The sequence below is a fragment of the Homo sapiens genome, chromosome 16 (genome assembly GCF_000001405.40).
Source record: "Homo sapiens chromosome 16, GRCh38.p14 Primary Assembly".
Classification (NCBI taxonomy): Eukaryota; Metazoa; Chordata; class Mammalia; order Primates; family Hominidae; genus Homo; species Homo sapiens.
In genome coordinates, this window is record NC_000016.10 from 10373133 (window position 1) to 10513299 (window position 140167).

General features: G+C 40.3%; 1 protein-coding gene, 1 long non-coding RNA gene and 1 pseudogene across 20 annotated transcripts, besides 6 other annotated features; 2 read left to right on the forward strand and 1 right to left on the reverse strand.

Moving 5' to 3' along the window:
* Positions 9283-9352: an enhancer, noted in NCBI's record as "active region_10379". NCBI's record gives its function as "activates an Ori minimal core promoter by ATAC-STARR-seq in GM12878 lymphoblastoid cells {active_cell/tissue: GM12878}" and the evidence as "EXISTENCE:reporter gene assay evidence [ECO:0000049][PMID:35858748]".
* Positions 9553-9622: a silencer, noted in NCBI's record as "silent region_7191". NCBI's record gives its function as "represses an Ori minimal core promoter by ATAC-STARR-seq in GM12878 lymphoblastoid cells {active_cell/tissue: GM12878}" and the evidence as "EXISTENCE:reporter gene assay evidence [ECO:0000049][PMID:35858748]".
* Positions 12668-12807: a silencer, noted in NCBI's record as "silent region_7192". NCBI's record gives its function as "represses an Ori minimal core promoter by ATAC-STARR-seq in GM12878 lymphoblastoid cells {active_cell/tissue: GM12878}" and the evidence as "EXISTENCE:reporter gene assay evidence [ECO:0000049][PMID:35858748]".
* Positions 12929-110506, forward strand: ATF7IP2 (activating transcription factor 7 interacting protein 2). Of its 16 annotated transcripts, NM_001393719.1 has the most exons (14): positions 12929-12990; positions 41442-41480; positions 46449-46491; positions 55736-55884; positions 57479-58323; positions 60393-60517; positions 64969-65103; positions 67232-67330; positions 84240-84397; positions 98978-99051; positions 100347-100402; positions 100791-100857; positions 107747-107832; positions 108704-110506. In NM_001393719.1, the coding sequence occupies exons 5-14, from the start codon at positions 57489-57491 to the stop codon at positions 109115-109117; spliced, it is 2049 nt and encodes a 682-aa protein (NP_001380648.1). In that variant the 5' UTR covers positions 12929-12990; positions 41442-41480; positions 46449-46491; positions 55736-55884; positions 57479-57488; the 3' UTR covers positions 109118-110506. The 16 variants fall into 16 exon arrangements, 12 of the variants coding, with proteins under 12 accessions (NP_001380648.1, NP_001339049.1, NP_001243089.1 ...); NM_001352120.2 differs by lacking the exon at positions 41442-41480; NR_147927.2 differs by lacking the exons at positions 41442-41480; positions 84240-84397.
* Positions 67613-81970, reverse strand: LOC107984877 (uncharacterized). 4 transcript variants are annotated; one of them, XR_007064982.1, is made up of 3 exons: positions 71186-81970; positions 70944-71068; positions 67613-68712 (listed from the first exon to the last, which is right to left on the reverse strand). It is a non-coding gene; the product is annotated as an uncharacterized LOC107984877 (long non-coding RNA). The 4 variants fall into 4 exon arrangements; XR_001752079.3 differs by having other exon boundaries at positions 67613-68730; XR_007064981.1 differs by having other exon boundaries at positions 70944-81970.
* Positions 123138-123241, forward strand: RNU6-633P (RNA, U6 small nuclear 633, pseudogene; annotated as a pseudogene).
* Positions 124562-124750: a transcriptional cis regulatory region, noted in NCBI's record as "candidate enhancer chr16.1145 targeted for multiplex CRISPR interference". NCBI's record gives its function as "positively regulates ATF7IP2 gene expression in K562 cells {active_cell/tissue: K562}" and the evidence as "EXISTENCE:mutant phenotype evidence [ECO:0000015][PMID:30612741]".
* Positions 130814-131621: an enhancer, noted in NCBI's record as "OCT4-NANOG-H3K27ac hESC enhancer chr16:10597803-10598610 (GRCh37/hg19 assembly coordinates)". NCBI's record gives its function as "activates a minimal SCP1, AML or CMV promoter by ChIP-STARR-seq in naive H9 embryonic stem cells {active_cell/tissue: H9 hESC(naive)}" and the evidence as "EXISTENCE:reporter gene assay evidence [ECO:0000049][PMID:30033119]".
* Positions 136687-136776: an enhancer, noted in NCBI's record as "active region_10380". NCBI's record gives its function as "activates an Ori minimal core promoter by ATAC-STARR-seq in GM12878 lymphoblastoid cells {active_cell/tissue: GM12878}" and the evidence as "EXISTENCE:reporter gene assay evidence [ECO:0000049][PMID:35858748]".

Genomic DNA, 140167 nt, shown 5'->3' on the forward strand with positions numbered 1-140167 from the left:
TTTTTTTTTCAAATGAATGGCCACTTGACCCAGCACCACTTAGTATTAAAAAAAAAAGTTTCCCTATAGGATTGCAATATCACTTATTTATGGATATAGCATGTTATCTACTATCTTCTTTAATATCTCTTAATAATGCTTTGTCATTTTCCGTATGGAAGTATTGCACATTTTTTCCTTAGAGTTACACTTATGTATGATATATTTTCATGCTATTGGAAATAGTACTACTTTAAAGTTTTCATTTATTAATTGTGATATATACAAACACAATTGATTTTTGTATATTGGCTTTGTATCTGGCAATCTTATTAAATTCATTTATTAATAATGTGTCAGTGGATTTTTGGGGGGATTTTAATATACACAATTTTGCCATTTGCAAAAAATCAGGCTTTGTTTCTTTGTTTTGAGACAGGGTCTTGCTCTGTTGCTCAGGCTGGAGTGCACTAGTGAAATGATGGCTCACTGCAGCCTTGACCTCCTGGGCTCAAGTGATCCTACCACTTCCGCCTTTCCAGTATCTGGGACTACAGGCACATATCAGCATGCCCAGCCTTTTTTTTTTTTTTTTGCTAGTTTTGTGGAGGTAGGGTCTCACTATACTGCCCAGGCTGGTCTCAAACTCCTGTTCCTCAAGTGATCCTCCTGCTTTAGCCTCCCAAAGTGCTAGGATTACAGGTGTGGTCTACCATGCCTACCATATGGTATATTACAGACAATATTCCATGTATATGGGAGAATTGTATGTTTTCCTGTTTTCAGGTAGAATGTTCTCCATTTATCTCTTAGGTCTGGTTAGTGTATACTATTGTTCAAGTTTTCTACCTTCTATTTGGTCTTATGCCTAGTGGTTCTATGCATTATTGAAAGTGGGGTATTGAAGTCTCCATGATAATTTTAGAATTGTCTAGTTTTTCCTTCATTTCTGTCAGGTTTTGCATCATACATTTTTGAACTCAGTTGTTAGGTGCATATATGTTTATAATTGCTATATTTTCTTTATGGGTTGACCCTTTTATCAGTATATAATGCCTATCTTTGACTCGTGCAAAATCTACTTTGTCTGATATTAAGATAGCCACTCTGTCTTTTTGTTACTATTTACATAGAATATCTATTTTTATCTTTTCACTTTCAACCTACTTATATCTTTGCATTTAAAGTAAATCTCTTATGGAAGATACATAGTAGGATTGTGTTTATTTTTTAAATCCATTCTGTCAATCCAACTCTGCTTTTAATTGGAGACTTTATTCTATTCACATTTAAAGTAATTGCTGATATGGAAGGACTTACTTGTCACTTTTCTATTTGGTTTTTCTGTCTTTTTTTGTTTTAATTGGAGATGAAGTCTCACTCTGGTGCCCAGACTGGAGTGCAGTGGTGCAATCTGGGTTCACTTCAACCTCCACCTCCCAGGTTCAAGTGATTCTCTAGTCTCGGCCTCCTGAGTAGCTGGGATTACAGGCATCCACCAACATGCCCAGCTAATTTTTGTATTTTTAGTAGAAACAGTGTTTCACTATGTTGGCCATGGTGGCCTCAAACTCCTGACTTCAACTGATCTGCCTGCCTTGGACTCCCAAACTGCTGGGATTACAGGTATGAGCCACCACGCCTGGCCTCTCCATGTCTTTTTTTGATGTTGTTCCTCAATTCTTCCATTACCTTTTTCTTTTGTGTTTAAGTGATTTTTTGTAGCATAGCATTTTTATTTATTTCTCATTTCCTTTTGTGTGAATTTCTTTTTTTTTTTTTTTTTTTTTTTTTTTTTGCGATGGAGTCTCGCTCGGTCACACAGGCTGGAGTGCAATGGCATGATCTTGGCTCACTGCAACCTCCGCCTCCTGGGTTCAAGCGATTCTCCTGCTTCAGCCTCCCAAGTAGCTGGGATTACAGGCACCCACCGCCATACCTAGCTAATTTTTGTATTTTTAGAGAGATGGGGTTTCACCATCTTGGCCAGGCTGGTCTCGAACTCCTGACCTCATGTGATCCACCTGCCTCGGCCTCCCAAAGTGCTGGGATTACAGGTGTGAGCCACCATGCCCAGCATGTTAATTTTTAAAAATTTATTTTCTTAGTGGTTACCTGAAGATTACAACTAGATTCTTAAGGTACCGTATTATTATCACCTAAATTCAATAACATACAGAATTCCTGCTCTTATACAGTTCCTTACCTCCCCATATGTTATTGCTGTCACAATTTTTTGTTTGTTTGTTTTTTGAGACATGGTCTTGCTCTTTTACCCAGGCTGGAGTGCAGTGGCATGATCTTGGCTCACTGCAATTTCTGCCTCCTAGGTTCAAGTGATTCTCCTGCCTTAGCCTCCCAAGTAGCTGAGATTACAGGAGCCTGCCACCACGCCCAGCTAATTTTTGTAGTTTTAGTAGAGACAGGGTTTTGCCATGTTGGCCAGGCTGGTCTCAAAGTCCTGACCTCCGGTGAGCTGCCTGTCTTGTCCTCCCAAAATGCTCGGATTATAGGCATGAGCCACCGCACTCAGCCTTATCACAAATTTTATCTTTATACATTGTGTGTCTATTAACATAGACTTATTTTTGTATGTTTAAAATCACACAGAAATAAAATAAGGGGCAATCAACCAAAAATAAAATAATGCTGGTGTTTGCATCTTTCTTGGTAGTTATTTTTACCAGTGTTTTCTATTTCTTCATGTAGCTTTGTGTTACTGTTCAGTGTCCTTTTATTTTCTTTCAGGATTTCTTGAAGGAGTCTTTTTTTTTTTTTTTTTTTTTTTTGAGATGGAGTCTTGCTCTGTTGCCCAGGCTGGAGTACGGTGGCATGATATTGGCTCACTGCAACCTCCACCTCCCGGGTTCAAGCGATTCTCCTACCTCAGCCTTCCGAGTAGCTAGGACTACAGGCGTCTGCTACCATGCCTGGATAATTTTTGTATTTTTAGTAGAGACAGGGTTTCACCATATTGGCCAGGCTGGTCTTGAACTCCTGACCTCGTGATCCACCCACCTCGGCCTCCCAAAGTGCTGGGATTATAGGTGTGAGCCACTGCACCCAGCCCAAAGGAGTCTTTTTAGCATTTTTTGTAGGGCAGGTTTGCTAGTTACGTATTTCTTCAGCTTTTGTTTATCTGGCAATGTCCTATTTTCTTCTTCATTTTTGAAGGCTAGTTTTGCCAGGTATCGAATTCCTGGTTGACAGTGTGGTTGTTTATTTTTTTTCCTTTGTTTTTGTTTTGTTTTTTCTTTCAGCACTTCAAATTTGTCATCCCACTGTCTTCTGACCTCCTTGGTTTCTGCTGAGAAATTGGCTGTTGATCTTTTGGAGGATCCCCTTTACCTGACAGAGTGCCTCTCTCTTGCTGCTTTCAAGATTCTCTCTGTATCTTTGGTATTTGACAGTTTGATGATATAACATGTTAGTGTGGAGCCCTTTGCATTTACCTTTCTTGGAGCTCTTTGTCTCTGCTTTAGCATTCAGTTCCTTTTTTCTCTAACAATCAGCCAGAGTTAAAATCATAGGGTAGGATCTTCTCAGGTCTTTTATGAATATTAATCATGCTGCGGGCAAGGCCATGGCTTTCAATATTCCCCAGGATTCATTGTTGGTGTTTACTGCCCTAATTATTCGGTGAATCCCAATCATGAGCTTTTCTTCCAAGGCATTTAGTGTATCTTTTTTTTTTTTTTTTTGCTTAAATGTAATATTTTGCCTCATGTGGCAGCAGGTTGTTCATTTGTCTTTCAGTGTTTATAAGGAATGTCTTCCAAATAGCCATGTTTCTGCCCTGAGAGTTGTTTGAGTTGTTTTTTGTTTTTCTTTTTTTAAGATGGAGTCTCGTTCTGTCTCCCAGGCTAGAGTGCAGTGGCATGTTCTTGGCTCACTGCAACCCCTGCTTCCTTGGTTCAAGCGATCCTCCTGCCCCAGCTTTCTGAGTAGCTGGGATTACAAGCGTGCGCCACCATGCCCGGCTCATTTTCATGTTTTTAGTAGAGACGGGGTTTCACCATGTTGGCCAACTGATCTCTAACTCCTGATCTCAAATGATCCGCCTACCTCAGCCTCCCAAAACGCTGGAATTATAGGTGTGGGCCACCGTGCCTGGCCTATTGCTGTAGTCTTGAGTCGGAAATTTGTTGGGCAGGATTGCAAGCTAGAAACTCAGACAGGATTTCTTTGTCTTGCTTTGTTGCCCAGGCTGGAGTACAGCGGTGCTACAATGGCTCACTACAGCTTCAACTTCCTGGGCTCAAGAGATCCTCCCACCTCAGCTTTCCAAGTAGCTGGGACTACAGGTGTAAGCCACCAAGTCCAGATAATTTTTTTATTTTTATTTTTGTAGAGATGGGGTCTCAGTTCAGCCCAGGCTGGTCTCAAACGCCTGGACTCAAGCCATCCTCCTATCTCCTCCTCCCAAAGTATTGAGATTATAGGCATGAGCCATTGTGCCTGGTCTGAGGCAGGATTTCTATGTTAGTTTTGTGGCATAATTCCTTCTCTGGGAAGCCCGTTTTTTCTCTTAACATCTTGGACTAATTGGATTAGGCTCACACACATTATTTAAGGTAATTTACTTAAAGTCAATTGATTATAGATGTCAATCACATCTACAGAATATTTTCACAATGATATCTAGACTTATGTTTCAAACAACTGGGTATCATAGTCTTGCTAAGTTACCACATAAAATTTAACCATCACAGTAATCATACTTTAAGAAATACATTCACGATAACAGTATTTCTATCCTATAATATAATATTGCATTCGTAATCAGCAATTATGTTGCTATCTATAATTTTGCCTTAAATAAATTTCAATTGTTCTATTTCGATGTATGCTTGTCAAAATATTATAAAGATATGTTGAAAAACTACTTCTGAAAGAATTTATTCTCTTTCATTTTATGAGCTTCTTTCATTGAGCATCTATTATATAGTCATATAATGGAAACAAGGAGATAAAATGATAATGAGAGGATGGTGATGATTATACTTGTAATAGTTGTTGTAAACTTTTACTAAGCACTTACTATGGGGCAGGTACTTTTTAAAGTGCTTTACCCATATTATTTTACATATTACCTGAAAGATGAGCCACTACCCTCAAAATGCTCATAAATAGTAAGAAGAGACAAATGAGGAAAGAGAAAAAACAATATAATAAGCATTATGCTGCAGGTAAAGGTGAAGTGATTTGAAGAATGAGTAGACGTAGTTGTCAATGGAAGGATTGGCCTACTATGATCTCTCGAAGTGGTTGTCCCACTTTTCTTTAAAAGACTTTGTGGGCTGGGCACAGTGGCTGATGCCTGTAATCCCAGCACTTTGAGAGGCCAAGGCAGGTGGATCACCAGGTCAGGAGTTCAAGACCAGCCTGGCCAAGATGGTGAAACCCCGTCTCTACTGAAAATACAAAAATTAGCCAGGTGTGGTGGTGGTGGGTGCCTGCAATCCCAGCTACTCAGGAGGCTGAGGCAGGGAATCGCTTGAACCTGGGAGGCAGAGATTGCGGTGACCCAAGATGGCACCACTGCATGCCAGCCTGGGGACACAGCGAGTCTCTATCTCAAAAAAAAAAAAAAAAAAAAAAAAAAAAAAAAAGGCTTTGTGGAACTTATAGTCTCTGTTGCAATTACTCAACCTTGTCACCAAAGGTGAAGAATGAGTAGACATTAGCCATTTGAGGAAGGGGGAAAAGGATTTTCCAAATAGTTGAAGCAGCAAATGCAAATTCCTGAAGTCTTGAAATAATACAGTGTCTTCTAGAGAGGCTGTAGATCAAGAGCCTAGAAATGAGAATTGTAAGGTAGACAAGGGTTACTATTCCATAGTCACCATAAAAGTGTTTTTGCCTACTGTGATGGCTGTATTTCCAGACTTTTTTTTTTTTTTTTTTTTTTTGAGATGGAGTCTCGCTCTGCTGCACAGGCTGGAGTGCACTGGCGCGATCTCGGCTCACTGCAACCTCTGTCTTCTGGGTTCAAGCGATTCTCATGCCTCAGCCTCCCAAGTAGCTGGGATTACAGGCTCCCACCACCATACCCAGCTAATTTGTGTATTTTTAGTATAGACAGGGTTTCACCATCTTGGCCAGGCTGATCTCGAGCTCCTGACCTCAGGTGATCTGCCTGCCTTGGCCTTCCAAAGTGCTGGGATTACAGGCGTGAGCCACCGTGCCTGGCCTCATATGGCTTTTGAAAGAGAATCAATCTGGCCAGGCATGGTGGCTCATGCCTATAATCCATCACTTTGGGAGGCCAAGGCAGGTGGATCACGAGGTGAGAAGATGGAGATCATCCTGGCTAACACGGTGAAACCCCGTCTCTACTAAAAATACAAAAGATTAGCAAGGCATAGTGGCACTCGCCTGTAGTCCCAGCTACTCAGGAGGCTGAGGCAGGAGACTCGCTTGAACCTGGGAGGCGGAGGTCGAGGTGAACCGAGATCGCGCCATTGCATTCCAGCCTGGGCAACAAGAGCAAAACTCCTTCTCAAAAATAAAATAAAATAAAATAAAAAATCCAATAAAGACCAATACATAATAGTCTAACCTCAGAGTTTTTTTTTTATACTTGACAGTCTGAAAACTACATATAATTCTGACTTCTTATGTTATTTTGTGGCTGCTAAAGCCCTCCAATAGATAAAGAGGTGGCAATTGTCTATGAAAAGAGTCACCATCTGTAAAATATGTGAAGAGATTTATTCTGATCCAAATATGAGCGACCATGGCCCATGACACAGCCCTCAGGAGGTCCTGAGAACATGTGCCCAAAGTGGTAGGGGTGCAACTTGGTTTTATACATTTTAGGGAGGTATAAGACATCAATCAAACACGTTGAAGAAAAACATTGGTTTGGTCCGGAAAGGCAGGGGTGATGGGGGCTTCCAGGCTATAGGAAAATTTAAACATTCTGATTGATGATTGGTTGAGTTTGTCTAAAGACCTGGGATCAGGCTGGGTGCAGTGGCTCACGCCTGTAATTCCAGCACTTTTGGAGGCTGAGGCAGGTGGTTCATCTGTGGTCAGGAGTTCGAGACCAGCCTGGCCAACATGGTGAAACCCCGTCTCTACTAAAAATACAAAAAAATTAGCCGGGCATGGTGGTGCACACCTGTAATCTCAGCTACTCTGGAGGCTGAGGCAGGAGAATCACTTGAACCCAGGAGGTGGAGGTTGCAGTGAGCCGAGATCGTGCCACTGCACTCCACCCTGGGCTGTGCAACAAGAGTGAAACTCCACCAAAAAAAAAAAAAAAGACCTGGGATCAAGAAGTGTTCAGATGAAGATAAAAGACTGTGGAGACCAAGGTTCTTTTGAAGTCTTATAGTGGCTGCCCTTAGAGACAACAGATGACACATGTTTCCTATTCATACCTTTAAAGGGTGCTAGACTTTTACTTAATCTCTTCAGGATTGGGAGGGCCTGGAAGAAAAATATCTAGCTGTGTTAATAGAGATTCTTTACAGATGCACATTTTGCTCCACAAAGGACAGCTTTGCAGGATCATTTCAAAATACGTCAAAGAAACATATTTTGGGGTAAAATATTTTGACTTTCTTGTCAGGTTGGAAAGTAAGTCATGATACATGGGTTTTATACCCAACTGATGAGAATTTATGGTTTGTAGGGCGTGACTCCCCAGGTCCCTTAAATAGGAATTTGGCCAACATTTTTAAAAATCAGAGTTTAGTCCTCACAATGCATGTGTGTTTTCTTTTCTTTTCTTTTTCTTTTTCTCTTTTTTTGAGACAGAGGCTCGCTTTGTTGCCCAGGCTGGAGTGCAGTGGCACGGTCTCAGCTCACTTCATCCTCTGCCTCCCAGGTTCAAGTAATTCTCGGGCCTCAGCCTCCCAAGCATCTGGGATTACAGGTGCCTGCCACCTCAACCAGATAATTTTTTGTATTTTTAGTGGAGACAAGGTTTCACCATGTTGGCCAGGCTGGTCTCGAACTCCTGACCTCGTGATCCGCCTGCCTTGGCCTCCTAAAGCACTGGGATTACAGGCGTGAGCCACCGCACCTGGCCCCTTTTCTTTTACTTTCATCTTCTTTTTTTTTGGTCTTGCTCTGTCACCCAGGCTGGAGTGCAGCCTGGAACTCCTGGGCTGAAGTAATCCTCCCACTTCAGCCTCCTGAGTAGCTAGAAATATAGACACACACCACAACACCTGGCTAACCAAAAAACAAAACAAAACAAAAAAAACAAAAAAACTGTAGAGACAGGGTCTCTCTATGTTGCTAAGGCTGGTGTATGTTTGTTTTCAAGCTAGGAATGTTCATGATAGGTTAGAGAAAAGGTAGAATAAACTGGCATTTTGTAGTGCCAATATGGTATCACACTAATAGCCCCTTAGGAAATAAAATACTAACACACGTTTATTGAACACTTACTATTGGTTAAGTACTCTATTGAGCACTTTACATGAATTGGGTCAATGTAATTTAATTCATGTAATAATTCTAAATGGTTACATTTTTACTATGTGTTACATATTGTTAGTAATTTCATTCTATATGTCAGGAAACTCAGGCATGGAGAAGTCTATTAATTAGGGTTCAGTCATGGAAAAATGAAACCACTCCAGATATTTCAAACATAATGGTATTTAGTACAGAGAATTAGATGCTCATAAGTTTGTAAGGGCTGGAGGAGCTACTGTCACATTGGTTTTCTTTCTTTTTTTTTTTTTTTAGACAGAGTTTCACTCTTGTCACCTAGGCTGGAGTGCAATGGTGCGATCTCGGCTCACCGCAACCTCTGCTTCTGGGTTCAAGCAATTATCCTACCTCAGCCTCCTTAGTAGCTGGGATTACAGGTGCCCGCCACCACGCTTAGCTAATTTTTGTATTTTTAGTAGAGACAGGGTTTCATCATGTTGGTCAGGCTGGCCTTGAACTCCTGACCTCAGGTGATCCGCCTGCCTCGGCCTCCCAAAGTGCTGGAATTACAAGCGTGAGCCACCACGCCCAGCCTCACATTGGTTTTCATTTGTGCTGCTGCCTCTGTGGTCCAGAGAATAAGAAGGGTGCTGCTTCTGCTGCCCAAAGGGCAGAAAAGTTCAGAAAACCACTGTTGTCACAGCTGCCTTTAAATAACTGAGACAGGGACTGGTGCGAAAGAGAGCCAAAGCCTAAGGAAAAAACCCACAATAACATGTATCTCTGCCACTTTTCAAATTTCAGGAAGTGCATTACACTGGGTAAAACACAACTGAATCCAGAATACAGGAGGCAAGGGCTCCTGGGAAATGTAGTTCATAGGGTTTCCGCCTTGCCTTAGGGAGTGCTGAGAAGTGTGTGGAATGAATGCTTGCATTTGTTTTCTATTGTTGCCATAAAAAGTTACCACAAACATAATGGCTTAAAACACTACCCACTTATCTCACAGTTCTATATAGAAGTCAGAAGCACAGTGGACTCAGCTGGGAACTCTGCTTAGGGTCTCAATAGGCTGTCAGCCAGCTAAGGCTCTGCAGAAGAATCTGCTTCTGGGTTCATTCAGGTCGTTGGCAGTACTACTTTCATTCTCAAGGTTTACATGTGGTCCCCCTCATCTTCAAGCCAGGAACCATGGGCTGAGTTCTGCCTGTGCTTTGAAAATCTATGACTTTCCTTTCTGCTGCATCTGTGTGACTTGTCTTTTGCCTTTAGGGATTCACGTGATTACACTGTACTCACCAGGGAAATCCCGGTTAAGTTCTCCATCTTAAGGTCAGCTGATTACAACCTTAATCATATTTGCAAAGTCCCTTTTGCCATGTAAGGTGACTTATAACCATAAGACGCACACTAGGAGACAAAGATCATGGGAGTACAAATTCTGCCCGCCACAATCCTCAATGGAAGAAAACTATCAAACAAGAAAGCATTCCAACACAAAAATGTAAAGAATTTACTCAAGATAATTGATATTCTCAGCTTTATTAATTTTAATAATAATAGTTACTATACATCAAGTGTCTACTATAAGTCAGGAAATGTACAAGCAACTGTATCTGTTATTATGTTAAGCATTATTTTAAAAAGTCAAACAGCAAATTGAGAGACTTCATAGTACTTCATATAGCACATTATGTGAATGAATTTATTTATTTATTTATTGAGATGGAGTCTCGCTCTGTCACCAGGCTGGAGTGCAGTGGCGTGATCTTGACTCATTGCAACCTCCTTCTTTCAGGTTCAAGCAATTCTCCTACCTCAGTCTCCCAAGTAGCTGGGACTACAGGTGCGCACCATCATGCCCAGCTAATTTTTGTATTTTTAGTAGAGACAGGGTTTCACCATGTTGGCCAGGATGGTCTTGATCTCAAGTGATCTGCCCACCTTGGCCTCCCAAAGTGCTGGGATTACAGGCATGAGCCACCGCACCCAGCCAACAATAAACTTTATTAACATAATGTCCAGTAAATATCAATTATTATAATTTTTTTATAGAGATGGGGTCTCGCTATATTGCCCAGGCTGGTCTCAAACTCCTGGGCTCAAGCTATCTGTCGGTCTTGGCATCCTAAAATGCTAGGATTACAGGTGTCCACCTGGCCTATTATATTACTATTGTTAAAATGACATACAAGATATCCTAGTACCTTAAATAGACATAACATTTCTAAAGGCTAGTTACTCACTGTTAACTGAATTAAGTCCAAATTCCTTATCTGACTGCAACTTACTACCTCCCACTCCCTCCCACACTATCTCTCTTAGCAACCCTATAATTATTTTCAAAATCATGTTCTAGAACAACAAAAAATGTGCAAAGATTAGGATTGTTTTACATTTTTGCTAATTTCCTTAACGTCTGACTTAATACAGTAAGACTCTCTCTCTCTTTTTTTTTTTTTTTTGGTTTTTGAGACGGAGTCTCACTCTGTTGCCCATGCTGGGGTGCAGTAGTGCGATCTTGGCTTACCACAAACTCCACCTCTCGGGTTCAGTCGATTCTCCTGCTTCAGCCTCCCGAGTAGCTGGGATTACAGGCACGCGCCACCATGCCCGGCTAATTTTTGTATTTTTAGTAGAGATGGGGTTTCACTATGTTGGCCAGGCTGGTCTCGAACTATTGACCTCATGATCCGGCTGCCTCAGCCTCCCAAAGTGCTGGGATTACAGATGTGAGCCACTGCGCTTGGCCTCTCTCTCTCTCTTTTCTAAGACAGTCTCTTGCTCTATCACCCAGGGTGGAGTGCAGTGACACTATCACAGCTCACTGCAGTCCCTAACTCCTAAGCTTAAGCGATCCTCCCGTCCTCTCAGCCTCCCGTGTAGGTGGAAGGATGCAGCTAACTTTTTATTTTTACTTTTCTAGAAAAGTGGGTATCTCACTTTGTTGCCCAGGTTGGTAGTTAGATTCTCATGTCTGCTTCTGTATTCAATCTGTAGCAATATCACCCGTCGATTTTCCAGAGGCTTCTAGAAAATTCCATGTACTCTCCTGACTCAGAGAATGAAAAAAGCAAAATCATCTTTATATTATTATAAAAATAGTATAATTATAAAAATAGGATTGACATTAAAGATTACCCCTAGATCCCTGGAGCATATTTGGGGAACTGGCTGGTTGGAGTATGTTATTCCATTGATGACCCAACCTAGATTGTCCGGACTTGCCTCATTTTTCTCCTAACTGGAAGTGACAAGGCAGGCAGCTCTAGCCTCATGACAAGCGTGGTGGCTCACGCCTGTAATCCCAGCACTTTGGGAGGCCGAAGCAGGTGGATTACCTGAGGTCGGGAGTTCATGACCAGCCTGATCAACATTGAGAAACCCCGTCTCTACTAAAAATAAAAAAAAAACTTAGCCAGGCACTGTGGCGCATGCCTATAATCCCAGCTACTTGTTGGGGGCAGAGGTAGGAGAAGCGCTTGAACCCGGGAGGCGGAGGTTGTGGTGAGCCGAGATCGCGCCATTGCACTCCAGCCTAGGCAACAAGAGCAAAACTCTGTCAAATAAATAAATAAATTAATTAATGAAAAAGAGGGCATTATGGATCTAATCTACTGTTGTATTTCCTGTATTTTCTACACAGTGGGCATTCAGTGACCACCTGTTGAGTGAGTTCATGGCATCCAAGTGCACAGCCACCTAAGGCATCGGGCCTCATGAAATCACAAGCAGCCAAGGCTGGCAGGTTCCTGGGACAATTTAGCAAACTCAAGGCTATGGTGCGGGTGGGTGCAGTGGCTCATGCCTGTAATCCCAACATATGGGGAGGCAGAGGTGGCGGATCACCTGAGGTCCAGGAGTTCAAGACCAGCCTGGCCAACATAGTGAAACCCCATGTCTATTAAAAGTACAAAAATTAGCCGGGCATGGTGGTGCACACCTGTGGTCCCAGCTACTCGGGAGGCTAAGGCAGGAGAATCGCTTGAACCTGGGAGGTGGGAAATGGGGGTACAGTGAGCTGAGATCACGCCACTGAACTCCAGCCTGGGCGACAAGAGCGAAACTCCGTCTCAAAAAAAAAAAAAAAAAAAAAAGACTACGGTGCTAGGACCAATCTCCTGAGTCACAAAATTTAAGGAGTCGTCCAAAAAAGTAAATAAGATAAATATTTTCAAACAATATTAGAAAATTCAAATCGGAAACTACCGACCGGGTGAGGAGTTGTTTTTGTAAATAAGGTCTTATTCCTAATAAGTTTCGAAAGTCTAAATCTTCACACGAGTCACTCAAAAGAAAGGCCCAGCTCAGGAGCCTGCATCTGCGCTATGGCGGGTAAGCCCCGGTGGCTGACCGGAAGAAGCGCCCACGGAGGCGAACCCCAGGCGCCCCTCAGCCTACTTCCATTTCCCCTCGCGACCCTTCGCCCCGCCCACTCTAGCTGGCTGTGCCTGACTGGCTGGGCTGCCGCATATTCGCGCTGCCATTGGTCCATAATCAGCTGGGGGTGGGCGTAGGGAGACCTACTTCAGCAGGTCCTGGCCGGACCAGCATTGTTAACGGCTGCGGTTCGAAGTGGCTGTGGGTATTGCTGCGGCTGGTGCGTCGTCGCTCTAGGTACGTTGGGGCCGGGCGAGTGTCCTGCGAGAGCGGCGATTGGCGGGGTGGCGGCTCTAGGAGCGTCGGTCGCCTCTCTGAGGGCCGGCCCCGGAGGCCTCGGAGCGCCGGGCCTACCGGACGTTTGCGGCGAAGCTGCCCTGACTGAAAAGCGTCCGCGGGGCCGTCTGACAGGTCCGGGAAGAGGCCCCTGAGGGGCGGACGGGCGCGTCTCCACCGTTTTCGCAGAGGGATACTGGTGAAGCGGGAGTGGTGTGCGGCCTCAGGTCCGGGCGGCACTGGGGTTAGGGACTGCGGAGGGAAGTGGTGCGTGTTTTTTGTCCTGAGGGGTAAGTAAAAGCTCGCTCTTGTCCGGAATGCTTTCAGAAATTAACGGATAAATCTCCACCTCCACCAATTTTAGTGTCCCATTGCCAAATTTTCTTGAGTTGTTTTAATCATCTAATGAAGTCAGGTGCCAGAAGGCAACTGGATCTCGCCTGGCGGCCTTGAAGTTTGTTAAAAAGTAGGGACCAGAGCATCAGGAAAAATACAAAATTCTGAGTAAAATGCTGAAATCCCGTACCTCTGAGCTTGCCGGTGTAAGGATGGTAGGATTTAAGGAAGACGATTTCCTTAAGGTAGAAGTTCGTTTTTATGAATATGTTTTTAAGAAAATTCCATCTTATCGCCCTTCTCTAACCAGTTTTCTCCAAGTTTGGCAAGCAAGTTTGAGAAAGAGAGGACGCAATAATTTTTTTTGCCTTATTTTTGTTAAAACCTTACCGCACTTAAGGAAACGGACTTTCTACCTTTCCGTGTTTCTGTGTTGAAAATGAAGTTTCTAACCACGTGTTCCTTCCTTTACGACACAATGGCTTTTTCTGTTCTGAAGACTTGCATATGGTTAATATGTATGGAAGAAGAGGACAGTTGTACTGAATAGTCCACATTAGAAAAATTATGTCATATTCACTTAAATTGTTATTCTAGATTGCGACTTAATACTGTTTTTATTATGATTTTGTCATATTTATTGTAGCCAGTAAATGACCTGCGACATAACTATTTGCAAAACAAATGGGGAAGACCAAGATAAAGATAAGTTATATCACAGGAAAGCAATTGAAAATGCAAAAATGAAGCATCTGAATGAAGGACTAATAACACTGAATTCAGCTTTTGTGAAGTATGCCTTTCTTCTTAGCTCGTTTATTCTGCAATACGTTTGTAGAAGTGTTGACTCCGATCTTAATCAAATTTACTTCACTCTCAGTCTTATCTGCAGATATGTACAGACCACATCCTAAGATTGACTTCTGCCTCAACAGAAATACATGAGCCAGTGCCTTATTGGAAATGATTTGCGTGTTTTAAGAACTGGTGTATATAGGTACATCTTGAATGTTCTGCTTTCCTTGCCTTATGCCTGTACTTCACCTCAGCCTTCAATTCCATTGTGTTTCCTTGCTACTTGGTATCTTGAAATCTGGTACGAAACTATTGCATGATCCCTGCACCTTTGCTTCTGCATATATCATAGCTCTCTTATAGTGAGTGTGCACAATCTATTTCATTTGATGTAATCAAAGTTTAATATATTGGATAGTTAAAAATAAAATACAACTTTAAATGCGCAAGAGTATTAGTTCTCATTGTTGAGCGAGATGATACAAAATACCAAAAAATCTTATTCTCTCATTCTATGTCAGTCTATTTTACTCCCCCCCCCTCCCCCCGCCACCCGGACACACACACACTGCGGTGACTTATCTATCTCGTTTATTTTATTTTATTTTACTTATTTATTTTTCTTTGTGAGGCAGAGATTCGCTCTTTGGCTCAGGCTGGAGTGAAGTGGCGCGATCTCGGCTCACTGCAACCTCCTCCCTCCGGGTTCAAGTGATTCTCCTGCCTCAGCCTTGCAAGTAGCTGGGATTATAGGCGCCCGACTAGTTTTTGTATTTTTAGTAGAGATGGGGTTTCACCGTGTTGGCCAGGCTGGTCTCGAATTCCTGACCTCAGGTGATCAGCCCGCCTCTGCCTCCCAAAGTGCTAGGATGACAGGCGCTAGTCTTAGCGCCCGGCCTATCTCATATTTTTATATCATTTAGATAATTATTCTGCTTTACAGTAGACTAGGATAGTTTTTCATCTTCATTTTTACCAACGATGGGACAGATTGGAGTCAGCCAGTGTCTAGAGAGAAATAACCATGACTTTTTGGAGGAAAGGGAGATAATATATTGGATTTTTTTGAACTTCTGATTAAGCCATGAAATGTTTAGAGAGGTGTTACTGAAGTTAGCCATGAATTATTTAGAGGCATTATATGTGTCTACTAAATGTGGTCATAAGTTTCATTAGTATACCTCTGAGGCTCTAGTGTGTACAGTATGCTGATGTGAAATAGCTTATCAGATAGCCATGGCAAAAGTTGCCAAGGCCTTTTTAGTACTCTTTACTAAGGAGACAGTGACTTTGGGAGGCTTTTCAGTACTTGTTATTAAGGAGAGAATAACTCTGGGTGGCTTTCCAGAGGTTTGTTTTTTAAGTGAATATTCATTAAACAGCATTAAAACTACTGTAAGAAAGGCATGTCACTGAAGATATAAAAAATATTTGTAGGCCGGGCGCGGTGGCTCACACCTGTAATCCCAGCACTTTGGGAGGCTGAGGCAGGTGGATCACGAGGTCAGGAGATTGAGACCATCTTGGTTAACATGGTGAAACCCCGTCTCCACTAAAAAATACAAAAAAATTAGCCGGGCGTGGTGGCCGGCGCCTGTAGTCCCAGCTTCTCGGGAAGCTGAGGCAGGAGAATGGCGTGAAGCCGGGAGGCGGAGCTTGCAGTGAGCCGAGATCGCACCACTGCATTCCATCCTGGGCGACAGAGCAAGACTGTCTCAAAAAAAAAAAAAAATTATAGTGGGAAATTTAGATAAAGAAGTAGTAGTTCTCTCGGGGCTGTTTTTTTGAGGAGGTGATCTTTAAGCTTGATCTTGAAAGAGCATAGACTAGGAGGGAAGGTTGATAATATGACAGTTCTGGTCAATTTGGAAAGTGAAGGTTAGGTTTATAAGAAGGTTCAGTTGATATCTCCAGGAAAAGACAAACTACTGTGAAAGAAAGATAGTGTAGTCATGGTAGTCTATCTGGCTATATAGAGAATATTTATAACAACTTAAATATTGATTTAACTGAAAATACGATGAGCTGTAAGAGACGTGTGAACTACAGAACTGGATCTACGAATGACAGGAGGGCAGACCACAGTGCTTTTCACATCCTCCCCTCCTTCCCTTGGGCATAAGACCTGGCTATAGGAAATCTAGCTAATTACAAGAACGTCTTTATAATTTGGAGGGAAACTCTTGGAACTGTGAGTGCTCCCCGTCCAGTGTTACCATCCCCTACCATCCAATTAAAATGTTTCCAACCCACCTCCAAAAAAAATACATATGTGAGCTAAATCTTCATCTGCAATTACAGGAAATCGACATGGCTAAAATTTGTAACTCAAGAAACAGTATGAAAATATTTTAAAATACTGAGATTTTAAAAACAAGTTGTTAAAATTAAAGTGATTGCCATTAGATATTCGGGAGTGCTGGCAAGCAACTGCTTTATTTCATAATGAGCATTTTATACTATTACATTGATAAAACTTGAAAAAAGTAATGTCAGAATTCTATTAGCATTCAGGTGATGCGGATGCTGCTGGTCTATGAACCACACTTGGCATTACTTCATGGTCATTATGAGATTAACTGCCACCTGGCCTGAGTTTTGTTATTTTGTTAACCACTATATAACTCTTAAAGGGCCCTGTCGCTTCATAATAACTGTTTTGTGTTTGTGATAGACTTCTTCGAGTCTTAAGACCCTCCGTTCAAATATTGGCTGAAGTACCTGACTTTGAACAAGATTAGTTAAATGGGTTTTTTCTAAATTTTTACTTTTTAAAAAGAGTAACAGTAAAAATTCAGTTCAGTAGTTTTTTTTAATTTAATGAGAATTGTTCTTATTAAAGTGTTTATTATGTATTAAGATACTACCTTGGAGAACATCACTGGAGAACAGAGATGTTTTATAATGGAGAAACCCAATGAAGCAGGAAAAAACCCAACTAAATCAGCATGCACCCATAACTTCGAACTATAACAGGAAAAAAGATTAAGCTAACTTTTAACCACAAAGATACAGGAAATATGTTATTGCTTGGAAAGTAACATGCTTGTGAATAATCTACAGGTTAAAAAATTACAATGCATCTTAGAGAATATTGGATAAATATCAAATTATAAGGTAGAGTTTTTCAAAACTTGTGGGCTCAACTAAAGTAGGGCTTAGAGGAAAATTTACAGCTTTAAGTGAGAAATTAGAAAAAAAGGTAATAGGCTGGGCATGCTGACTCATGCCTGTAATCCCACCACTTTGTGAGGCCAAGGTAGAGGATAACTTGAGGTCAGGAGTTTGAGACCCACCTGGGTAACATTACACAGGACCCTGTCTCTACAAAACAATGTTTTGTAAAATTAGCCAGCCATGGAGGGACACACTTGTAGTCCTACCTCCTTGGGAGGCTGAGGCAGTAGGATTACTTGAGCCTAGGATTTTGAGGTTGCAGTGAGCTGTGTTCATGCCACTGCACTCCAGCTGGGTGACAAAGTGTGACTCTAAAAATGAAAAGGAAAAAGAGAGACTGAAAAAATATCTGAGTTTTTACCTGAAGCTGCAACAAGAACAGCAAAGCAAACGCAAAGAAAGCAGAAGGAGGGTAGGGCATTGTAGCTCACATTTGTAATCCCAATGGTTTAGGAGGCCAAGACTGGAGGATTACTTAAGCCTAGGAATTTGAAGCCAGCCTGGGCAGCATAATGAGACCCCATCGCTATGAAAAACAATTAGCTGGGTGCAGTAGCATGCGCCAGTAGTCCTAGCTACTCTGGAGAATGAGATGGGAGAATTGCTGAGCCCAAGAGTTCAAGGTTACAGTGAGCTATGATCGCGCCATTGCATTCCAGCCTGGGCCACAGAGAGAGACCCTGTCTCAAAAAAAAAAAAAAATGTGCTGGGCGTGGGGGCTCACACCTGTAATCCCAGTACTTTGGGAGGCTGAGGTGGGTGGATTGCTGGAGCCCAGAAGTTCAAGACCAGCCTGGGCAATAAAAATTTTAAAAAGACCAGGCGCTGTGGCTCCCAGCTACTCAGGAGGCTGAGATGGGAGAATCACTTGAACCCAGGAGGCAGAGGTTGCGGTGAGCGGAGATCTTGCATTGCACTCCAGCCTGGGCAACAAGAGTGAAACTCTGTGTCAAATAAAAAAAGAAAAGGAATATGGCAGGAAATTATGAAATGGAACACTGTATAATAGGAAGCTAGCAAACTTAAAGTACTTTGACAGCCTCTTTTTGTCTTTTTTGTATTTTTGTTGACTTTGACAATCTTGGTACATGTTTAATAAAAATGATCAAGAAAAAGAGAAAAGCACATCACTAATATCAAGAATGAGGCCGGGTGCAGTGGCTCATGCCTGTAATCCCAGCACTTTAGGAGGCCAGGTCAGGTGGATTACCTGAGGTCAGGAGTTCAAGTCCAGCCTAGCCAACATGGTGAAACACTATCTCTACTAAAATACAAAAATTAGCTGGGCATGGTGGTGCACGCCTGTAGTCCCAGCTGCTGGAGGGCTGAAGCAGGAGAATTGCTTAAACCCGGGAGGTGGAGGTTGCAGTGAGCTGAGATCGTGCCACTGCCTTTCAGCCTGGGTGACAGAGTGAGATTCTGTTTAAAAAAAAAAAAAGAAAAGGAGGGACAGCACTACAGGTATTACACATACAATTAGAGAATACTATAAGAACTTTGTGTTGACAAATTTTAAATTGTGTTGAAATGGAAAAATAGGTAAAATTGACACCAAAAGATATAAAAAGTATGAATGGTTGTATTATCTTTTTTTTTTTTTTTTTGACGGATTTTCACTCTTTTCCCCAGGCTGGAGTGAACGGGCAAGATCTCAGCTCACTGCAACCCCCACCCCCCAGGTTCAAGTGATTCTCTTGCCTCAGCCTCCCAAGTAGCACCCGCCACCATGCCCAGCTAATTTTTGTACTTAGTAGAAATGGGGTTTCGCCATGTTGGTCAGGCTGGTCTTGAACTACTGACCTCAGGTGATCCACATGCCTTGGCCTCCTAAAGTGCCGGGATTATAGTCATGAGCCACTGCGCCTGGCCTTTTTTTTTTTTTTTTAAACTGGAGATGACATCTCCAAGATGGTTTTGAACTCCTGGGCTGTTTGAGCCTTGGCCTCCCAGAGTGCTAGGATTACAGGTGTGAGCCACTGCTCCCAGCTGGTTCTACCTCAATTTTAATGGAAAACCTTTACCACTAAGTTAACCCCAGGCCCAAATGGCATTAGTGGTTAATTATTCTAATATTTAAGGAAAAATAACACCATTCACACAGAAATTGTTCAGAGACTAGAAAGACTTTGTAGTTTGTATGAGGTCAGCAAACCTTTGATATCAACACCCAATAAAATAGACCCATCTCTCATTAACATTGATATAAAAATTATAAACATAATGTTAGCCATTTATAGGCCAGGCACAGGCCCATAAATTGTCTAATGTCAGCACTTTGGGAGGCCAATGCAGGAGGATTTCTTGAGCCCAAGAGTTGAAGACCAGCCTGGGCAACATAGTGAGACTCTGTCTTTAAAAAAAAAAAAAAATTAGCTGGGTGTGATGGGCGCCCCTGATGTCCCTGCTACTTGAAGGGTCAGGTTAGAGTCTTGTTTGAGTCCCGGAGGTTGAGGCTGCAGTAAGCTGTGTTCATGCCCACTGTACTTTAGCCTGAGCAACAACGTGAATCCATGTCTCCAAAAGAAAAGAAAAATGAAGTTTTAAAAATGAAACCATTAGGCCAGGTGCGATGGCTCACACCTGTAATTCCAGCACTTTGGGAGGCTAAGGTGGACGGATCACTTGAGGTCAGAAGTTTGAGACCAGCCTGGCCAACATGGTGAAACCCCCTCTCTACTAAAAATACAAGCATTAGCTGGGCATGGTGGTGGGCACCTGTAATCCCAGCTACTTGGGAGGCTGAGGCAGGAGAATTGCTTGAACCTGGGAGGCGGAGGTTGCAGTGAGCTGAGATTGCCTCAATGCCAGTGCACTCCAGGCTGGGTGACAGAGTGAGACTCTGTCTCAAAAAAAAAAAAAAAAAAAAAAAAAAAGACACCATTGGAAAAATCCTATGGCAGTAAAGGAATAGAACAAAAGGCATGAGACATAAGCCAAAAAGTGAAAGGCAGACATAAATCAAGCTACAGGTGGACCCTGAATTGTGATTTGACATGATTTTTAGTTTATGATGCTACAGAAAGTGATAGGCATTCGGTAGAATATAAAGCCATGAGAAATTCAAGACTTCAGTATAAAATCAACTTTGGGTTAAATTATTTTGCTCAATTGTAGGCTAATATGAGTGTTCTGAACATGTTTAAGGTAGGCTTAGGTTTTGCTATGATGCTCGGTAGGTTAGTTGTACCTGTATTAACTGCATCTTTGACCTAGGATATTTTCAATTTCTGATAGGTTTTTTGGGATGTAATACTACTGCAAGTCACACAGCATCTGTATGTCAATAGTAATATGAAGGCCAGGTACAGTGGCTCATGTCTGGAATCCTAGCACCTTGGTAGGCCGAGGATCATTTGAGGCCAGGAGTTTGAGATGAGCTTGGGCACCATAGTAAGACCTTGTCTCTACAAAAAAATTTTAAAATTAGCTGAGTGTGATGGCACATACGTGTAGTCCCAGCTGCTTGGTAGGCTGATGTGGGAAGATCACTTGAGCCCAGGAGTTCAAGGCTGCAGTGAGCTCTGATCTCAGCACTGTGCATGATAGAGAGACCTATCTCTAAACAAACAAAAACAACCAAGTAATGTCAGGTGTGAAAGGATTAAACAATCCCATGAAATGGCAGAGATTTTCATACTGAAGGGAAAAACAGCCTTGGCCTATAGGCTGTTTACAGGAGACAGACTTTGGATTCAAAGATGCAAATAGGCTGAAAGTAAAAGGATAGATGAAGATACAACATGCAAATAGCAACCATAGTAAAGCTATCGTGCCTATACTGATTTCAGACAAAATATACTGAAACAGTATTGCTGGAGATACATAGGGACATTCTATAATGACAGAAGAGTTGGTGCCTCAGGCATACAAATCATAAACATATATGCACCTACTAAGAGAGCAGCAAAATGTATGAAGCAACTATTGACAGAATTGAAGGAAGAAATGCACAGTTCAGTAATAATTGGAGAATTCAATACAACACTGTCATAATGGATAGAAAACTGAGGAAATCAGTGAGACAAGAGACGACTTGAGCAACACTAAACCAACTAGACTTAAGAGATATCTTTGAACAGTCCACCCAACAACAGCAGAATAGACTTTTGGAGTGTATGTAGAACATCCATCAATATAGTCACACTAGGCCATGAAGCAAACCAACACACTTAAAAGGACTGAAATTATGGGAAAGAACATTATCTGACCAGTGAATAAAATCAGAAATCAGTACTAAAAAGAAACTTGAGAAATTTACAAATATGTTGAAATTAACACTCCTAAATAATGGGTCAAAGAAATCATGAGGTTAATTAGAAAATACTTTGAGGTGAATGAAAATGAAGACAAACATATCAAAGGTTTTGGAGGGTACAATTACAGCAATTCTTAGAAAATTTATAGTGATAAATGCTATATTAAAAAAGACCTCAAATCAGTAACCTAGACCTTTTAAGAAAAACTGGAACTAGAAGAACAAACTGAGCCTGAAGTCAGCAGAATGTAGGAAAAAATTAGTGTGGAAATTAATAGAATAGACAAAAATAGAAAAGGAAACCATAAATCATTTTCTTAAACGATCAAGAAAATTAAACATTCAGCTAAACTGAGCACAAAAAAGGGAGAGAAGACTCAAATTACTAAAATCAGGAATGAATGAGGGGACATTACTTCTGACCTTCCAGTAGTTAAAAAAAAAAATTATAAGGGAATACTATAGAATAATTCCAATTGTATGGTACTCCATTTAATAGATGAAACAGACAAATTCCTAAAAAGACACAAAACTGCCAGAACTGACTGAAGAAGAGGAAAATCTGAACAAACATAAACAAAGCAGTGGAATTAGGACAAAATGAAAAGCCCCAAATCAGATGGTTTTATTAGTAAATTCTACCAAACATTTAAAGGTACAGTTCTTCAATTCTTTCAAGAAATAGAAGAGGACAGAACATTTCTGAAATAATTCTGTAAGGCTAGTATTATTTGGATACCAAAAGCAGACCCCAATACTATAGGAAAAGAAAACTGCAGAACGATGTTTTTTTAATGTATAGAGATGTGAAAATCCTCAACCAAATACTAGTAATTTGAAATTAACATAAAAGGATTATACACCATGACCAAGTGAGATTTATTTCAGGAATGCAAAATAAATTTCTCATGCAAGAATCTTTAATGTTAAGTGCCATATCAAAGAGAACAAAGCTACATGATCTTTTTAAGAGATAGTGAAAAGCATTGATAAGATCCAGTGTCCCTTCATGATAAAAACATTAAACAATAGGGAAAGTTTGGAACTTCCTTAACTTGTTAAAAAGCATCTGTAAAAAAACCCACGGTTAACATCATAGTGGAGGATTGGAGGTTTTCCTGCTAATTCAGGAACAAGATGGACCCCTCCTGGCATTTCTATTCAACATTGTACTGGAGGATCTAGTCAGGAAAATGAAGCCCATTTTTTTTTTTCAAATAATAAAAGCATCGAAATTGGAAAGGGAGAAGTAAAATATACACGGATAACATGATTTAATATGTAGAAAATTCTAAGAGATTCACAAACCATTAAAGATAAAAGCCAGTTCAACAAAGTTGAAGGATGGAAGATCAGTGTACATAAATCTGTTTTATTTCCATATACTTGCAAAGAGGAATCCAAAACTGAGATTGAGGAAAGCATATATAATAGCATCAAAAAGTAGTACAAAACATATACTCTGAAAACTGCAGAATGTTGAGAGAAATTAAATAAGTAAATAGATAATCCCATGTTCATCTAGCCAGAGGACTCATATATTTTGGTTATTAACCCCTGATCAGATGTATGGTTTGCAAATATTTTCTCCCATTTCATACATTGGCTCTTCATTCTGTTGATTGTTCTCTTCCTGTACAGAAGTTTTTAAGTTTCATATATAATTTTAGTGGTCTATTTTTGCCTTCGTTCCCTATGCTGTCGGGGTCATATCTAAAAAAGGTCATCGTGCAGACCAACGTCATGGAGATTTTCCCTGTGTTTCCAGTAGTTTTACAGTTTTGGGTCTTACATATAAGTTTGTTTTCTTTTTTTCGAGATGGAATCTTGCTCTGTGGCCCAGGCTGGAGTGCAGTGGCATGATCTTTGCTCACTGCAGCGTCTGCCTCCTAGATTGAAACAATTGTTGTACCTCAGCCTGTTTTTGTTGTTTGTTTGTTTGTTTTAATTGAGACAGTGTCTCACTGTCTCACAGGATGGAGTGCTTGATCTTGGCTCACTGCAGCCTCCACCTCCTGGGCTCAGGTGATGCTCCTGCTTCAGCTTGTCCCAGTAGCTGGGACAAGAGGCACGTGACACCATGCCTGACTAATTAAAAAAAAAATTTTTTTTTTAAGATTTTTGTAGTGACAAGATTTCCTTGTATTGCCCAGGGTGGTCTCAAACTCCTGGGCTCAAGCAGTCCTCCTGCTTTGACCTCCCAAAGTGTTGGGATTACAGGCATGAGCTACCACGCCCAGCCTACATTTAACTTTGTAGTAATGCATTTAAAGTTGATTTTTGTATATGGTGTGAGATACTGCCTAGTTTCTTCTGCATGTAGATATTCTGTTTACCCAGCACCATTTATCAAAGCAACTATTCTTTCCAAATTGTATGTTTTGCCATTTGGTTGAAAATCAATTTAATATAAATCTGTGGATTTTATTTCTGAGTTCTCTATTCTGTTCCATTGGTTATGTGTCTGTTTTTATCCCAATACTGTACTGTTTTGTTTACTGTAGCTTTGTGGTATATTTTGAAATTGTCTAGTATGATCCCTCCAGCTTTATTCTTTTTGCTTAAGATTGATTTGGCTTTTTGGACTCTTCTGTGGTACCACATACATTATCCATTTTAGGATTGTATTTTTGATTTCTATGAAAAGCGTCATTGGAATTGTTATAGGGATTGCATTGTCTCTATAAAGTGTTCTGGGTAGTATAGTCATTTTAGCAGTATTAATTCTTCCAAAATATATAAGGAACTCAAATAACAAGAAAATAAGCCAATTAAAAAATGAATTCAAGAGTTTGAGGTTACAGTGAGCTGTGATCTTGCAGTGGCATTCCAGCCTGGGCCACAGAGAGACCGTGCCTCAAAAGAAAATGGGCTGGGCGTGGTGGCTCATGCCTACAATCCCAGGACTTTGGGAGGCCAAAGCGGGTGAATCGTTTGAGCTTAGGAGTTTGAGACCAGCCTGGGCAACATGGCAAAACCCTGTCTCTGCAGGAAATTAGGTGCACGCCAGTGGTTTCAGCTACTCAGGAGGCTGAGGTGAGAAGATTGCATGAGCCTGAGAGGTGGAAGTTGTAGTGAACTGAAATCGTGCCACTGCCCTGCAACCTGGGTGACAAGAGTGAGACCTCATTTCAAAAAAAAAAAAAAAAGGCAAAGGACCTGAAGAGATGTTTTTCAAAAGAAGACATACAAATGGCTAAAGTGCACATCACTAATATTCATGGAAATGTCAGTTAAAACCACTATGAAATATCACATCTCACACCTGTTAGGATGACTTATCAAAAATGAAAGATAAGACTGGGCATGGTGGCTCAAGCTTGTAATCCCAGCACTTTGGGAGGCTGAGGCGGGTGGATCATGAGGTCAGGAGTTTTGAGACCAGCCTGGCCAAGATGGCGAAACCCCATCTCTACTAAAAATACAAAAATTAGCTGGGTGCAGTGGTGGACACCTGTAATCCCAGCAACTCGGGAGGCTGAGGCAGGAGAATTGCTTGAACCCGGGAGGCAGAGGTTGTAGTGAGCCAAGATTGCGCCACTGCACTCTAGTCTGGGCAACAGAGCAAGACTCCATCTCAAAAAAAAAAAAATAATAATAAATAACAAATGTTGGCAAAGATGTAGAGAAAAGGGAACTCTTGCACACAGTTCATGGAAACATGAATTAGTATAGCCATTATTTTTTAGAAGTTCAAAAAAATTAAAAATATGCCTATGATCCAGGAATCTTATTGGATATATATCTAAAGGATATTAAATCATTATATTGAAGAGATACTTGCACTCACATGTTTATTGCAGCATTATTCACAGTAGATAACAGAATCAACCTGTTTATCAAGGAATGAACAAAGAAAATGTGGTATATGTATATGATGGAATACCATTTTGCCTGTCATTTGCAAGAACATGAATAAACCTGAACATTGTGTTAAGTGAAATAATCTAGACACAGACAAATACTATATGATGTCACTCATTTTTGGAATCTAAGACTCATTTAAGGAAGGAGTAGAAAGGTGATTTTACAGCTGGGGGGTGGGGTTGAATAGATACTGGTCAAAGGATATAGAATTTCATTTAGTGAAATATGTTCAAGAGATCTGGCCAGATGTGGTGGCTCACTCCTGTAATCCCACCACTTTGGGAGGCCGAGGCAGGCAGATCACCTGAGGTCAGGAGTTCAAGACCAGCCTGACCAACCTGGAGAAACCCCATCTCTACTAAAAATGCAAAATTAGCTGGGCGTGGTGGTGCATGCCTGTAATCCCAGCTATTCAGGAGGCTGAGGCAGGAGAATCGCTTGAACCCGTGAGGCGGAGTTTGCAGTGAGCCGAGATTGTGCCATTGCACTCCAGCCTGGGCAACAAGAAGGAAATTCAGACTAAAAGAAAAAAAAAGATCTATTGTTCTATTGTGCAAAATCTGACTAGTCAGTAACAATATGCTGTATACTTGGAAAATTGTACAACGGTATTGTTGAAATTCATAAATAATAACTATAATCTTAAATGAAAAAATAGTAATACTAAACTGATCTACAAATTCAACACAATCCTTATGAAAATTGCAGCTGGCTTGGGAGAAATTTATGATTTTTCTTTTCTGTGTAAATTTAATGAGAGTTTATTTTTAAGTATGGTAACAGATAGGGATTCAGTTTCATTCTTATACATATGTTAATCCAGTTTTCCCAGCACCATTTATTGAAAAGTATGTGTCCTTTCTGCAGCATATATTCTTGTCAACTTTGTCAAAGATCACTTGGCTGTAGATACGTGGCTTTATTTCCGGGTTCTCTGTTCAGTTGATCTGTATGTCTATTTCTATACATTACTATGCTGTTTTGATTACCATCAGCTTTGTGTTATAATATTGTTAGAAGTCAGGTAATGCAATATCTTCAGCTTTATTGTTTTAGCTTAGGATTGCTTTGGCTATTTGGGCTCTCTTTTGGTTCCATGTGATTTTCAAGACTTTTTTGTAATTCAGTGAAGAATGACATTGGTATTTTGATAGTGAATGCATTGAATTTGTAGATTGCTTTGGGCAGTATGGCCATTTTAACAATATTAATTCTCCTGATCAGTGAGCATGGGATATTTTTCCATTTGTGTCAGCTACAATTTCTTTTGTCAGTGTTTTATAGTTTTTCTTGTATAGGAGGTCTTTGACCTCCTTGGTTAAAAATATTCCTGAGTATTTTATTTTACGTTTTGTAGCTATGGTAAATGGGATTGCCTTCTGATTTGGCTCTCAGTTTGATTGTTATTGGTGTATAGAAATGCTACACATTTTAATTTGTTGATTATTTTATTTATTTATTTATTTTGAGAGAGAGTCTTACTCTGTCAGCCAGGCTGGAGTACAGCGGCACAATCTCGGCCCACTGCAACTTCCATCGCCCGGGCTCAAGCCATTCTCCTGCCTCAGCCTCCCAAGTAGCTGGGATTACAGGCGCCTGCCACCACGCCTGGCTAATTTTTGTATTTTTAGTAGAGATGGGGTTTCACCATGTTGGTCAGGCTGGTCTTGAACTCCTGACCTCAGGTAATTTACCTGCCTTGGCCTCCCAAAGTGTTGGGATTACAGGCATTAGCCACCGTGCCCAGCCGTGTGTTGATTTTTGCATCCTGAAACTTAGTTTGTTTATTAAATTAAGAGTTTTTTGGAAGAGTCTTCAGGATTTTCTATACATAAGATCATATATCATCAGCAAACAGATACACTGATATCCTATTTCCCTTTTCTTTCTCTCTCTTGCTTGATTGCTGTGGCCTCCAGGATATATAGTAGTATGTTGAATAGAAGTGGTGAAAGTGGGCATCTTTGTTTTGTTCAAGTTCTTAGAGGGGATTCTTTCAACCTTTCTTGATTTAGTATGATTTTGGCTGTGGGTTTGTTGTATATGGCCTTATGGCCTTTATTATTTTTAGCTATGTTCCTTCCTTTTTGTGCGTGTGTGTGTTTTTTTGAGACAGAGTCTTGCTCTGTTGCCAGGTTGGAGTGCAGTGGCACGATCTTGGCTCATTGCAACCTCCATCTCTTGGGTTCAAGTGATTCTTATGCCTCAGCCTCCTGAGTAGCTGAGATTACAGGTGCCCGCCACCATGCCCAACTAAATTTTGTATTTTCAGTAGAGACAGGGTTTCGCCATGTTGTGGCCAGGCTGGTCTCGAACTCTTAACCTCAGGTGATCCACCCGCCTCAGGTGATCCACCTGCCTCAGCCTCCCAAAGTGCTGGGAATATAGGTATGAGCCACCCTGGCCTTAATGCTAAATTTACCATAATGCTAAATTTTATGAAATGCTTTTTGTGCATATATTGAGATCATATGGTTTTTGTTCTTAGCTGTGATAAATCACATTTATTGATTTGCGTGTGTAGAACCATCCTTGCATCCTTGGTATAAAACCCGCTTGATTATGGTTTATTTTTATTTATTTATTTATTTTTGAGATGGAGTTTTGTTCTTGTTGCCCAAGCTGCAGTGCAGTGGTGTGATCTCGGCTCACTGCAACCTCCACCTCCCAGGTTCAAGCGATTCTCCTGCCCCAGCATCCCGAGTACCTGGGATTACAGGTGCGTACCACCATGCCTGGCTCATTTTTTTGTATTTTTAGTAAAGACAGGGTTTCACCATGTTGGCCAGGCTGGTCTCGAACTCCTGACCTTGTGATCCGCCCACCTCGGCCTCCCACAGTGCTGGGATTACAGGCGTGAGCCACTGTGCTTGGCCTGTTATCTTTTTTATGTGCTGTTAGATTCAGTTTGCTAGTATGTTGTTTAGGATTATTTCATTTATGTTTATCAGGGATATTGGTCTGTAGTTTCTTTTTTTGCTGTGTCCTTGCTTGGTTTTGATATCAAAGTGATACTATCTTCATAGAATGTGTTAGGAAGAATTCCCTCCTTTTTTTTCCCTCTTTTTTTTGAATAGTTTCAAGAGGATTGGTATTAGTTCAGCTTTGTATGGTAGAATTCAGCTGTGAATCCATCTGGTTATGGGCTTTTTTGTTGTTGGGAGTCTTTTTTTTTTTTTTAATTGATTCAGTCTCACTAATTATTCATCTATTCAGGATTTCTGTTTCTTCTTGGTTAAGGCTTAGGAGGTTGTATGTTTCCAGTAATTTATCCATTTCCCATAGGGTTTCCTGTTTGTCAGTATATAGTTGTTCATAATAGTCTCTGTTGTTGTTTTGTATTTCTGTGGTATCAGCTGTAAGGTGTCCTTCTTAATTTCTGATTTTGTTTATTTGGACCTTACCTCTTCTTGGTTGGTGTAGGTAGTAGTTTTCCAATTTTGTTTAAATTTTCAAAGAACCAACTTTTTGTTTTATTGATACTTCTTTTTGGTCTCTATTTCATTTAGTTCTGCTGTGACCTTTATTTCTTCTGCTAATTTTTGGCTTGATTATTTTTCTAGTCTCTTGAGGTACAATGTAAGATTTTTAATTTTTGAACTGTTTTTTTGATGGAGACGTTGAATGCCATAAACTTCTCTCTAAGCACTGCCTTTGCTATATCCCAGAAGTTTTAGTATGTCGTTTTTCTATTTTCATTTGTCTCAAATGTTCTTAATACCCATATTCATTTTTACAATGACTCAGTGATAGTTCAGAAGCATGTTGAATTTCCATATATTTTTATAGTTCTGAAGATTCTCTTTGCATTGATTTCTAGTTTTATTCTGCTGTGGTCTGAGAAGATACTTGATATGATTTTGATTTTTCCTTTGGTTTGTTTCGTTTTGAGACAAGGTCTTACTCTGTCACCCAGGCTGGAGTGCATTGGCATGATTTTTTACTTACTGCAGCCTTAACCTCCTGGGCTCAAGCGATTCTTCCACCTCAGCCTCCCAACTAGCTGGGACTACAAGCATGTGCCACCATGCTTGGCTAATTTTTATACTTTTTTGTAGAAACAGGGTTTCACCATGTTGCCAGACTGGTTTCAAACTCCTGAGCTCAAGTGATCCTCCCACCTCAGCCTCCCAAAGTGTTGGGATTACAGGCATGCGTGACTATGTCTGGCCTGATTTTGGTTTTTTAAAAATTTGTTCACAGCCAGGTACAGTGGCTCCCTCTGTAGTCCCAGCATTTTGGGAGGCTGAGGCAGCAGGTTTGCTTGAGGTGAGGAGTTCAAGACCAGCCTCAACGACACAGCGAGACCCTTTCTCAAAAAAAAAAAAAAATGTTGAGTCTTGTTTTGTGGTCTAATGGTCTGACTTGGAGAATGTTCCATGTGCTAATGAGAAAAATGTATACTCTGTTCTATGAATGAATGTTATGTTCATTTGGTTTAAAGTTCAATTTCAGTCCAATATTTGATTTTTCTGTTTCCATCTGTCTAGTGATGTTTCTGTGGAGATTAGTGATTTTCCATGTTAATGGATGTCAGATATAAATCCTGCTAACACTGCAGCTGGCTCTTAACTGTAAGTGCCACCTATTGGCCTGGAGGTCAGCCCACATAGCTTATTACAATATGTGACACATATGCACCAGGCTCAGGAGTGTGAGGTGAGTTCTCATGACTTCATGTTACCAGAATTGTCCATACCATGCTGGCTACTCAAGAGGTTGTGAACCTGCTCACCTACCTGGCACACTACTACTACGACTGGCATTTGAGAAAACCACCACACTAAGGCTTTTTAGAACCAAGGAAATAATAGAGTTTTCACCACTGAACTCATCCAGAAGCAAAGTCACAACCTCAAGAAAAAAAACTCCTGTCCTAGTGAAAATAAATTTAATAATAGCAAGAAGCAGATGTGTCTCTGGATGTGCAGAAATAAGCATAAAGTTACAGGAAGCATGAAAAAGTAAGGTATTATAACACCCCCTCAAAGGAACATAGGAATTCCTTAGCAACAGATTCTAACCAAAAATGATAATTGAAATGCTGAAGAGCTCAAAATGTTTTTAAAGAAACTTAATGAAATGCAAGGGAAATCTGAAAACCCATACAAAGAAGTCAGAAAATTAATTTAGGATATGAATGAGAAATTTACCAAGGAAATAGATATCTTTTCGTAAAACCAAACAGAACTTTATGGCAATGAAAAATTCATTGAAGAAATTTTGGAATGCATTTGAAAGCCTCAAGTATAGATCAGCCAAGGCAGAAGAAATAATCTTTTAAATTAACCTAGTGAGACAAAAATAATATATAAGACTGAAGAAGGCCTTTGAAACATACGAGACTACATAAAGCCGCAGAACTAATGAATTAACAGTATTTCCAAAGGGAAAGAAAAAGCAAATATTTAGGGAACCTTTTTCAGGAAATAATTAATGAAAACCTCCCTAGTCTAGCAAAAGATTCAGACATCTTAGATACAGGAAGCCTAATGATTCCTAGGAAAATATGTTGCAACATGGATTTAATGCTAGCTATATAGTCATCAAACTGTCTCAAGTCAAGGTGAAGGAAAGAATTTTAAAATCAGCAAGAGAAAAGTGTCTAATCACCTATAAAAGAAACTTCATTAGATGAATAGTGTACTTGTCAACAATAATCTTTTGTTTTTCCTTTTTGAGACAGAGTCTCACTCTGTCACCCAGGCTGGATTGAAGTGGTGCGATCTCTGCTCACTGCACCTTCCGCCTCCCAGGTTCAAGCGATTCTCCTGCCTCAGCCTCCCGAGTAGCTGGGATTACAGGTGTGTGCCCCCAGACTCTGCTGATTTTTAGTAGATACTGGGTTTCACCATGTTGGCCCGGCCGGTCTTGAACTCCTGACTTTATAAATGATCCACCCACCTTGGCCTCCCAAAGTGCTGGGATTATAGGCGTGAGCCACTCTGCCCAGCCTTTTTTTTATTTTTTGAGACAGAATCTCACTGTGTTGCCCAGGATAGTATGCAGTGGCACGATCATGGCTTACTGCAACCTCCACCTCCAGGTTTAAGCAGTTCTCATGCCACTGCCTCCAGCTGGGACTACAAGCATGTGCCACCATGCCCAGATAATTTTTTTGTATTTTTAGTAGTGACAGGATTTCCCCATGTTGGCCAGGCTCCTGGCCTCGAACTCCTGGACTCAAGTAAACCGCCCACTTTGGCCTCCCAAGGTGCTGGTATTACAGGCATGAACCAGTGGGCCCAACCAGAAGTAACCTTACAAGTCAGAATGGGATGGAATGGGATGGGATGGGATTGTCAAAGTGCTGAAAGAAAAAAAACCAGTGAACCAGGAATTTTATATCCAACTAGATTAAGCTTCATAAATGAAGGAGAAATAGTTTTTCTTATAGAAGCAAATGGTGAGGGAATTCATCACCAGTAAGTAGACCCTCCCTATAATAAATCCTCAGATCCTAAACATCTTAATGAAAGGTCAATATTTGGCTGGGTGCCGTGGCTCATGCCTGTAATCTCGGCACTTTGGGAGGCTGAGATGGATGGATTGCCTGAGGTCAGGAGTTCAAGACCAGCCTGGCCAACATGGTGAAACCCGGTCTCTACTAAAAAAAAAAAATACAAAAAATTAGCCGAGTCTGGTGGCAGGTGCCAGTTATCTAGCTACTCAGGAGACTGAGGCAGGAGAATTGCTTGAACCCAGGAGGCGGAGGTTGCAGTGAGCCGAGATCATACCACATTGTACTCCAGCCTGAGCAACAACAGCAAAACTCCATCTCAAAAAAAAAAAGTTAATATTCATTATCGTGAAGACACCTGGAAGGGGCAGAGCAAGGTGGCTGAATGGAAACTGTTAGTCCAAGCTGCATTGTTTTGTAAGCCCCCCACCATTTTGCAGACCTTGGTCAGAGTGAAACATTCCACAGGGGCTTGGGCCGTGAGAAACATCCTGCCTAACCACCTGACTACAGAAACATTCTTATCACATCCTGCTGGACAAAGGCCCAAGGAACATTCTTATCACATCCTGCCGGACAAAAAGGCCAAACCACCTGACCACAGGAATATCTTCATCAACGTCCTCCCAGGCAGCAAGCCATACCACCTAGATCCCTCCTGCCCAGACCTACAATTACCCCAGCCTGTAAGTGGCAGTGGGTCCTGGCACTAAGTTGGTCCCCCTGTGTAGGTTTGTACTGACAATAAACCTGTGTTGCTGTTGAGCTGCCAACTCTGTCCTTAACCCTTGACTTTCCTTCAAAACCTAACAGAAGCTTTCACTTGAAGTCAGGAGTTCATAACCAGCCTGACCAACATGGTAAAACCCCATCTCTACTAAAAACAAACTAGCTGGGTGTGGTGGCACGTGCCTGTAATCCCAGCTACTCAGGAGGCTGAAGCAGGAGAATTGCTTGAACCCAGGAGGTGGAGGTTGCAGTGAGCTGAGATCGTGCCACTGCACTCCAGCCTGGGCGACAGAGTGAGAATCTGTCTCAAAAAAAAAAAAGAAAAGCTTCAAATAATTTTTTTCATAGAATATTTTACTCTGTCACTCAGGCTGGAGTGCAGTGGTGCAATCACGGCTCACCACAGCCTCGACCTCCACAGGATCAAGCAATCCTGCCATCTCAGCCTCTCGAGTAGCTGGGACTACAGGTGTGCACCACCACCCTTAACTAATTTTTTATATTTTGTAGAGATGGGGTTTTGCCACGTTGCTTGGGCTGGTCTTGATCTCCTGGGCTCAAGCTGTCCACTTGCCTCAGCCTTCCAAAGTGCTGGGATTACAGGCGTGAACCACTGTGCCCAGCCAACCTAAAATAATTAACCTAATGATGCATCTTAAAGAACTAGAAAAGCAAGAGCAAAGCAAACACAAAAGTAGTAGAAGAAAAGAAGTAATAAAGATCATTGCAGAAGAAACAAAAGATCAATGAAATGAAAAGTTAGTTTTTTTAAATATAAAGCAAACATTTATGCAGACTATGAAAAAGAACACCTCAGAAATTCGAAGCATCCTTTGTGGCTACTATGAGCAACTTTGTAGGCCAATAAATTGGAAAATCTAGAGGAAATGGATCCATTCCTAGGCACATACAACCTACAAAGATTGAACCATTAAGAAATCAAAAACCTGAACAGACCAGTAAAAAGTAATGACATAAAAGCCGTAATAAAACATTGCCCAGCAAAGAAAAGCCTGTGCCCTAATTGCTTCACTGCTGAATTCTACTGAACATTTAAAGAAGTAATACCAATCCTACTGAAATCATTTTGAAAAATAGATGAGGAGGTAATACTTCCAAACTCATTCCATGAGGTTACCCAATACCAAAACCAAACAGACACATAAAAATAAATAAAATTACAGACCAATATGAGTATTGATGTAAAAATCAGCAAAATGGTAGAAAACTGAATTTAACAGTGCATGAAGAAGATTATTAATCATGACTAAGTAGGATTTCACCTGGCTTCAACATGTGCTAGCTATCAATGTGATACATTATATCAACAAAATGAAGGACAAAAATATGGTCATTTCATTTGATGCTGAAAATGCATTTGATAACATTCAACTTCCCTACATGATAAAAACCCTCAAGAAACTGGGTATAGAAGGAATGTATCTCAACGTAATAAAAGCCGTATATGACAGACCACAGTTAGTATCATCCTGAATGGGGAAAATCTACAAAAGAACTACAAACCTTTGGTTTAAGATCTGGAACACAACAAGGCTGCCCGTTTTCACCACAGTTACTGAACATAGTACTATAAGTCCTAGCTAGGCGAATCAGAGGAGAAATAAGGGGCATGCAAATTGGGAAGGAAGAAGTCAAATTGTCCTTATTTACAGATGATAAGATCTTATATTTGGAAAATCCTAAACAATACACCAAAACTAGTAATACTGATAAATTGAGTATAGTTGCAGTATACAAAATCACCGTACAAAATTCAGTACCATTTCTATATGCTAACAGTGAATGATATGTAAAGGAAATCAAAATAGTCTCATTTATAATATTGACAAATAAGATTATTTTTAAAATTTTTTATTTCTGTAGGTTATTCAGGAACAGGTGTTACTCGGTTACATAAGTTCTTTAGTGGTGATTTGTGAGATTTTGGTGCACCCATCACCCGAGCACTATACACTGAACCCAATTTGTGGTCTTTTATCCCTCATCACCCTTTCCCCTGAGTCCCCATAGTTCATTGTATCATTCTTAGGCCTTTACATTCTCATAGCTTAGCTCCTACTTGTGAGTGAGAACATGCAATGTTTGGTTTTCTACTCTTGAGTTACTTCTTTCTTTCTTTTTTTTTTTTTTAGACGGAGTCTCGCTCTCTCACCAGGCTGGAGTGCAGTGGCATGATCTTGGTTCACTGCAACCTCTGCCTCCTGGGTTCAAGCGATTCTCCAGCCTCAGCCTCCCAAGTAGTTGGGACTACAGGCATGTGCCACCATACCTAGCTAATTTTTGTATTTTTAGTAGAGGTGGGGTTTCACAATGTTGGCCAGGATGATCTTGATTTCCTGACCTCGCGATCCACCTGCCTTGGCCTCCCAAAGTGCTGGGATTGCAGATGTGAGCCACCATGCCCAGCTTATATCACAATTTCTTTATGCACTCGTTGATTAATGGGCATTTGGGCTGGTTCCATATTTCTGCAATTGTGAATTGTGCTGCTATAAATAAGCCTTTGCAAATGTCTTTTTTGTATAATGACTACTTTTCCTCTAGGTGGATACCCAATAGTGGGATTGCCGGGTCAAATGGTAGTTCTACTTTTAGTTCTTTAAGGAGTCGCCACACTGTTTTCCATGATGGTTGTGCTAGTTTACATTCCCACCAGCAGCATAGAAGTGTTCCATTTACACCACATCCACACCAACATCTATTATTTTTTGACTTTTTGATTATGGCCATTGCAGGAGTAAGGTGGTATTGCACTGTGGTTTTGATTTGCATTTCCCTGATCATTAGTGGTGATGAGCATTTTTTCATATGTTTGTTGGCCATTGGTATATCTTCTTTTGAGAATTGCCTGTTCATTTCGTTAGCCCACTTTTTGATGGGATTATTTGTTTTTTTTCTTGCTAATTTGTTTGAGTGCCTTGTAGACTCTAGATATTAGTCATTTGTTGGATGTATAGGTTATAAAGATTTTCTCCCACTCTGTGGGTTATCTGCTTACTCTGCTGACTCTTCCTTTTTCTGTGCAGAAGCTCTTTAGTTTAATTAAGTCCTGCCTATTCATCTTTGTTTTTGTTGCATTTGCTTTTGGGTTTTTGGTCATGAAATCCTTGCCTAAGTCAATGTCTATGTTGGAGATAAATGCTCGGTTCGCAAAGTGAAACCAGCACTCGGGCAAAAGTTTTCCCAGCAAGGCAATTTACTTCTGCAGAAGGGTGCTGCTCATGTCATTCACGATCACAAGAGCACACTGAACAAAGGAGAGAAAGGGTTATTCCTAATGTGGCCCCTACATCTGTGTCAATCTCCCATGGGCGGGGGGTAGGCGGGTCAGACTGCACATTCTAAGTTGACCTGATTGGCTATTTGTGGATATTTTCCCAAATAAGGAAGGGAAGGGGGATGTGAGTTACAGTGGTGGGACGTGTGGTTTCGAAGGGTGGAATGGGTGCAGAGTTAGCAACCAAGGGAACAGATGTGAGTTATTGATTAGAACTGATAGGAAGGTTGTTTACACTAATTAGGGGCAAGGAGGCATGGAGAACAAGAAAGTTGAGTTTGAGAACAAAGAATAAGGAAGTTAACAAGCTAAACCTTTGAAGAGGAATTTATTATATCTTATATGTAGAAGGGTTTTTCTGATGTTATCTTCTAGAATTTTTATAGTTTCAGGTCTTAGATTTAAATCCTTGATCCATTTTTTTTTTATTGAGACTTTTTTTTTAATGAGCCATTCTCTTGCCTCAGCCTCCTAAGTAGCTGAGACTACAGGCCCCTGCAACCACGCCCAGCTAATTTTTTGAATTTTAATAGAGACAGGGTTTCACGGCGTTAGCCAGGACGATCTCGATCTCCTGACCTCATGATCCGCCCGCCTGGGCCTCCCAAAGTGCTGGGATTACAGGCGTGAGCCACCATGCCCAGCCTCCTTGATCCATCTTGAGTTGATTTTTGTCTAAGGTGAGAGATGAGGATCCAGTTTCATTCTCCTACATGTGGCTTGCCAGTTATCCCAACACCATGTGTTGAATAGAGTGCCCTTTCCCCACTTTATGTTTTTGTTTGCTTTGTCAAAGCTCAGTTGACTGTAAGTATTTGATTTTCTCAGTTCTGTATCCTGTTCCATTGGTCTTTGTGCCTATTTTTATACCAGTAGCATGCTGTTTTGGTGACTATGGCCTTATAATGTAGTTTGAAGTCAGGTAATGTGATGCCTCCAGATATGTTCTTTTTGCTTAGTCTTGCTTTGGTTATACAGGCTCTTTTTTGGTTCCATATGAATTTAGGATTCTTTTTTCTAGTTTTGTGAAGAAGATGGTGGTATTTTGATGGGAATTGCATTGAATTTGTAGATTGCTCTTGGCAGTGTGGTCATTTTCACAGTATTGTCTCTACCCATCCGTGAGCACGGGATGTGTTTTCATTTGTTTGTATCATCTGTGATTTCTATCAGCAGTGTTTTGTAGTTTTCCTTGTAGAGGTCTTTTGACTCCTTGGTTAGGTATATTCCTAAGTTTTGTTTTGTTTTGTTTTGTTTTGTTTTGTTTTGTTTTGTTTTGTTTTTGTTTTTGTTTTGTTTTGTTTTCCCCCAGCTATTGTAAAAGTTGTTGAGTTCTGGACGTTTCTCAGCTTGGTTGCTGCTGGTGTATAGGAGAGCTACTGATTTGTGTATAGTAACTTTGTATCCAGAAACTTTGCTGAATTCTTTTGTTAGTTTGGGAGCTTTTTGGAGGACTCTTTAGGGTTTTCTAGGTATACAGTCACATCATCAGCACACAGTGACAGTTTGACTTCCTCTTTATCGATTTGGATGCCCTTTATTTCTTTCTCTTTTCTGATTGCTCTGGCTAGGAAGAGAAGTGGTAAGAGTGGGCATCCTTGTCTTGTTTCACTTCTCAGAGGAACTGAGGCCACTGCGCCTGGCCTATGTTGGCAATTCTTTAATTGCCATGTCAATCTCAGTATGTTATTGGTCTTTCAGGATATCTGCTTCTTCCTGATTTAAATGTTTTCAACTTTTCCCCATTTAGTATTATGTTGGCTGTGGATTTGTCATAGATGGCTTTTATTACATTGAGGTATGTCCTTTGTATGCCAATTTTGCTGAACGTTTTAATCATAAAGGGATGCTGGATTTTGTTGAATCCTTTTTCTGTGTTTATTTAGAGATAATTGTATAATTTTTGTTTTTAATTCTTGTTATGTGGTGTATCACATTTATTGAATTGCATATGTGAAACCACCCCTGTATTTCTGGTATGAAACCCACTTGATCATGGTGGGTTATCTTTTTGATATGTTGTTGGTTCAGTTAGCTAGTATTTTGTTAAGGACTTTTGCATCTAAGTTCATCAGGGATGTTGGTCTGTAGTTTCCTGTTTTGATTATGTCCTTTGCTGGTTTTTGTATTAGGGTGATACTGGCTTCATAGAATGATTTAGGGAGGATTCCCTCTTTCTCTATCTTTTGGAATAGAGTCAGGATTGGTACCAATTTTTCTTTGAATGCCTGGTACGATTCAGCTGTGAGTCTGTCTGGTACTGGGCCTTTTTGTTTTTTTTTTTTTGGTGTTTTGTTGTTGTTGTTGTTGTTGTTTTGTTTTGTTTTGTTTTTTTGAGACAGAGTCTGGCTGTGTCACCCAGGCTGAAGTGTAGTGGCACAGTCTTGGCTCAAGCAGTTCTCCTGTCTCAGCCTCCAGAGTAGCTGGGATTACAGGCGTGTGCCACCATTCCTGGCTGATTTTGTATTTTTAGTAGAGATGTGGTTTCACCATGTTGGCCAGGCTGGTTTGAACTCCTGACCTCTGGTGATCCACCCACCTTGGTCTCTCAAAGTGCTGGGATTACAGGTGTGAGCCACTGCGCCTGGCCTATGTTGGCAATTTTTTAATTGCCATGTCAATCTCACTGTATGTTATTGGTCTTTCAGGGTATCTACTTCTTCCTGATTTAAGCTAGGAGGGTTATATCTTTCTGGGAATTTATCCATCTCCTCTAGGTTTTCTAGTTTATATGCATAAAGGTGTTGAATTAGCCTTGAATGATCTTTTATATTTCTGTGGTGTCAGTTGTATTATCTCCCATTTTGTTTCTAGTTGAGCTTATTTGTTTTTTTTTTTTTCCTCAGCTTTTCTTGGTTAATCTTGCTAATGGTCTATTAATTTTATTAACCTTTTCAAAGACCCAGCTTTTTGTTTCATTTATCTTTTTTTGTTTTTTTTTTTTTTTTTTTTTTTTTTTTTACACTTTTAAGTTCTAGGGTACATGTGCACAAGGTACAGGTTTGTTACATAGGTATACATGTGACATGTTGGTTTGCTGCACCCATTAACTCATCTCATTTATCTTTTGTATTTTTTTTTTTGTTTCAATTTCATTTAGCTCTGCTCTGATCTTAGTTATATTCTTTCTTGTGCTGTGTTTGGGTTTGGTTTGTTCTTGTTTCTGTATTTCCTTGAGGTGTGACCTTAGATTGTCTGTTTGTGCTCTTTCAGACTTTTTGATTTAGGCATTTAGGGCTATGAACTTTCCTCCTAGCCCCGCCTTTGCTATATCCCAGAAGTTTTATAGGTTGTATCTCTATTGTCATTCAGTTTGAAGAACTTTTTAATTTCCATCTTGATTTCATTGTTGACCCAGTGATCATTCAGGAGCAGGTTATTTAATTTCTATGTGTTTGCATGGTTTTGAAGTTTCCTTTTGGAGTTGATTTCCAGTTTTTTTCCACTATGGTCTGAGAGAGTGCTTGATATAATTTCAATTTTATTAAATTTATTGAGGCTTGTTTTGTAGCCTATGATATGATCTACCTTGGAGAAAGTTCCATGTGTAATGAATAGAATGTATATTCTGCAGTTGTTGGGTAGAATGTTCTGTAAATATCTGTTGAGTCCATTTGTTTCAGGGTATAGTTTAAATCCATTATTTCTTTGTTGACTTTCTGTCTTAATGACCTGCCTAGTGCTGTCAGTGGAGTTGAAGTCCCCCACTATTATTGTGTTGCTGTCTATCTCATTTCTTAAGTTTTATCAGTTTGGGAACTCCAGTGTTAGGTACTTATATATTTAGGATTGTGATATTTTTCTGTTGGATAATGCTTTTTATCATTATATAATGTCCCTCTTTGTCTTTTTTAAGTGCTGTTGCTTTAAAGTTTGTTTTATCTGATATAAGAATAGCTACTCCTGCTTGCTTTTGATATTCATTTGCATAGAATGTCTTTTTCCACCCCTTTACCTTAAGCTTATGTGAGCCCTTATGTGTTAGGTGAGTCTCTTCAAGGCAGGAGATAGTTGGTTTGTGAATTCGTATCCATTCTGCAAATTCATGTCTTTTAAGTGGAGCATTTAGGCCATTTACATTTAATGTTAATGATATGGTTTGGCTGTGTCCGTACTCAAATCTCAACTTGCATTGTATCTCCCAGAATTTCTATGTGTTGTGGGAGGGACCCAGGGGGAGGTAATTGAAACATGGGGACCAGTCTTTCTCATGCTATTCTCGTGATAGTGAATAAGTCTCATGAGATTTGATGGGTTTATCAGGGGTTTCCGCTTTTGCTGCTTCCTCATTTTTCTCTTGCCACTGCCATGTCAGAAGTGCATTTTGCCTCCCGCCATGGTTCTGAGACATCCCCAGCCATGTGGAACTGTAAGTCCAATTAAACCTCTTTTTCTTCCCAATCTCAGGTATGTCTTTATCACCAGCATGAAAATGGACTAATACAGTTAGTGTTTAGTTGTGAGGTACTATTCTGTTCATCATGCTGTTTGTTGCCTTTATACCTTGGTTTTTTGTTTGTTTGTTTATTGTATTTTTGCTTTATAGGTCCTATGAGATTTATGCTTTAAAGAGGTTCTGTTTTGATGTGTTTCCGAGATTTGTTTCAAGATTTAGAGCTCCTTATAGCAGTTTTTACAGTGTTAGCTTGGTAGTGATGAATTCACTCATCATTTGTTTGTCTGAAAAAGACTGTATGTTTCCTTAATTTATGAAGCTTAGTTTCACTGGATACAAAACTCTTAGCTGATAATTGTTTTGTTAAGCAGGCTGAAGATAGGGCCCCAAATCCTTCAAGCTAGGAGGGTTTGCCGAGAAATCTGCTGTTTATGTGATAGGTTTTCCTTTATAGATTACCTGATGCTTTTGCCTTACAGCTCATAAGATAGGTTTTCCTTTATAGATTACCTGGTGCTTTTGCCTTGTAGCTGATAAGATTCTTTCCTTCATCTTAACTTTAGATAATCTGATGCCAGTGTGCCTAGGTGATGCTCTTTTTGCAGTGAATTTCCCAGGTGTTCTTTGAGCTTACTGTATTTGGATATCTAGGTTTTTAACAAGGCCCGGGAAGTTTTCCTTGACTATTCTCCCAAATACGTTTTCTAAACTTTTCGCTTTCTCTTCTTCCTCAGGAATGCTGATTATTCTTAGGTTTGGTTGTTTAACATAATCTCAGACTTCTTGGAGGCTTTGTTCATATTTTCTTATTCTTTTTTCTTTGTCTTTGTTGGATTAATTAAAAAGCCTTGTCAAGCTCTAAAGTTCTCTTCTGCTTGGTCAGTTTTGTTGCTGAGACTTTCTAGAGCATTTTGCATTTCTATAAATGTGTCCATTATTTCCTGAAGTTTTGATTGTTTTTTATTTATGCTATCTATTTCACTGAAGATTTCTCCCCTTATTTCTTGTATGATTTTTTTGATTTCCTTAAATTAGGCTTCACCTTTCTCTGGTGCCTCCTTGATTAGCTTAATAACTGACCGTCTGAATTCTTTTTCAGGTAAATCAGGGATTTCTTCTTGGTTTGGATCCACTGCTGGTGAGCTAGTGTGATTGTGTGTGTGTGTGTGTGTGTGTGTGTGTGTGTGTTTGGGCGGGGGGGTGGGGGATGTTAAGGAACCTTGTTTTGTCATATTACCAGAGTTGGTTTTCTGGTTCCTTCCCATTTGGGTAGGCTCTGTCAGAGGAAAGGTTTAGGGATCAAGACTGTTGTTCAGATTCTTTTGTCCCACGGGATGTTCCCTTGATGCAGTACTCTTCCCCTTTTCCTAGGAATGTGGCTTTCTGAGAGCTGAGCTGTAGTGATTGTTATCTCTCTTTAAAATTAAATACCTAGTAACTAACCGAAGATGTGAAAGATACCTACAATGAAGACTGTAAAACACTGATGAAAGAAATTGAAGAGGACACAAAAAAATTAAAAGATACTTCATGTTTGTGGATTAGAAAAATCGATATTGTTAAAATGTTCATACTGCTTAAAGCAGTCTGCAGATTCAGTGCAGTCCCTATCAAAGCATCGATGACATTCTTCACAGAAATAGAGAAAACAATCCTAAAATTAATATGGAACCACAGAAGACTGAGAATAGCCAACACTATTCTGAACAAAAGGAAGAAAACTGAAGGAATCACATTACCTTACTTGAAGTTATACTGCAGAGCTATAGTAACTAAAACAGCATGGTACTAGCATAAAAACAGACCAAACAGTAGAACAGAATAGATATCCCGGAAACAAATCCATATACCTACAGCGGGTGAACTCATGTTTGACAAAGATGTCAAGAACAAACATTTGCGAGAAGACAGTCTCTTCAATAAATGGTGCTGGGAAAACTGGCTATTCACATACAGAAGAATGAAATTAGATCTGTTATCTCTCACTATATATAAAAAGGCAAAATGGATTGCTTAAATCTAAGACCCCAAACTATGAAACTGCTAGAAGAAATCATTGGGGAAACTCTCTAGGACATTGTTCTGGGCAAAAGAATTTTCATAAGCCTTGGTAATCAAATGAAAAATGGACAAATTGGATCACTTCAAGTTAAGCTTCTGCACAGCAAAGGAAACAATCTACAAAGTAAAGAGACAAGGCACAGAATGGGAGAAAATATTTGTAAACTACATGTTTGACATGGCATTAATAACCAGAATATAAGAAGCTCATACGACTCTGTAGGAAAGAATCTAATAATCCAATTATACAATGGTAATACCTGAATAGACATTTCTCAAAAGGAGAGATACAAATGGAAAACAGGCATGTGAATAGCTACCTAATGTCATTGATCATCAACAAAATGCAAATCAAAGCTACAGTGAGATATCACACCTCATTTAAAATAGCTCTTATTCAAAAGACAGGTAATATGAAATGCAGGTGAGGATGTGTAGAAAGGGAATCCTTGTACATTGTTGGTGGGGATGTAAATTTGTACAACCAGTATGGAGACCAGTTTGGAGGTTCCTTAAAAAACTAAAAATAGAGCTACCATGCAATCCAGCGATCCAGGTGCTGAATATATACCCAAATGAAAGGAAATCAGTATATCAAAGGGATATCTGCAATTCCATGTTTGTTGCAGCACTGTTCACAATAGCCAAGATTTGGAAGCAACCTAAGTGCTCATCAGCAGATAAATGGATAAAGAAAATGTGGTACATATACACAATAGAATACTATTCAGCCATGCAAAAGAATGAGATCTGTCATTTGCAACAATGTGGATGGCTCTAGAGGTCATTATCTTCAGTGAAATAAGCCAGGCACAGAAAGGCACACTTATGTTCTCACTTATTTGTGGGAGCTAAAAATTAAAACATTTGAATTTGTGGTGAGAATAGAAGGATGGTTACCATAGGCTGGGAAAGGTATTTTGTGTTGGGGAAGAAGGTGGGGGTGGTTAATGGGTATAAAAAGTAGTTAGAATGGGCCAGGCACAGTGGCTTACACCTGTAATCCTAGCACTTTGGGAGGCCGAGGCAGGTGGATCACCTGAGGCCAGGAGTTCAAGACCAGCCTGGCCAACATGGCGAAACTGCCTCTCTACTAAAAAACACAAAAGTTAGCCTGGTGTGGTAGTGATGGGCACCTGTAATCCCTGCTACTCAGGAGGCAGAGGCAGCAGAATCACATGAACCCAGTAGGCGGAGGTTGCATTGAGCCAAGATCACACCACTGCACTCCAGCCTGGGCAACAGAGCAAGACTCTGTCTCAAAAAAAAGTAGTTAGAATGAATTAAGACCTAGTTAACCTAGTATTTAATTGCACAACTGGGTGACTATAGTCATCAATAATTTAGTTATACATTTAAAAATAACTAAGACTATAATTGGATTGTTTGTAACACAAAGGATAAATGCTTCAGGGGATAGATACCCCATTTACCAATGTGATTATTATGCATTGCATTTCTGTATCAAATTATCTTATGTACGCACAGAAGTTACAAATTAAAACTGGAAATGAAACCTCATGAAAGTATAAGAATCAGAGGTCATATAAAACAATCACATAAAGGAAGAGAAAGGAATCAAATGGCAACACAGTGTAATTCCATTATACCACAAAGACGAGGAAAACAAGGAAAGAATTTATACAACAACTAGGTAATAATCGATAATGTGACAGGATCAAAACCTCTCATATTAATATTAACATGGAACCTGAATGGATGAAATGCTCCACTGAAAAGAGAGGTTGATGGAATGGATTTTCAAAACCCATCAACCACGTATATGCTGCTTACCAGAAATGTGTCTTACATGGTAAGACACATTTAGACTCAAGTTGAAGGGGTAGAAAAAGATATTCTGTGCAATGGAAACCAAAATTGAGCAGGAGCAGCTAGACATATCTCACATACAATTAGCTTTAAATCAAAAGCAGTAAAGAAAGACAAACATGATCATTATTTAATGATAAAGGGATCAATTCAACAAGAGGATATAACAATCCTAAATATGCATGCACTGAACACTGGGCCACCCAGATTCATTAAATATTACTATAGTTAAAGAAAGAGATAGATAGCTGAACAATAATGGTAGGGAACAACACCACACTCATACTAGACAGAAATTGATAATCTGGTCCTAAAATTTATATGGAAATTCAAGGGACCCACAATAGCCAAAACAGTCTTCTCCAAGAATAACAAAGTTGGAGGACTTAACACATCCTGAATTCCAAACTTCTCACAAATGACAGTAATCAAGATAATGTGGTACAGACCTATACACAAATGGAATAGAATCGTGAACCCAGAAATACACCTTCTCATTTAAAGTCAATTTGTTTTTTATGAGGGTGTCATAAAAAAGGTAAGTAATGGTGTTTTAAAATTGTGCTGGAACAATTGGATGTCCACGTCGGTCGTGGAGACCCTAACCCAGTGGCACTAGAGGAATTAAAGACACACACACAGAAATATAGAGTGCGGAGTGGGAATCAGGGGGCTGACAGCCTTCAAAGCTGAAAGCCACAAACAGAGTTTTACCCACATATTCATTGACAGCAAGCCAGTGGTAAGCATTGTTTCTATAGAGTATAGATTAACTAAAATGGGAAACAAAGGGATGGGCTCTGGCTAGTTATCTGCAGCAGGTATATGTCCTTAAGGCACAGACACTCATGCTATTGTTTGTGGTTCAGGAACGCCTTAAGCGGTTTTCCACCCCAGGTGGGCCAGGTGTTCCTTGCCCTCATTCTGGTAAACCAACAACCTTCAGCGTGGGCATCATAGCTATCACAAGCATGTCACACTGCTGCAGAGATTTTGTTTATGGCCAGTTTTGGGGCCTGTTGATGGCCAGATTTGGGGGCCTGTTCCCAACATGTCCCCCTTTTTTGTTTTTGCAAGACGATAGAAGCAAAGGCGGCTTTATCACGGTGAGCTACTTCTTGCAGGAGTCAGGATCCACATCTGCAGACTATACAAAGACAACACAGATTAAAAGTGCAATCATCATTGAAATCACAGAGCCTCCAAGTGTTTTTATCCATTTTAATGGGTTAATAGCTGCTAATCTGTCTGCAGCTCCTTCAAGCACTCCAGTTCCTGGCATTAAGGTCAGGTGTGCCTGGGATGCTTTAAATATTTGTTCTTTTAATTTTGCAATGTCCAACGACAAGTTTGTAGAGTGCCCTTCTAGATGCTTTTTTATTCTGTCCCAAATTTTGATCTTATTAAGAGCCGTTAATAGTTTCCACAAATCCTTATGTTTAGCTCCTAGAGCGGGCCATATCATTTGAGGTTGAGGTGCCACTATACTGCCGTGTTTCCAGATAATAGGAACTCTTGCCATACTTCTTACCATTTCTACCATCTGACCGTTTTGTTCAGACCAACTGAACATAGTGTGGCCATGGCACGCAGACTGAGAGGTACAATTTGTGCTAAACATCCCCTTAGGGGACCAATCAATAATGATTCCATGGGAATCGTTGCGCAGCACCTCTGCCTGTTCTGCAGTGCAATCTTCCCAAACAAGTACGTTCATTTTTTCGGGCCAGGTCCAATTCTGTTTACAAACAGGTTTTTGATGGCAGTATGCCTCAATTATAGGAGCAGATTTATTATGGTAAATAGTGAGACCAGAAAGCATGTGTAACTGTGTCATAGAATGATTACATCCAGGCATTATTGCCAGCCAAGATTGATAGTGAGGGGGTAGGCAACTGGTGACCTTTCCCAAACAGATAGGTGAATGTTCAAATCCTAAAGAAATATTCCTAACAGTTCCTTCCTCATGTGGGTGAGACGGGCCTCTATTATCTGTAGGACCGAGCATCCAAGAGCTATCATTAGTGTATACCTCCACTGGGGGGTCCAGCCAAGTTACAGGCCATAGAAGTGGTGGAAAAGGTAAATATACCCAATAAGTATAATTGTTCTCTGTGTCAGCCCTTGCTAAAGGAATACTCATGGCAATGGTGATCACTGCTATCATAGCTATCATTAAATTACTCATTGTGATTGGTTGTTCCGCTTTCCTCAGGTTTTCTTCCGCCGTCTGTGACAGCTTCTTGATCTGTCCCCAGGTAGGTGGCTGCATTCGACAGGTGTTGCTCGTGACAGTTGGGGTCCTCCTCAGTGTCAGTCTCAACATGGCTGCAACTGGTGTGTGTTTGGAATCCTCCCAAAACCTCTTCCGGAGTATCTGGCTCATAGTAAGGCTTTAGGTATCTCAGTGGCACCCAAATTGGCTGTTGATTCAGTCCTGGCAAAACACAAGCATAACCTCTACCCCAAATTATTATTTTACCTGTTTCCCAATTTTTGTTATTGCATCTCTCCACCAAACCAGTTGTTCTGCTTCTGCCTTTGCAGCTGGTTTCTGTAGATGCTGTTCAGCTGCTGATAGCATCTGGCCTTTAGGCAGGCTCAAAAAATGTAAAGTCAGTAATGCTAGATTCAGTTGCATATTCATGATGTCCTGTAGTCTCTGTTTCCCTCCTTTTGCTTTTGCAACGGCTGTTTCGGGGAGAGATTCATTCATTCCACAATGGGTTGTCCTTGAGAATTACATGGGATGCCAGTAATGTGTTTAATATTCCATACAGAGAAAAATGTAGCTAGAGCTTGGTTAGTATATATAGCCTGGGGCATTGTCCATTTTAATAGATGCTGGAATGCCCATCACCGCAAAATACTGCAAAAGATGATGTTTAACACAGGCAGAAGACTGTCCTGATTGGCATGTAGCCCAGACAAAATGAGAAAAGGTATCTACACATACATGAACATAAGCTAGTCTCCCAAACGAGGGAACATGGGTGACATCCATTTGCCAAAGAGAATTAGGTTCTAATCTGCGAGGATTAACTCCTCCTATAAAAGATGAGGAATGCACCATTTGGCAAGTTGGGCATCGCTGGATAATAGCTTTAGCTTCTTTCCAGGTAATGCTATACCTGCGTTTGAGACCAGAGGCATTAACATGGGTTAAATTGTGAAAGTGTCTGTCTTAGATACTGCAGTAGCAACTAGGTGATCAGCCATTTGATTCCCTGCAGTCCAAGGTCCTGGAAGAGGTGTGTGAGTCCTAATGTAAATGATGTAAAAGGGTGCATTCTACTCCTAACTGCTGTTTGCAATTGGGAAAATAATCAGTTGTTCATCTGTGTGAAATCGTAACTGAGCATTTTCAATTAATTGTGTGGAATGAACCACCTATGAAGAATCAGAAATCACATTAATAGGCATATCGAAGGCAGTCAATACCTCAATTACAGCTACAAGCTCTGCTTTTTGAGCTGAAGTATAGGGCATCTGAAATACTTTACCTTTCAAGCCAGAATAAGAAGCTTTACCATTACTAGACCCACCTGTGAAGACATTTTCAGCACCTTCAGTTGGTTAAAATTTAGTTATTTTAGGGAGAATCCAATTAGTTAATTTCAAAAATTGAAACAGTTTTGTTTTAGGAAAATGGTTATTGAGAATATCCACAAAGTCAGCTAAATGAGTTTGCCAAGTAAGACTATTTATAAAAGCTTGCTGTATTTGTGCCTTTGTGAGAGGGACAATTTTTCCAGGATCATATCCATGTAATTTAACAATCTGAGTTCTCTGATTTCCTATCACAGTAGCAATTTGATCTAAATAAGGAGTTAGAGTCCGTGAATTAGTATGTGGAAGAAAAGCCACTGTACAAGATCTTGCTCTTGAACAATAACACCAGTAGGTGAATCTGAGTTGAAAAAAATTAGAAATCTAGAGTCTTCTCTGGATCTTTTCTACTTATTTGAGCCTTATGCACTTGCTTCTCAATTAGCTGGAACTCTGCCTCCACCTCCTTTGTTAATTGCTGAGGGCTATTGCGACTAGGATCTCCTCTAAGGATAGAAAATAGATCACTCGTGGCATAGGTAGGAATGCCTACAGCAGGTTGTATCCAATTTATGTCCCCTAGTAATTTTTGAAAGTCACTTAATGTTTTCAATTGATCCCTACGTATGGTTGCTTTCTGTGGCACAATGGTAGTATCATTTACTAAGGTCCCCAAGTAGGAGTAAGGAGTAGTAGTCTGAATTTTGTCAGGAGCTATGATTAAACCAGCACAAGAAATCAAAATTTGCAAGTGATCATAAGATTGGAGTAATAATTCTCTAGTGGGGCAGCACAAAGTATATCATCCATATGATGAATAATGTAACACTGTGGACATTTTTTACGAGTAGATTCAATTGCTTGCCCTACATACGTCTGGCAAATTGTTGGACTGTTTAGCATGCCTTGTGGCAACACTTTCCAGTGAAAATGCTTAGCAGGCTGCAGGTTGTTTACCGCAGGAATTGTAAATACAAGCCATTCACAGTCTTGCTCAGCTAAGGGGTTAGTAAAGAAACAGTCTTTTAAATCTATGACTATTAAAGGCCAATTTTTCAGAATCATAGCAGGAGAAGGCAGTCCTGGCTGCAATGCCCCCATAGGTTGTATAACTGAATTAATGGCCCTTAAGTCAGTTAACATTATCCATTTACCTGATTTTGTCTTAATTACGAAAACTGGAGAATTCCAAGGGGAAAATGTTGGAGCTATGTGTCCTTTTTCTAATTGTTCAGTAACTAAGTCCTCTAAAGCCTCCAGTTTCTCTTTGCTCAGCAGCCATTGTTCTATCCAAATTGGCTTATCTGTTAACCATTTTAAAGGTATAGGTTCTGGAGGCTTAACAATGGCCACCATCAAAAATGATATCCTAAACCTTGGCGGGACTTTGTCTTTCCACTTGAAGCAGTTCCTTCAAACTTTGCAAATTTTTTCCTAGCCCCATACCAGGGACATACCCCGTTTCATGCATCATATGTTGACTTTGAGGGCTGTATAATTGCTCTGGAATTAGAACTTGTTCTCCTCATTGTTGTAATAAATCTCTCCCCCATAAATTTATAGGTATAGAAGTTACAATTGGTTGAATAGTCCCAGGTTGTCCCATCAGGCCCTTCACAATGCAAGATATAACTATTTTGATATACTTCAGGGGCTTTACGAACTTCAGCTATGTTAAATTGAGCAGGTTGAATTGGCCATGAGGACAGCCAGTGCTGTAGAGAAATGAATGAAATGTCTGTTCCTGTATCTACCAAACTTTTAAATTTCTTTCCCTGAACAGTTATTTCACAGATAGGACATTTATCAGTAATTTGATTCCCCCAATAAGCTGCTTTGCCTTGTTTATTTGTGCTTCCAAATCCTCCTGTTCGTTTAGTTTCACTTTTCCCCATTTCCACATATGGCACAATCAGGAGCTGCGCTATACACGCTCCTGGCTCTGCTTTCCAGGGAACAGAAGTAGATACTGCAATTTGAATTTCCCCATTGTAATCTGAATTAATGACTCCTGTATGTACTTGCATTCCTTTTAAATTTAAACTAGAGGCCAGGTGCAGTGGCTCACGCCTGTAATCCCAGCACTTTGGGAGGCCGAGGCAGGCAGATCACGAGGTCAGGAGATCAAGACCATCCTGGCTAACATGGTGGAACTTCGTCTCTACTAAAAATACAAAAAATTAGCCAGGCGTGGTGGCGGGCACCTGTAGTCCCATCTACTCAGGAGGCTGAGGCAGGAGAATGGCGTGAGCCTGGGAGGCGGAGCTGGCAGTGAGCCGAGACCACACCACTGCACTCCAGCCTGGGTGACAGAGTGAGACTCCATCAAATAAATAAATAAATAAATAAATTTATTTAAACTAGACCTACCTAGAAGTAATGCTGGCATCATCTGGCTGGAGACAGCAACATTCTTGAACAGTCCTGTTACAAAAGGAGAACCTGGTCTATAATGATTTATAGCTTGTTTACATTCTTTAAGTATTTTAAAAGGAAAAGGCTCAAACGTAGCTATGATATTTCCCTGTTGATATGGGTGGTGTATTCTGACAGGGAACTGCCAAGCCTCTATATCACCCTCTCGTCTAGCTTGCTGAATTCCTGCCTGAAAAGAACTGAGAGCGGTCGCTCAAGGCACTGCCCAAACAGTTACTGGGGCATCTACTTTTCACCCACTGTCCTCTGGAAAAAGATCTGGAGGGTCAGGCCACTCTTTTTCTTCAAAATAATGAGGGGGTGCAGAAGGGTAGGGACAAACCTCTCCCTCCTTTGCCACTTTAGCTTTAGCTGGCCGACAAACCTGCTCTGTTACCTCTTATGTTACTTCATTACACCCTCCTTCCTCCTCCTCATCAGTGTGAAAAGGTTCCAAGGTGGAACGAGCCAGAGCCCATACTTGTCCCATTGTTACCCTGATGCTTCCGAGCTCCCCTTCTTACCACAGGGATTGCTTAAGAGTACTCGGGTGTCCTCCAGCGTAGTTCCATGTTCTCCAGTCATTGTTCCGGCACACGCATAGAAATATAGAGTGTGGAGCAGGAATCGGGGCTGATAGCCTTCATAGCTGAGAGCCACGAAGAGTTTTACCCACATATTTATTGATAGCAAGCCAGTGATAAGCATTGTTTCTATAGATTATAGTTTAAATCGGGAAACAAAAGGATGGGCTCTGGCTAGTTATCTGCAGCAGGAACATGTCTTTAAGGCACAGATCACTCATGCTATTGTTTGCAGTTCTGGAATGCCTTAAGGGGTTTTCTGCCCTGGGTGGGCGAGGTGTTCCCTTGCCCTAATTCTGGTAAACCAACAACCTTCAGCGTGGGCATCATAGCCATCACGAGCCTGTCACACTGCTGCAGAGATTTTGTTTATGGCCAGTTTTGGGGTCTGTTTATGGCTAGATTTGGGGTCCTGTTCCCAACAGACCCCTATCTCTCACCATAAGCAAAACTTAACTGAAAATGGATCAAAAACCTAAATATAAGCACTTATAAAACTTTAAAATTCTTAGGACCTTGGATTAGGCTGTGATATACTTGCTAAAAACACACGTAAATGTGTTTTTAAATCTTTAGAAATTATGCTTTATGAAAATTTTACACTGTTTTCAAAGCATACCATCAAGGAATGGGAAAGACAATCCATATAATGCGAGGGAAAGTTTGTAAATTGTATCTTATAAGGGACTTAATCTAAAATATATAAGGAACTCTTACAAGCCAGTAATAAAAACGCAAATAACACAGTTTTTAAATTCTCAAAGAATCTGCATAGACATTTATCCAAAGAAGATGCACAAGCCTCCAAGAAGTACATGAAAAGATTCTCAACATCATTAGCCGTCAGGTAAATACAAATCAAAATGGCAATAAGGCACTACATCAGTTGAAACAGGATGACTATACTAAGACAAACAGATAAGAAGTGTTGGTGAAAAGATGTTAAAATTGGAACTCTCATCCACTGCTGGTGTGAATGTAAGTTGTTCCGGCCATTTTGGGAAACAGTCTGGTAGTTCCTCAGAAGGTTAAATCTAGAGTTACCACATGACCAAATAATTCTACTGCTAGGTATATAGAACAAAGAAACATGAAAACATTATGTCCACATAAAAACTTGTACATGAATGTTTATATCAGATTTTTTTTTTTTTTTTTTTTTGAGACAGAGTTTCACTCCTGTTGACCAGGCTAGCGTGCAATGGCTCAATCTCGGCTCACGGCACCCTCTGCCTCCCGGGTTCAAGCGATTATCCCACCTCAGCCTCCTGAGTAGCTGGGTTTACAGGTGCCTACCACCATGCCTGGCTAGTTTTTTTTTTTTTTTTGTACTTTTAGTAGAAACGGGGTTTCACCACGTTGGCCAGGCTGGTCTTGAACTCCTGACCTCAAGTGATCCACCCGCCTCAGCCTCCTAAACTGCTGGCATTACACAGGCGTGAGCCACTGTGCCCAGCTGGAAATCTTTAAAGGTATTCAATTCCATGCAATTGTGAAGCAGATTCAGATCTTAAAAAAAAAAATTAATGACACCTTAATATTAAATAATATAGAAGCAATAATGTAAATAATGTAAATTAAGGCTTTAATATGGCATGTATAACTAAATGGATTAAATTCTGTTGAAAGACAAATTCATTAGGTGAAAATATTTATGTATTACAGGAAACATAAATTGATACAAAAATGTTAAAAGTAGGCCGGGTGTGGTGGCTCACATCTGTAATCCCAGCACTTTGGGAGGCCGAGGTGGGCACATCACCTGAGGTTGGGAGTTTGAGACCAGCCTGACCAACACTGAGGAACCCCATCTCTATTAAAAATACAAAATTAGCCAGGCCTGGTGCCACACGCCTATAATCCCAGCTGTTCGTGAGGCTGAGGCAGGAGAATCACTTGAACCTGGGAGGCAGAGGTTGCGATGAGCTGAGATCATGCCATTGCACCCCAGCCTGGGCAACAAGAGTGAAACTCCATCTCAAAAAAAAAAAAAGTTAAAGGTAAAGGATGGACAACATTATATTCAGTGGGATTTACATCATCATAAAACATTAAAAGTACAGATTAGATAATTTTATTATTTCAAAATGAAGTTAACAGTGAGGATACAGCCAAGCAATTATGCATCTGAGGGAAAAATGAAAATAGGTCCTTTCCTCTTTCTATGTGCTAAAATAAATTCTAGATGGATTAAGGACTTAAATTATAAATGACTTGAGAAAATATAATTAAAACTTGAGAAAATGTAATTTCATCTTTTGCAGCATGTGTTACAGGACAGTATTACCATCTCAAAGATCTGTGAGTTGTGGCTTATGTGACAGCAAATAATTCAAATTGGCTAAAGAGAGGAGTTCTGGTGTTGGTAGGGATCCCCAATTAGTTTGGGTGGCTTTTTATTCTCAGCAATGAATTCAACTTCACTGAACGGGTTCTATGATAGGCAAACTATATAGTTAGAAATATTTAACTTACTTGCACCTTTTATCAGCAGTTTTACTTGTCTCCCCTAAGCATTCTCATGCAGACATTTTCCAGGTGAAATACCTCTCCTCAGAGCCGGAAGTTTAACCAGTTATGAAGTGTGTAATGTTAATGACCATTTAGTTCATGTTTTTCATGAAGTTTAACAAATTTACTCTGAGCTGGCACTCTGCATTCTTACTATATATTGTAATAATTGCACAGCCATGGTATAGCACCGTGTCCTTAAATAACTTACATCAGTGAAAGGCTTCTTTACCACCAGTAGGCTTCACTATTTCACACAACATGGAGTAGAGAAGGATGTCACAAGGAAGAGAGATCAAACTTTAACCATAAAAGAAAAAAAATTATTTAACTTGACTATATTAAAATTAGGAAGAGCCTAATAAGATACCTGTAACTCATATAACAAAGGATTGACAAGGAATATGTTTTTGGTTTTTGGTTTTTTTTTGTTGTTGTTTTTTTTTAAGACAGTGTCCCACTCTGTTGTCCAGGCTGAAGTACAGTGGTGTGATCTCGGCTCACTGCAACCTCCATCTCCCGGGTTCAAGCGATTCTCTTACCTTGTCCTCCCAAGTAGCCGGGAATACAGACGTGTGCCACCACACCCAGCAAATTTTTGTAGTTTTTAGTACAGACAGGGTTTCACCCTTTTGGCCAGGGTGGTCTCGAACTCCTGGCCTCAGGTGATCCGTTCGCCTCAGCCTTCCAGAGTGCTGGGATTACAGGCTTGAGCCACTGCACCTGGCCGGAATATGGTTTATAATATGTTAAGTATGCTTTGAAAATGAAAGAGGAAAGACACCCCAAGAAGTCATGAGCAGGAAATAACCAGGAATTTTTACAGACAAGTAAACATAGCTAATAAACATAGGAAAAGATGATAGTAATTAGGGAAACCCAAATTAAGACAATGAGAGCTAATTCTTTATCCAAGTAGATTGGCTAAAATCAAATCTGGCAATACCAAGGGTTCAAGAGGATGTGGCTCAGTGGTAACTCTTACGTATTGACTGTATGGATGCAAACTGGTAAAACTGCTCCAGGAAATAATTTGGTTTTCTTGAAAAGTTGAACATGGATACCTTTTCAGTATCTAGAAATTCACTCAGGAAATGCTTACACATAAGCCCCTTGAGACAGAAATAATCAGAATAGCATTGTTGTGTCAGAACATCAACAAGAACTGGAAATGTAATCCCAGCACTTTGGGAGGCTAAGGCATGAGGATCACTTCAGCCCAGGAGTTTCAGACTAGCGTGGGCAACATAGTAAGACCCAATATCCACAGAATTTTTTTTACAAATTAGCCAGTTGTGGTGGTGCATGCCTGTAATCCCAGCCTCTTAGGAGGCTGAGGTGGGAGGATAGCTTGAGCCTGGGAGGCTGAAGCTGCCATGAGCCATGCTGCACTCCAGCCTGGGTAACAGAGCAGCAAGACCCTGTCTCAAAAAAAAAAAAAAAGGAACTGGAGGTGACCCAAAGATCTTTCACAAATGATCAGATAAACAAATTTTGGTATATCTACCCAAAGAATTATTACAGTGCAAAGAAGAACACGAATTATTGCTATACGTAAGCACATGGATGAATTTTGTACATATACATAACTGAAAAAACAAGTATTAGCTATAGTTTGCTCAACAACAAAATTAAACAGTATATTTGTTTACATATGACATTTATGATGAAACTGTAGAAAAAGTAATAGAATTATAAACTAAGTTTAGGATACATCATCAGGATGGAGAAGAGGTGCAAGGGGCATAGTTTGGAGAAACATAAGTAAATGCAGGTTACTGATAGTATTCTACTTATTTGTTGCAGGTGTTTCAAAGATGTTCACTTTATTATACTTTGTAATTAACACATATTACAAGTCTTTTGTATGCATCAAATGTAGAGGCATTTTTTTACTCCAGAGCTTAAATTTCAGCACGTTTTACTAATTTGGGCCTTTTCCAAAGGCCCTTAGAAGGGCCATAGTAACAATATGTTCACGTGGTTGGATGTTTTCATCAGATTTACAATAGTAAGATATTTTAAGTATAGTCATTTAAGACCCCTGTCTCTCTTCACCTTGATTTCTTCTTTGTGTCAGCTGGCAGTAGAGTGGTTTCAGGCATTTTGTGATTGGGGGATTTATTTGTGTTTAGTGGGATGTGTTTGTGATTCAGAGTCATTTCTGGATGTAGGTAATTATAGCCTGTCAGCCTGATTGTGTTGGGAATGTGGTCTCTGGTGCCTGGCACCTGTAATATGTGAGTATTAGAGAAGCCAAAGTGCAAATTATGGAACCAGAAGGTAATCAGGAAAAAATTCCCAATTATCTGATGTTTAAAATTTTAAGTGTAGGATTTCGTTCTCATCAATTTCCAGTCAAAACAGCACTTTTCTCCTGTCAAAAATAACATAGCACATTCAATTATAAATTCACCATATATTTATTTTCTTTTTTTGATAGGAATCCTGCTTTTTTTTTTTCTTTGAGACACGGTCTCACTCTGTCACCCTTGCTGGAGTGCAGTGGTGCAATCACAGATCACGGCAGTGTCTAATTCCTGGGCTCAAGTGAACCTTTTGCATCAGCCTCCTGAATAGCTGAGACCACAGGTATGTGCCACACCTGGTTGAATTCTCCCTTTAAAATAATATAAGAATGTTTTTATTTGTAGGACACAAAACTGTAGCAGTGTCTTCAGGCAAAGCTGCTAATTTTATGCATCATGATTATCACTTTTAGCAAATACATCATAAAACCATGCTAGAGGAAAGATTTGATTTGTTCATTTTCTTTGGAAAATAATACAAAAATTGTATTCATGAAGAGACAATCATATAATACACAGTCCTATAGGAAAAATAGAATTGTATAGGCATATTAGGGTCTTAATTAATGAAGAGTATTGTGCTGTTTTTTGGATTTATTTAGTATATATATCAGGTTTGTTTGTGTGTTTGTTTTAAGACAGAGTCTCGCTCTGTCATCCAGGCTGGAGTACAATGGCACGATCTCGGCTCACTGCAACCTCTGCCTCCTGAGTTCAAGTGATTCGCTTGCCTCGGCCTCCCAGAAGCTGGGATTACAGGCATGTGCCAGCATGCCTGGCTAGTTTTTGTATTTTTAATAGAGATGGCGTTTTGCCCTGTTGGCCAGGCTGGCCTGAACTCCTGACCTCAGGTGATCCACCTGCCTCGGCCTCCCAAAGTGCTAGGATTACAGGCGTGAGCCACCCTACCAGGTTAGTTGGCTTATTTATTTAAGCTGGAATGTTATGTATCTTAGTGCTGGTTTTATTTTATTTTATTTTATTTTATTTTATTTTATTTATTTTATTTTATTTATTTTATTTTATTATTTTATTTTATTTTAATTTAATTTAATTTTTATTTTATTTATTTTACTTCATTTATTTTATTTTTATTTTGTTTTATTTTATTTTATTTTTATTTTATTTTATTTTATTTTTAGACTGTCTCACTCTGTTGCCCAAGCTGGAGTACAGTGGCGCGATGTTGGCTCACTGCAACCTCCACCTCCCGGGTTCGAGTGATTCTTGTGCTTCAGCCTGCCGAGTAGCTTGGGATTACAGGTGCATGCCACCATGCCTGGCTAATTTTTGTACTTTTAGTAGAGACAGGGTTTCACCACGTTGACCAAGCTGGTCTCGAACCCCTTACTGCAAATAATCCTTCCAACTCGGCCTCCCAAACTGCTGGGATTACAGGCATGAGCCACGACACCTGGCCACATTTATTTTAGAAACTTGAACATTAGGAAAGCTTAAACAGATGCCATTATGTATAGAAAATGGAATGTTTTATAAAAACTTTTTTTTGTTTTTATGAATAAGTGCAATTTAATGTTTAGATTATTTAAACTATGACTTACCTGGATAAAAAAATAGTGAATGGTTATAGCACTGAGGTGATATAACAAGAAGTGGCTAGATAAAACTATCAGGTAGAGGCTTACTAGCAATACAGATTTTGAATTTATGTAGTTTAGATTTATAGAAACAATAGAAAAGATTTTTATGTTTTCAGTGTCATGAAAATGGATATGATTTTCAGTAAGGTGATTATCTAAATATGGAGAGACAGTGTCAATGTTATTTTAATATTGTAAATAAATAACTTTAATTCAGTAGTAAATAACTTTTATTCACTAGAGAAATGCATTTAAATATGATGTCTTAAATTCCAGGATATGAAAGATGGCAAGTCCAGATAGAAGTAAACGGAAGATATTAAAAGCCAAAAAGACAATGCCCCTAAGTTGCCGGAAGCAAGTAGAGATGCTGAATAAGTCAAGGAATGTTGAAGCGCTGAAAACAGCAATTGGGAGTAATGTTCCAAGCGGTAATCAGAGTTTCAGTCCTAGTGTCATAACTAGGACGACTGAAATAACCAAATGTAGCCCTTCTGAAAATGGTGCATCCTCATTGGACTCTAATAAAAATTCAATATCAGAGAAAAGTAAAGTATTCTCTCAGAATTGCATAAAACCAGTAGAAGAAATTGTTCATTCAGAAACAAAATTGGAACAAGTTGTTTGTTCGTACCAAAAGCCAAGTAGAACAACAGAATCCCCCAGCAGAGTCTTCACAGAAGAGGCAAAAGATTCACTGAACACTTCTGAAAACGATTCTGAGCATCAGACAAATGTAACAAGATCCCTTTTTGAGCATGAGGGGGCTTGTAGTCTAAAGTCCAGTTGCTGTCCACCCAGTGTATTGAGTGGTGTTGTTCAGATGCCAGAGTCTACAGTAACCAGTACCGTGGGTGACAAGAAAACTGACCAGATGGTTTTCCATTTAGAAACAAACTCCAATTCAGAATCACATGATAAAAGGCAAAGTGACAACATTTTATGTTCAGAAGACTCAGGTTTTGTGCCTGTTGAGAAAACACCTAATTTGGTGAATTCAGTCACTTCTAACAACTGTGCTGATGACATTTTGAAAACTGATGAGTGTAGTAGAACCAGTATTTCAAATTGTGAAAGTGCAGACTCAACATGGCAGTCATCACTTGACACTAATAACAACAGTAAGTATATACTTATGCACCTTTTAGAAAAATTAAAATAGTCACTTTTCTTTAGGGTATTTTAAAGTCTCAAATATACAAACCAGTATAGACAGAAAAAAGGTAAATGATGACAATTATTTCACAGTATCTTGTTTCTGAACCATTCTTAGTGAGGTGGGGGACAGGTATCCACCATATTAAAAGGGTAATTATTGCAAAGAAGGAATCAATCACTTTTCCTTAAGTACAAAATATCAAAAGGTGGTTTATAGCAATTATTTGGTTCATTTCATATACATCTCTTCTTATTTTGAAGTTTTATTAGATTAAGAAGGAGGCTAGTTGAAAGAGTGAGTTTTAAAAATTGTTGGTAACCCTATTTCTTTTTTTTTTTTTTTTTTTTTGAGACGGAGTCTCGCTCTGTCGCTCAGGCTGGAGTGCAGTGGCGCGATCTTGGCTCACTGCAACCCCCACCTCCTGGGTTCGAGTGATTTGCCTGCCTCAGCCTCCTGAGTAGGTGGGATTACAGATGGGCACCACTACGCCCGGCTAATTTTTTTTTTTTTTTTTTTTGTATTTTTAGTAGAAACAGGGTTTCACCATGTTGGTCATGCTGGTCTCGAACTCCTGACCTCGTGATCCACCCGCCTTGGCCTCCCAAAGTGCTGGGATTACAGGCGTGAGCCACTGTGCCCAGCCAACCCTATTTCTTTCTATAGAATTGACCTGTAAATCACATGCTAAGTATGATAGATAATATATTCACACATGTGTATATGTGTGTGTAGAGAAAGAGAAGCACCCCAAATAATAAATGAAGTCCTTGGGTTATAACATCATTAAAATAGCAAAAGTGAATTTCATTTGAAGTAGGGTATTTTGTTAATGAAATAGAAAAAAACTGATTTAATGCTATAAATTTTGTGTTCTTGTCTAGACTACAGAATGGTCATTTAACAAGATGAATTTAAAATTCCTTAAAAATAATAACAGTATCATCTATTTCAAATATGTATAATAGGCTGGGTGTGGTGGCTCATGCCTGTAATTAACAGCACTTTGGGAGGCCGAGGCAGGAGGATCGCTTGAGCCATCCAGGCTAGCCTGGGCAACAGATCCAAGACCCTGTCTCTTAAAGAAAAAAAAAGAAGCCGGGCGCTGTGCCTAACGAATACAATCCCAGCACTTTGGAAGGTTGAGGCAGGTGGATCACCTGAGGTCAGGAGTTCAAGACCAGCCTGGCCAACATGGCGAAACCCCGTCTCTACTAAAAATACAAAAAAAATTAGCCAGGCGTGGTGGTGGGCACCTATTATTATTATCGCAGCTACTTGGGAGACTGAGACAGGAGAATTGCTTGAACCTGGGGGGCGGAAGTTGCACTGAGCCAAGATCGTGCCACTTCACTCTTGCCTGGGCGACAAGAGTGAGACTCCTTCTCAAAATGAAAAAAGAGTACCTTTATATAAAATAACGTAGAACCACTTAAGTCACTATAAATAGAGAATTAAATGCCATAATTTGTTAAGTTTTTGTTCGTATATGTGTATTGAGTTATTAAGTAAGATTAAAGGGACAGAGTATCTGAGACCAGAACCCTACCTAAGATAACTCATTTTTTTTCAAGGTTAGTTTGTGGGTACGTATTTATGCAATTGAATGTTCTAAAAAATGCTGCAGTGTCACATTTTAGTTTTTCCATTTGCTCAGAGGGTCTCTAAATTAGAGAATTCCTATTTCCTTCTCTTTTTTCCTCCTTGAAACAGGGTCTCACTGTGTTGCCCAGGCTAGAGTGCAGTAGTCAAGGTGCTCACTGCCACCTCAACCTCCCAGCCTCAAGCAATCCTCTCACCTCAACCTCCTGAGTAGCTGAGACTACGGGCATGCCCCACCATACCCAGCTAATTTTAAATTTTTTGTGGAGATGAATTTTCACTATGTTGCCCAGGCTGGTCTTGAACTCCTGGCCTTAAGCCACCCTCCCTCCTTAGCCTCCCAGAGTGCTGGGATTACAGACATGAGCCACCACACTGAACCTGTTTTTTTCTTTAAAATATCTTTCTTTCTAATCTTTTGATCTCCTCAAGGCCATTATCAAAAGAAGAGGATGTTTTCAGAAAACGAGGAAAATGTTAAACGCATGAAAACTTCAGAGCAAATTAATGAAAATATTTGTGTAAGTTTGGAAAGGCAAACAGCATTCCTGGAACAGGTAAAATATTGGGGCTTAAATGGAACTTTTACTTTTGATTAGTAAAACATGGTAAAAGTTAATTATCTGGTCCCCACAGTGGCATAATACAGACGACTTTCACTTGCTGCAGAGCTGGTGTGTGAAAGCCAAATTATCAGACAGACTGGGGAGAGATAACTACTTACATTACCAAAACAGCTCTGGTTTCTTGAAAATGGTCTCATGCAGAATAACCTAGGGATCATGTGTAGGTAGAGTCCTGTTGCAAAAAGAGAATGGGCTTTCAGTCAGTATTACACTCATATTTGTCTGTAAGTCAGACACTGCATGACCTTCAGCTTTATTAAAGAATCCAGTCTCTTTTGTACTAGTCATGGGGTTCTTAGATCTGCAGCTCTATCCATTTGTAGATCTCACCACAACCCAGAAGACTCAAACAACCTGGAAGTCCATTGCAAAGTCCCTGTGCATTCAGGTTTACTTGCCCTATTTTCCAAACTTAAACGGATATGGTACATTATCTGACATTTTGCTGTATAGCATCATTAAATACACTTCTTGCTTTCATTGTGGCCTCATTTTATCTCATTGTACTACAGTCTCAGTATGCGTTTGATCAATTGTTAGCTGAAGTGTATGTAGCGTGTTTCAGTTCTAGTAGAATGGTTATACTGAGGACGGGTTTTGATGACCATGTTTTCCTATTTCACTACCACTAGAATGCCACCACTACAAATCATTACCTAGTAGACTAATGTCTTCCAGCTGTAATGGACCGAAATTTCCCCGTCTAAACTACCCTGCAAACTGTTTCAGAAACAGAAACACTACCATTTTTTAAAACAGACCATTACAATTACATAGTTACATATACTATGAATGTGTATTCTTCACCTAATAATAAGGGAAAATAAAGGGAAAGAGTTACGCAGAACCAGCTTAAAGGGCGAGTCAACAGTTTTTCTGTGTCTCCCTTTTGGTTTTCTTCGAAGAAGACCAAAGGAGACAGTAAAAAATATGTAAGTGTTCTGTTGTTGGCAGGGAAAGGGTAGAAGTATGGTAAGCATGGATCCTAGCCCTAAGGACCATGTTATTCAAGAAGAAGGTTGGGGATTCCAGCTGTGTCTTGTTTCCAGTAATTAGTAGCTGAAGTGAGAAGTAAGTTTTTGTTTGTTTGTTTGTTTGAGGCAGAGTCTCACTTTGTCACCCAGACTGGAGTGCAGTGGCACAGTCTCGGCTCAGTGCTACCTCCACCTCCTGAGTAGTTGGGACTACAGGTGTGCACTAGCACACCCAGCTAACTTTTTGTGTGTATTTTTAGTAGAGACAGATTTTACCATGTTGGCCAGGCTGGTCTTGAACAGCAGTTTCAGTGATCCGCCCGCCTCGGCCTCCCAAAGTGCTGGGATTACAGGTGTGAGCCACCGCGCCCAGCCAGAAGTAACTTCTGATGTGTACATAACCATCTCTAAATAGCTAGCTTTTCCTCACTTCTTATTGCTGTCCAAACAGTTGTCTCTCTCAACCATATCTAGATGTTTACCTTGTTTGAATCTCAATGAGATAGCCCTCCCCGTCATTCTGACATTGTTCTCCCCTACTGAAGGAGTCCTGCAGTGATCATTTCTTAGCCTTTTGAGGTTTCATAAGGAGCATGGCCGGGTTAATTCCAGTTAAATTACTGAAGAGGAAGGGTTTTTCCTTTACAGTCTTAAGTTATTCACTCTACCCATTATCTCAGAAAGTTGGCACAGATTGGAGATAAGTTTGTACTTTCTCCAAACTTTAGGCCAGTTTGGCTGCCATCTCCACTTTGAAGCCAGGACTTCAATCTGATTCCCTGTTGATGGGCACATTACCATTGGTAAAAACATTTATGAGGTATTTGATGGAGGTTATTGTGTCTTCCTTTTGTATAAGGAACATTACCATTAAATTAGAACAAGTGTATAGTCTAACCAAGAGGAGTTGCCCCATGGTGGGTACTTAGTCAAAAATGATCAAATTTAAGGACCTGTCCCAATGTGAACCACCAGGAGTACTTGTTTAAATTGTGGTTTCTTGAGCTAATAGTTGAAGACTGTTGTTGTAGGCTACTGCTTTCTCAAACGTACCTGATAAAAATCATTTGTAGTAACTGTTTAGTATACAACTTTCCAGGCTCCTTTCCAAAAGATTGTGTTTGGTGGATCCAGGATGTGGCCTAGGAATTCGATTTTTAACAACCATCCCATGTGATTGTTCCTCACCAAGGATGAGGAACACTGTTAGAGAAACACTGTACAAAACAGTGTTTCCACGTTCAAAAGATTTAGATTTGTTTCTCCAAGATTCATGTGGGTATGAGCTTCACATATTGAACCCAGCCAGTGAACTAACAAACATGTGATGATCCATAGAAACCACACGAGTAATAGGTAATGGTCATCGGTAAAAATAATAGTATTGGCCGGGCGTGGTGGCTCACGCTTATAATCCTAGCACTTTGGGAGGCCAAGTTGGGTGGATCACTTGAGGTCAGGAGTTCAAGACCAGCCTGGCCAACAATGGTGAAACCCTGTCTCGGCTAAAAATATAAAAATTAGCTGGACATGGTGGAGCATGCCTGTAGGCTCAGCTACTAGGAAGGCTGAGGCAGGAAAATCACTTAAACATGGTGGGTGAAGATTGCAGTGAGCCGGGATCACGCTGCTGCACTGCAGCCTGAGCAACAGAGCGAGACTCTGTCCCAAAAAATATAATAGTATGTGTTACTGAGCCTTTTTTTTTTAAATAATACATTTTGAGCACATTCATTTGCTCACATGTTTAAAAGTTATGAAAGTAAAAATGACAATCATGTCTAATGTAGAGAAACCATGGAAGAAATGTTAGTGAAGCATTAGAGAAGAGATCAAGTAGACAATGTTGAAGAGTGAGAACACTTGGAAACAGGAAGGAAGAGCCTTGGGAATGATCAAAATTAAAGAATATAATCATCCAGGTGATATCAATATAAGAGTTTAACGTAGGAACTATGTGTTCTATTTTGAGCATCATGAAGCAAGATACTGGAGGAAAAAATATATAAATATTATAAATACCTTAAATGTATCATAACAGGTCATATTAACAAAGACTACTTACACTGTGGTGAAAATTGCTTACCAGGAGGATACACACTGAGTGAAAAACTACAGTGAATGTTTCTGAATGTATGGCTCAGCAGAGCTGCTCATATCAGTGGGCATTGAAATTAATTATTCTCCCTGAAAATGGGCCAGTCTGTTTTCAAAAAAAAAAGATAAGTTCATTAATTTTTCATATTACAGCTACTACGATTTGTTAGAATGGCATGCATTATGGCAGATAACATTGGTAACTACATAATTGTCCTTGGCTATTTTTCCCATTTTTTTTTTTTTTTTGAGACGGAGTCTCGCTCAATCACCCAGGCCTGGAGTACAGTGGTGTGATCTCGGCTCACTGCAACCTCCACCTCCTGGATTCAAGCAGTTCTCCTGTCTCAGCCTCCAGAGTAGCTGAGACTATGTTGCCTGCCACCATGCCTGGCTAATTTTTGTATTTTTAGTAGAGTCGGGGTTTCACCATGTTGGTCAGGCTGGTCTTCAACTCCTGACCTCGTGATCTGCCCACCTCGGCCTCCCAGAGTGTTGGGATTACAGGCGTGAGCCACTGCACCCGGCTGGCTTCTTTCAGTTTTAGCACCGTGCTCTAACTAGCTGAGCTAACCAACTGATTGATATTATTTCAATTTTAACAATAAGAAAGCCACCCCCTAAAACAATTATGGAAGTAATGGTGATTATCTTACATATTTACTTCTTTCATATCAATTCAGTGTTTTTTATTTTATGGTGCTCTTTTGCGTATTACCTTATGTTCCTATAAAAATCCTTTGAGTATCACTTGTTCAACATTTATTATATTATCTACTCATTTGTCAACAAGGAAAATGAAGCTCAAAAATAATGTGACTGACTAAAGGGTCAAGTAGCTTATTAGTGGTAATGTCAAGTCTCACACTTGTGTAATTTGTTCTATATCTACTACAGACCAACCAACCATTTTCATCAGGTGCTGGTTTTCAGATAAGTAGAGTTCCTTTATATGGAATACTAACTAGGAGTTATGGATATTAAAAAATATAAATGGCATATAGTCTTTTAATTGTTTCTATAATGTATAGTATGGAATTCAAGTGGAACTATAGGAAACTAAAGTTAGCATTATGAGAATAAATTTAATTTCTAACATGTCCAGTATACTTAAATATTGGATGTGTTCTGAGTTTAATATTCAAGTTTTGAAAAACTTACTGGTATAGTTATATAAACATACAAATATAAATAAACTATATTTAATTGGTTACAGTAAATCTGGAAAAGAGCAAGGCTTTTTAAGTAGAAAGTAAAATTGCTTTTAAATTTGAAACGTAGGGTGTTTTGGTTTTTATTTTAAAATTCTAGGTCAGACATTTGATTCAGCAGGAGATCTATAGCATAAATTATGAACTATTTGATAAGAAACTGAAAGAATTGAACCAACGCATTGGGAAGACAGAGTGCAGAAATAAGCATGAAGGAATAGCTGATAAACTTTTGGTAAGTTTTGATTTCATTTGAGTCTTTTTTAGGGGAGTAGGGGGTGTTGTTGCTCTGTTGCTCAGGCTGCAGTACGGTGGCTCACTGCAGCCTCTGCCTTCTGAGCTCAAGCAATCCTACCACCTCAGTCTCCAGAGTAGCTGAGACTACAGGTGCACACCACCATACCCTGCTAATTTTTGGGTTTTTTTTTTTTTTTTAGAGATGAGGTTTCACCATGTTGCCCATGCTTCCCTCAAACTCCTGAGCTCAAGTGATTCTCTAGCCTCAGCCTCCCAAAGTGCTGGGACTACAGGCGTGCGTCACCACACCTGGCCCATGTGAGTCCTTTTAAAAAGAAGAATTTGGTGATATTTTTCATATTAGCAAAGGAAAACAATAAGGGAAGACATACCTGATTCCTGGCCATTAGCCTAATGTGAGAACATATCATAGGCAATGTAATTTACTATAGCTTAGCAATATCGGCTTTTGAGAAATACTCAGAACTGTTAGGCATTCTGTGTCAATTGACAGGCTTAATACTTAGGCAGCTTCGGCCAGGCGCGATGGCTCATGCCTGTAATCCCAGCACTTTGGGAGGCCAAGGTGGGCGGATCACAAGGTCAAGAGATCGAGACCGTCCTGGGCAACATAGTGAAACCCAATCTCTCCTAAAAATACAAAAATTAGTTGGGCATGGTGGCGTGTGCCTGTAGTCCCAGCTACTCAGGAGGCTGAGGCAGGAGAATTGCTTGAACCAAGGAGGCAGATATTGCAGTGAGCAGAGATTGCACCACTGCACTCCAGTCTGCCGACAGCGAGACTCCATCTCAAAAAAAAAAAAAAAAAATAGGCAGTTTCTTTTAAACCTAAATATATCCTTTATTAGAACTTGTACAACCTGTTTCAAGCCTTTTTGGACTTTTTGTTTTCCTCTTCTAGTATTACTTGCTGATTGATGTTTTTAACCACATTAATTTTATTGTAGACCAATTAGAAGTTTGAGTTTTTTGTTTTGTTTCGTTTGTTTGAGATGGAGTCTCGCTCTGTCGCCCAGGCTGGAGTGCAGTGGCGCGATCTCGGCTCACTGCAAGCTCTGCCTCAGGGTTCACACCATTCACCTGCCTCAGCCTACTGTAGTCCCAGTAGCTGGGACTACAGGCGCCCGCCACCGTGCCCGGCTAATTTTTTGTATTTTTAGTAGAGACGGGTTTCACTGTATTAGCGTTGATGGTCTCAATCTCCTGACCTCATGATCCGCCTGCCTCGGCTTCCCAAAGTGCTGGGATTATAGGCGTGAGCCACCGCCCCCAGCCTTTTTTTTTTTTTTTTTTTTAAACAGTCTCACTCTGTCGCCTAGGCTGGAGTGCAGTCGTGTGATCTCAGCTCACTGCAACCTCTGCCTCCCAGGTTCAAGCGAGTCTCCTGCCTCAGCCTCCCGAGTAGCTGGGATTACAGGCGCCTGCCACTACACCCAGCTAATTTTTTGTGTTCTTAGTAGAGATGGGGTTTCTCCATGTTGGTCAGGCTGGTCTCAAACTCCTGACCTCAAGTGATCTGCCCGCCTCGGCTTCCCAAAGTGCTGGAATTACAGGCGTGAGCCACTGCGCCCGGCCGAAGTTTGAGATTTTTATCTTCCTTACCTTTAATATTATACAAGCATAGGCTGGGCACGGTGGCTCACGCCTGTAATCCCAGCACTTTGGGAGGCAGAGGCAGGTGGATGCTGGGGTCAGGAGTTCAAACCAGCCTGACCAACATGGAGAAACCCCGTCACTACTAAAAATACAAAATTAGCCAGGTATGGTGGCGCATGCCTGTAATCCTAGCTACTTGGGAGGCTGAGGCAGGAGAATCGCTTGAACCCGGGAGGCAGAGGTTGCAGTGAGTCGAGATCGCACCATTGCACGCCAGCATGGGCAACAAGAGCGAAACTCCATCTCAAAAAAAAATTTTTTTTATTTATATATATGTATATGTTATACAAGCATAAAATGTGATTTCAAGCTTTTGCATATATTAGAATTTTTCATTTGGGTAGATGTCTAGGTCTTACAAAACTACTTTGGCAAATAATTTACCCTCTATCTCTATGTGATATATAGTACTCTGGCTTAGTATTTATTTTTTTCTCTTTTTCTTCTAGGCAAAAATAGCAAAACTTCAAAGACGTATTAAAACAGTATTATTATTTCAAAGGAATTGTTTGAAACCAAACATGTTATCCAGTAATGGAGCCTCTAAGGTTTGTATAAACACACAGGAATTGTAATCATCTATTTGACTCATATAAGTGGTTTGATTAGAAGAAATGAATATATTTCCAGGCTAGGACAGAAGGTGTAAAGGTAAGTAAGTTTTTACTTAGAGTGTTCCCATGCATCTGTCTCTGGAAAAGACACCCTTAGGTAGTACATGCCACTTGTATTTCTGTAGTAAAGGGAGTAGAAAGAGGATTGGTGATTGCCAAGATTGGCTTCCCCCACCCCCATTTTATCATGAAAAGTATCAAATATATACAGCAAAGTTGAAATTATGTGTTTTTAATTATAGTTTAAGTTCTGGGGTACATGAGCAAAATGTGCAGTTGCATTACATAGGTATACACGTGTCATGGTGGTTTGTCAGACCCATCAACCTGTCATCTACATTAGGTATTTCTCCTAATGCTATCCCTCCCCTAGCCTCCCCACCCCCTGACAGGCCCTGGTGTGTGGTGTTCCCCTCCGTGTGTCCATGTGTTCTCATTGTTCAACTCCCACTTATGAGTGAGAACATGTAGTGTTTGGTTTTCTGTTCTCGTGTTAGTTTGCTGAGAATGATGGTTTTCAGCTTCATCCATGTCGCTGCAAAGGACATGAATTCATCCTTTTTTTGGCTGCATAGTATTCCATGGTGTATAAGTGCCACATTGTCTTTATCCAGTCTATCATTGACGGGGATTTGGGTTGATTCCAAGTCTTTGCTATTGTAAATAGTGCTGCAATAAACGTACGTGTGCATGTGTCTTTATAGCAGAATGATGTATAATCCTTTGGGTATATACCCAGTAATGGGATTGCTGGGTCATGTGGTAGTTCTGGTTCTATAGATCCTTGAGGAATCGCCACACTGTCTTCCACAATGGTTGAACTAATTTACACTTTCACCAACAGTATAAAAAGCATTCCTATTTCTGCACATCCTCTCCAGCATCTGTTGTTTCCTGACTTTTTAATGATCGCCATTCTAACTGGCATGAGTTAGTATCTTACTGTGGTTTTGATTTGCATTTCTATAATGACCAGTGATGATCAGCTATTTTTCATGTTTGTTGGCTGCATAAATGTCTTCTTTGGAGAAGTGTCTGTTCATATCCTTCGCCCGCTTTTTGATGGGGTTGTTTTTTTCTTGTAAATTTAAGTTCTTTATAGATTCTGGACATTAGCCCTTTGTCAAATGGATAGATTGCAAAAATTTTCTCCCATTCTGTAGGTTGCCTGTTCACTCTGATGATAGTTTCCTTTGCTGCGCAGAATCTCTTTAGTTTAATTAGATCCCATTTGTCAATTTTGGCTTTTGTTGCTGTTGCTTTTGGTGTTTTAGTCATGAAGTCTTTGCCCATTCCTATGTCCTGTATGTTATTGCCTATGTTAGAAACAAGAGCTGGGAGTCACAAAGAAAACATGCACTCAGACAAAAGATTTCTCAACAAGGCAAATTTACTTCTGCAGAAAGGTGCTGCCTGCATCAGTCATGATCGCAAAAGCACACTGAACAAAGGAAAGCAGGGGATTTTATTCCTAATGCTGTTCCTGTTTCTGTGTCCTCCCCCCATTAATTGGGGTCGGATTGCACAATCTAAACTCATCCCAATTGACTAGATTTAGCATTTAGAATAGGATAAAGAACCAGGAAGTTTGTTTGTACCTAACAACTTAAAGTAAGGTGGTGTGGGTCAGCTACAACCATGGTAGATGAAGGCATGCCTGGGTGTGTAAAAGGCAGGAAAGGTTACTTATAAATTGGAACAAAGGACAAGGAGGGTGAAACCCTTATGAAGAGAAACTTGTTTGTTCCTAACAATTTTCCCCCTCTTGAATTTATACACTTTATTCTTCAAACTTATCTAACATGTCTTGACTTTGCTGTTCTTCTTGATTTTCTAGCAGTAAAAGCTTGTCAGAATAGTGTGGAAAAGAAATGAGGAAAGTTTTAGTAGGGGCTGTTTTTATAAGTTTTATTGTTTTATTGAACTAGTCCATGAATAGAAGGTATGATACAGCAGCCAGTGGGAATGAGTACCCTAACTATAATTGCAAGGGAAGTAAAAATAGAAGCCATGAGTCCTTTCCATTTACCAAACCACCTTTCTAACCATCCTGTAAAGGGGTCATTTACCCTAGAATTCCTGGTTAACTCATTAGATAAGGAGGTGAGACCTTGTAGAGGTTTAGTGATTGTTCCATGAGGGGCTGTATTGTTAGGGATGAAGGTAAAACATTGGGTTCCTATCACGATACAGACTCCATCTTTTTCTGCTAGTATCATATCTAGTGCCATTCTATTTTCACAGGCCATTTGGCCCTAATTGCTCAGCTGTTCCTTTAATGGCATCCTTAGTATAACTGACAAATTGTTGTTGGTTATAGTAGATATAATTTATCCAATCCACGTTTTTATTAACAGTTACCCACCAGAACAAGGATTCAAACCCTGCAGCTGTTTGGTTTCATGCTTTAAATTTATCTGGTACCCCTCATGGGACTCCAATGGCATCTATATAAACGTGAGAATCAAAAGATCGTGAGGGGCCTCTCTTGTTTTATGGTGGTGTTTTTCCTTTTCCTGGTTGATGGAATGCTAGAGTGAAAGGGATGGCCAATTGAATTAGAGCGCAAGTACTGCTCCAGTTATTTGGCAGAGTGTCCAATAAGGGTCCACCACAGTACCACAACACATCCACTCGAGGATGAGTAAGGGCAGACTGATTGGTAAGCTCTTAGAAAGGCTTAAGCTCACTGCATCCCTTTAGGTCTCCAAGAAATGCCAAATTTTCTCCCTGTCATGAGAGACACAAAGTAAAATTGGCATCGTTAGATGGAAGCTGGGTGGCCCTCAGGGACTGACCTGCAGGGTGCTGGACTTCAGGCAATAGCAGAGAGAGAGCTTGGCATGACTTATTACCCCAGGCTGTGGGGTGCTAGAAGAGAGCTACCATACAGTCCACACCCAGTCGATTTGAAGGCCATGCAAGTAGAAAGCGGACAACCTGGGCCTCTGGCCTACCGTGTGCACAAGCGTAACAACTGCTTTTGTTGAGAGTGCAAACAGAATATTCAATTCATTCCATGCAGGCATTTGCTTCTTGGTATCCAGTCTCAATTGCTAAAGTCTGTTTTAAATCTTTTACTTTTACAATAGCTACTTTAGTTTTGTCATTGGGAAGGGGGTGAGGAGTGGCACCCACTATTTGATTTGGTGGATTTAGGGAAGGTGAAGTGGTAGGAGGTGGAGAATGGTGGACAAAATGTATTTCAAGGAGGCTATAGGGTCCCTTCCAGCAACATTGGCTCCTAAACCATAGAGACAGCCTAAGGTGGGCTTAGGGTCAATGGAAGTAGAAGTGGTAGTGGAGAGAAGAACTGGGTTACATTGCTAGGACTGACAATTAGAGGGGGTGGTTCATTTAGCGATATAGAGATAAGGCTTTAGGGCGGCACAGGGACCTTCCGTGAAAGTCCAGCCTTGGTACTGAGTGGTCCAATAAACACGTTCCCAAGAGCTACAGGGTTTCAAATACCATGCTAGACGGTCACAATGGTGAGAGTTAGGGGTGGGTTCTGTGTGTTCTAGAGGGCCAGGGCAAAGGTACTTACCTGAAGAGGCTAGTTGCCTTTGGGTTTGTAGGTCCCCACAGGGCATAACAAGACAAGCATCAAATGTAATTGTTTGAGGAAACGATGATCAGGTTACATTGATAAAATAAAATGTTCCTGGGTAGCTAACGAAAGAAAGAGGGAGCAAATTAGACAGGTTAAGTTTTTTTGAATATTAGTTTGGAAGGTGTTGGCCCGGGAGTGACAACCTATGCCTCCAAAGGGGGTCATGCCTTTTTCACCTGAGTGTGATGGGTCTACCCTTTCTTAACGGTCCAGACTGCTGTCTCAGTGGTTAGGGGCACTAGATAAGGTCTCCCAGGTTGGTTCGAGTTTTTCTTCTTTCCAGCTTTTGATGAGGACGTAATCTCCAGATTGATACAGATGCACTGGGAACTCAAGAGGCAGTGTTTGTGCTAAGAGACCTTGGGTCCTAAGAGAAGACAAAGTAGAAGATAGACCAAGTATGTAATGTCTTTTTGAGGGGCAGTTCGAATAGAAGATAGACCAAGTACGTAATGTCTTTTTGAGGGGCAGTTTGAATTCTGAGCAGGGCAATGGGGAGACACTTGGTCCAAGGCAATGAAGTTTTCAAAATCGATTTAAATGATTCTTTAAAGTTTGGTTCATTTTTTTCTACCTTCCTTGATGAAGGTGGATGCCATGGAGTATGATATTCCCAATTTATTCCTAGAGTTTGAGTAAGCCCTTTAACAATATTTGCACTGAAACGAGTTCCATTATCTGAATCAATGTTTTTTATTATTTCAAACCTGGGTACAATATTTTCAATTAATGCCTTAACTACATTATTAGCAGTTGCATTTGAAAAGGGAATAGCTTCTACCCAGTGAGTGAGGTGATCTACTATTACTAATAGGAATTTTAGGTGACCTATTGAGGTATTTCTGTGTAATCAGTTTGGACACTATGGAATGGTCTTAGTCCTGGACGTCTTCCCGCAAGTGGTGATTTTTTTAGAGTTTGCTTATTAGTTTTCTTACGTATTAAGCAACTATCTGTAACTTGTTTGGCTAGGGTATAAATTCCTATACACCCATAAACTCTGAGAACTGCATCACACATAGCTTGGGGTCCCCAATGGGTTCCTTGATGCAGCTGAGACAAGACCTCCTTCATGAGAGGTTTGGATAACATTTCTCTTTGGTCTGATAATACCCATTTCCCTTCTGAGTTTTCTTTAGCCCCTGTTTTTATTAATTTTTCTTTTTTCAGTGGAAGAGAAAATGGGGACTGTGGTAGGGGGAGGAAGGCAAGGAGTTAAGTGAAAAACAGGCCTCTCAGAGGAAACAGCCACTTGTTTGGCTATTTGATCTGCAAGGTTATTTCCTTGACTTTCAAAAGAAAGGCTTTTCTTGTGTCCTGGGACATGGACAATAGCTATTTATTCTGGCAGCTGGAGATTATTTATTTATTTATTTATTTGAGACAGGGCTTTACTCTTGTTGCCCAGGCTGGAGTGCAATGGTGTGATCTTGGCTCACAGCAACCTCCGCCTCCCAGGTTCAAGCAATTCTCCTGCCTCAGCCTCCCAAGTAGCTGGAATTACAGGCATGTGCCGCCATGACTGTCTAATTTTTTTGTATTTTTAGTAGAGACAGGATTTCTTTATGTTGGTCAGGCTGGTCTCGAACTCCCGACCTCAGGTGATCTGCCCACCTCGGCCTCCCAAAGTACTGGGATTACAGGCGTGAGCCACCACGCCTGGCCCTGGAGATTATTAAATACATGGGTGATTAACTCTTTGTGAACTAGGTCTTGACCTTTGCTATTAATAAAGCCTTGTTCAATCGAAATTTTTCCAAAAGTGTGAGCTACCCTGAAAGCATACTTGGAATCAGTATAAATAGTTCCTTCTTGGTTCTGCAAGTGCTTTAGGCTTGATATAATGCAAACAATTCACATGTTTGGGCAGACCAATTATTGGGCAGTCTTCCTGACTTCTTCAAGGGCTACTTCAAGCCCTACTTCTTCAAGGGCTTCCCCATTGATTGACTACTGAGTACCCATTATATCTTTTTCCTTCAGTTACTCAGCAAGAGCCACCTATAAATAAGTGCTGCCCTGTTTTGAAAGGGGTCTCTCTTAAATTAGGCCTAACTTTTGTATGGTAATTAATTAAATCTAAACACTCATGTTCAGGTCTCTTTAGATTTGGATCTCCAGTCAAGAAACCTGCTGGGTTAAGTGAATCATCAGTGGATAGTGTTAAATAATCTCTAACAGGATAGCTTCATATTTTAAAATTCTTGAGTCAGTAAGCCACCTTCCTGCCTTTTGATTTAAGATGGTTCTAACTTGATGAGGTGTGATTACAACCAACTTTCCACCAAAGGTTAGTTTTTGACTTGTTCCCTCCAGTCTTTAGGGGGTGAAGGAGTACAGGTCCTTGCCACCAACATAGGGCATAACCTATTTCCTCTTGGGAGGTAGGGCTCTTACTATTAATATGTTCTATTGAAAGCTGACACATCCAATCCTCATATGACCCAAACTTTGGCCAAAAAACTGAGGGTTCGAGGATTGGTTCCTGGGTCCGAATGAGACAACAATATTTTATCATCTGTTGCTTTTTCTTGTGTTTAGTCCTTTCATTATCTTTCCATATTTTAACATAAGCCCTAGGGGACTATCAGGGGGAATGTTATTGCTGCTAGTGTTATCCTTTTTATGCCCTACCTTATTTGGGGTGTTTCCCATCTTGGGGGTTTTGGGGTGAGGCTCAATATCCCCTATTGGAAGTTTCTTGCCTTCCCAACTATTGGAAGTTTGTGTGAGGCTCAATGCCCCCCTGCTGGAGATTTCTTGCCTTTCCTTTCCTATAGCCTCAACCCGCCCCCTGCCCCCCAACCACTGGAGGTTTCTCGCACTCTTCTCCTTTTGCTTCGTCTTCTCTGGCTACTTCCCCAGAGGGAATTTAGGTCCCTCTTAACATTGATGGATCAGTAGAAAACCCTGACGGGACCCCCAAAGGGCCGCCATAAGCCATATGAGTTGACCACGGAACTGCAGATTGGACTCACTCACTCTGCACAGCAGTAGTGCTTGTTACCATTCACGCACTTTCAACCTCCAAGATACTCCAACCATCAAGGAAGCACTTCACCACCCCAGCGGCTTTTCTTACCTTGGTCTGTGCACATAGTTACCTGGTCGCCACAGTATTTGTAGTCCTTGTCTTCTCGCGTTGCTGAGATTCCAGGTTTATTTGTCACAACGGGTGGGTCTCAGTCTCCAGCCTTTGAGGCCACTGCACCAAGTCAGTGGGATGCATCCCCTCCCAGAAGATGACCGGAGACCCTTCTCCGGAGAAGAATGGGATCCCAGGCAGGGCCCCCAAATTGTTAGAAATGAGCTGGGAGTTGCAAAGAAAACGAACACTCAAAAGACTTCTCGGCAAGGTAAATTTACTTCTGCAGAAGGGTGCTGCCTGCGTCAGTCACAATCACAAGAGCACACCGAACAAAGGAAAGCAGGGGTTTTTATTCCTAATGCCGCTCCTGTTTCTGTGTCTTCCCTGCCTCCCCCACCTCCCCCGTTAATTGGGGTCAGACTGCACAATCTAAACAGATCCCAATTGACTAGATTTAGCATTTAGAATAGGACAAAGAACCAGGAAGTTTATTGTTTGTACCTAACAACTTAAAGTAAGGCAGTGTGGGTCAGCTACAAGCTTGGTGGATGCCTGGGCCTGTTAAAGGCAGGAAAGATAACTTAAAAATAGAACAAAGGACAAGGGGGGTGAAATCCTTTGAAGAGAAACTGTTCCTAACACCTAGGTTTTCTTCTAAGGCTTTTATGGTTTTAGGTCTTATGGTTAAGTCTTTAATCCATCTTGAACTAATTTTTGTATAACGTGTAAGGAAGGGGTCCAGTTGCAGTTTTCTGCATATGGCTAACCAGGTTTCCCAACACCATTTATTAAATAGGGAATCCTTTCCCCATTGCTTGTTTTGGTCAGGTTTGTCAAAGATCAGATGGTTGTAGATAGGTGGTGTTATATCTAAGGCCTCTGTTCTGTTCCATTGGTCTATATATCTCTTTTGGTACCAGTACCATGCTGTTTTGGTTACTGTAGCCTTGTAATATGGTTTGAAGTCAGGTAGTGTGATGCCTCCAGCTTTGTACTTTTTGCTTAGGACTGTCTTGGCTATATGGGCTCTTTTTTGGTTCCATATGAAATTTTAAGTATTTTTTTCCAATTCTGTGAAGAAAGTCAATGGTAGCTTGATGGGGATAGCATTGAATCTATAAATTACTTTGGGCAGTATGGCCATTTTCACAGTATTGATTCTTCCTATCCATTAGCATGGAATATTTTCCATTTATTTGTGGCCTCTCTTATTTCCTTGAGCAGTGGTTTGTAGTTCTCCTTGAAGAGGTCCTTCACATCCCTTGTAAGTTGGATTCCTAGGTATTCTCTTTGTAGCAATTGTGAATGGGAGTTCACTCATGATTTGGTTCTCTGTTATTGGTATATAGGAATGCTTGTGATTTTTGCACATTGATTTTGTATCCTGAGACTTTGCTGAAGTTGCTTATCAGCTTAAGGAGATTTGGGGCTGAGATGATGGGGTTTTCTAAATATTATTTAGAAAATCTCAATCTATTTTAGATGTAGATATTTCTAAATCTAAAAATTGCATGTTATCTGCAAACAGAGACAATTTGACTTCCTCTCTTCTTATTTGAATACCCCATATTTCTTTCTCTTGCCTGATTGCCCTGGCCAGAACTTCCAATACTATGTTGAATAGGAGTAGTGAGAGAGAGGGCATCCTTCTCTTGTGCCAGTTTTCAAAGGGAATGCTTCCAGTTTCTGCCCATTCAGTATGATATTGGCTGTGGGTTTGTCATAAATAACTCTTATTATTTTGAGATATGTTCCATCAGTACCTAGTTTATTGAGAGTTTTTAGCATGAAGGGGTGTTGAATTTTGTCAAAGGCCTTTTCTGCATCTATTGAGATAATCATGTGGTTTTTCTCATTGGTTCTGTTTATGTGATGGATTAAGTTTATTGATTTGTGTATGTTGAACCAGCCCTGCATCCTAGGTATGAAGCCAACTTGACCGTGGTGGATAAGCTTTTTGATGTGCTGCTGGTTTCAGTTTGCCAGTATTTTATTGAGGATTTTCGCATTGATGTTCATCAGGGATATTGGCCTGAAATTTTCTTTTGTTGTGTCTCTGTGAGGTTTTGGTATCAGGATGACGCTGGACTCATAAAATGAATTAGGGAGGATTCCCTCTTTTTCTATTCTTTGGAATGGTTTCAGAAGGAACAGTACCAGCTCCTCTTTGTACCTCTGGTAGGATTTGGCTGTGAATCCATCTGGTCCTGGACTTTTGGTTGGTAGACTATTAATTACTGCCTCAATTTCAGAACTCGTTATTGGTCTTTTCAGGAATTCGATTTCTTCCTGCTTTAGACTTGGGAGGGTGTATGTGTCCAGGAATTTATACATTTCTTCTAGATTTTCTAGTTTATTTGCATAGAGGTGTTCATATTATTCTCTGATGGTAGTCTGTATTTCTGTGGGATCAGTGGTGATATCCCCTTTATGATTTTTTATTGTGTCTATTTGATTCTTCTGTCTTTTCTTCTTTATTAGTCAGGCTAGCGGTCTATTTTGTTGGATCTTTTTTAAGAAAACCAGCTCCTGGATTCATTGATTTTTTTGTTTGTTTGTTTGTTTTTAAGGGTTTTTCATGTCTCTATCTCCTTCAGTTCTGCTCTGATCTTAGAGTTATTTCTTGTCTTCTGCTAGCTTTTGAATTTGTTTGCTCATGCTTCTCTACTTCTTTTAATTTTGATGTTAGGGTGTCGATTTTAGATCTTTCCCGCTTGTGGGCATTTAGTGCTATAAATTTCCCTCTAAACACTGTTTTAAATGTGTCCCAGGGATTCTGATACATTGTGTCTTTGGTCCCATTGGTTTCAAAGAACATCTTTATTTCTGCCTTAATTTTGTTATTTATCCATTAGTCATTCAGGAGCAGGTTGTTCAGTTTCCATGTAGTTGTGTGGTTTTGAGTGAGTTTCTTAATACTGAGTTCTAATTTTATTGCACTGTGGTCTGAGAGACTGTTAGGATTCCCATTCTTGTGCATTTGCTAAGGAGTGTTTTAATTCCAGTTATGTGGTCAATTTTAGAATAAGTATGATGAGGTGCTGAGAAGAATGTATATTCTATTGATTTGGGGTGGAGAGTTCTGTAGATGTCTATTAGGTCCACTTGGTCCAGAGTTGAGTTCTAGTCCTGAGTATCCTTGCTAATTTTCTGTCTCGTTGATCTGTCTGATATTGACAGTGCGTTGTTAAAGTCTCCCACTATTACTGTCTGAGAGTCTTAAGTCTCTTTGTAGGTCTTTAAGAACTTGCTTTATGAATCTGGGTGTTCCTGCATTGGGTGCATATATATTTATGATAGTTCTTCTTGTTTCATTGATCCCTTTACCATTAGGTAATGCCTTTCTTTGTCTCTTTTGATCATTGTTGGTTTAAAGTCTGTTTTATCAGAGACTAGGATTGCAACCCCTGCTTTTTTTTTTGTTTTCCATTTGCTTGGTAGATCTTCCTCCATCCCTTTATTTTGAGCCTGTGTGTGTCTTTGCATGTGAGATGGATCTCCTGAATACAGCACACCAATGGGTCTTGACTCTTTATCCAGTTTGCCAGTCTGTGTCTTTTAATTGGGGCATTTAGCCCATTTACATTTAAGGTTAATATTGTTATGTGTGAATTTGATCCTGTCATTATGATGCTAGCTGGTTATTTTGCCGGTTAGTTGATGCAGTTTCTTCACAGTGTCAATGGTCTTTACAATTTGGTATGTTTTTGCAGTGGCTGGTACTGGTTGTTCCTTTCCATGTTTAGTGCTTCTTTCAGGAGCTCTTGTAAGGCAGGCCTGGTGGTGACAAAATGTCTCAGCATTGGCTTGTCTGTAAAGGATTTTATTTCTCCTTCACTTATGAAGCTTAGTTTGGCTGGATATGAAATTTTGGGTTGAAAATTCTTTTCTTTAAAAATGTTGAATATTGGCCCCCACTCTCTTCTGGCTTGTAGGGTTTCTGCAGAGAGAGCTGCTGTTAGTCTGATGGGCTTCCCTTTGTGGGTAACCTTACCTTTCTCTCTGGCTGCCCTTAACATTTTTTCTTTCATTTCAACCTTGGTGAATCTGACGATTATGTGTCTTAGGGTTGCTCTTCTCCAGGAGTATCTTTGTGGTGGTCTCTGTATTTCCTGAATTTGAATGTTGGCCTGTCTTGCTAGGTTGGGGAAGTTCTCCTGGATAATATCCTGAAGAGTGTTTTCTAACTTGGTTCCCTTCTCCCTGTCACTTTCGGGTACAACAATCAAACATAGGTGTGGTCTTTTCACATAGTCCCATATTTCTTGGAGGCTGTGTTCGTTCCTTTTCAAAAATTCTTTTTTCTCTAATCTTGTCTTCTCACTTTATTTCATTAAGTTGATCTTCAATCTCTGATATCCTTTCTTCCGCTTGATCAGTTCAGCTGTTAATACTTGTGTATGCTTCATGAAGTTCTCATACCGTGTTTTTCAGCTCCATCAGGTCATTTATATTCTTCTCTAAACTGGTTATTCTACTTAGCTATTTATCTAACCTTTTTTCAAAGCTCTTAGCTTCCTTGCATTGAGTTAGAAGATGCTCCTTTAGGCTGGGTACACTGGCTCACACCTGTAATCCCAGCACTTTGAGAGGTCGAGATGGACACAAGGTCAAAAGTTCAAGACCACCCTAGCCAACATAGTGAAACCCCATCTCTACTAAAAATACAAAAAAGTAGCTGGGCGTGGTGGTGCACGCCTGTAGTCCCAGCTACTCAGGAGGCTATGCAGGAGAATCGCTTGAACCCGGGAGGCAGAGGTTGCAGTGAGTCGAGATCGCTCCACTGCACTCCAGCCTGGGCGACAAGAGCAAAACTCCGTCCCAAAAAAAAAAAGTGCTCCTTTAGCTCATTGGAGTTTGTTATTACCCACCTTCTGAAGCCTACTTCTGTCAACTTGTCACCCTCATTCTCCGTCCAGTTTTGGTCTGTTGCTGGCAAGTAGTTGTGATCCTTTGGAGGAGAAGAGGCGTTCTTGTTTTTGGAATTTTCAGCCTTTTTGGGCTGGTTTCTCCCCATCTTTGTGGATTTATCTACCTTTGGTCTTTGATGTTGGTGACCTTCGGATGGGGTCTCTGAGTGGACGTCCTTTTTGTTGATGTTGATGCTATTCCTTTCTGTTTGTTACTCTTCTGTCAGGCCCCTGTGGTGCAGGTCTGCTTGAGGTCCACTCCCGACCTTGTTTGCCTGGGTATCACCAGCAGAGGCTGCAGAACAGCAACGATTGCTGCCTGTTCCTTCCTCTGGAAGCTTCATCCCAGAGGGGCACTGACAGATGCCAGCCAGAGCTCTCTTGTATGAGGTGTCTGTTGGCCCCTACTGGGAGGTGTCTCCCAGTCAGGATACACGGGGGTCAGGGACCCACTTGAGGAGCCAGTCTGACATTTAGCAGAGCTCAAATGCTGTGCTGGGAGATCCACTGATCTGCTGCTCTCTTCAGAGTCCTGTCCGGCAGGGACATTTAAGTCTACTGAAGCCCTCAGGTGCTCTGTCCCAGGGAGATGGGGGGTTTATCTATAAGCCCCTGCTGCCTTTTTTTCAGAGATGCCCTGTCCAGAGAGGAGGAATCTAGAGAGGCAGTCTGGCCACAGTGGCCTTGCCGAGCTGCAGTGGGCTCGGCCCAGTTCAAACTTCCCAGTGGCTTTGTTTGCACTGTGAGGGGGAAACCGCCTACTCAAGCCTCAGCAATGGTCAATGCCCCTCCCCTCACCAAGCTTGACCATCCCAGGTCAACCTCAGACTGCTGTGCTGGCAGCGAGAATTTCAAGCCAGTGGATCTTAGCTAGCTGGGCTCCGTGTGGGTGGGACCTGCCGAGCCAGAACACTTGGCTCCCTGGCTTCAGCCCCCTTTGCAGGAAGAGTGAACGGTTCTCTCTCACTGGCATTCTAGGCACCACTAGGGTATGGAAAAGAAAAACTCCTGCACCTAACTCAGTGTCTGCCCTAACAGCCACCCAGCTTTGTGCTTGAAACCCAGGGCCGTGGTAGCATAGGCACCGGAGGGAATCTCCTGGTCTGTGGGTTGTGAAGACTGTGGGAAAAATGCAGTATCTGGGCTGGAGTGTACCGTTCCTCACGGCATAGTCCATCATGGCTTCCCTTGGGTAGGGAAGAGAATTCCTTGACCCGTTGTGCTTCCCTGGTGAGAGCCCCACCATGCTTTAGCTCGCTGTCTGTGGCTACACCCACTGTCCAACTAGTCCCAATGAGATGAACCAGGTACCTCAGTTAGAAATGCAGAAATCACCTGCCTTCTGCATCAATCTTACTGGGAGCTGCAGACCGGAGCTGTTCCTATTCAGCCATCTTGCCAGCAATCCGAAATAATTTTATAGTGAATACTTGTATACTCAGCACTTAGATTCTGAAAACTGAGCAAGGAGCTTTCTTTGTTTATTTATTTTTTTGAGATGGAGTTTCAGTCTTGTTGCCCAGGCTGGAGTGCAGTGGCACAATCTCAGCTCATCGCAACCTCCATCTCCTGGGTTCAAGCAATTCTCCTACCTCAGCCTCCCGAGTAGCTGGGATTACAGTCATGCGCCACCACACCTGGCTAATTTTGTATTTTTAGTAGAGACAGGGTTTCTCCATGTTGGTCAGGCTGGTCTTGAACTCCCGACCTCATGTGATCCGCCTGCCCTGACCCCAGGTGATCCACCCGCCTTGGCCTCCCAAAGTCCTGGGATTACAGGCATGAGCCACTACGCCTGGCCCACAGCTTTCTTCGTAAGAAGGCTTTTACTTGAAAATCCAATTCTTTCGTAGGTACAGAGCCATTCAGTTTTTTTTTTTTTTCCATCTTTTATCAGTTTTGCAAGTTATCTTTGTAAGGAATTTATCCATGTTATCTAAATTATTGAATTCACTGTCATAAAGTTATCAGTAAAATTCACTTGTCCTAGGCTGGGCGCGGTGGCTCACACCTGTAATCCCAGCACTTTGGGAGGCTGAGGCGGGCAGATCACAAGGTCAGAAGTTCGAGACCAGCCTTGCTAACACGGTGAAACCCCGTCTCAACTAAAAATACAAAAAATTAGCCGGGCATGGTGACAGGTGCCTGTAATCCCAGCTACTTGGAAGGCTGAGGCAGGAGAATCGCTTGAACCTGGGAGGCGGAGGTTGCAGTGAGCCAAGATTGTGCCACTGTACTCCAGCCCAGTGACAGTGTGAGACTCCATCTCAAAAAAAAAAAAAAAAAAAAAAAAAAAAAATTCACTTGTCCTTTTAATGTTTGGGGTTCTACAGTGTATCACTGTACTTTGTTTCTGATGTGGGTTAATCTGTATATTTATTATTTTTCCTTCTTGATCAACCAGATTTTGTTATTTCTATCATTTGTTTTCTTTATTTTGATTCCTGTTTTTCTTTATTGTCTTTCTTTTACTGACTTTAGTTATAATTTGTTCTTTTTCCAGGTTCTTAAGAGACCTTTTCTAACATTAAACATTTAAAGCTGAATTTCCTTCTAAGTATCACTTATTCTAAGCATCTTCTTAGTGGTTAGATTATGTACTTCTTAATGCAAATATTATAATCTTTGATACATCATATCTTTGTTTTCCATCAGTTCAAAATGATTTATAATGTTCCTTGTATTCTTTGACATATGAATTATTTGGAAGTGTGTGTTTAATTTCAAAATATTTGTGACTTCTAGGTATTTTATTTTTATAATACCTGATTTCATTTGGTCAGAGAACATACTATGTAAAACTTAAATTTTGAAAGTTAAACTTATTTTATAGTCCAGCATATTATTTTACTTGACGAATGTTCCATGTACAGAATGTTGGTTGTAATGTTCTGTAAATGTCATGTTTGAGTTAATTGTGCCAAGATGGTTGATAGTGTTTTTTCGACCTTCTACAGCTATGGTAGATGGAAAAAATGGTCCCTGCAAGATGTCCATGACCTAATTCCCAGAACTTGTGAATATGTTACCTTACATGGTGAAAAGAGTCTTTGTAGGTATTATTAAATTAAGTACCTTGAGATGATGGGTAGTTAATCCTGGATTATCTGTGTGGGCTCATTTTAATCAAAAGGGTTCTTACAAAAAAAGTGGCAAGAAGGTCAAAGGCAGAAAAAGGAAATGGGACAATGGAAGCAGAGGCTGGAATGAAGTACACTGAAGATGGAGGAGGGCCTCAAGTCCAGAAACGCAGGCAGCCTCCAGAAGGAAGGCCAGTACCTTGATTTTAGCTTAGTAAAACTGATTTCCAACTTTTGGCTTCTAAAGCTGTGATAAAATAAGTCATGCAGTTTGTGGTAATTTGTTAAGGTAACTTCAGGAAATTCACAAAGAATTTGGTACCAGGAAGTGTGGGGTGCTGCTGTAACCAATACCTAAAAATGTGAAAGTGGCTTTTGAGTAGGGTAATGCATAGAGACTAGAGGAGTTTTGAGGAGCATGCTTTATAAAAAGCCTAGATTACCTTGAACAGACTCTTAGTAGAAATTTGGAAGTTAAAGACTGCCCGTGGAGGTTAAAAGGAAATGAGCACAGTGGAGAAAACCTACCATGGACTTAATACCTAGATCTTCATAAACAAACTTTTGATAGAAATATAGACATTAAAAGCATTGTTGGTGAGGACTTGAAAGGAAATGAGGATACATGTTATTGGAAACAGGAGGAAAGGGGATTTGTGTTACGTAGTGGCAGGAAGTTTAGTTGCATTGTATCCTACATTATATGGAAAACAACTTGTAAACTATGAATTTGGATTTTGTTTGACTTATGAGATTTTATTTCTTTTTTTATTTTTTGGAGTCAAAGTCTGGCTCTGTTGCCCAGGCTGGAGTGCAGTGACACAATCTCGGCTCACTGCAACATCCGCCTCCTGGGTTCAATCAATTCTCGTGCCTTAGCCTCCTGAGTAGCTGGGATTACCGGGGTGTATGAGGTTTCTAAGCAAAGTGTTGAAGGTTTGGCCTGATTTCCTCTTGCTTCTTTTCACAATGTGAGAAAAAAAAAGAGAAAAATTGAAGAAGAAACAAACTGTTTAGCAGAAAGGAACCAGGACTTAATGATTTAGGCAATTCTCAGCCTGACCAGATTGCAGAAGACTCTAAGAGGCTCACTATCAGAAGAGTATGCCCCGGAGAGAAAGTCAAGATTTTGGCTGGACACCCTTTTGCTAGTGCCTTGGAAGGATCAAATGTCTCAGTATCCAGTCACAGGGAGGGCTCTTTGAAAACACTAAGCATAGGACTCCCTTTCAGCAGGAAGTTCCCCTGTTTAGGTTTAGTGTGTAGATCCTGGCCTCTTCTTTTAAGCTGCAGTTTCAATGACAGTTTACTTTTCAGAGCTCTTACAGTGCCATACTGCTTAGCTTCATTCTTCTGGCTCCACTGGGTCTCCCATTTAGCCCCTGCCGGTGCCACCTCAATCCCCAGTGCCATTGGGTGGGAAATTCAGGAAAAGTTGGCCTATGGTCACTACCACTGCAATGGATTGGGCCTGCCATTGCCCCAGATGTCAGATGAGCACCCAACTGATAGTGCTGCTGTGGTGAATTGGGCCCCCTAATCCTACCAGTATGGAATTGGGGGGTTAGCCACCACTGCTACAGGTTTGGGGCAACAGATGGGTGCCCAGCTTCCATGGCACCTAGTGCATTTTTGTTCATGCTGTCCTTGATCCTTTTGAATTAATGTACATATATATTTACATATATATAAAATGCTGCAAGTTCTCAACCAAAGCTGAGAACACTGAATGTTTCAGCTTCAAGTTTTAAATAAACTCAACAATTGGAAGAGCAAGTTAGCAATCTGAGTTATTTCTAGTCTTTATTAAAAGTATAACAAAAGTAAAATTTTCTTAAATATAGTGTTTATTAGTTCCTAAAAGTTAGTCTAATAGGAATAAAGTGTTGTCTAAGTACCTGAACATTTGTTTTTCCTTCTTTCCATCCAAGCTAGGAAGTTGATGTATACCATCATTTTTATTTCTTCGGAGTTTTTAAAAATTCATTTTGGCAGGCAAATCACAATCATGGTCATCAGCCATCGAAATACATGTGATTTAACTTATGTTTTGCCATATGTATGCAAGAATACTTTGAAAATGCTAATTTTGTTTGGAAGGATACAATTGGTAAAATTCCCTTCAACTGCTTTTTTCTCACCTATTTAATAGGTTGCAAATTCAGAGGCTATGATTTTGGATAAGAATCTTGAGTCAGTTAATAGTCCAATTGAAAAGTCTTCTGTGAATTATGAGCCTTCTAACCCTTCCGAAAAAGGAAGTAAAAAAATTAATTTGTCATCAGATCAAAATAAGTCTGTTTCTGAAAGGTAGGTGTTTCTGCAAAAATGCATAAATTTATCTAAATCTATAATAATGAATTTTTTCTTCATCACAGTTTTGGATCTTTGTAATATTGATTATTCTTAACATTCACTCTTAAAATGTCCTATAGTTTTACTTTTACATATTATACTTCAGTTGTGGGGGTTTTTTTTTGGTTTTTGGGTTTTCTGGTGTTTTTTGAGATAGGGTCTCACTTTGTTGTCCAGGCTGGAGTATAGTGGTACAGTCACGGCTCACTGCAGCCTCGACCTCCTTCCTGGGCTCAAGTGATCTTCCACCTCAGCCTCCCAAGTAACTGGGACTACAGGTGTGCAATCACCATGCTGGGCTAATTTTTTATATTTTTTGTAGAGGCAGGGCTTCACCATGTTGCCCAGGCTGGTCTGGAATTCCTGGGCTCAGGCAATCTGTCTGCCTCGGCCTCCCAGAGTGCTGGGATTACAGGCATGAGCCACTGCGCCTGGCCCTATACTTGAGTTTTTAAAAAGAGGAAAACATACAATCAAAAATAAGTAGATTAAATGATGGCCATTGTTTGAAGAACACCCTTTCCCACAGATAACTATGCGTACACAAGGAGGCTCTAAAGCAAAGGAGAAGCATTACAGATCTAAACCATTTATGTTTGTTTTGGGGGATTTCACATGCAGTTGTGACCCTTCAGGAGATGCCCTAATATTCTGTAATATTGGGCCCACATTTTAGTTTTAAGCCAGGAAGCTGCTGTGAAGGAGGCATTTAGTTGATGAAGGCAAGAGCTACATTTCAGTGACACTTTGTAGTGTGACCCCTTATTGATGCATGTGCTAAAACTCATGAAGTAACAAAAAATAAAAAGTGCTAGTGATGGAAGTGAAAAAGACACCATTAAAATAGCACTTCATAGAAAAATATATCCAATTTAGCCATGGTTTGTGTCTTTTATATGAACAAATCTATCTCATGTTCTATTCTGAAGGAAGAACCCTGCGATTTATAAAACTGTTTAAGGCAGCACTCTCAGCCCATGGTGAATGTGCGGATAGGTGTAACAAATGTGTAACTTGATTCTGATGGCTTTAATGGTGAGTTTTATAAAATATTTAAGCAAGAAATAACACCAGCTTGAAGCAAACTCTTCCAAAGAATAGAAAAAAAGGGAATGTTCTTCAGCTCATTTTATGAGACTAGCATAACCCTAATAGTATTATAAAATCAATTTTTAAATTTTACAGAAATGGAAAATTACAGCCTGCTTTAAACCACAAAATAGATGCAGCCGTCCTAAACAAGATAACTAGTAAACCAAGTTTAATAGTCTACAAAAGTTGAGTTTGACTCAGGGAACCTTCGTTTAACAATTAAACATCAATTAATGTGGCTGGGCGCGGTGGCTCACGCCTGTAATCCCAGCAGTTTGGGAGGCTGAGGCAGGTGGATCACTTGAGGTCAGGAGTTTGAGACCAGCCTGACCAACATGGTAAAACTCCATCTCTACTAAAAAATAATAATAATAATACAAAAATTGGCCAGGCACGGTGGCTCATGCCTGTAATCCCAGCTCTTTGGGAGGCCGAGGCGGGCAGATCACCTGAGGTCGGGAGTTCGAGACTAGCCTGACCAACATGGAGAAACCCTGTCTCTGCTAAAAATACAAAATTAGGCCCGGTGCGGTGGCTCACGCCTTCCATCCCAGCACTTTCGGAGGCCTAGGTGGGTGGATCACGAGGTCAGGAGATGAAGACCATCCTGGCTAACATGGTGAAACGCCGTCTCTACTAAAAATATAAAAAATTAGCCGGGCATGGTGGCGGGTGCCTGTACTCCCAGCTACTCAGGAGGCTGAGGCAGGAGAATGGCTTGAACCTGGGAGGCGGAGCTTGCAGTGAGCCGGTATCACACCACTGTGCTCCAGCCTGGGCGACAGAGCGAGACTCCATCTCAAAAAGAAAAAAAAAAAAAAAAATACAAAATTAGCTGGGCATGGTGGTGCATGCCTGTAATTCCAGCTACTCGGGAGGCTGACACAGGAGAATTGCTTGAACCCGGGAGGCAGAGGCTGCAGTGAGCTGAGATCACGCCACTGTACTCCAGCCTGGGTGACAGAGCAAGACTCTATCTCAAAAAATAAAATAAATACACTAATGTGATTTGCCTGGAGAAAAACCATTATCAACTCACAACTCACTATAGATGCAGGACTTGATAAAATACCCATTTATGATTAAAATAAATTCGTGGCAAACTCAGAATAGAGGTAACTTCTTTAATCTGACAAAAATTATCTACAGAATCCCTAAGACAAATCTGATGGTAAAACATTGGAGGTGTTCCTTGGAGATACAAAAGAAAGATGCCTGCTGTCACCATTTTATATAACATACTGGATGCCTTAGCTAATGCAAGAATGCCAAAAAATCGGGGGAAAAGGAAAAATACAAAGTATAGTAAAGAAGGAACAATATTATTACTATTTTGGGGTGATTGGGGGGTGTGTGTATGAAATCTAGTGAAACCTAGAGATTAATTATTAAAATTAATAAGAGTAAAACAAGATTGCTGAATTCAAATATCTAAGAAATCTTTCGTATTCCTGTTTAGAATACAAGATAGAAACAATCAGGAAATAAAATTTTGGAAAAGCTGTAACACCATTATAGAAGCCCCAAAACATATCAAGTACCTAGGAATACATTTAATAAGAGAAACAATAGCTGAAGAAAATGTAAAACGTTAGATATTAAAGAAAAATCAATTAAAAAGATATATGGTGTGGACAAAGGAGTATTATATTTATAGAGTACAACTTCAGTCAGTATCTCAGTGTGTAATTTTATAGAACTTTATGACGTGATTCTAAAATGCAATGGGTTCAGAGGTCAAGATACTCTTTAATTAGTGAAACAAAATGGAAGGAATTTGCCATCAGACGTTAGGATATTACAAAGCTACAGTAATAGCATAGCATGAGATTGGCATGCGCTGGACAAATAGACCAGTGTAACAGTAGAGAGTCCGGAAACCCATGTATGTATGTATATGTGATATGTGATGGAGATTGCGTGGCAGTCAGTCATTTGGGAAATGATTGACTTTTAGTAAATGGTACCATCTTGTTTGCTGTTTATGTTGGGGGAAATATGAAATTGGACTCCTTTGTAAAGCTATACAAAAAAACTCATATGGATTAAGGAACTAAAAATATCTAAAGGAAATTATAAAGCTTTTAGAATATATAATGTCTTCATGAACTTGGATAGGGAATGTTTTCTTAAGACATAAATGCCGTTGCCATAAAAGAAAAATTGATTAATTTTACCACATTGAAATTAGAAACTTCGTTTCTCAAAAGGCACTATAAAGATAGTGAGAAGACAGGCCATCCGAGTTGGAGAAGATAATCGCAGCACATATAACCTGTAGAGGACTAGTAACGCAGAATATATATAAAGAACTTCAACAAGTCAATGAGTAAAAGCCAAATAATACAAAAGAAAAATGGGCAAAAGACTTGTGCATCCACTTCACAAAAGAGGAGTTCGAAATGGCCAATATACATATGAAAAGGTGTTTATCTTCATTAGTAATCAGGGAAATGCAAATTAAAACCACAATGAGATATCATTTCATATCAGGTAAGGAAAAAATACATTTAAAAATCTGACTACTGGGTATTGGTGAAGTTTTGAAATAAAGGGAGTAGTATTTAATGTTTTGTTGCGTGAGTAAATTGGTATAGTACTCTAAAGAAAATTGGCATTATCTGGAAATATCAAAGATATGAATATCCTTTGACCTAGCAGTCCCAGCTCTTGATATATCCTAGTTAGAGGTATATCTATTGCATGTTGATATGCCATAGAATATATGTTTAGGAATGTTTATTAGCAGCATTTTTTATAATGGCCAAAAACTGAAAGGAAAAAGTGTCCATCTACAGTTGAAAAAGAAATTACCCTAAATCTATACGGTGGAATGTTGCAAATGAATGAAAATGAAGGAACTGCAGTCACATGCAACAGTATGGATTATTCCCACAACGTATGATTGGAAAGCAGACACAAAAGACTCATATGATTCCATTTAAATGAAGTTCAAAAATAGCCATAAAACAAAGTGCATGATTCAGGGATTCTAAGCTGGATAGTAAATCTAAAGAGTAAAACAAGGAGATTAGTACCACATATGCCATTTATGGTGAGGAAGTTTATGATATAGGATAGAAGCATATGGATTTCTGAAGTGCTGATAATTTAAAATTTACTTACCTGAATATGGCTGCATGGGCACTGGCATTGTATTTATTTAATGGAAAATATATTTTAATATAATCTGAAAATAATTATCTTTTAATCAGAAAAATGATTTATGCTTAGTGTAATCTGACTGATGTGTGTGGATTTATAATTACAATCTTACTACCTGTTTTCTGTTTGCCCTGTTTTATGGTCCTTTTCCTCATATGTATCTGTCTCTCTGTTATAGCCATCTTTTGAATTAATCTTTTTTCCATTCCCCATTACTTTGTTAATTTTACCGTTTTCATTATTCCTTTAGAAGTTATTCTAAGATAATGATATGTATTCTTTACTCGGAATAGTACTTCTGCTATTTTATAGACAATGCTTGATCTTAGAATACTTTAGCTTTGTTTACTGTTTTCCCCATCTTATGTGTTTTTGTGCGTTTCGATTTTACATTAAGTCCTAGAGGATGACTACTATGTACCATCATTTTTTATTTCGAGTTACCCACATATTTATGTTTTCTCTTGCTCATTTCTTCCTGTAGTTTCATCTTTCCATCTGGGCTCATTTTTTTTTCCACAAGAAGATCTCCATTTATTATTTCTTTTGCTTTTAGTTTTGCTTAGGAAAAATGCCATCAGTTTTTATCCGGAAATGACTTCATTTTGTCTTAATTTTGAAGGGTATTTTAACTTGGGTATAGAATTAGAGGTTGGCAGTTATTTTTCTTTCAGCACTTTCATTTTCATCACATTGCTTTCTGACTTCTATTTCTGTTGAAATGTTTTAACATTTGTTTTATTTTTGCTTTTTCAAAGATAAGTCTCTAGCTGCTTTTAAGATCCTCTACTTTGGTTTTCATCAATATACTATAAGATGTTAGGTGGTGGGGTGGTGGTAGTATACTTAGCCTTTTAAATTTATACTGATGGGGGCTTGTGGCCCTTCTTGAATCTATGGCTTGATACCTTTCATTATCTTGGGAAAATTCTTGACATTATTGCTTCAGATATTGCTTCTGGAGCATTCTATGTCTTCTGTCTTACTGGTTTCTAATTATGTGCTTTTCTATATACTCCATCTGTTTTGCTCTAGATACTTTTGTCTGGATATTTTCAACTAACCTGTGTTGTGTTCCAGCTTATTAATCCTTTCTTTTATTGGATCCAAGTAGCTATTAAACCCATGTATTCTTAATTTCAATTTGTATATTTTTCAGTTCTTGGTTATTTTTTACAAATTCATGTTCTTTGGTGAAATTCTTTACCTTGCCATCCAAGCGTTGTACATTTTAGTCACTAAGATTTTCAGATCTATTTCTGATGACTCTCCTATCTGGGTCACTTTGAACTCTATTTGTGTTTGCTGTTTTACATCTTTGTCCTATTTGTTAGGACAGTTGCTAATTTTGTGTTTGATTACTGGATATTGTATATTGGAAACTGTAAAGGCTCTAAATGATGTCTTCCACCAGACTAGATTCACTCTGTACTCTGGAAAGCAGCAGAGAGACACAGCACCTGTGATGGATTTTAAATATGTCCACAAATTTTCGATACCCCTCCTTTAAAATGTGAAGCCTAATTTCCATCTTGGACTATACTTAGTGACTCACTTCTAATGAATAGAATATGGCACAAGTGACATTATTTTTGTAGGTCATAAAAGACATTAGCTTCCTTGCTTTCCCTTAGATGACTTGCTCTGGAGCAAGTTAACTGTCATGTCATAAGAACATCAAGCAATCTATGCAGAGCTCTACATGGTGAGGCATCCTGCTAATAGCTATGTGAACAAGCCGTTTTAGGCTCTGACCCCCAGCCCTGGTCAGACCTTTGGTGACTACAGCACCTGCCAACATCCTGACTGCAACCTCATGAGAAAACGTGAGGTAGAACTCCTGAACTACACGACTTCCTACTTATTTACCCACAGGAACTGAGATAATGAATGTTTGGATTTTTAGGCCATTATGTTTTGGGGTAAATTATTACATGGCAATAGAGATACAATACAATATTTCAATCTATTCAGAACTTGAGCAGAACTGAGGCTGATCTACAGATTTTATAAGACAGTGATTTCTTATTTTCCCCCATTCTTGTGTTACAGCCCTCTTGCCTGGGATATGGATTGTGGCACCCCTCCTATTGCTGGTCTTATATTCCAGTTCTTGGCTCCTCAATACCAGCCCTCTGTGATTTCAGTCAGTTTTTGCTTGCTTTCATAGCATCCTGTGTGGCTGGGTTGACAAATGCCTTGAGAGAAGAACACTGGCCAAGCGTCCAGCTCACTTCTCTTGGATCTTGGTCTCTCTAGTTATTGGTCTCTCAAGTTATGGCTGCCACCACAGCTTTCTAATGTCTTCAAATAGATATTTAGATATTTTTTTCCCCAATTTTTCAAATTGCTCAAGTGTGGGGCTCCATCATGGCTGTTCTACCTGTCCTTCATGTACTTTTGTATACATTATCTATTTTTAAATGTTTAAAAACATTTAAGAAATAAAGGAACCCTTACAAAGGAAAAAAGAAATATATTGTTCCCTGTTGTTATCCTGGCTCTAGAGAAAACCAGGAGATTTTATAATTGTTTTTTCTCATGCCACAGGTATTGAAGGAATTAGTGCCACTGTTGTCCGTGTCTATAGTATGGCTAGATTTAGAAGTTTAAGCATTTCTGTTTTTAAAATCAGGAGGAAATGGGAAAGGCAATAACAACTGAGCTGCAGAAGCTCATAGAAGAGAAAGTTTATGGCCCAAAACACATGACAAAAATTAAACTTGCTTAAGTTGGAAGGAAATGCCTTTATGTGCAATTACTTCCAAAGAGTAAGCATCAGGGTCTAAGGCACCCAAGAGTAGACCATTTCACCAATACTGATTGAATAAAATATTAATCCTGCCTAAAAAAATCTTGCATTGAATTTCGTGTGATAAGGAAATGTTTACAGAGATGGAAAGGGGGACAGGAAGGAGTTACTAGCCACAGTATCTTAAGAAAGTTACTACTATTTTGCATGTGTTGCTCCCTACTCATTCTTTTGTTGCTGCTGTTGTTGATGTTGTTGTTTGGAAGACGGAGTTTCGCTCTTGTTATCCAGGCTGGAGTGCAACGGCACGATCTCAGCTCACTGCAACCTTTCCCCTCCTGGGTTTAGGTGATTCTTCCGCCTCAGCCTCCTGAATAGCTGGGATTACAGGCATGTGTTGCCACGCCCAGCTAATTTTGTGTTTTTAGTAGAGAAGGGGTTTCGCCATGTTAGTCAGGCTGCTCTCAAACTCGTCACCTCAGGTGATCCACCTGCCTCAGCCTCCCAAAGTGGTGGAATTACAGGCGTGAGCCACCACGCCTGTCCATCCTACTCATTATTAAAATTTATTTAATCCTAATAATAAATGTATCCCTCTTTTACAGATGAGGAAACCAAAGCAGAGTTTCTTGCCCCAAAACACTCAAGTAGTAAATGGCAGAGGCTGGATTTGGATCTAAACATTCTGTCTCCAGAAACTATGCTCTTACCTACTACATAATAACAATGCCTAGAGAAATGAATTACTAATTTTAGACATAGAAATGTTTCTCCAAGGTAAACTACAAGTAGATAACATATGTTAGTCACACTCAGGCTTCCATAAAAATTATCAGTTTCCTCAGTTTCCCTCCCAGATGTGGTTCATTAAAAAAGAGCTGGGCCGGGCACAGTGACTCACGCCTGTAATCCCAGCACTTTGGGAGGCCGAGGCTCCTGAGGTCAGGAATTTGACACCAGCCTGGGCAACACGGTGAAACCCCATCTCTACTAAAAACACAGAAAATTAGCTGGGCGTAGTGGTGTGCACCTGTAGTCCCAGCTACTCAGGAGGCTGAGGCAGGAGAATTGCTTGAACCTGGGAGGTGGAGGTTGGCGTCATCCGAGATTGCACCACTGCACTCCAGCCTGGGCAACAGAACGAGACTCCGGCCCAAAAACAAAAAAGAGCTTTCATTGGTAGCAGTTAGTTGAATAGTTTCATGAAAGTTTCATATCATTACATTAAAATCTAGTGGAATTCCCGTTAGACCATAAGTTTGCCATTTTACAAATGGATTTCTCAAGATAAGCATTAACAGCTTTATATACAGACATAATTTTTAAAATATAGTTGACATGTAATATCTACTAAAAGCTACATGAACAGTATGTTAGCCTGATGAATTTTCACAGAGTGACAGATGACCCAGATTAAGAAACACCAATGGCATCCAGCCTGCCTCATGCCTGTTCTCCTAGTCATCAGTCTTCTAACACCATAAATTGTTTTTGCTTTATTTTTGCCTTTATAGAAATGGAATCATACTCAGTGAGCTCTTTTATGTCTTCTTTCATCCCACATTATGTGTCATGATACCCATCCGTGCTGTTGCTATTCAGCAGTTTATTCATTGCTATATAATATCATATGAATATGCCACAATTATATCTATCATATGAATGTGCTACAATTAATCTGTTTAGTTCAGTTCATTGCCATTTTGATTGTTTGCAGATTGGGGAAAATATAAATGGTGCTGCTGTGAACATTCTTTTACATGTCTTTTGGTGAATGTACATATATACACTTCTGTTGGACATATGCCTAGAAGTGGAATTGCTAGGTCATAAGGTATGCGTATCTTGAGGTCTGATACCACCAACCAGTTTACCAAAGAAGTTGTACCAAGTTATACTCCCACTATAAGTACATGAGATTTTTATTACTGCGTATCCTTGCCAACTCTTGGTGGTATCTCTTTCTTTTTAGCCATACTGGTGTATAGCATCACATTGTGGTTTTAATTTGTATTTCCTTCTAATAATGAAAATTAAGCAAATTTGCATGTTAGCCATTTGGATATCTTCTTTTATGAAGATTTTTGCTTTGTCTTTTCAATTTTTTTGACAGATACATTTATTATAAATATCTTTCCTGACCCAAAGTCATGTTGTTTCCCTAATGGTGTCTTTATATGAACTGACTGTACTTAATTTCAGTGTAGTTTTTTTCATAGACTATATGCTTTTCTGATGAATGCTCTATCTTTTTTAACTGTTTGCTCCTACTTCCATATTTTTAAAATTATTAATCATGGTTGTTTTAATGCTCTTGTTTTAACTCAAGTGTTTGGATCACCTGTGCATCTGTTTCTATTGTTTTTCTGTCAGTCTCTGGTTTTTTTTTTGGCATGCTTGATAGTTTCTGAAAAATTGTTGAGGCTGTAAGTGATATCTTGCCATAAGACAAGGCTAATCCTCTGCTTGCCAAATAGAGTAGGATCTGATTACCTAATCTTCTAAGGGAATGATATCACAAGGCTTGTAGTAATCTTGGTAAGGCTCCTTCTACCTCTAGTTCACTCTGGTCTCTAAGACATAGCCTACCATGGTTACCATCTGAAAGCTTAGACTGTTTGCCAGGGCTCCTTCACCTTGGTGGGTCCCAAATATTATTATTTACCTCATAAATACAATGAGACTGCCAAAAATTACCTCCTTTTTAAAGATTTTCTGCTCAGTTTCTTATACTCTCAAATAGCAATAATTTGAAGTACTGTAGCTTCAACCAAAGAAAAATTAAGTGAAGGATTTTGAAATTGATAAAGTATTTTGACTATCGTATAATGAACATCTGAGAAGAATTACTTAAAATTTTCTTACAGATTAGCAATGAAAAATACAGCTATCAGTCTTTCATCCAATTTATGACTACTATTACTAGAAGACAAAAATATATATAAAAGAAATTTAACAATTTAGAGGGTAAAAGTGGATAGAAAAATCAATTTTTTTTTTTTTTTGAGATGGATTTTCTCTGTCACCCAGGCTGGAGTGCAGTGGTGTATCTTGGCTCACTGCAACCTGTGCCTCACAGTTCAAGCGATTCTCCTGCCTCAGCCTCCTGAGTAGAGCTCCCACCACACCTGGTAATGTTTTGTATTTTTAGCAGAGATGGGGTTTCACCATGTTATCCAGGCTGGTCTCAAACTCCTGACCTCAGGTGATCCACCCGCCTCGGCCCCACAAAGTGCTGGGATTACAGGTGTGAGCCATGGCGCCCAGCCAAAAATCAGCCAAAAATCAAATATTCTTTTTTTTTTTTTTTTTTGAGACAGAGTTTTGCTCTTGTTGTCCAGGCTAGAGTGCAATGTCATGATCTTGGCTTACCACAACCTCTGCCTTCCGAGTTTAAGCGTTTCTCCTGCCTCAGCCTCCCGAGTAGCTGGGATTAAAGGCACGTGCCACCATGCCCGACTAATTTTGTATTTTTTAGTAGAGACGGGGTTTCTCCATGTTGGTCAGGCTGGTCTCGAACTCCCGACCTCAGGTGATCCTCCCACCTCCACCTCCCAAAGTGCTGGGATTACAGGCATGAGCCACCGTGCCTGGCCCAAATCAAATATTCTTAATAAAATTTAGATTTAAATATTTGTTTTTGTTTCTTAGAAATAATGGCAAATGTTAGAGTCCCATTGAGAAATGTGATATTTAAAAAATTGTTGAATTTGTGTTTTTTTAAATCTGCATGGAAAACTGTTGAGCATAAACTGAAAAATGAACATGATTTTTGCCTCTCCCCATGCAGTCAACAGCTACAGGAACTGACATTTTGCTATAAACAAGGCAAATCAGGCTGAAAAATTATTTTCAGATATTGTTCTACCAGGAGTTTAGGATCATGATTGGGAAAACAAATGACATGAACTCTACCATTGTCCCAGCTTCCTGCCTGGAGGCATTTTCCAGGTCAAGAGCAGGGATGGAGGAGGGATTCCAAACAGAGCCTTGTGGTCTTGCTGAGTTTAGGTCAGAGATTGGAGAATCTGAGTTGACCAGAATTTATGAAGTGGAACAGTGAAGAGAAAAAAATTCAGATAGAGCTCTGAAGATCTGCAAAGGGGCCTTGAAATATTGGCTGAATACAGATCTGTATGCAAAGGATGAAACTACGAGAGACTGGGGAAAGAACTATTGGAAAGAAGGCCAAGTGATTGATTCCTAGAAGTCATACATCTTGTTTTCCCCCTGGCTAGAAGAAAGATTGGTAACATTTTGCTTTCCCCTTGGCTAAAATGAAGAAAATTTATAATCAGAAGTAACAGGTAGGGTCCACAGATGGTTATTGCTTTAGTGGGGCTCAATTAGTCCCAGAGACTGCAAAGAATCTATACACAGAAAAGCCAAAAGCAAGCTTCAAAGGAATCAGGCTAATCCTAAGTAATTTAATTGCATGCCAGAACAAAGTCTAACACTCTTCTGAAGAAATGAAACAACATCCATTACCCAACAGCATAAATTTTACAATATCTGACATCTAATAAGAAATTCCCAGGCATGCAACATAGCAAAAAATATGACCTATCAACAAGGAGAAGAATGAAGTGATCTACCTAGAAATAATTTGGACTTAGCAGACGACCTAAAAGAGCTATTGCCAATATATCAGTGAAAGAGGTATAGAAAATGTTCAGTCTAAAGCATGGAGAGGAAAAAGACTGAAAAAACAATGAACAGAGCATCAGAGACCTATGGAACAGTATCAGGCAGTCTAATACACATTATTGGAGTATCACTAAGGCAGGAGCTGAGCAAATGTTTGAAGATACAGTGTCTGAAAATTTTCCATAGTTGATGCAAATTCTAAATCCATAAATGAAAAAATGTTAAATTCAAGCAGAAGAAACATGAAAGCATACAAAACCACATCATCAGATTGCTGAAAGTCAGTGAGGAAGGGAAAATTTTAAAAAGTAGCCACACAAAAGACACATCACATAGAAAGGAACAGAAAGTCTGACCAACATGGAGAAAACCCCGTCTCTACTAAAAATATAAAATTAGCCCAGCATTGTGGCGCATGCCTGTAATCCCAGCTACTCGGGAGGCTGAGGCAGGAGAATCACTTTGAACCAAGGAGGCAGAGGTTGCGGTGAGCCGAGATCATGCCACTGCACTCCAGCCTGGGAAACGAGCAAAACACCGTCTCAAAAAACAAAAAAGGAACAAAAAGTAAGAATGGCACCATACTTCTTGCTGTAAGCTGTGCAAACTAGAAGACATCTCTAAAATTGAGATCATAGATACTTCTAAAGTATTGAAAGTTTAAAAAAAAAAAAAAGTCCATTCAGAATTCTATATGCAGTGAAAATATGTTTCCAAAGTGTAGGGGAAAAACAGACTTTTTAAGCCAAAAAAAAGGGAGAGAATACATCAACAGACCTACATTACAAGAAATTTTGGAGGAGATTTTTCAGGCAAAAGGAAAATAGTATTAAATAGAAATTTGGATCTGTACAAAGTAATATAGACTGACAGACATTGTAAATATGTTGGCAAATAGAAAATATTTTTGTTTCTTTATAGTGTATACACACAACACACTCTATATAGAAACACTACATCCTATATATATGTAGAATATATAGTTTAGAAATTATATATATACACACACACAAGCAAGAAACAATTGGAATTTGAAATTTAAAATGGATGCCATTTACAATGACTTCAGAGAACATAATATATTTAGGGATAAACCAAAACCACCTAACCTAAAACTACAAAGTATTACTGAAGAAATTAAAGGAGACCTAAATAAGTGGTGAGATATGTAACTTTCATGAATTCATTAAGATGTTACTTCACCCCAAATTGTATATCTATCAATGCCTCAGCCGTTTTTGTAGTAAGTAACAAACTGATTAAAAACTTAAGGCCAGGCATGATGGCTTACACTTATAATCCCAGCATCTTGGGAGGCCAGGGCAGGAGGATCACTTGAGGTCAGGAGTTCAAGACCAGCCTGGCCAACATAAAAAAACATTTTTAAAAAAATTTTTTTAAAAAGTTAGCCAGGCCTGGTGACACATGCTGTCATCCCAGCTACTTAGGAGGCCGAGATGAGAGGATCTTTTGAGCCCAGAGGTTCAGGCTTCAGCAAGATACATTTGCACCACTACACTCCAGCCTGGGAGACAGAGCACGAGTCTGTCTCTTAAAAATATATATATATGTATATATATATATGTGTGTGTGTATATATATATATATGTGTGTGTATATATATGTGTGTGTGTGTGTGTGTGAATATATATATGAAAATGCAGAGACCCAGAAGATGAAAACAATGTTGGGAAAGAAAGTTAGAAGACTACACTATCTTTGTTCAAGACTTAACTATAAAGGTGTAGTATTAAGACAGTGGTGTTGGCATAGGGATAGGTATGTTGACCAGTGGACACACTAGAGACTGCACATGTAGTTCATTGGTTTACAACAAAGGTACCGATGTAGTTTAACAGGAAAAGATGTTCTTTTCAAAAATGTTGCTGGAATAGAGGGAAAAGTGAACCTCAGCTCTTACTTCATACCATAAACAAAAATTAACTCAAAATGGATCATACACCTAAGTACAAACAGTAAAAACAGAAGATGTCTGCAAGAAAATGGTATAATTGGACTGGGCGCAGTGGCTCACACCTGTAATCCCAGCACTTTGGGAGGCCAAGGTGGGCGGATCACCTGAGGTCAGGAGTTCAAGACCAGCCTGACCAACATGGTGAAACCCTGTCTCTACTAAAAATAGAAAAATTAGCCGGGCATGGTGGCATATGCTTGTAATCCCAGCTACTGAAGAGGCTGAGGCAGGAGAATCGCTTGAACCTGGGAGACAGAGGTTTCGGTGAGCCAAGATTGCGCCACTGCACTTCAGCCTGGGGGACAAGAGCAAAACTCCATCTCAAAAAACAAAAAAGTCGCTCATAAAAAAAAAGGGTCAAAATGGCTTGAAATATTCTATAACCGTAATCAGCATCATTTATCATCATTGTCTCAAATTTGTGGTAAATATTGCTACTGGAGAGATAAAATGAAGAGTAGTAGCAGTTCTTTTTAAAATAATTTTCTTTGTTATAGTTTTCTACCTTTAGGAGTCCAGGTGTCTTTATGGGTCTTAATAGATTTCCTTCATTACATGATGTTTCATTTTTATAGAAGTAAGTATATACGCTCAAAGGAATTTGTATGTTTTATACATTTATGTCCATTGTATACTTATATATATTTTGAGTCATTGTGAAAGACCCATAAAATGTAGTAGGGATCTAATTATTGGATTTTGATGAATCTTTAGTCATATAACGGAACTGGTAATAAATGGAGTTTTTTTGGGTATTTGGTTTTATCATTTCTATTTCCCCCCACGATTGTTCAATTAAAACATTATGAAATGTTAAGTTAGAGGACTCCTAACCACTAATTGCATGTTTAAGCCTGATAATGCATGTTTAGTTTTTGTTTTTAATTTCTTTTTATCATTTTAGTAACAATGATGATGTTATGTTGATTTCTGTGGAAAGTCCTAATTTGACAACTCCAATTACATCAAATCCAACAGGTATCTTATAGCTGATTAGAATATGATCTATCAAGTTAGAAGGCCTTAAATCAATGTTTGCTTTAAAGTGAAAAATTGAATAATATCTTTTAATAAAATGAAAAAGTTAAATGTACTCTCAAATGTTCTAATTTATATCATGGTTAATATTACCTAAATAAATGATTCCTTAATGTAATTGAGATTTCATTTTAACCTTGTGTTTTATCAGTTTAGGGCCTTTTGTTTCTTTTATGTGTTTAATGACTTTATAACTTGTAAAAACTACTTATTTTTAATGGTTTGCCCTGGCCTTTTTTTGATGGTAGTGACGGTTTGTTTTTTGTCTTCTTATTTTTTATCTATTAAGTTATCTTATAGTCTACTTAAGATTTAAAATTTGTCTAGTCAGTCTGGGTGTGGTGGCTCACACCTGTAATCCAAGCACTTTGGGAGGCTGAGGCAGGCAGATCACCTGAGGTCAGGAGTTCAAGACCAGCCTGGCCAACAAAATGAAACCCCATCTGTATTAAAAATACAAAAATTAGCCAGGCATGGTGGCAGGTGCCTGTAATCCCAGCTACTCTGGAGGGTGAGGCAGGAGAATTGCTTGAACCTTGGAGGCAGAGACTGCAGTGAGCTGAGATCGTGCTACTGCACTCCAGCCTGGGCAAAACAGCAAGACTCCGTCTCAAAAAAAAAAAAAAAAAAATTTTAACCTTACATTTCCAATGATAACTTTTCTCTCTCTCAAAAATACCCATCTTGTTTGGCTCATAATTTCTTATTCAAAATTCCCCATTTTCATTTCATTTTCTACTATGTTAAAGTATTTGCATCTTAATTTTAAAGCTTTGCCTCCACTTAATAGCTACTTAATTGTCCCCACAATTTGGGCTAAGATTGTGAATCAGAGAATTACAAAGGATGTTAATCATTTATCTTAGGCTTCCTACTGGTTCCAGGAAGAGTGCTTCTCAGCCATGTCAGGCAGTTGTAGTCTAAAAATACTGTGAATTAAAAGTGTGTGCATTTCCAGGTGTATTTTCTCATGGAAATTTCTAGGTAGATTTTCAAAAAAAGAGTTACTAATATAGTTGCAAAGTTACAGAAAGACAAAATGGTTTGACCCAAAATTACATTTTTTTAAAAAAATTTCATTCAGTCTTTGGAATAGGTAAAGTCAATTGAGTTACTTTTTATCACTGTATAATTAACAGCTAATTAGCATCCCTATTATTTTGTTTTAGCATTCATATTTCACAAAGCCCATAAATATTGTGTAATAAATTTGTCAAATGTCTAATTTCTTTCAGATACCAGAAAAATTACATCAGGAAATTCTAGCAATTCTCCCAATGCTGAAGTTATGGTGAGTAATAAATATTGACTCTGAATATTGTTTATTTAAATATGTTAGTTCAAGGAACTTTAGTGTTTGCTACATGTTGGATGATTTAGTTTTAGTCCACGTTACACACTGAAAAGCAGACAGCTAATGATAAGCATAATTCATAACGATACTCATTTACCAAATTCATTTACATTCTCCTTAGTCATATTCTCAGAAACCATTTAGTATTTTATAAGAGCTTTTTAATAGTAGAGTTAAACCACAAGAGACTTAGAGAATGTTCCATCTCTAGTTTCCGAATGGTGATTTAAAATTACCATTTAAAATTACCAAATGGTTTTAAATTTTTAAAAACATTTTCAGCTATTGAGGCAAAGCTTTTTTTTTTTTTTTACAATTTTTTTAGGCTGTACAGAAGAAACTTGATTCTATAATTGATTTGACAAAAGAAGGCCTATCCAACTGCAATACAGGTAAAAGGATTTTTTAGATCTTTCTTTTGTAAAAAGGAGGGAAGGGTAACAACTCATAATGCACTGGGTCTACTTATGAAGTTTGTTTTAATATGTGAGTGTGCCTATGTTTATATCTCTGTGCAGTTTTAGCTCATGTGCAGATTCATGTAACTGCCGTCACAGTGACAAAGCTCCTTCATGCTACCCCTTTATACTCACACCTTGTTTCTGCCCCAATCCCTGGCAGCCACCAATCTGTTCTGTACTATAATTGTTATTTCACAAATTTACATAAATTTGATAATGCAGTATGTGTCCTTCGGAGATTGACTTCTTCCGAGGGTCATCCACATTCTTGTGTAACAGTAGTGTGTTCCTCTTTATTGCCAAGAGTAGCCCGTGGTGTGGATGCATCATAATTTCTTTATTCATAAACCCATTGAAAGACATCTGGCTTGTTGGGGACTTTTACACATTTATTTTCTTCCTGTGGTACATACTTTTTTCCCTAACCACAACAATAGCAGCTAAGAGGACGCACAGAGAAACAGAAACTGGGGTATAACATGAAAATGTAGACAGAGAGTGACAACAGTGTCTGTCGTCTTTCACAGATTTAAGGAAAAAGAAGTGAAATACAGTCGTGGGGCTGGGGATCAGTTATAAGGTCTCATTGGAATTTAATGAAAAGTATAAACCCACATACCCAAGGTGTTTAAAAAACTCCAGGATAAACACAAAAGAATTCATACCAAGACATAACATAGTCAAGTTCCTGAAATCCAGTGATAAGGAGAAAAATGAAGATACAATGCAGGTGAAAGAACAAAGAATTCACAGGTTTCTAGGCTAGAACAATGCAAGCCAAAAGACAATTGAATGACTTCATTAAAAGGTTGGGGGAAAATAACTGTCAACCTGTAATTCTTTATCTAGAAAATATGGCTTTCAAAAAAGAAAGCAACTTTGGGAGGTCAGGGCAGGAGGATGGCTTGAGGCCAGCAGTTTGAGACCAGCCTAGGCAACATAGGGAAACCCCATCTCTACAAAAATAAGAATAAATAAAGCAAAATTAAAATTTTTCAGATCAACAAAATTTGTTGCCAGCAGACCTTTGCTATCAGAAATAAAGGAAATTCTTCAAATGATAGTAAAAGATACCAGATGGAAAGTAGATCTACACAAAGAATAAAACTATATTGTAGAATGTATATAGAAGTCAGTAGATGAAAACAGTAGTGCAAAAGATAGTCACAGGATTGGAAGTATGCTGTTACAAGGCTCTTAAATGGAGTGGTGTCACGTTATTTGAAGCTAGACTGTGATAAGTTAAAGATATATATGGTAATGCCTAGAGCAACAGTTTTTTCTTTTAAATAGAAGTAAAGCTAAGAAACCAATAGTGGAGATAAAAAGGAATTTTTAAAATATCCAAACTGGCTGGGCGCGGTGGCTCACGCCTGTAATCCCAGCACTTTGGGAGGCCGAGACGGGCAGATCATGAGGTCAGGAGATCAAGACTATCCTGGCTAACATGGTGAAACCCCATCTCTACTAAAAATACAAAAAAAATTAGCCGGGTGTGGTGGCGGGCACCTGTAGTCCCAGCTACTCGGGAGGCTGAGGCAGGAGAATGGCGCGAACCCGGGAAGTGGAGCTTGCAGTGAGCCGAGATCGCGCCACTGCACTCCAGCCTGGGCAACAGAGCGAAACTCCGTCTCAAAAAAAAAAAACCCAATCTAAGAAGCCAGAAAAAAAAAAAAAAAAAAAAAACAGAGAAAGAACAAACAAGACTAATAGAGAACAAAAGGCAAAATGATCAATTTAAACCTGACCACACTGATAATAAATGTAAATGGTCCAAACACTCCATTGAAAAGCATTGTTTGACTGGAGAACAATACAAGTCTCAACTATGATTACAAGAGATGTACTTTAAAAAGGAAATAAACATTACTTGGGTTGGAATGAAAGTCCTGTTTTGTCTCTTATTATCATAAAGTTCAGCTTCTGTTGTAGTCTGTTTTAATTTGCCAAGGGCCAGTTGACTTACTGCCTTGAAAGAAGGAATATTATTTACAAGAAATTATATTTGCTAGGATATTTTAAATATTCAGCTGTTGGCTAAAAATGTAAAGGTTGTTTGTATTAGTTCTTAACCTGTAGATTATAATTGTACAAATCTGTCTCTTAAAGCTAGTACAAAATAGCTGAACAGACTCTCTAAAATAATAAACTCCTTACTTCTAGGAAGGTTTTTGTAAAAATACCAGTAAATAAGGTGACTAACTGTGAAACACAATACAGAATCTTGTTCATCTTTGTGAAAAGAAAAATATAAGTAAAAGAAATTTCATTTGGAGGATTCATAAAATATATTAGTTACATCACAGGATATAAAGGATCTAAAATGGTTTTTACTGCTTAATTCTGGGATTTTTAGCTACCCAACTTTCATACTTTCCAATATAAACCCCCTTTTCTTAACCATCCCTGTATTTACTCTCCCCAGTTGTGTGTGTGTGTGTTTTTTTTTAAACTTTATGTTCTGGGGTACATGTGCAGGATGTGCAGGTTTGTTACATAGGTAAATGTGTGCCATGGTGGTTTGCTGCACCTATCAACCCATCACCTAAGTATTAAGCCTGGCATGCATTAACTATTTTTCCTGATGTTCTCTCCACCCCCTGCCCCTCCCCCAACAGGCCTAGTGTGTGTTGTTCCCCTCCCTATGTCCATGTGTTCTCATTGTTTAGCTCCCACTTTTAAGTGAGAACATGTGGTATTTAGTTTTCTGTTCCTGCGTTACTTTGCTGAGGATAATGGCTTCTAGCTCCATCCATGTCCCTGCAAAGAACAGGATCTCATTCCTTTTTATGGCTGCATAGTATTCCATGTGTATATGTACCACATTTTCTTTAGTCTATCATTGATGGGCTTTTGGGTTGATTCCATGTCTTTGCTGTTGTGATTAGTGCTGCAGTTAACATATACATGCATGTATTTTTCTAATAGAATGATTAATATTCCTTTGGGTAAATACCCAGTAATGAGACTGCTAGGCCAAATGACAATTTTATGATGAAATCGCCAAAACCAATTGCAACAAAAGCAAAAATCTACAAATGGGATCTAATTAAAGAGCCTGTATACAGCAGAAGAAACTATCATCAGCGAACAGACAACCTACAGAATGGGAGAAAATTTTTGCAATCTGTCTAACTGACAAAGGTCTAACACCCAGAATCTACAAGGAACTTAAGCAAATTTACAAGAAAAAGCAACCCCATTAAAAAGTGGGCAAAAGATTACATTTATTGATTTGCGTATATTGAACCAGCCTTGCATCCCAGGGATGAAGCCCACTTGATCATGGTGGATAAGCTTTTTGATGTGCCAAAAACCACATGATTATCTCAATAGATGCAGAAAAGGCCTTTGACAAAATTCAACAACCCTTCATGCTAAAAACTCTCAATAAATTAGGTATTGATGGGACGTATCTCAAAATAATAAGAGCTATCTATGACAAACCCACAGCCAATATCATACTGAATGGGCAAAAACTGGAAGCAGTCCCTTTGAAAACTGGAAGCATTCCCTTTGAATACTGGCACAAGACAGGGATGCCCTCTCTCACCGCTCCTATTCAACATAGTGTTGGAAGTTCTGGCCAGGGCAATTAGGCAGGAGAAGGAAATAAAGGGTATTCAATTAGGAAAAGAGGAAGTCAAATTGTCCCTGTTTGCAGACGACATGATTGTATATCTAGAAAACCCCATTGTCTCAGCCCAAAATCTCCTTAAGCTGATTGATAGGCAACTTCAGCAAAGTCTCAGGATACAAAATCAATGTACAAAAATCACAAGCATACTTATACACCAATAACAGACAAACAGAGAGCCAAATCATGAGTGAACTCCCATTCGCAATTGCTTCAAAGAGAATAAAATACCTAGGAATCCAACTTACAAGGGATGTGAAGGACCTCTTCAAGGAGAACTACAAACCACTGCTCAATGAAATAAAAGAGGATACAAACAAATGGAAGAACATTCCATGCTCATGGGTAGGAAGAATCAATATCATGAAAATGGACATACTGCCCAAGGTAATTTATAGATTCAATGCCATCCCCATCAAGCTACCAATGACTTTCTTCACAGAATTGGAAAAAACTACTTTAAAGTTCATATGGAACCAAAAAAGAGCCCGCATCGCCAAGTCAATCCTAAGCCAAAAGAACAAAGCTGGAGGCATCACACTACCTGACTTCAAACTATACTACAAGGCTACAGTAACCAAAACAGCATGGTACTGGTACCAAAACAGAGATATAGATCAATGGAACAGAACAGAGCCCTCAGAAATAACGCCACATATCTACAACTATCTGATCTTTGACAAACTTGAGAAACACAAGCAATGGGGAAAGGATTCCCTATTTAATAAATGGTGCTGGGAAAACTGGCTAGCCATATGTGGAAAGCTGAAACTGGATCCCTTCCTTACACCTTATACAAAAATTTATTCAAGATGGATTAAAGACTTAAACGTTAGACCTAAAACCATAAAAACCCTAGAAGAAAACCTAGGCATGACCATTCAGGACATAGGCATGGGCAAGGACTTCATGTCTAAAACACCAAAAGCAATGGCAACAAAAGCCAAAATTGACAAATGGGATCTACTTAAACTAAAGAGCTCCTGCACAGCAAAAGAAACTACCATCAGAGTGAACAGGCAACCTACAAAATGGGAGAAAATTTTCGCAATCTACTCATCTGACAAAGGGCTAATATTCAGAATCTACAATGAACTCAAACAAATTCACAAGAAAAAAACAACCCCATCAAAAAGTAGGCGAAGGACATGAACAGACACTTCTCAAAGGAAGACATTTATGCAGCCAAAAAACACATGAAAAAATGCTCACCATCACTGGCCATCAGAGGAATGCAAATCAAAACCACAATGAGATACCATCTCACACCAGTTAGAATGGCAATCATTAAAAAGTCAGGAAACAACAGGTGCTGGAGAGGATGTGGAGAAATAGGAACACTTTTACACTGTTGGTGGGACTGTAAACTAGTTCAACCCTTGTGGAAGTCAGTGTGGCAATTCCTCAGGGATCTAGAACTAGAAATACCATTTGACCCAGCCATCCCATTACTGGGTATATACCCAAAGGACTATAAATCATGCTGCTATAAAGACACATGCACACGTATGTTTATTGCGGCACTATTCACAATAGCAAAGACTTGGAACCAACCCAAATGTCCAACAATGATAGACTGGATTAAGAAAATGTGGCACATATACACCATGGAATACTATGCAGCCATAAAAAATGATGAGTTCATGTCCGTTGTAGGGACATGGATGAAATTGGAAATCATCATACTCAGTAAACTATCGCAAGAACAAAAAACCAAACACCACATATTCTCACTCATAGGTGGGAATTGAACAATGAGAACACATGGACACAGGAAGGGGAACATCACACACTGGGGCCTGTTGTAGGGTAGGGGGAGTGGGGAGGGATAGCATTAGGAGATATACCTAATGCTAAATGACGAGTTAATGGGTGCAGCACACCAGCATGGCACATGTATACATATGTAACTAACCTGCACATTGTGCACATGTACCCTAAAACTTAAAGTATAATAATAATTAAAAAAAAAAAGTGGGCAAAGGACATGAGCAGACATTTCTCAAAAGAAGACGTACATTTGGCCAACAAACATGAAAAAAAGCTCAACATCACTGATCATCAGAGGAATGCAAATCAAAACCACAATGAGATACCATCTCATGCCTGTCAGAATGGCGATTATTAAAGTCAGAAAACAACAGATGCTGGCGAGGATGTGGAGAAATAGGAATGCGTTTACACTGTTGGTAGGAATGTAAATTAGTTCCACCATTGTAGAAAACAGTCTGGTGATTTCTCAGTGATTTAGAACTGGAAATACTTTTTTTTTTTTTTTTTTTTTTTTTTTTTTTTTTTTTTTTTTTGAGACAGTCTTGTTCTGCCCTCTGTCACCCAGGCTAGAATGCAGTGGCTTGATCTTGGCTCACTTCAACCTCCACCTCCCGGGTTTAAGCAATTCTCTGTCTCAGCCTCCCGAGTAGCTGGGACTACAGGCACGCGCCACCACACCCAGCTAATTTTGTATTTTTAGTAGAGACAGCATTCTACCATGTTGCCCAGGCTGATCTGGAACTCCTGACCTCAAGTCATCTGCGTCCTAAAGTGCTGGGATGACAGATGTGAGCCACTATGCACAGCCTCCCCAGTTGTTTTCAATCCATTCTTTTGCCTACTTGTACCTTCTTTCCCTCCCACCCATCCACATTTTTCGTGTTCCCTTCCTTTCTTCTTCTCACCATCTATTTTCCTTTCTGTTTCTCCTCCTTCCCCTCTTCTTTTCCCCACTCCACATTTTATGCCTAATTCCTTCCAGAGGAGCACAGACCTCATTAGTTGAGATTTCTTTAACCCCAACCCACATGATTTTTAGTTTGAATTCCTAAAACTTGGCTATAGATTATAAATGGCTCTGTGTTTGTAGACATCTTTGTTGGCCTAACGAGAAAATTTGCCTCTAAGATCATTTATCAGAGATCTCTGTCCCATGTGTAAACCTATCTAGTTGCCAGTTACACAATGTCTAAAGTGTTTACCTTAAGGGGAATTTTTGTCACCTTAAAAATTTTCTATATTTGGTACCTCTGTATCTTGAACTTTAATTAAAAGTGTATCTTCATAATTCACAGTTTTATAATTTTAATTCACATTTAATTACCACCAAAGATGTAAACTATAGCTTAAAGGCTATGGAATTGATTATTGCAGATAAGATTTACTTCTTAAACCTTGTGTTGTTCACAGAAAGTCCAGTATCCCCCCTGGAGTCACATTCGAAAGCTGCTTCAAACTCAAAGGAAACAACCCCATTGGCACAAAATGCAGTCCAGGTACTGAATCAAAGTGCTCTGTAAGGGATATTTATTCCAAATTGAGTGGGAAGTAGCTATGTTACTCTTGAAGAAACATTTGGGTCACATTTCAGCTTAGACAACAATTTAGTGTGCTGTTGTTAATCTACTTATTTATACAATTAAAATTATTCAGTTGAGTTTTACAGAAGCTACAGAAATTAAAACAAATACTTTTTTTATTGAACAAATTGGAAAAGAAGCAATAGCCATTGTTGATGAGGATGGGAGGAAAAGGGTGTTCTCATATACTGTCACTTTTTGAGACCGAATCTTGCCCTGTTGCCCAGGCTATAGTGCGGTGGCATGATCTCGGCTCACTGCAACCTCCACCTCCTGGGTTCAAGTGAGTCCCCTGCCTCAGCCTCCCGAGTAGCTGGGATTTCCCGAGTAGCTGGGATTTCCCGAGTAGCTGGGATTTCCCGAGTAGCTGGGATTACAGGCACGCACCACCACGCACAGCTAATTTTTGTATTTTTAGTAGAGACAGGATTTTGCCATGTTGGCCAGGCTGGTCTCAAACTCCTGACCTCAGGTGAGGCAATGCACCCAGCCATGCTGACACTTTTCATGTAAATTAGTATAGTGTTTGAGAGCGCAATTTGGAAATGAGATGGAATATTTATCCCACATGTCTGGAACCTAACCCATTCTGGATTATTGATATTCCAGGATATAGAAATCTTAAATCCAAAAGAGGATTCTGCTTAAAGGACTGGATCCAGCCTCACATATTACTGAAATATCCTTTTATTATTTTGATAAATGGATTGAAGAATGAGAAATATATATTTCTACAACTGCAATTGACCACTTTAAAAGCTATATTTTCTTACAATTGTGTTTTTAGGTTCCTGAGTCCTTTGAGCACCTGCCACCTCTCCCAGAACCACCAGCACCACTACCTGAATTAGTAGACAAAACCCGAGACACACTTCCTCCCCAGAAGCCTGAGCTCAAAGTGAAACGGGTTTTCAGACCCAATGGCATTGCCCTGACTTGGAATATAACCAAAATCAATCCCAAGTGTGCTCCTGTAGAAAGCTACCACCTCTTCCTGTGTCATGAGAACTCTAATAATAAGTTGATTTGGAAGAAGATTGGAGAAATTAAAGCTTTACCACTCCCCATGGCCTGTACTTTATCTCAGTTTTTAGCTTCCAACAGATACTATTTTACTGTCCAATCAAAAGATATTTTTGGACGATATGGACCATTCTGTGATATAAAATCTATCCCTGGGTTTTCTGAAAATCTTACGTAAAAGGTGTTTAATAATGATATACTACTTTTTTTTTCATATTTGTTTGTTTGCAATGTTACTGTAATACTATTTGCCATTGTAAAAGGCCAGCTCAGATTGTGAGCCCTTTCTATTGGGACAGTCCTCTTCTATATGTTTTAAGTGGCCAGTAATTTAATGAATTTCTGGTTTGTATTAAATATGTCCTTCCAATGGATAAGTTCTAAAACATACGCTATCATTGGCCCATGTTGCTGAGGTGCATTGTGAACAATACCTTTAGTGACTGTGGAACTGCTGCTTCTATCAGAAGACCTAGGATACAAGCAGCCACTGTTTCCTCCGTTAACAATCAGCTTTTAGTAACCTGCTGTGGTCAGCATAGCTACAGGAAAAGTCAGCCCTTGACTGAGGGCCAGATCATCCCTGGAGTGCACCTCTACTAAGATTTTATGAAAAGATGACATGTTGGGCTGCATGATAAAAGTTAATTATAAAAATTAAAAGATTTTTTTTTTTGAGATGGAATATTGCTCTGTTGCCCAGGCTGGAGTACAGTGGTCACTGCAACCTCCATCTCCCTGGTTCAAGCAATTCTCCTATGTCAGCCTCCCAAGTAGCTGGGACTATAGTCACTTGCCACCATGCCCGGCTAATTTATTTTTAGTAGAGATGAGGTTTCACCTTGTTGGTCAGGCTGGTCTCAAACTCCTGACCTCAGGGGATCCACCCGCCTCGGCCTCCCGAAGTGCTGGGATTATAGGCGTAAGCCACCATGCCTGGCCAAAAATTAAAAGATTTTATGAAACGAAATGGCTTCCCATTCTTTCTATTCAGCTTCTAAGTGGGCTATTCATTTGTGCTCTCCTCTTTTTTGTTTTGTTTTGCACTTTGTCAATCATTTGGGGAAATAGCCTGGAGGTCTTTCCTGAATCTGTTTGTAGACATAATAAAATTTGTGTGCTGTGTACACAAAAACATAATGTATCTTATGAAAGCATTACCCAACCTGTTTGAGTTGAGAATGCATTTGTCCACCTTTGATTTGAGGCTTTAGTTTGCTGATTTCCTAAATGCTACCCTTTGATCATTTCCTGGCCACCATCACAATACTAAGGGGCTCAGATGTGTCTTGTGCCCACCTCTTCCTGAGAAGAGATGGAAGTGGAGCTGTGACTAGTACAAGCAGCCCAAGAAACTCTGAACGGGGCCCAATGGAGGCAAACTTGAGCAAATAATTGGGATGATAAGAAACAAAAATAATCCCAACTGTTTGAAAGTTCGAAAGAGGGGCATTCTTTTCTGGTACATGGTGAGAGTTCAGGCTCCAGAGACTCAAAACGGAATGGTTTTCCTTGGCATTTTGTAAATGCTCTCACATCTGTAGCAATAAAGCTGTTATTTTCTGCAGTGTTCTATGTCTTTATTTTTAAGAAAATTACTGATTCATGAGAGGAACTGCCCAGTGAGTTCCATTTCCTACTCAGAGCCAGGAACTCACCCTGGGATTGCCATGGACTAGACATTCACTCACTGTGAAGCCCAAAGACGCGGCCTATAAACAAGATTTTGGTACCCATTACCAAGTGAACCTGCATCTGCAACCAGTGGGCCATCTGGAACGATGATCGATGCTCAAGTCTCTAGCAAATGAGCCTTTATGATCACAGGAAGAGAGAGAGAGGCTGACAGCAAACCTCTTAAGAGGTGGTACCTCAGAAAGCATTACTGTAGCTGGCGCGGTGGCTCACGCCTGTAATCCCAGCACTTTGGAAGGCCGAGGCAGGTGGATCACGAGGTCAGGAGATTGAGACCATCCTGGCTAACATGGTGAAACCCCATCTCTACTAAAATTAATTACAAAAAAATTAGCTGGGCGTGGTGGCAGGCACCTGTAGTCCCAGCTACTCGGGAGGCTGAGGCAGGAGAATGGTGTGAACCCAGGAGGCGGAGCTTGCAGTGAGCCAAGATCACACCACTGCACTCCAGCCTGGGCGACAGAGCAAGACTCCATCTCAAAAAAAAGCATTACTGTTTTGCCTTTTGGTGAGGCGGGGCAAGATCAACAGTTTTGTTTGTTCATTTGTTCTTGAGATAGGATCTCTGTTACCCAGGCCGGAGTGCAGTGGCAGCATCAGTGCCCCTGCAGCCTCGACTTCTTGGGCTCAAGTGATCCTCCCACCTTAGCCTCTCAAGTAGGTGGGACTACAGGTGTGCACCACCATGCATGGCTAATTTTTTTGAATTTTAGTATTGATGAGGTCTCACTATGTTGCCCAGCCTGGTCTCGAGCTCAAGGGATCCTTCCGCCTGGGCCTCCTAAAGTGCTTGGATTATAGGCAGATCCTCGACTGTTAACACAGCAGTGACACCAGAAAGGAGCTAGCCAGCCTAAGGACAAAAGTCATGCTCGTAACACAGTCACACAGTACACAGAACCCACAACCTGACCCCACCCCACAAAATGCTTCCTATACCTCCAGTGGGAAACCTTTATACCTTCATTAGGTAACAGAATCAAACTGAGTGATGACTGAAAATTGAATACATTGAGAAAAGGCTACGGAGTGGCCCAAGGAATCACTAGGAATCCTACAGACTCAAGGAAAAAATACTTTGCAACAACCCAATGAGGTTTGGAACCTGCTACAGTTTATGCAATTCACATTCTACATAATGATATGTTAGACATTTTATGCCCATTTGAAAGATGGAGAGACGAGCCCAGAGAGCTTAGGAGACTTGTGCAAGGTCACAGAGGCCCAGGGAATAATTACAGCCAGGATTCAAAACCAGCTACATGGTTCTGATTCATGCTGTGTACACCATGCTCTGCTGTCTGTGGGAACTAGACTGAAGGAACAGTTAGTTAGAATTCACACTCTTTGCTGCCTTGTGGCTCCAGATTGAAATCCCAGCCTCTGATTGGCTTATCCTAGGGCGTATGTTCAAGTTGCAAGGTGAATTGGGGAAGCAAACCTCTGGTATTTCTAATCTTCAGTGAGAGGTATACACAAGGTAAGTGTGGTGGTTCTGGACTGTGTTCCCGTAGCTAAGCTAGAACTACCTGCCCAGGATTTCCTTCCCTGGCTGGTTCAAGGTTAGCATTGATCATGAGACATTTGCTGAGATTTGGAGAGCAGAAGTGAAATGGCATCACATGTCTTAGGTTCCAAAGGGCAGTGCAGGACATCAGAACGAGGCAGCTGGTGTGCACTGTTGCTCATCTGCGAGTTGATGGACCTGCAGTTGCCATCAAAGCCACCTCTAGCCTGTCCAAGTACAGGGCACATATGGGTGCTGCTGTGTGTTTTTCCCACAGCCCATTATTCCCATGGCTTCAAGGTGGGATTGGTGACACAGGTTCCAGTTTGTACTTGGTCCCAACTACATCCATCCTTCCTCCCCAACAGCCTGCCTGGTTGACCGATGGTGACTCCAGGCTTCACAATAGACACAAAGGGAACAGTTTATGTGACCTCCTCCACCAGCTTTCATGCATAGGAACAAGTCTGGCCCCATGAGAGATCCTTATTCTTGTTGAATACCACGAGTTCTAAATTTCTCTTCAAAGATCAGTATGTCAGTATGTTCAGTTCTTTGTTCTCCATTTTGAAGCTTAACTTCCTCATTCTCCTCACCCCTAGTTGCAATAAACAACCTTTTCCACCAGATCTAATCAGTAGTTCACATCTGTTCTCCTGGTCACCTGCTCTGACCTGAGTCATCCTGAGTCACCTGTTCTGTAACTGCCCTTCCCACCAAACTACTCACCCTGCCACTCTGGCTCGTACCCCTGCTCTTTTTAAAATAGCTTATCAGAATTAGCTTAGACTGTGTGGTCCAACCCTAGCCAATAGGGGAATGACACAGCAGTAGGGGCTACCTGAGTCAGGAATAAAAACCCCTTCCCCCTCCCTTGTTCAGGTGTGCTCTCACCATTGCTCCACCCATGAGTCGCACCCTTCTATAGAAGGAAAATTGCCTTGCTGAGAAAATTAAATTTATGTTCGAGTGCTATTTCTTTTGTGGTACCGAAAATTTATAACAATTTGCGGCCAGGCGCGGTGGCTCACACCCGTAATCCCAGCACTTTGGGAGGACGAGGCAGATGGATCACGAGGTCAGGAGATCGAGACCATCCATCCTGGCTAACATGGTGAAATCCCGTCTCTACTAAAAATACAAAAAATTATCCGGGCACGGTGGCGGGCGTCTGTAGTCCCAGCTACTCGGGAGTCTGAGGCAGGAGAATGGCCTGAACCCAGGAGGCGGAGCTTGCAGTAAGCCGAGATAGTGCCACTGCACTCCAACCTGGGTGAAAGAGCCAGACTCCGTCTCAGAAAAACAATTTGGGGGCTTGCCCAAGATTCCCATTCTCCATCTGGGGCGGGTCTAGACAGCTCTCATCAGGAGAAGTGCCCCACTGCCTTGTTGCAGCAGCCTCGGGTAAGGAATTGAGACCCACCCGGTATGATGAATAAACCCACACTCTCAGCAACGCGGAAAGAAACTGACCGGCGACCTTGGGGAAAGGATCCTCACATACCACGGTGACTAGGTAACTCTGTGCACAGACCAAGGTAAGAAACGTTGCAACAGCGGCAAAGTATTTCCTTGGTGGTTGGGACGTACCAAGGCAAGAAAAGCCTCAGGGGTGGTGAAGTATTCCTTGGTCAGGGGATCTTGGAGATTGAAAGTGTAAGAAGAAGTGGCAAGACATTTCCAGTAGGGGAAATTGAGCCTCACTCCAAAAGTTTTGGCAAGCAATTTCCAGTAAGGGAAATTGAGCCTTACCCTAATACGTGAGAAATTTCCAGTAAAGGGAGATTGAGCCTCACCCCAAAACAATCAAGATGGGAAATAAGCCAAGTAATGTAAGGGATAAAAAGGATAAAGCTAGCAACAATAATATTCCACCTAATAATGCCCTAGGCCTAACGTTAAAATATTAAAAGGATAATGAAAGGACCAAAAACAAGAAAAATCAGCTGCTGTCCCAGACCCTTCTCCTATCCCTGTTGTCCCCCTCCTTATAACCCTGCCTCTTGGGAATCGTCCCAAGAGCCCACTCACTACCAGCCTAAGTACCTTTCCCTAAAAGGACTTCAACGCGAGACAGAGCAATGTAAAAAGGATATTCAGAATTTCCCTTTCCCCTCTACTCGGAGGAAAGAGGCACGATCCATAGAGCCGTTATGGGAGCCTAGGAACTGTGAACACCCTCCTGGCCAAAACATTCCTACAACAGATCAAAAATTTCCCACCGAAGACCCCCAGTGGGACAATAACAACACAGCCCACCGAGAAAATATGCAGGACCTTAGAGAATTGATTCCCGTCTTTCGACCATATCTCGGGATGAATGTGTTCTTCATGTGCGGTGGTGAGCAAGTTTAGGGAGGGGAGGAATTTTCCATGATTGATTTGGAGGCCTAAGCCTAATTCTAGCATCAAATCTCTTCCTAATAGATTTGTCCCTGTACCCCAAACCCAGAATCTGTACCTGGGTTGAATCTGTACCCCGAACCCAGAATCTTACCTGAACATTTGATATACAGCAAGGGAAAGATGAAGGGCCTATAGAATTTTTAGACAGATTAAAGGAACAAATGAGAAAATATACTGGTCTAGGTCTCGAGGACCCTCTTGCATAGGAAATGTTAAAACTTCATTTTGTCAGTAACAGCCAGATATTAACAAGAAATTACAAAAGAAAGAGAACTAGAAAGATAAACCTATAGAAGAGTTTCTAAGAGAAGCCCAAAAAGTCTATGTAAGAAGAGACAAAGAGGCTGGGCGCTGTAATCCCAGCACTCTGGGAGGCCAAGGTGGGTGGATCACCTGAGGTCAGGGGTTCGAGACCAGCCTGACCAACAGGTAGAAACCCCATCCCTACTAGAAATACAAAATTAGCCGGGCGTGGTGGCGCATGCCTATAATCCCAGCTACTTGGGAGGCTGAGGCAGGAGAATCGCTTGAACCTGGGAGGTGGAGGTTGCGGTGAGCTGAGATCATGCCATTGCACTCCAGCCTGGGTAATAAGAGTGAAACTCCGTCTCAAAAATAAAGAGATGAAGAAAAACAAAAGCAGAAGGCAAAAATTCTGCCCACCATGCAACAAAGTACCCAGGGGCCCAGAACCTATAAAAACCTAGACCCCCACTCTCCAGGCAATATAAAGGGTATGAAAGTAAAGCCGGGAGACTCAAAGATAGAAGAAAAAAAAATCTGAGAGAGAAAGAAAGAGAGAGACAGAGAGTCAAAGGGAGAGAGAGGCAGAGAGAAAGAGAGGCAAAGGGAATCAGAGTGAGAGAAAGAGTAGAAGAGAGAGAGAGAAGCAGAGAGACAGGCAAAGAGAGAAGGAGAGGCAAAGGGAGAGAAAGAGGACAAAACAAATGCTTCAAATTAAAAATAGGTCACCCTCAAAAGAGAAAGTTCCAAATAGGAAGAAGAACAAAGGTCATATATAAAAGAAAATCAGCTAATATTAAATTTCTGTTAATTCCAGAAGCAGAGACAAATCTGCTACGAAGAGGTTTGATGCTAGAATTAGGCTTAGGCCTCCAAATCAATCATGGAAAATTCCTCCCCTCCCTAAACTTGCTCACCACCGCAGACAAAGAACACATTCATCCTGAGATACCGTCAAAAGATGGGAATTGAGGAAAGTTAGATTCCTCAGATTCATGTTAAATTAAAAACCCCTGGGGAAGTAGTAAAGAGAAAGCAAGGTACCCTATTCTTTTAAAAGCCAGGATAAATTTAAAACCTATAATTGATAATTGAAGGTCTTCTCAGTGATGGGCTTCTTAAACCCCGTATGTCTCCCTAAAACACTCCAATACTGCTTGTAAAGAAGCCAGATGGGTCATACCGGTTAATGCAAGACCTTAGAGCTATTAATCAAATAGTCCAAACTACCCACCCTGTTGTTCTCAATGCTTATACTATTAACAGTAGAGTCCCATACAGTCACCAATGGTTTACAGTAATAGATTTAAAAGATGCATTCTGGGCTTGTCCGTTAGCAGAGGACAGCCGGGACCTATTTGCCTTTGAGTAAGAAGACCCTCACTCCAGTCAAAAATAGCAATACGGATAGACAGTCTTACCCCAAGGGTTTACAGAGTCTCCAAATGTCAAATATTAGAACAAGTCATTTAATTAGCAAAGGTAAACCGTACATTGAGCTTGATCGGATTGAAGGCATTATATCCTTGCCTCTGCCGGAGACTAAACAAGAACTTAGAAAATTTTAGGATTAGTCGGGTACTGTCGTCTATGGATAGGCTTTTATACAAAAAGTTCACGCAAGATGGGCCAAACCCCCCCATTTGGCAATTACCAGAAATCCAATAGGTGGAAAGGTTAAAACATCTATTAGTAACTGCCCCTGTCCTAGCTTTACCCTCTGTAAGCAGCCATTCCATCTTTTTTCAGTGTGAACAAGGGCGTAGCCTTAGAAATACCCAAAAGCACAGAGGCCACTGGCAACCCATAGCCTTCCTATCAAAAATCCTTAATCCAGTAACCCGTGGATGGCCCAAATGCATTCAATCTATAGTGGCAACTGCTGTGCTAACAGAAGAAAGTAGAAAAATAACTTTTAGAGGAATCCTCATTGTGAGCACACCTCACCAGGTCAGAACTATCCTAGGTCAAAAAACAAAGGTAGCTTACTGACTCAAGAATCTTAAATCAGGCTATTCTGTTAGAAAAAGATGATTTAACATTAACCACTGATAATTCGCTTAACCCAGCAGGTTTCCTAACAGGGGATATAAATCTAAAGAGAGAGCACACATGTTTAGATGTAATTAATTACCATACAAAGATCTGACCAGACCTAGGAGAAACTCCCTTCAGAACAGGACAACACTTATTTACAGATGGTTCCTCCCAGATGATTGAGGGAAAAAGACACAATAGGTGTTCAGTAATTGACAGAGAAACTCTTGTAGAAATAGAGTTAGGAAATTTGCCTAATAATTGGTCTGCTCAAACTTGTGAGCTGTTTGCACTCAGCCAAGCCTTAAAGCACTTACAGAACCAGGAAAGAGCCATCTATACCAATTCTAAGCATGCCTTTGGAGTGGCTCATAGATTTGGAAAAATTTGGACTGAACGAGGTCTTATTAATAGCAAAGGCCAAGACCTGGTCCCCAAGGAATTAATCACCCAAGTATTAAATAACCTTCAATTGCCAAAAGAAATAGCTATTGTCCATGTCCCCAGACACCAGAAAAAGCCTTTCTTTAATTAAAGTCCCAAATTTACAAGGTTTTCAACAAAAGGAAAGTTTGCTAAAAGTTAACAGTGTAACATGTATTATCCTAACTTTTAATCTTGTGCCGTAGGCAGTCTAGTCCACAGACATGAAGGAAGTTTGCTTTAGGAAAGAATGGTTATCATCTCTGACATTAAAAAAAAAAAAAGAATTTATGTAAAAACAATCTTATATGGTAAATTCTTGTCCTAAAATAAATTAACTGGTTGTTGAAAGAAAAGGATGTTTACAACAAGTCAGAAAGTTAAGGCATGTTAAAGATTGTCTGTGAAAGTCATGAAAAATGTTATAAAAGGGAATTTATGCCAGAAATGTTGTATAATTTAAAAGTAATTAGGCCTCCTGAATGTAAAACTATTGAAGAAACAGTTTATGTGCAAGGTGTGTAAGAAAAATAAAATATACTTTTGGTAAAAGGATTATAAGGTGGCATAAGAATGTGGATTTTTACCTACATTAAAAGTTTAAAAATTGTTTTGAAAATTTAAGGAAGTTTTGAAACATTAATTGTAAAGGAAATTCTGTGTGTAAACATATTAAAGTTAAAGGGGTATCATCCAGTTTTTCTGTGAACTGGGCATTAAAATAAAAGCACAACAGGTTTTTCTTAAAGCACTAACCTGGTCTTTAACAAAAATTATAAAGGGTTTAAAAGAGTCTATAAAAATCTTACCTTATGGTCAGACATTAAAATTGCATAAATATGTCACAAGGTTTTATTAAAATTGAGTTTAACATTAATAGCACATTAATATAAAGGTGAAATGTAGCTTATCCAGTATAAAATCATACAGGAAGCACTGTCAAATATAAAATGCTGTTTGGCTTTCTTTGGTCTAAAAACTAATAAAAATAGGTGCTAAAGAGAATTCAGAAAGAAAATGGATATTGCCAGACCAGAAAGAAATGTTATCCAAACCCCTTATGAGGAAAATCTTGTTCCAACTGCATCAAGGGAACCATTGGGGGCCCCAGGTCATGTGTGACGCAGTCCTCAGAGTTTATGGGTGGATAGAAATTTATACCCTGGCCAAATGGGTTACAGAAAGTTGCACAGTAAAAGCTTCCCCTTTAGGGAAAGGAGTCCAGGCTTAAGGCCATTCCAAAGTATCCAGATTGATTACACAGAGATGCCTCCAACTGGTCATCTAAAGTATTTATTAGTAATAGTAGATCACCTTATTCATTGGGTAGAAGCTATTTCCTTTTCAAGTACAACTGCTAATAATGTAGTCAAGGCATTAGTTGAAAATATTGTACCCATGTTTAGATTATTAGAAAACATTGATTCAGATAATAGGATTCATTTCACTGCACATGTCATTAAGAAATTAGCACAGGTACCAGATATAACATGGGAAGATACTCCTTGACACCCACCTTCATCAGGGAAAGTAGAAAGGCCTATTACCCTGTTGAGAGTCTGAACTGCTCCCCCCAAAGACATAGGCCTATCCCCTCATGAGATGCTTTATGGATTGCCTTATCTACATTCTATTACTGATCTTCCTACATTTGAAACAAACAATCAGTTTCTCAGAAATTATATACTTGGTTTACCTTCCACTGTCTCTTCCCCCAGAACTAAAGGTCTTTTAGCACAGGTGCCACCCCTAGAGTTTCCAGTACACCACCATCAGCCTGAGGACCACGACCTCGTCAAAAGTTGGATGGAGGGAAAACTCAAACTGGCTTGGGAAGGACCCTACCTAGTGCTGCAAACCACCGAGATCTCAGTTCGAAAAGCAGAAAACGGATGGACTCATCACACCTGGGTCAAAAGAACAACACCCCCTCCAAAATCACAGACAGCTATTCCAAGGCCAATTCCAAGGAAGCTAAAGCTAAAACGGGGTTGATCCTCTTATATTGCATCTCTTTCTTTTCCCCTCCTATTGCTAGTCCTCTCGTTATTAATGTAACTAGGTCGAGTTCACCCCAAACTATTACTTTTGATGCTTGCCTTGTGATGCCCTGTGGAGATTTGCCAAACCAGAGGCAACTCTCCACTTCAGAAAAGTATTTTTATCCTTCCTAGCTCTCCTTAGACCGGAAATCTGTTAACTGGGATAAGTTAGTTTGGGAAGAGTTTGACGAAGATTTCCAGTATAAACTGGGAATCCCGTCCTCCTAGAGAAGAGCTTCTCTGCCGAAGTTGGTCCAATGCTTTACAAAATACTAAAGAGCAAGGATGGACCGCCCCAACTAGTACTTGCAGCTTCTTAAAACCATATGTTCATTTTACTAAAGAAGTTACCCTCCCCATTGTCAGCTGAACCAGTATAATCCAGTACAGATGACCATCTCTGCTCCCCAGAGGTCTTCCCCTTCATTAAGCTGTTTCTATGATATAGGAACAGAAGTCTCAGGGAAGGACCCCATAAGATCCTTTGAAATGTGCTTCACTGCCTCCTCACCTCCTGCACGGCCTTCTCCCTCTCCTAAGTTCTCTGCTAAACAAACCTTCTCTTGTTATATACCCAGTGATAGGATCAAAGTGGACGTTGAGGAAGTAAATGATTTAAAACAAACTTTAGCAATAGAGACAGGATATCAACATGCAAATGCCTAGTTGGAATGGATCCGATATTCTGTTCGCACGCTAAACAAAAGCAATTGTTATGCCTGGGCACACAACAGGCCAGAGGCCCAGATTGTCTGCTTTCCACTAGGATGGTCCTCCAGTCGACCAGGCATGGGCTCTATGGTAGCTCTTTTCCAGGATCCCACAGCCTGGGGTAGCAAGTCGTGCCAAGCTGTCTCTCTGCTATATCCCGAAGTCCGACACCCTGCTGGTCAGCCTCTGAGGGCCATCCAGCCTCCATCTCCCAACACTAAGTTCACTTCGTGTCTTTCACGACAAGGAGGGAACTTATTCCTTGGAGACCTGAAAGGACACGAGACTTTTCAGGAGCTTACCAATCAGTCAGCCTTAGTCATCCCCGAGCAGATGTGTGGCAGTATTGTGGTGGACCTTTACTGGACACTCTGCCAAGTAACTGGAGCGGGACTTGTGCTCTAGTCCAACTGGCTATCCCTTTCACCCTGGCATTTCATCAACCAGAGAGAGGGAAAACACAACATCGTAAAACAAGGGAAGACCCTTATGGGTCTTTCAACTCTCATGTTTATTTAGATGCAGCTAGAGTCCCACAAGGAGTACTAGATAAATTTAAAGCTCAAGATCAAATAGCTGCAGGAGTTGAGTCAATATTTTGGTGGGTGCCAATAAGAATGTAGACTGGATAAATTACATTTATTACAACAAACAGCAGTTTATTAACTACACTAGAGATGCTGTTAAACGAATAGCTGAGCAATTAGGGGCTACCAGCCAGATAGCTTGGGAAAATAGAATAGACTTAGATATGATATTAGCAGAAAGAGGAGGAGTTTGTGTCATGATTAAAACTCAGTATTGTAGTTGCCAGGCACGGTGGCTCATGCCTGTAATCCCAGCACTTTGGGAGGCCAAGGTGGGTGGATCATGAGATCAGGAGTTCAAGACCAGCCTGACCAATATGATGAAACCCCGTCTCTACTAAAAATACAAAAATTAGCTGGGTATGGTGATGTGCACCTGTAATCCCAGCTACCCAGGAGGCTGAGGCAGGAGAATTGCTTGGAGCCAGGAGATGGAGGTTGCAGTGAGCTGAGATCACGCCATTGCACTCCAGCCTGGGCAACAGAGCAAAAGCAAGACTCCATCTCAAATAAAAAAACAAACAAACAACAAAACAAAACAAAAAAACCCTCAATATTGTACCTTCATCCCAAACAATACCGCCCCTGATGGAAGTATAACAAAGGCATTGCAAAGTCTAACTGCTCTGTCCAATGAATTAGCCAAAAACTCAGGAGTAAATAACCATTTCTCAGGGCGGCTAGAAAGGTGGTTCGGTAAATGGAAAGAAATCATAGCCTCAATTCTTACTTCTCTTGCAGCTGTAATAGGTGTACTCATTCTTGTTGGGTGCTGTGTCATACCATGCATCCGTGGGCTGGTGCAGAGAGTCATAGAGACAGCACTTACTAAAACCTCCCTTAACTCTCCTCCACTTTATTCAGAGAAGCTTCTTCTTTTAGAGAATCAGGCAGAACAACTAACCCAAGACACGTTAAGGAAGTTTGAAGAGAAAGTAAAATTCAAGAGGATGAAGTTGTTGAATACAGTGAGTTCTAAATTTCTCTTCAAAGAATCAGTATGTCAGTATGTTCAGTTCTTTATTCTCCATTTTATAGTTTAACTTCCTCATTCTCCTCACCCCTAGTTTCAGTAGACAACCTTTTCCAGTTTTAATCAGTAGTTCACATCTGTTCCCCTGGTCACCTGCTCCATCCTGAGTCACCCCTGGTCACCTGCTGTGTCCCGAATTATCCTGAGTCACCTGTTCTGTAACTGCCCTTCCTGCCAAACTACTTACTCCACCACTCCAGTTCATACCCCTGCTCTCTTTAAAATAGCCAGTCAGAATCAGCTTAGACTGTGAGGTCCAACCCTAGCCAATAGGGGACGTGGCAGTAGGGGCTACCTGCGTCAGGAATAAAAACCCCTTCTCCTCCCTTGTTCAGGTGCGCTCTCGCCATTGCTCCATCCGTGAGTCACACCCTTCTATAGAAGTAAAATTGCCTTGCTGAGAAAATTAAATTTATGTTCCAGTGCTATTTCTTTTGCAGCACCAAAAAATTATTTGTAACTTTCTGTAGCTCCCTGCCTGAGACAACGGGGACTCCCAGGACACAGGAAGAACAACCTTGCTCTGAGGAATTGAGGAGGGCAGTAGCTTCCCAACCTATCCTGGAAAGCAGCATATCTCATTTACTGGTGTGTGCTAGAATATGGACTTCACAAATACACCCTTGGGTCTGAAAGTCAGTTCCAGCACTTATTAACTGGTTTGGGCAACACGTTTTATGTCTCCGAGCCTTCTTTTTCTCTATGTACAAAATGTAGGCAGTACTGGCCACCTACATTTTGTAATAGTTTCCTTCCCTTCTGTGCCCTTCTCCTCTTTTCTTTCCCCCTTCTTTCCTCCCTCCTTCTCCCTCTTTTTCTCTGTTTCTTTTTCCATAATTAACTGGTTATTCTTCTATTAAGAGGTAGACTAGGCCAGGTGTGGTGGCTCATGCCTGTAATCCCAGCACTTTGGGAGGCTGGGGCAGGCAGATCACCTGAGGTCAGGAGTTCGAGACCAGCCTGGCCAACATGGCGAAACCCCATCTCCATTGAAAAAAATACAAAAGTTAGCCAGGCGTGGTGGCACACATCTGTAATCCCAGATACTCGGGAGGCTGAGGTGGAGAATCGCTTGAACCCGGGAGGCAGAGGTTGCAGTGAGCTGAGATCATGCCACTGCACTCCAGCCTGGGTGACAAGAGCGAAACTCTGTCTCAAAAAATAAAAATAAAAATAAAAGTGAGACTAAGAATCCTGATAGATACATACAGTGCCACTGTAAGGAATAAATGAGTGTGGTAAATTCTTATAATTTTATGGTTCTATTTGCTTTTTTTATTTCAATAGTTTTTGGGGTATAGGTAGTTTTTGGTTACATGGATGAAGTCTTTAGTGGCGAATTCTGAGATTTTATTATACCTGTCATTTGAGCAGTGTACACTGTACCCAGTATGTAGTCTTTTATCTCTCCCACCTCCCAATGTCACCCCACCCCAAGTCCCCAAAGTCCATTATGTCACTCCATATGTTTTTGCATCCTTATACCTTAGCTTCCACTTAAAAGTAAGAACAGGGCTTGCTTTGGCAGCACATATACCAAAATTGGAATGATACAGAGAAGATTAGCATGGCCCCTGTGCAAGAATAATACACAAATTCGTGAAGCATTCCATATTTTTTTGGCTGGGTATGGTGACGCATGCCTGTAATCCCAGCACTTTGGAAGGCCAAGGTGGGTGGATTGCTTGAGGTCAGGAGTTCAAGACCAGCCTAACCAACATGGTGAAACCCTGTCTCTACTAAAAATACAAAAATCAGCCGAGTGTGATGGCACACACCTGTAATCCCAGCTACTTGGCAGGCTGAGGCAGGAGAATCACTTGAAGCCGGGAGGCGGAGGTTGCAGTGAGCCAAGATTGCCCCACTGCACTCCAGCCCAGGTGACACAGTGAGACTCTAGATCAAAAAAAAAAAAAAAAAAAAAAAAAGGAAGAACATACAGTATTTGGTTTTCCATTCCTGTTACTTCACATAGAATAATGACCTCCAGCTCCATCCAAGTTGCTGCAAAAGACATTGTTTTGTTCCTTTTTATGACTGAGTATTCTATGGTGTATATACACCACATTTTCTTTATTTACTCCTTGGTCAATGGGCATGTAGTTTGGTTTCATATCTTTGCAATTGCAAATTGTGCTGCTATAAACATGTATGCATATGTCTTTTTCAAATGACTTTTCTTCCTTTGTGTAGATACCCAGTAGTGGGATTGCTGGATCAAATGGTAGGTCTACTTTTAGTTCTTTGAGGCACACTGTTTTACAAAGTAGTTGTACTAATTTACATCGCCATCAGCAGTGTAAACGTGTTCCCTTTTCACCACATCCATGCCAATATCTATTGTTTTTTGACTCTAATTATGGCCATTCTTGCAGGAGTAAGGTGGAATCTCATTGTGGTTTTAATTTGCGTTTGTATGGCTCCATTTTGAATACAAGTTACACTTTCCCATACCAGAAGCAGGGCTTAGTTCCAATTTGCAGTTCTCCACCTCCTCCCAGTTCCTCAGTGTCATCCATCCAGATGTCTGCCCTATCCTGGTGACCACCCCACCATGGGATAGCTAGATATAACCTGCCTGACTCACTCCAGTGAACCCCACAGCCTGCCTGTGCTGTGCAGATATGCCGCAGTGATCACCTCTCAATTACAGCCCGACCCGTGCCTGCTTGCTTTAAACCAGGGCTGTCCAACCTTTTGGCTTCCCTGGGCCACATGGGAAGAAGAGGAGTCATCTTGGGCCACACATAAAATACACTAATGCTAATGAAAGCTGATGAGCTAAACAAAAAAAAAAAAATACAAAAAAAATACAAAAAAATCTCAGTGTCTTAAGAAAGTTTACGAATTTGTATTGGGCCACATTCCAAGCCATCCGAGGCCACATGCAGCCTGTGGGCCGTGAGTTGGTCAAGCTTGCTTTAAAGCCACCAGTGGGAACTCCTCACAGGAAACTTGCTGGGGTGATTCCCTGGACCCAAGTAAAGGCTTTAGTCCTGCAGATCCTTCTCTCTCTTGCTCCCCACCCACTGGATGAGCTCCCTGCTGCCTTTGGACGTCCCGTCAACCCTGTGGTCACCACTCTTCTCTCTGGACCTGTGAGTCAGAAAGCGCTGCTGTGGTTTCCTGTGTTTTGTTGCACTGCCAGCTCTGTGTCTCACCTGACCCACACACCTGAGCCTGACTCTCCTCCTGGTCAGGGCTCTCCTCCCAGAAAGTGGCCGTGTTGGTAAGAACAAACTGGACACAGGTCAGCACCAGCAAAAGGGTGTCTTCCAGTACGAACAAGTCATGTGGGAGAGGAACACCTGGTAACCAGCTGGACACAGGCTTTAGGTCGTCCACCAGAAAAAGAAGAATCCCATGAAAGGCACGTTCCAAACGCCCACTTCTCCTGGAGTCCCATCAGGACAGGGCTAGAGTTTATAGATCCTTGACCAAGAGAGACTTCAAGACCAAGTCAGAGCAAAATCCCAACAATGAGATAACGTAAAATACCTAGGACAAAGCAAAAATGCTAGGGGAGGCAGAGAATGAAAAATACCTTGTTTCCTAACTGCTGATTTACTAAGACAAGAGGGTCAACAGGAGACGGCAAGTCACTCAGAAGTAGTCATGGAGATAAATATATATATAACTGATTTATTTTTATATATAATAAAAATAAATAAAAGATATATATTATATAACATATATCATTTATTTTACATAGCACTTATTATATATCACTTATGTATTTTATATATAATAAAAATAAATAAAATATATAATTATATATCTCTTATTTTATTTATAAAAATAGAAGATATATAACTATACATAATATATAAAGATATATATCATTGAATTATATATATAATATATATTATCTATTTTATATATATATAATTTATATATATATAATTATATATAATATATATTATATATATTATATATATATTATAAATATATATTACATTATAAATATATTATATATTATAAATATATATTATAAATATATTATATATTATAAATATATATTATAAATATATTATATATTATAAATATATATTATAAATATATTATATATTATAAATATATATTATAAATATATATTATAAATATATATTATAAATATATTATATATTATAAATATATATTATAAATATATATTATAAATATATTATATATTATAAATATATATTATAAATATATATTTATAATATATATTATAAATATATATTATAAATATATATTATAAATATATATTATAAATATATATTATAAATATATATTATAAATATATTATAAATATATATTATAAATATATATTATAAATATATTATATATTATAAATATATATTATAAATATATTATATATTATAAATATATATTATAAATATATTATATATTATAAATATATATTATAAATATATTATATATTATAAATATATATTATAAATATATTATATATTATAAATATATATTATAAATATATTATATATTATAAATATATATTATAAATATATTATATATTATAAATATATATTATAAATATATTATATATAAATATATATTATAAATATATTATATATAAATATATATTATATATTATAAATATATTATATATAAATATATATTATATATTATAAATATATTATATATAAATATATATTATATATTATAAATATATTATATATAAATATATATTATATATTATAAATATATTATATATAAATATATATTATATATTATAAATATATTATATATAAATATATATTATATATTATAAATATATTATATATAAATATATATTATATATTATAAATATATTATATATAAATATATATTATATATTATAAATATATTATATATAAATATATATTATATATTATAAATATATTATATATAAATATATATTATATATTATAAATATATTATATATAAATATATATTATATATTATAAATATATTATATATAAATATATATTATATATTATAAATATATTATATATAAATATATATTATATATTATATTATTATTCTATATGTTGGGATTTTTATATAATATATAATAGATAACACATATATATATTATATATGTTGGGATTTTTATATATTATATATAATAAAGATATATATCTGTTATTTATTTTTATATATAAAAATAAATGATATATATATTTATCTCCAGGACTACTTCTGAGTGATTTGCCATCTTCTGTTGATATATAATATATGTAATGTTATATTTTTATATAATATAAAGATATATATAAATTAAATATATATATATATTTTATTTATTTGTTTTTGAGACAGGGTGTCTCACTCTGTTGCCCCGGCTGGAGTGCAGTGGTACAATCTTGGCTCACTGTAGCTTTGACCTCCCAGGCTCAAGGAAACCTTTCACCCGCCAAGTAGCTGGAATTACAGGTGCGCACCACCGTGCCCAGCTAATTTTTATATTTTTTGTAGAGATGCGGTTTCACCATGTTGGCCAGGCTGATCTTGAACTCCTGAGCTCAAGCAATCCACCTGCCTCGGACTCTTAATTTTCTGGGATGACAGATGTGCTTGGCCTCTCTCTCTTTTTTTTTTTTTTTTGTTTTGAGACAGAGTCTCGCTCTGTTGCCCAGGCTGGAGTGCAGTGGCACGATCTCAGCTCACTTCAAGCTCCACCTCCCAGGTTCATGCCATTCTCCTGCCTCAGCCTCCCAAATAGCTGGGACTACAGGTGCCTGCCACCATGCCCAGCTAATTTCTTTGCATTTTTAGTAGAGACGGGATTTCACCGTGTTAGCCAGGATCTCCTGACCTTGTGATCCGCCCACCTCAGCCTCCCAAAGTGCTAGGATTACAGGCGTGAGCCACCGCACCCAGCAGCCTCTTCTCAAAAAAATCACAATATGTGAACATATTCCCAATAGAAAATTATTTTATAAATATAGCACTTAAAAAAAAATCAAAAGTCTCATTTTAGCACCAGTCACTCCCAACTCAGACTTTCCATGGCAGGCCAGGTCTCATTAACATAGGCCTCCATAACTGTCTCAGCACTGACTGAGTGGTTAAAAGCTGAGAGAGCCAGTGCCCTTATTCAAAGGCTGGAATGTAACAAAAGTCCACCAAGAGTTTTGCCTAGGCTTTTCCTGGGCCTTATAAAGCATGACAAGATAACGAAGGAATTCTTAATGGGACCTGTTTAGGATTAAACAAGTTTCATTGGGGGTCTGAAAAAACTCCCCAGGCCTCCAATGAAGAAGTTTATTGGGGGTCCTGTTAGAGCAGTGGGAGAGAAGAGAAGGAAGACGAAACAAGAGAGTGGCTCAAACACTTGAGACTGGTTTATTGAGAGTAAACCTGAGAAGGGCTTCTGGCTGGCAGGATCAGGAGCAAACTTCTCTTACAGCCTGAGGCATTTAAAAAGGGCCCAGTGGGGGCAGTGTGCTCTGGGTGTGGTTCCTATGGGGGAGGGGTTAGGGGAGTGCTGGCTGGTTGGGACTGCTGGGGACTTTGATAAGCTTGCTTAGGGTTGTTATGCTCTGTTGAAGATATAGGTGGGGCTGACTTTTGCAGTTTGGTCAGGTGGCAATGGACAGTTCTGAGAAATGGAAACTTGATAGTTTAAGGTGGTGGAGTCTTGTTAAGATGGTGGTACTCTTGTCCCATCAGGTCTGAAGGAATTCCCCAAACCTCCATGATTTAGCAGGAGACAAGATAAGGGTAATCACCCCAGCACCTGGAGCCATTTAGATTAAGTAAATTTATAGAGGAAGGTCTTCAGGATTGAGACCTTAGTTATAGATTAAAAGAAGTTAGCTGGGTGCGGTGGCTCAAGCCTGTAATCCCAGCACTTTGGGAGGCTGAGGTGGGTGCATTACCTGAGTTCAGGAGTTGGAGACCAGCCTGGCCAACATGGTGAAACCCTGTCTCTACTAAAAATGCAAAAATTAGCCGGGCATGGTGGCACGTGCCTGTAATCACAGCTGCTTGGGTGGCTGAGGCAGGAAAATCACTTGAACCTAGGAGGCAGAGGTTGCAGTGAGCCAAGATAGCGCTCCTGTACTCCAGCCTGGGTGACAGAGCAAGACTCTGTCTCAAAAAAAAAAAAAAGAAAAAAGAAAAAAAGTTAATCACTTATGTCTTCAGATGAATGTAGACTTACATGTAGACATATAGGTTAGAAGGTATATAAGCACTGGAAAACTTTCTAATTTTGAGTTAGTCTGGTGATATTTTCCAGGTCTTCTCCCTGTAACCAGTTACCCAAATAAAAATTCCCTCCTTTCCCAGTTCATCTGCATGTTGTTATTGGGCCACTGGAATAAGCAGCCCGACCCTCAGTTTGGTCTGGGAACATTTCTGCTGAGGAGGCAACTACTCTTACCAGTTGGGTATATTTTCTTCCAGGCTTTTCAGGGCAGTTATCGGTGTAGAATCCTGACAGATTGCTCTCAAGGCTTCACCACTCCACACTTCCAACAGAGAATGGCGTGTGCCTTCCCCATCACTGGTTTTTTATTGTCAATAAAGTGAGGCAAAATTTTAAATCTGATGAAATTCTGTGTCTGTGTCAGAGATGTATGAAACAGAGCAACCCCATCTTGAACAGGGGCTGGGTAAAATGAGACTGAGACCTACTGGGCTGCATTCCCAGGAGGTTAAGGCACTCTTAGTCACAGGATGAGATAGGTCAGCACAAGATACAGGTCACAAAGACCTGGCTGTTAAAACAGCATGCACTAGGGCCAGGCGCGGTGGCTCACACCTGTAATCCCAGCACTTCTGGAGGCCGAGGCGGGCGGATCACGACGTCAGAGGATCGAGACCATCCTGGCTAACACGGTGAAACCCCGTCTCTACTAAAAATACAAAATATTAGCCGGGCGAGGTGGCGGGCGCCTGTAGTCCCAGCTACTCGGGAGGCTGAGGCAGGAGAATGGCGTGAACCCAGAGGGGCAGAGCCTGCAGTGAGCCGAGATCGCGCCACAGCACTCCAGCCTGGGCGAGAGCGAGACTTGGTCTCCAAAAAAAGAAAAAAAAAAAAACAAAAACAAAAAGCAGCATGCGTTAAAGAAGCTGGCCAAAACCCCACCAGAAACAAGAGGACCACGAAAGTGGCCTCTGGTCACCCTCATCACTCATTATACGCTAATTATAACACATTAGCATGCTAAAAGACACTCCACCAACACCGTGACAGTTTACAAATGCCATGGCAACGCCAAGGAATTACCCTATATGGTCTAAAAGGGGAAGGAACCCTCAGTTTCAGGAATTCCCAGAAAACTCATGAATAATCTACCCCTTGTTTAGCATATAATTGAGAAATAACTGTAAGTATTCCCATTTGACCAACCCATGCCACTGCTCTGCCTATGGAGTAGTCTTTTTTTTTTTTTTTTTAAATTGAGACAGAGTCTCGCTCTGTCACCCAGGCTGGAGTGCGGGGGTGTGATCTCAGCTCACTGAAACCTCTGCCTCCCGGGTTCAAGCAATTCTTCTGTCTCAGCCTCCCGAGTAGCTGGGACTACAGGTGCCTGCCACCATGCCTGGCTAATTTTTGTATTTTTAGTAGAGATGGGGTTTCACCATATTGGCCAGGCTGGTCTCAACCTCCTCACCTTGTGATCCACCGGCCTCGGCCTCCTAAAGTGCTGGGATTACAGGTGTGAGCCACCGCGCCCAGCCAGAGTAGTCATCTTTCATTCCTTTATTTCTCTAATAAACTTGCTCTCACTTCTTTTTCACACGAGGTCCAAGAACCCTCTCTTGGGGTCTGGATTGGGACCCCTTTCCAGTGACATCCGCTCTAGACTAATCTTATGTCCTGTGGTTGATGAATCGGGAATCTCTGGTGAATAGGAAAAATTGTTGGATTGGGAGGAGATTCTGGTTTCTGGTTTCCCTGGCTCTCATTTAATATGTAACCCTGAGTAGGTAGCTTTCCCTTCCTAAATCAGTTTCCTCAACTATAATGAGAGGATTTAGATCTCCAAAGTCTCTTTTAGTTCAGACTCTCAAAAAAATCCAAAACACACAGCCAGGCGCAGTGGCTCACGAAGTCAGGAGATCGAGACCATTCTGGCCAACATGGTGAAACCCCATCTTTACTAAAAATACAAAAATTAGCCAGGCATGCGTGGTCATGGACACCTCTAGTCCCAGCTACTCAGGAGGCTGAGGCAGGAGAATTGCTTGAAACTGGGAGGCGGAGGTTGCAGCAGTGAGCCGACATCGCACCACTGCACTCCAGCCTGGGTGACAGAGCAAGACTCCATCTCAAAAAAAAAAAAAAATCCAAAACACACAAGTTATATCAGAGCTGGAAGAATCTGGGAACTCTTACTTTGGGAGATTTGGGTGAGGTTCTTATGGTCTCCTTCACAGTTTGTTTATTTCAGTTCAATCTGATAGATTCTACCCTCAGACTCTATTTATAGTGATTACTGTGTGAAAGGAAAATACATCTCGGGACCCCAAAAATCACTAAGCAAAAGGGAAAAGTCAAGCTGGGAACTATGTCAGGCAAACCTGCCTCCCATTTTATTCCTAAATAACATAGCTACAAAGGTTTGACAACAACAGCAAAAAAAAAAAAAAAAAAAAGCTGCATACCTCCCTCACAAGTTTCCCAGAAGGAAATTCCTTGTGGACAAGGGACAGACAGAACTCAAAGTCTTCCTTCTGCTCACTTGAGACAAATGCCTATCTGATTGCTTCCTCTGCCCTATTGTTTCACTAAACCAGACTAAGGCCTAAGTGACTATTCCTCTACCCTCCTCTCACATGTAAATTGCATATTCAGTGGGAGGCTAATCAGAGACTCAAAGGAATGCACCCCTTGTCTCTCATCTACCTATGACCTGGAAATTCCCACCCTACACCCAGTTGTCCCAATGTCAGAGATGATAAATTAATCTTCAAAAAGCTTTAGTTCTCTGTTCTTTGTTTCTTATGACCAACTTCCTTGTACTTCCTTGTCTCCTAGCTACCTGTTCTGTAAACAACCTTCTCGCCTTTGCGGTGCTTAGATAGACAAGTCCTTCTGGCCTAGTAAAGGACAGTCCCTCTTCCTTCCCATCTAATAGACCCTATTCAGTTTAAACCTTAGCTTAGATTGTGAAGTCCAACCTCAGCCAATGGGGAAAGGACACAGAAGTGCTAGGAACTGCGTTAGGGATAAAACCCCTGCCCTCCCCCGCTCAGTGTGCTCTTGCAGTCATGACTGGTGCAAGCTGCACCTTTCTGCAGAAGTAAATTTGGCTTGCTGAGAAATCTTTTGTTTGAGTGCTCATTTTCTTTATGACTCTGAGCTCTTATTTCTAACACCACCTTTCCAGGCCAAACCAATGTACATCGTACACATATTGATTGATGTCTCATATCTCCCTAAAATGTATAAATCCAAGCTGTGCCCCAACCACAGTAGGCACGTGTCATCTGGACTTCCTAATGTTAGAGGTGTGTGAACCAGAGCAACTCCATCTTCATAGGGGCTGGGTGAAATAAGGCTGAGACCTTCTGGGCTGCATTCACAGACTAAGTCGTTCTAAGTCACAGGACAACACAGGAGATCAGCACAAGATACAGGTCATAAAGACCTTGCTGTTAAAACAGATTGCAGGAAAGAAGCCGGCTAAAACCCAACAAAACCAAGATGGCTACAAGAGTGACCTCTGGTCATCCTCATTGCTACACTCCCACCAGTGCCGTGAGAGCTTACAAATGCCATGGAAATGTCAGCAAGTTACTGTCAGGCCTCTGAGCCCAAACCTGCATGTATTCATCCAGATGGCCTGAAGAATCACAAAAGAAGTGAAAATGGCCTGTTCCTACCTTAACTGACAATATTACCTTGTGAAATTCCTTCTCCTGGCTCATCCTGGCTCAAAAGCTCCCCCACTGAGCACCTTGTGACCCCCACCCCTGCCAGCCAGAGAACAACCCCCTTTGACTGTAATTTTCCACTACCTACCCAAATCCTATAAAACAGCCCCACCTCTATCTCCCTTCGCTTCAGCCCACCTGCACCCAGGTGATTAAAAAGCTTTATTGCTCACACAAAGCCTGTGTGGTGGTCTCTGCACACAGACACGCATGAAAGTTACCCTATATGGTCTAAAAAAGGGGAGGCATGAATAATCCACCCCTTGTTTAGCATATAATCAAGAAATAACCATAAAAATGGGCAACCAGACAGGTGCAGTGGCTCATGCCTGTAATCCCAGCACTTTGGGAGGTCGAGGCGGGTGGGTCACCTGAGGTCAGGAGTTTGAGACCAGCTTGGCCAATATGGTGAAACCCCGTTTCTACTAAAAATACAAAAATTAGCTGGGTATGATGGCATATGTGCCTGTAGTCCCAGCTACTTGGGAAGCTGAGGCAGGAGAATCGTGCCATTGCAGTCCAGCCTGGGTGACAGAGCAAGACTCTGTCTCAAAAAAAAAAAAGGGGGGGCAACCAGCAGCCATCAGGGTTGTTCTGTCTATGGAGTAGCCATTCTTTTATTCCCTTACTTTCCTAATAAACTTGCTTTTACTTTAATCTGTGGACTCACCCTGAATTCTTTCTTGTGTGGAGTCCAAGAACCCTCTCTTGGGGTCTGGATCGGGACCGCTTTCCTGTAACACCGAGGCTGTGTGTCACAGGAATATCCTTAACCTTGGCAAAACACACTTTCTAAATCGATTGAGATCTGTCTTTCATACTTTTGGGTTCACAACTGAAATGTGCAGTGAGACTTATTTTATACCATATTATTTTGTGTATTTTCTTTGTTTATTATCCTTTTTGTTTGCTTATTTTTCTCCTTCTATTCCTTCTGTTGAAACGTTTCCTTTCTTCCTTCTTCCTTCTGCTTGTTTACAGTAATTTCATTGTTTTTCTGTTCTTTCAGTGACTTCCCTCAAATGTCAACATACATTACTTTTTTTTTTTTTTTTTTCGAGACAGAGTCTTCCTCTGTCACCCAGGCTGGAGTGCAGTGGTGCGAGCTTGGCTCACTGCAACCTCTGCCTCCCAGGTTCAAGCGATTCTCCTGCTTCAGCCTCTGGAGTAGCTGGGATTACAGGCATGTGCCTCCATGCCCGGCTAATTTTGTATTTTTTAGTAGAGACGGGGTCTCTCCATGTTGGTCAGGCTGGTCTCGAACTCCCGACCTCAGGTGATCCGCCCGCCTCGGTCTCCCAAAGTGCTGGGATTACAGGCGTGAGCCACCATGCCCGGCCAACAATTTTCAACTCGTGTCAACCTTGTGTCATCTAAACCCTGTATACCTTCTCAGCTCCCATCAGGCACTGAATTATTATGATGCAGATCTGTGATATGTCATTTTATTCATAATGTTTTAATATCAACATACATTCAAAACCTTTTTTCCCAACAAAGTCTAATCCATATCTCTGACATCCTTCCAATCAAGAAAAGGATCTTACAAGAAAATGCCTTAACTACAGGTTGCCTACCCCAGATAAACACCTACTGCCTGATTGATTGATTGAGACAGAGTTTTCCGCTCTTGTTGCCCAGGCTGGAGTGCAGTGGTGCAATCTTGGCTCACTGCAACCTCTGCCTCCCGGGTTCAAGCAATTCTCCTGCCTCAGCCTCCTGCACAGCTTGGATTACAGGCATGTGTCACCATGCCCAGCTAATTTTTTGTATTTAGTAGAGACGGGATTTTACCATGTTGGTCAGGCTGGTCTCGAACTCTTGACCTCAGGTAATCCACCCGCCTCAGCCTCCCAAAGTGCTGGGATTACAGGTGTGAGCCACTGCACCCAGCCTATTTGTTATTTTTATCAATAAGTTTAGACCCATCTTTTAAAAGCAAAAAGAGCTCATTACGGCTGTTTCCAGTCAATAATTGTTTAATTTACTGGCATTTTTATCATATTTCTGTATTCACCATTTTTCTTGCATCCCACACTTTTTCTTTCAATGAGGGGCTATAGGTGTTAAATTCTCTGATTGTGGGTGTATCTGATATATCTTTATTCCACCCTCAATCTCGAACTATGGTTCCAGGAATTGCCAGATTCTACTCATTAATGGATATTTAACAAATTCTGCAATATTCTCTTTACCATCAGCCTTGGCTCCAAACTGCTTTAACTTGGAAAGATATCCAGTCTCTTTACCCTCACTTCTTCCAAACTTCCACAATTCTCTTGCTCTCTTTCCTTAGAGAAGTGCAAGAACTCAATGCAGAACCTATCAATGTATAGACTTTAAGATGAGGTGGCACAGAAGAACAATAAGGGGGGATAGGTTCACATTAAATACAGATAAGTAAAGCTTAAGCAGGATTTTTGGAAAACAGAGACAATGCTAGAGTAACAGGTTTAGTTGCCAAAGGATTTCTCTCTACCCATCTCAGCAAGAGAGAATCAGGTCTCCTGAGATTAATTGGTTTTATTTAATTAATTTATTTTTTAAGATGGAGTCTCAGTCTGTCACCCAGGCTGGAGTGCAGTGGTGCGATCTCGGCTCACTGCAATCTCCGCCTCCCAGGTTCAGGTGATCCTGCCTTAGCCTCCCGAGTAGCTGGGACTACAGGCACACACACCACCAAACCTGGCTAATTTTTGTATTTTTTTAGTGGAGTCGGGGTTTCACCATGTTGTCCAGGCTCCTCTTGAACTCCTGACCTCAAGTGATCTGCTTGCCTCCGCCTCCCCTGAGTGCTGGGATTACAGGTGTGAGCCACCGTGCTTAATAAGTTTTAACTAAGTATTCCAGGCACAAAAAGTAGAGAGAGAAAGAGATAACAGTCAAATTAATCACCTCTAATTCTGAAATTCACACCTGATCTAGCTCTCATAGAGAAATGCTGGTCCTCAACCCTGGTCACATATCAGAATCATCTGGGAAATATTTAAAACACAAAAATGTTTTGAACAAATTCAATAATAAATCTCTGTAACTATAGGCCTCATGGAACCTATCACTTCTTCCTTTTGCTATTTTAATAAAAGATCTCAGTTTTAGAAACAATTCAGGGGTCGATTTTGGCTGTATTTGGACATTCCAAAAGTTAAAGTAATTGGTCTAGGGACATCTGAATAAGGACATCCTTTTATATTATAAAAGAACATTCTTTGGTAGTATAAGGACATCCTTGTATAATCTACCTAGGATATTCATTCAGTAATGAAGAATTTTTGACTTTTGGCCTGGCCTGTGCTAGAGTTGACCACCTTAAACTGTTAACAAAATGCAGATCCCATCAGTGAAGGTCCTGTGACAGCAAGCAAGTGTGTCGGGGGAATAACTTGCAGGAAAGATACAGGTTGATTCACAGAAAGAAAAGAATATCAGATTTTCTTTGTGATGCTCCCACTGGAATGACTTAATATGCCAATCTTTGAAACAATAATTGTGCTAGGGAAGGGGCTAAAGTGATTAACATTCCCAACTACCCCAAAGTAAGGAAAGAAATGCAAAACAGGCAAAATTAACAGGTGTGTATGCCGGGCACGGTGGCTCATGCCTGTAATCCCAGCACTTTGGGAGGCCGAAGTGGGTGGATCACCTGAGATTGGGAGTTCGAGACCAGCCTGACCAACATGGAGAAACCCCATCTCTACTAAAAAATGCAAAATTACCTGGGCGTGGTGGCACATACCTGTAATCCCAGCTACTCCGGAGGCTGAGGCAGGAGAATCACTTGAACCCAGGAGGTGGAGGTTGCAGTGAGCCGAGATCGCACCATTGCACTCCAGCCGTGGTAACAAGAGCGTAACTCCCTCTCAAAAATAAAACAAACAAACAAACAAAAAACAGGTAGTGCTATGTAAATGCTTAAACAGTTGGGGTAAGTTATTGCCACACTAGGCTGGCTGGTGGACTGATCCGGTAATTCTCCCTATTAAGTGACATGTTACTGAATAGGCCAGAGCAAAGGTGATTTGGCATCCTCTGTCGTTATTTGCAAACTTGGATCTCAATTCAGGAGCTAAGACCATGTACTTGGGTCAGGCAGCAAGCATGAGCCCGCCTGACTCTAAGTTCTTGGCTGCCACCTGGTGGTAATGTTGAAGGAACACACCACTCCCATCAACAGATTAATGTGGATGGAAGGGACTCCACTCAATACTTCATCTGGTTGCTGAGACAGGAACTGAAAATATAAACGATGATTTTTAAGGGGCACTGCTCTACAAATATGTGTAGTTCCCTTGCTAATGAAGAAAGAGAAACCCTACTCCATCATCAAGAGGCGTCCTCTGGGCCCTTCCAGCATTTATCTACATCCCGTGTGCAGCTGGTTGAACTGGGTCCCCCACCCCAAGAGATGTCTTCATCCTAGAATCTGTGAATGTGACCTTATTTGGAAAAAAGGATCGGCCAGGCACGGTGGCTCATGCCTGCTGTAATCACAGCATTTTGGGAGGCCAAGGCAGGAGGATTGCTTGTGCCCAGGAGTTTGAGACCAGCAATATAGCGAGACTCCATTTCTAAAAAAAAAATAAAAATTAGCCAGGCATGGTGGCCCACACCTGTAGTCCCAGCTACTCAGGAGGCTGAGTTGGGAGGATCACCTAAGTCCAGGAGATTGAGGCTCCATGAGCTATGATCATACCACACTGTACTCCAGCCTGGGCGACAGAGTGAGACTCTGTCTTAAAAAAGAAGAGGGGAGGGGAGGGGAGGGAAGGAGAGGGGAAGGGAGGGAAGGGGAGGAAGGGGAGGGGAGGGGATCTTCGCAGATGTGATTAAGAATCTCCAGATGAGATCATCTTGGATGATCTCAGCCCAAATTAAATGACAAGTGTCCTGATAAGAGACACACAGAGATGAGAGAGAGAAGAAATGCAATGTGAAGACAGAGGTGGAGATTGGAACAATGCAGCCAAAAGCCAGGGAATGCCTGGAGCCACCAGGAGCTAGAAGAAGCAAGGATGAGTTCTCCATGAGGGCCTCCAGAGGGGGCATAGTCCTGTGGACACTTCAGCCTCCAGAATGGCAAGAAAAATAATTTCTGTTGTGTTAAGTCACCAAGTTTATAGTATTTTTTTTTTTTTTTGAGATAGAGTCTCACTCTGTTGCCCAGGCTAGAGTACAGTGGTGCGATCTCGGCTCACTCCAACCTCTGCCTCCCGGGTTCAAGTGATTCTCCTGCCTCAGCCTCCCGAGTAACTGAAATTACAGGTGTGTGCCACCATGCTTGGCTAATTTTTGTATTTTTAGTAGAGGCGGGGTTTTGCCATGTTGGCCAGGCTGGTCTCGAATTCCTGACCTCAAGTCAACCACCCACCTCAGCCTCCCAAAGTGCTGGGATTACAGGCATGAGCCACCACGCTTGGCCATTTATAGTAATTTGTTATAGCAGCCCTAGCCTGACTAATACATTCCCTCTCCACTGGGAGCCATGGTTTGTTCAAAGAAATGATACCAGGCCCTCACCCCACATGCCATGGAGGTGGGTTCCCCTGCATACTCTTAGACACCCACATTTGCTGGGAGACATTTTACCCATCAATAACGAAGCTGCAAAGCCCTCCATCAATCCCGTCAAGAGCTCTTACCTCAATCAGATGTGCCCAGCATCATGAAAGCAGAGAGGCCTTATCCTGAATTGTCAGATGGCAGTCAAGGTTGCAAAAGCAGAGACAGACTAACGATCTTACATATTACCCATGACCACAAATCCAGGATGACAGACTGGAAGAACTGAACTGAACGTAGAGAGAAAAAAGAGGACGGGTGCGGTGGCTCATGCCTGTAATCCCAACACTTTGGGAGGTGGAGGCGGGTGGATCATTTGAGGTCAGGAGTGTGAGACCAGCCTGGCCAACATGGTGAAACCCTGTCTCTACTAAAAATTCAAAAATTAGCTGGGTGTGCTGGCGGTTGCCTGTAAGGAGCCTGAGGCAGGAGAATTACTTGAACCTAGGAGGCAGAGGTTGCAGTGAGCACTCCAGCCTAGGCGATACAGCAAGAGTCCATCTCAAAAAAAAAAAGAGACAGAGAAAGAGCCGTATAAGGAAGACAAATATAATCCTTGCAGTTCCTGCCTTTCACCCTCTTGAGACTTTGGGAGGAGGGGTGTGTATCTACCTTGATTTTCTATTGGTGTTGAAGGGGATCAGAATACATTACCCCAGAAGAGGCCACTTCGGCATAAGGATTATTTTGAGCTGAGGGCAACTGAGAAACTGCAGACAAAAAGAGCTCTCTACCCACTCCCTTTCTGCCTAAAAGCAGGGAAATTCCCCATGTAAAGATGTTTCTCTATACCAAGGCAGGGTGACTGGCACAGAGATGAGTTGGCATGACAAACATTACTAAACAACCCTTACCCACCACTTCCTAGTCATCTTTCCACAACTTACCAGCCCTAGGAACCCAAACTCTCCCTCCCTCCCTCTCTCTTTCTCAGATTCTCTGTCACCTAGGCTAGAGTGCAGTGACACAATCATGGCTCACTGCAGCCTCCAACTCTTGGGCTCAAGAGATCCCCCCACTTCAGCCTCCTGAGTATCTGCAACTACAGGCACACACCACCACTCCTGGGTAATTTTTTTTTAAAAATTGCTTTTTTTGATCATGCACAGTGGCTCATGCCTCTAATCCCAGCACTTTGGGAGGCCAAGGCAGGCAGATCACCTGAGGTCAGGAGTTCGAGACCAGCCTGGCCAACATGGTAAAACTCAGTCTCTACTAAAAATACAAAAAATTAGCCAGGCGTGGTGGCTTGTGCCTGTAGTTCCAGCTACTTGGGAGGCAGAGGCAGGAGAATTGCTTGAATCCAGAAGGCGGAGGTTGCAGTGAACCAAGATCATGCCATTGCACTCCAGCCTGGGTGACAGGGTAAGACTCCATCTCAAAAAAAAAAAAAAGGAAAATGGTATATAAGCCCCCAAGTCTAACCACTGCTTTGCATTTTTGCTCCTTTTATGTGAAGCCCCATGCATGTAAAAATATTAAAATTTGTATGTCTTTCCTCCTGTTCATCTACCTGTTGTCAGTTTAACTTACAGACTCCAGTCACAGAATCTAACAGGATAAATGAAGTTTTTCCTCTCCTGCAATTGAACTACGAGTGGTGGGACTGTGTCGGGGGAAGAACCCTCTCTACTGGAATCCAAACATCCAAACACACAGGCAAAGTCTAAAAAGACAGTAACCACAGGAGTTATGACAGATTTGCTACTTAGATAGTGGGAAAGGACAAAAATTAATTAAAATACAAATACTGGTCAACAAGCAAGGCCCTTTCATATAAACAATGAAATAACCATCCATTCTATACCAGGATACAATATTTTTCTGAAGTCTCTTTGAAAGAAACAATTTCCCATAATTTTGATACTAGGGTATGTGGGTGGTTTGTGGGGTGGGCAACCATTTGTCAATGCCATTAAGTTATTTATTTATTTTTTTCAGATGGAGTCTCACTCTGTCGCCCAGGCTGGAATGCAGTGGCACGATCTTGGCTCACTGCAACCGCCACCTCCCAGGTTCGAGCGATTCTCATGCCTCAGGCTCCTGAGTAGCTGGGACTACAGGCACATGCCACCATGCCTGGCTAATTTTTGTACTTTTTCAGTAGAGACAG

What these genes read in the sequence shown, in the direction of transcription:
- ATF7IP2 (NM_001393719.1), top strand. Translation starts at nt 57,489, where the DNA reads ATGGCAAGTCCAGATAGAAGTAAACGGAAGATATTAAAAGCCAAAAAG. An exon ending in GAATAGCTGATAAACTTTTG is followed by an intron (nt 65,104 to 67,231) that starts GTAAGTTTTGAT and finishes TTTTTCTTCTAG; the next exon opens with GCAAAAATAGCAAAACTTCA. An exon ending in AATTACATCAAATCCAACAG is followed by an intron (nt 99,052 to 100,346) that starts GTATCTTATAGC and finishes AATTTCTTTCAG; the next exon opens with ATACCAGAAAAATTACATCA.